The 144,179-nt window shown below is 35.4% G+C and overlaps 10 protein-coding genes and 2 long non-coding RNA genes across 14 annotated transcripts; 8 read left to right on the top strand and 4 right to left on the bottom strand.

Moving 5' to 3' along the window:
- Positions 1-36,396: 36,396 nt before the first annotated feature.
- LOC110725782 (petal death protein-like) lies at positions 36,397-39,755 on the bottom strand. The gene is made up of 6 exons (XM_021905250.1): positions 39,444-39,755; positions 38,075-38,148; positions 37,897-37,979; positions 37,774-37,798; positions 37,505-37,671; positions 36,397-36,963 (listed from the first exon to the last, which is right to left on the bottom strand). The coding sequence occupies exons 1-6, from the start codon at positions 39,644-39,646 to the stop codon at positions 36,601-36,603; spliced, it is 915 nt and encodes a 304-aa protein (XP_021760942.1). The 5' UTR covers positions 39,647-39,755; the 3' UTR covers positions 36,397-36,600.
- A 19,022-nt stretch (positions 39,756-58,777) lies between these two features.
- Positions 58,778-61,705, top strand: LOC110725781 (petal death protein-like). Its single transcript, XM_021905249.1, has 6 exons — positions 58,778-59,097; positions 60,185-60,258; positions 60,338-60,420; positions 60,605-60,629; positions 60,755-60,921; positions 61,055-61,705. The coding sequence occupies exons 1-6, from the start codon at positions 58,892-58,894 to the stop codon at positions 61,415-61,417; spliced, it is 918 nt and encodes a 305-aa protein (XP_021760941.1). The 5' UTR covers positions 58,778-58,891; the 3' UTR covers positions 61,418-61,705.
- A 362-nt stretch (positions 61,706-62,067) lies between these two features.
- Positions 62,068-63,765, bottom strand: LOC110725434. Its single transcript, XM_021904914.1, has one exon. It carries the CDS (start codon positions 63,763-63,765, stop codon positions 62,068-62,070), a length of 1,698 nt encoding a protein of 565 aa, XP_021760606.1.
- Positions 63,766-83,442: 19,677 nt separating this feature from the next.
- On the bottom strand, positions 83,443-84,540 carry LOC110725433. Its single transcript, XM_021904913.1, has one exon. The coding sequence runs from the start codon at positions 84,538-84,540 to the stop codon at positions 83,443-83,445; it is 1,098 nt and encodes a 365-aa protein (XP_021760605.1).
- Positions 84,541-86,127: 1,587 nt separating this feature from the next.
- Positions 86,128-89,272, top strand: LOC110725780 (petal death protein-like). The gene is made up of 6 exons (XM_021905248.1): positions 86,128-86,438; positions 87,665-87,738; positions 87,832-87,914; positions 88,080-88,104; positions 88,217-88,383; positions 88,674-89,272. Exons 1-6 carry the CDS (start codon positions 86,227-86,229, stop codon positions 89,034-89,036), a joined length of 924 nt encoding a protein of 307 aa, XP_021760940.1. The 5' UTR covers positions 86,128-86,226; the 3' UTR covers positions 89,037-89,272.
- A 1,635-nt stretch (positions 89,273-90,907) lies between these two features.
- LOC110725779 lies at positions 90,908-93,308 on the bottom strand. The gene is made up of 3 exons (XR_002512224.1): positions 93,063-93,308; positions 91,450-91,597; positions 90,908-91,219 (listed from the first exon to the last, which is right to left on the bottom strand). It is a non-coding gene; the product is annotated as an uncharacterized LOC110725779 (long non-coding RNA).
- A 3,262-nt stretch (positions 93,309-96,570) lies between these two features.
- LOC110725470 (petal death protein-like) lies at positions 96,571-100,610 on the top strand. The gene is made up of 7 exons (XM_021904943.1): positions 96,571-97,287; positions 98,844-98,917; positions 99,015-99,097; positions 99,381-99,405; positions 99,509-99,528; positions 99,655-99,801; positions 100,006-100,610. The coding sequence occupies exons 1-7, from the start codon at positions 97,082-97,084 to the stop codon at positions 100,357-100,359; spliced, it is 909 nt and encodes a 302-aa protein (XP_021760635.1). The 5' UTR covers positions 96,571-97,081; the 3' UTR covers positions 100,360-100,610.
- Positions 100,611-105,057: 4,447 nt separating this feature from the next.
- On the top strand, positions 105,058-105,810 carry LOC110725431 (uncharacterized mitochondrial protein AtMg00810-like). The gene has a single exon (XM_021904912.1). The coding sequence runs from the start codon at positions 105,058-105,060 to the stop codon at positions 105,808-105,810; it is 753 nt and encodes a 250-aa protein (XP_021760604.1).
- A 334-nt stretch (positions 105,811-106,144) lies between these two features.
- On the top strand, positions 106,145-109,242 carry LOC110725777. Of its 3 annotated transcripts, none has more exons than XR_002512222.1 (5): positions 106,145-106,870; positions 107,116-107,238; positions 107,443-107,545; positions 107,647-108,199; positions 108,834-109,242. It is a non-coding gene; the product is annotated as an uncharacterized LOC110725777 (long non-coding RNA). The 3 variants fall into 3 exon arrangements; XR_002512223.1 differs by having other exon boundaries at positions 106,163-106,870; positions 107,647-107,771; positions 108,095-109,242; XR_002512221.1 differs by having other exon boundaries at positions 106,167-106,870; positions 107,647-109,242.
- Positions 109,243-111,024: 1,782 nt separating this feature from the next.
- On the top strand, positions 111,025-114,455 carry LOC110725776 (petal death protein-like). The gene is made up of 7 exons (XM_021905247.1): positions 111,025-111,325; positions 112,853-112,926; positions 113,027-113,109; positions 113,239-113,263; positions 113,360-113,379; positions 113,508-113,654; positions 113,867-114,455. The coding sequence occupies exons 1-7, from the start codon at positions 111,117-111,119 to the stop codon at positions 114,218-114,220; spliced, it is 912 nt and encodes a 303-aa protein (XP_021760939.1). The 5' UTR covers positions 111,025-111,116; the 3' UTR covers positions 114,221-114,455.
- A 20,059-nt stretch (positions 114,456-134,514) lies between these two features.
- On the top strand, positions 134,515-136,100 carry LOC110725775 (basic blue protein-like). The gene is made up of 2 exons (XM_021905246.1): positions 134,515-134,781; positions 135,567-136,100. The coding sequence occupies exons 1-2, from the start codon at positions 134,601-134,603 to the stop codon at positions 135,764-135,766; spliced, it is 381 nt and encodes a 126-aa protein (XP_021760938.1). The 5' UTR covers positions 134,515-134,600; the 3' UTR covers positions 135,767-136,100.
- Positions 136,101-142,161: 6,061 nt separating this feature from the next.
- On the top strand, positions 142,162-143,870 carry LOC110725774 (basic blue protein-like). Its single transcript, XM_021905245.1, has 2 exons — positions 142,162-142,473; positions 143,374-143,870. The coding sequence occupies exons 1-2, from the start codon at positions 142,293-142,295 to the stop codon at positions 143,571-143,573; spliced, it is 381 nt and encodes a 126-aa protein (XP_021760937.1). The 5' UTR covers positions 142,162-142,292; the 3' UTR covers positions 143,574-143,870.
- The last annotated feature ends 309 nt before the right edge of the window (positions 143,871-144,179 follow it).

Genomic DNA, 144,179 nt, shown 5'->3' with positions numbered 1-144,179 from the left:
TTTTGTTGTTCTTGATATGGCTAAGGATATGCAAACCCCGATTATTTTGGGTAGACCATTCCTTACAACTGCAGGAGCAATTATAGATGTGAGAAGTGGTAAATTAACACTATCAGTAGGGGACGATAAAATTGTTTTTAATCTTAATAATACCCCTAAAAGCCCCATGGCAGAGGAGAAGTTCTTCAGTGTTAATGTGGTTCAAAGTTATTCTAACAAGCCCTAAGCTCTTGCAAAAGATCCCTTGAAGGCGGTATCTTGTGTTGCATCCCTTTCAGATGAGATAGACAAATGGCAGAAGGAACTTGATGCAATAGAAAGAGTCCTCTACACTTTCGGTCTTGGTTTTGAAGACGAAAAGGTGGAATCAATCAAGCAAGTTGTGCAAATTAAGCCTACGGTAAGTGTTCTGCCAGATTGAGTTGCAAGTGTTGAATGCAATGACAATTTCAAGCAACCCTCGATCAAAGAAGGATCTTTGGTGCGTAGCATTGAAGAACCCCCAACCCAAGTCAAGGAGGATCCACCATATAAGGTGAATTGGCGTCCCACAGGGCATGTCAGGAAGCCGCGTCGTAGCCAAAACACCGCTCGACCCGTCGACCGGGTGAGAAACCGCCCGATCAAGCGTTAGGCCAAGGGTCCTAGTTCTTATACTTGGTAAGAAGGTCGTGCGAGACCTAGATAAACCAGCGCTTTGCGGGAGGCAACCCGTATTTTTAATGCTTTTTAGACTAGTTTTTTTTTTTCTTTTTCTTATGAGAGGAGAGATGAGGGAATTTAATGAGTTTTATGAGTTTTTGTACAGTTTTGAAAGAAATGAGTTAGCCAAAAATTGAAGAAAATAAGAAAGCAACAAATTCGACAATTGGCCTCAGCCCCGACCGGGCGAAGCTCGCCTGACCGGGCGCGAGAGTTAGGATTAAAATCGAGTATTTTCGCCCGACCAGACGATGGGCGCCCGACCGGGCGCGAAACTCATCGTATACGGACATATTTGTCCGCCCGATCGGGTGAATCTCGCCCTACCGGTCACGAGAAGAGGCAAATATTTGAGCGTTAGATCGCCTGACCGGACCAAGGGCGCCCGACCGGGCGCGAGAGTTGAAGCAAAAAAGGCATTTAGATTGCCTGACCGGGCGAATGTCACCCTATCGGGCGCGAGAGCATGGTAGATATTGAAAATCAGATCGCCCGACCGAGCGAGCACTCGCTTGACCGGGCGCGACGCACCTGACCCCCCTTCTTCTTCTTCTTTCTTTGGTTTTTCTCATTTCACTCTTTTTCCTCCATAACTTTCTCTCTCTAGAAATCAAATTCTCTCTACCTTCTCTCTATGATTCTCTCTTCATTTCTCACCCAAAATTATAAAACTTTTTACATACTATTAATCCTCTCTTCATCCTCTACATTTCTATATAAAAATTTTCGAATTTCATTGAAATTAATTTTCATACCCATTTTTACCATGGCTTCAAAGAGGGCTCGATCTATTTTCGGTAGGAGTTTTAGCTCGAGGGAGGAGTATGACCCGGATTTACAGCTCCCATACTGGCCGACGATCCGTATTGCTAGCCAGGAGCAAAAAAAGCGGCTAGAACACCTAGTCGGGCGCGAGGTAATTCCTTCACGGTGGTTACACCGCCCTACTTTAGAATCGTATGGTTGGTTTGATTTTGTTAAACGATTTTTAAATGACATAGGCATGAGAAAATTCGTTGATATGCATTATCCTACATACCGTGAATTGACTTGTAAATTCTTGTCTTCTTTAAAAGTTGTAAATAGTAGAAATGGACCGAATATAATTTTTAGGTTGAACAATAGAAATATTAGTTTAACATTTGTGGAATTTTGTAAATTGTTTGAATTAAATTCTGAATTACCATTCCAATGGCATCCCGATTACAAAATGGGTGACATTTATCATGCTCTGACTGTTTTCCTACTCCCAACCCCCAGCATGCTAGTCCCAAACCTATTCATCAACCTATCCCAAAAATCTGGCAAAGATTTGCGAATTTGTGTTTTCTGGGTAGGAATGAGCCCCATAACGCCCAAACTAATGAACTAGCTGTTATAGGACACTATGTGTATGGGTTTGGGAAATTAAACATAGGTAGGTATATTATTCACCATCTGAGCAGACATGCCACAGCCAGTACCCAAATCTCGCACTCCCATTCGTACAGGAGGCCTTATCACTAGAATAGCAGTGAAAAAGGTCGGTTTTGTTGAGGGTGGACCCCACCAACTGACCAACTGTGGACCAGATACCTATATGACTGCTAGGTATTTTGAGGAGTTGGGGTGGGTACGACCGGATACTGAGCAGACACCCCACTGGTGTATTAGGACTGGGACCGAGCAGCCTTTGCCCATCTTTCCCCTACCTAGTCCTGACTTGACCGCCTTTTCCCCAGGGCAACCATCCTACACGTATGACCTTTTAGTTGCCAACGCTAGGGGGCAAGTACCACCGGTACCACCACCATTTCCACCACCCCAGCCTCAGCCCGAGGTGGCGTTTTCTCCACCTCTCATGTCTCACTCCGTCCCCCATTCTGCCTCTGACCCAGTTTCGGACCTTCAGAGTATAGGTCAGGCTTTAGGCCATATCGAGCATTCCCACACTGACCTTAGGAGGATGGTAGGCTCCATAGACCAGAGGTTAGGGTCTCTGGAGAGGAACCAGGGTAGAGCCCTCTACCCTATGTACGATGATTATGCTCGTTGGGGCAACATTCCCGATGATGCTATTTAACCTGAGTGGTTTCAGCCTCCACCCCAGGGATACGATAGGGATCCCACTGCCCATGGCATTTACACTGACTATTCTGCCTTCCATGGGTACGGTCAGGACATTCCTTTCGGGGGACCGGCGGGGAGGAATTTTCATGCTGATTATTTTGGTGGTAGCTCTTCTGGTGCAGGTGGCAGTGGAGGTGCAGGGTTCGGCTCTATGGATGAGGATGATCAGGACTAGCTATGCTGGCTAATTCCCGAGCCAATGAGGACATTGTCTGATTCTAGCTTGGGGGAGATTTTGGATTTGGTGTCTTTCTTTTTCTCTTTTCTTTTATTTTTGGTGTGTTTTATTAGGTTAGATTTATTGCTTTCTAGGTTAGTTTTATTGCTTTCTTATATATGAAATATACAAAAAAAAATTGAAAAATAAAAAATCCAAAAAAATACGTTCCAATGAATTGTAAATCATGCTTCCCTGTGCCCCATACTTGAGAAAATTGTTTTGATTCTTGGTATATGATGATAATCATTGTGGATTAGTTGATCATGATTTGATGTTTCATTGCCTTGAGACCTTAACATGCGTTAATTTTGCCCAACTATTTGTGAATATATTGCTTGACTAGTTGATTTGGTTAGGAATGTGTGTTAGTTCCTGGTATGTCAAGGAATTTGAGTATTGGTTTGCAACTATAAAGTAATGTTTATATGATTCATTATTATGCAAATTGAGGAGGACGAAGACATTTGTTCTTTTAGGTAACCTTCAGATGATTTAGATACATTTGTTCCCTTTTTGCTACCGATGTTGTTGCTTGTGCCCTTTTTGTTGTTTATTAGCCATATTACAAGCCTATTTTGCCCCATTGGTTACTAGTCCCAAGCTTGGCTTGGGGGAGCTATTAGTGAGTGAGGTGAGGGAGTTTGTAGTGTGCTTATTATTTGCACAATTTGGGTGGGATTTGAGAAGTTATTTTGTTTTTGATCATGTTTGTTTTGATGAGTTTGAGAGTTATATTTTCTTGAGAAAAAAAATAAAGCATGAAGTTATGAAAAAAAAGAGAAGTTCAAGGAAAAAAAAGAGTGAAAAAAATAAGCGAACTTCAATAGAAAAGAAAAAAAAGAAAAAAAAAAAGAAGTGTGTTTAATGTTCAAATGTTCTAGTTGGAGGTTGATCAAAAAGAAAAAAATTGAGCTTCAATCAAAAAAATATTCAAGTTCGGAAAATAAAGTTTGTTTATTCACTCCAGTTCTTTATTATTATATCTTATGAGTGAAATTGTAAGTGTTGGGATTGTTTATATTGATTGGAGTATATTTGGTTGATGTTAGAGTTGGTTATGTAGGAGATGTTGATCATTATTTATTTTGATCATGGGTTTTATTAGGATTTGCTCCCTTTAAGCATAGCTTTCCTCTCACTTGTTCCCAAATGATTCCTACCCTTTACCGTAGCCTTACATTACAAGCTTTAAAGACCTTCCGACCTTTGTGCATAGAGTTGTATGAATGTGAAAGTGTTGTTTATCAATGCAAGTTATGATTTGACAAATTTCGAGCCGACTAGTAGGTTGAGCGTACATCTTTTATTTTATACACACGAGAGTGTGAGTTGGGAGGGCATTGTAAACTTAAAGGGGTTGGTTGGAGAGCGATCGAGTACATCTTTTACTTGCCACATAAATGAGAGTTGAGTGTGTGAGCACTAGTCTTGAATTCTATATGCTCTTGTGGTTTGATCTATTTGACAATTGTTAGGGAAGAAAGGTAATTGGATGGATTTGATTGGTTGATTTTGAAGAATGTTTATTTGATTTACCCTGAATTGTTTGTGCTTGATTTTTACTTTTTTGGGGTGAAGCATATTTATTGATTCATTGATGAGATTTTTGCTTAGGGACAAGCAAAGGTTTGGCTTGGGGGAGTTTGATGTATCTATTTTATATAGTATTTTACCCTCGTCCCTTGGTCATAATTAGTAGTGTTTTTGGCTCTTTAGAGCCACTTTTATTACTAATTGGTGTTTTCTAGTGTTTTCGTAGATTTGGTTGACTTTTGCAGGGATTTGCACTTTTGGAGCATTTTCCCGAGATATTATAGAGCATAATACGATCACTGGAGAAGCACGACTAGTTTTTATAGCCCAGGGCCGGTTAGAGCCATCGAACCGGTGATTAAGGGCTCGGTATGTGTGATACCGGGGCATTTGGAACCAATATTCAAGACCCGAAGAGGAAACCTAGATTGGCCCAAAGAATTGGAGCCCAATCGTAGTCCAGATAGTGGCCCAAGAGAGCCGCCCGGCCAAAAAGGCTGGCGCCTGGAGGCGCGCCCGACCGGGCGAGAGAAGCAAAGGTCGACGCCCGGTGACGCTCCCGGCCGGGCGCGAGAAGCGTACTGATGAGCAAAAAGGCGCGCCCGGCTCATAATCTGGATTATATTAATTAATTAGAAATAGAAAGACTCGTTTCTCTGTGGATTTGACCCTACTTCCCTATCTACATAGTTAGAGGATTTAGGAATTACTTTTGATTAGGTGATACGACTATAGCCTGTCAGTTGGTTGGGGGTTACTAGGTTAGAAAGGTTACTTGGTCCAGGGTTACTAAGTTGGTCAGGGGTTACTAGTTCGGTTAGGGGTTACTTGGGATTACTAGGGGTTACTAGGTCGGTTAGGGGTTACTAGGTTGGGGGTTACTAGGGGTTACTAGGCCAGTGAGGGGTTACTTGGTCAGGGGTTACTAAGTCAGTCAGGGGTTACTTTGTTTGGAATGTTACTTAAGGGGTTACTTAAGTGGGGGGTTACTTGGTCAGGGGTTACTAAGTTAGTCAGGGGTTACTTTGTTCACAAATGTTTAAAAAAAATCGGATGTAATAGCAGTGAGCCTCTTCATTACTTTCTTTTATCAGTTTCTATCTCTCTCCTCACTTATTTTTCACTCACTACGGAAGCCACCGCCGCTGCAAGTTTGAGCCTCTTTCTTTCCTCATTTATTTTTCACCCACTACAAGAAGCCACCATCGCCGCCACCACTGTCGCGAGCTTGAGCCTCGTCAACAGTGATGTGACGGTTGTTGAGTGTCTGGCCATTCATTCCTTCTATCGCTGATAGGCTAAAGTCGTATCACCTAATCAAAAGTAATTCCTAAATCCTCTAACTAATGTAGATAGGGAAGTAGCTTAGGGTTGAATCCACAGAGAAACGAGTCTTTCTATTCCTAATTAATTAATATAATCTAGAAGAGAAGGTAATTAATTAATAAAATCTAAAAGAGAAGGTAATTAAAATTACGTACTGTAGGCGTCGCTCGAAGTGCGCCTACGTTAAGGCATGTGGTGAATATGCTTGGCACTCTTAGGAAGTGGGAATTGACATATACGATTAGGGACAAGGAAAGTAGGGAGCCGCCAACAAGTTTTTAAGGAACTTGTAAACCGCTCACGGATCATAAAAGGCAACCACGAATAAGGGACAACGATAGGCAACAACGATTGACCCGTGAAGGTCACACCCCATTCATAATCCATGAGATTACTAACTCCATATGGTTCGGAACCACAAAAGGAGGATCGGGGATGATGGTACGAAGTGAGTCATGGAGTCACATTCGCTCGTATTGGCCTCTACTCGATTCTTATAGTGAAAAGTGATTCATGCGATCTCAAAGGCATACAAACAAAATATTCAATTTGCTCCAAACTATTATTAAGCTAAATTGGTTGAATATTAATGCAACATATAATTCTAAAATATTGTGATCACTTGAATTAATTAACAAGATTAAAAAGGAACCTAAACCGGTTGTCCAAGTTATCTTATTAGGCGTCATTTTCAATTACATATTCCCATTAAACATTCAATATAGTGATCATAATAATAAATAATAGACCAAACATTAATATTGGAAGCAATTCAACAATAATATCGTTAGTCAAATTAAATATAAAATAACCTAATCATGATACTAGAAATATTAAAATAATAAGAGTAATTAAATTAATTAATTACTCACATTCCTCGTGTTCCTCTAAATTGCTACATCATGAATAAACTGTTAGTAACTTCAATAAAAAATATAAAGTAAATGGAAATTAAATTAAATTAAAAGTTGATTGGGTCCAAACCCTCAGTTAATTCTACCTATCACGCCTTGGTTAAATTATAGAACTTCAAGTATTGTATGGACTCCTTGGAGTGCTTAAAGGAAGAAATAGTGAAAGAATGGGGAGGCTAGTGTTTGGGATAAAGAGGGAGAAGATAATTATTTGATGATCAAGCTTGTTGATCCTTGAAAAAGGGAAGATATGAGCTCTATTTATAGAAAAAAAAGAGGGGTCAAAGAATCAAGAAAAGATCGAGTTCGAATCGGATTAAAACTCTTGCGATAGACAACAGTTTTTGCGGTTTTTGTTTTTATCATATCTTTTGATCCAGAAATTGGAATAAGATGAATAAGATATAGTTGGAAATCTCTTGAAGTCTAATTTCTAACCCAATTAAAATCATATTAAAATATTTTGTATAAAAATAGATATGGCCGAAATAGTAAGACGGTGTTAGTTTTGGATAGAGTTTGACATTTTATTCATATCTTTTCCGTTATAGCTCGGAATTGATATTATAATATATCATTGGAAAGATAATTTCAAGGGATATCCAAAAATATAAAATTTGGATAAAAAATATGAGGCAAGAAAATAATATTTGTCTATCTTTGAACGTCTTTCAATTCGGATAGAAATAGGATTTTCAAAAAGAAAAGTTTTATTCAATTTCAAACTCTTTAATCTTATCTTTTCAAAATGGATAATTATGATCTTTTAGAAACTTATAGAAGTTTATAATTAATACTAATTGGTTCAGGAATGGGATTAAATAATTTGGACCCTCCACATGATCATTGGGTCGTAGGTAAGGTGGGCTTAGGTTTGGTTTGGGCTCAGTTTAATATTTTGGCCATAACTTATTCGTTATAACTCGGATTTGGGCTTATAATATATCGTTGGAAAGCTCTTTTAAATCCACATACAAATATTAAATCATTGGACCCAGATTATGGACCAAAATAAACTGTAATAAATATTTTTATAAAAAGGACACGAAATGAATGATTTTAAAGGACACGAAATGAATTATTTTGGGTTTAAAGGCACGAAAAGAGGAAAATAAGTGAAGGTTTGGGGAAATGGGCTAGTAATTGGGTTGGTTTATGAAATGAAAATATAGATTTAAGCACTCCAAGATTAAATACTCAACCCGACCAATAATGGCGGTGAAAGATTGTTCATCATCGGGTTTGGTTTTGGGGAGACATTTAATTTTTAGGTGTATACAGAAGCCTCCACTTTGACTGAGTTTGTAGAAACGTCAGTTTTGAAACGATAGTCAAAGTAGTCGAAAGGGACGGAGAATGATTTAAGACGTTCTGCGATCCTAAATTACTCTATATACGCCGATACCTGTAGAAAATGTTAATTCCACAGATAAATGACTTGTGAGTGTGTGTGTGTGTGTGTGTGTATGTGTGTGTGCATACACAAGCAAACGAAGAAGCAAAAGCAAAAATTTTCCGTCAATTTTTGTCATGAGTGGAGGGTATCGACTTTCTCCCGAAAAAGAAAGATGTGAAAACTGAACTTTTATTTTCGAACTTCCCTCGATGAGAAAATTTTGAAAAAGTTTTATAAAACTTCCCCAAAATAAAAGACGCGAAAAAAGGAAAGAAGTTTTGAACTTCCTCGTTGAGCAAGACAAAATGAATCGCATGGATTGAATTGCTTTTCTTGAAAGTAATGTATGCATGATGCATGTCCTTAGGCCAGGAGGCTAAGGACAATTACATCATGTGACACGATGAATGAACTTAGGTGATGGAGCTAAGCATCATATATGGTGTAAAGAAATGATCTTAAACGTCACTTAGGTCTGGAAGCTAAGCACGTATACAGATGAAGTGATTATTGCATAATGAACGTTGCTTAGGTCAAGGAGCTAAGCACGATATGCTTTGTATGATTAAAAATCATTGATATATAAATGTTTCTCAGCACATTATGCGATGCATAAAACAATGAATATTGCTTAGGTCAGGAAGCTAAGCAAGTATACAATGTTTCTACTAATGAATGTTGTCTTTAAATATGATGAAACATGCACAGTGTTAAAAACAAGATTTCATGATAAAGGGCTCTTAAAGGGAAGGATGATTGATATGGATATGGATGTGTGAGTGAAGTGTGTGAATGTGATACTAAGGCTGGCTGCAAGGGTTATGGCGATGGAAAGAGATGTGAGAAGAGTCAAAGATGATGACTCTTTAGGCTAGGTTGGCTAAATGATGTGGGTTCAAGCCCCCAAGTCTAGATCTAAATGGGTAGGGGTAAGCATTGGATATTCTTTGACTCGATCATGCATGGATATGAATATGAATGTGGCCGCACCTCGATGTGAGGAAGCCTACGTATCCGTTAGGAATCAGGCCGAACGTAGCTCTAACCGAAATTTGCAAAAGTGTGTGCACACCTCAAAGAGGTCTTTCAAGGGTTGTAATATGGTTAAGTTGATGGTTAAAGAAGAAAAGGGTATAAGGCTCAAGACCCAAGAGAAGCCCCCAAGATGTGTAATTGTGAATTTGAAAATTTTGAATTTTGCAAGTTTATTTTCAACATTTTTTTTTGCTTTGATTTTTTTTTTATTCTTTTGAATCAATGTAGGCAATCTCAGATCATGCGGTCCATCACTCACTTAGCATTCATGTTTCTCAGGCTCGGTACCGAGCACTCGATGAGAGACGCAATTTGAGACGTGTTCATATCAAAGACATTGGAACACTTGCCTTTAGACATTGTTTTATTGTTGCTTTGCTGCTTTTTTTTTTTTTTTTTTTTTTTTTTTTTTAACTTGCTTTTTGAATGTTATACAATTACACATCTTCTAATCCCAGGGTTAAGTAAATGTGGGTTGAAGAAATGAAGGCCAAACGTTAGACGAGGCTCAAAATGGTTGATGAAGAAATGGAATGTGATTGAACGGTTAACAAGGAATGACAGGGTTGCAAAGGTGCCTCAAGTCATTGGTGTACCTTGTATTTAGTTCGATAATTGATTTGTTCTTTTTTTTTTTTTTTTTTTTTTTTTTTTTTTTTGCGAATGAATTCGATGATCGATTGCAAAGGAAAGGAATGCTCATTGATGGAAAAGGTATGAAATATGACACATAGACAGTACACATGGATAACGGGAACCTATGCTAGCTAGACTTATTAGGGGAGAGGGTTGAAACAAAAGAAGAAAAAAAAGCATGAAATCTTGTATGGAAACTTGTCTTATACTTCGTCTTTATGGTTGCTTATGAATTACTTATTACCACTAGGGGGGACAAGAAATTTTTTGTTGTTGATGCTTTGATTAGAAGAAAAGAAGGAAGGAATGACGTTCCCCTTATTCTTCCAACTATTTCCTAGTGATTCTTGAACTCGAGTATTATAGAACAAAATGAGCTCCCTTAATGCTTTGAATCAATACTCAGATTGAAAAGGAAGAGTGTATGAAAAAATTTTGCAAACTGATGGGAAATACTCCACTCATTCCTATTACGACGGAAAACGACGCATGCATGGTCCTAGTATACGATCATAAACAATATAATGCGTTACTCGAAGACAAAGTGTGTGCAATGACTCAATATGTGAGATTAGGTGAGTTTATTAAGACTCATGATATGATCGCATGACTAGACATGAGGACGTTGTGAAAAACAAAGGACCCAATGACCAAATAGCACAAAAGACTAAAAGACAAACTAACTTGATTAATTTTGTCCAATTTTAATGTTTATGCTATTTACTAGGTGAAAACGGTCCATTGGCAATCATTATTCATAAATAAGATCAACCACAATCAAAGACAAAGAACACATGTTAAGGTTAGCATAAAAAATCACAAGAAATTAGGAAGAGGACTAGAATTCTAGAAGAGTTAGGACTCATGGGTATAAAAAAATAAATAAAAATCTATAATCCTATGTTATACAAGTTGACACAAATTAAAGGACTTGGCTAAGAATAGCTTGACACGAAAAGATATAAAAAAAATTAAAAAAAAAAAGAAAGTTGACGCTAAAAAGACACCTAAACTGGACAGGCTGTAGTATATCGGTTATAAATGTTTATCTGTCACTCTGATTGAAACGAAACCAACTCCAAATGAAAGATAAAACCCGGGGCTACAGGTCCATAAGTGGCACAACACGTAACTCTTTCTAGAACTCCGGCTATGACCAAAACAAGTTGACTCTTGTGCAGTATACGGGAATTAAAATCCGGGTGACTCAAAAATTAAAAAAAAAAATCTATGGCTCGACTTTAATAATAAAAAAAAGGGGTTTGATAAGAGAAAAAAAATAATTAAAAAAAAAGGTCAATAAAAAAATGCACACATAAGCATATTGTCACGCATGATGCAATGAAGTTCGCAACCTAAAGTCAAGTTCTATGTTCGACTATGGTCAAGCTTTTGGGTGTCAAAGGGTACCATGGTTAAGAGTTTGGACGCGTTAGCAAGGAAACCTCCCTTGAGAGTGTATGCCAACGGGCGGCTCCGCGAGTTTGTGATGAAATCGAACTCGACTCCATGGTTTGGGTTGATTTAAAAACTCGGATGAACCCTTATTGCCATGAGCGTTTTCGGGTTGATAGAGCATAAATCCCCGGGCTAGCCACATACGCAGAACACGTACTATTGTGGAAAAATAGGTAACCTAAAAAAATCATATGCATATGTGACAATGCCAATTAAATCGCAGGAATACAATTCAAGAATATTTCAAGTCTCATCCACTCATCTTAATTAAATACCGATCACTCAAATCGATAAATAACCAAGAATCCTCCCCAGTGGAGTCGCCAAATTGTAGGCGTCGCTCGAAGTGCGCCTACGTTAAAGCATGTGGTGAATATGCTTGGCACTCTTAGGAAGTGGGAATTGACATATACGATTAGGGACAAGGAAAGTAGGGAGCCGTGACAGGGTAAAGTCGTATCCCCTAATAAAAAATAATTGCCTAAATCACTAACTAAGGTAGATAGGGAAGTAGGGTCGATCTCCACAGGGAAACAAGTCTTTTTACTCCTGATTAATTATTATAATCTAAATTATTGAAGTAACCAATATTTATAATTGAATAAGAAACTAAACTACTAAGGTTGAGAATAGGAAGAAAGCAATATATGAGAGGATCTAGGGCATAGGTTCACCAATAAATAATATTTCAGGGTAAAACATAGTAATCAATCATTGACATGGCACAAATAACATGATTAACAGGCTCTCGCAATTCATTAATCAACAAAGATCTAACAGGCTCTCGCAATTTACTAGATCTAAGTTCTTATTGAAAATAGCCTTTAATATCAAATTAACATCTGCTCAATTCATTAATTTAATATTGCTATACTTTCACAAGCCGCAATTGTAAAACATTAAAACAATCCAATAAGAAATCATCATGCAATACCAATAATCAATAATAGTCAATCATCAATGCATCAATTAACCGGATTGTAAAGGGCTCTCGCTACGTATTACAATCACACAATTAATTTATCGGTATTAAATCTCATCTCTCGAATCTTGACTTAACCATTTATAAATTAATCTGCCTATTGAAACTAGACCTAAAAATTAATTCTCATCTCTCGATTCTTGAATCAATATTGTCAAACTCATGCATAAAAGATAGGCCTAATCTAGTCACAGAGCATTAAATCAATCAATAGAAAATTAATCTAGCATTGATAATCAACAACAATAATTTAACCCTTCATATTATTTATTAGATCCCCATAAACCCTAGAAATTAAACTACTCACACATATTAAAAACTAAACTAATCAAAGTAATAAAATAAATCATGGTGAAAGGAATAAAATAAATAACTAAGATTAAGGGAAGAGAAATCGTTACCAAAATAAATCTGGAATTAATGAAAGAATTAAGAACAAAGGTTTAGAGAGAGTTTAAGAGAGAGAGAATACTAAGTAGAGAGAGAAAATCTAAGAAAGAAGATACTAAAATCGTATTACGGAGGAGTATTTATACTCCGTACAAAATCCTAAACTAAAACAAATTAAAACGACGCTAATCGTCAACTAATACATCCACGCGCCCGATCGGGCGAGGCACCGCCCGATCGGGCGCGCCTTTTTTTGTCTCTAACAATAATCTCGCGCCTGGCCGGGCGCGTCACCGGGCGCCAGACTAAGCTTCTCCCGCCCGGCCGGGCGCGCCTCCGGGCGCCAGCCTCTTTGGCCGGGCGGCTCATTCGGGCCACTATTTGGACTTCGATTGGGCTCCAATTCTTCGGGCCAATCTGGGTTTGCTCTTTGGGTCTTGAATACTCGGTCCAAATGCCCCGGTATCACCTATACCGAGCCCTTAATTACCGGTTCGATGGCTCTAACCGGCCCTGGGCTATAAACTCTGGTCGTGCTTCTCCAATGCTCGTGATTGCTCCAAAATATCTCAGGAAAATAATTCAAAAGCATAAATCCCTGCAAAAGTCAACCAATTCTACGAAAACACTAGAAAACACCAATTAGTAATAAAAGTGGCTCTAAAGAGCCAAAAACACTACTAATAATGACCAAGGGACGGGGGTAAAATAATATATAAAATAGACACATCAAACTCCCCCAAGCCAAACCTTTGCTTGTCCCTAAGCGAAGATCTCATAAATGAATCAATAAATATGCTTCACCCCAACAAGTAAAAATCAAGCACAAACGATCCAGGGTAAATCAAATAAACATGCTTCAAAGTCAACCAATCAAATCCATCCAATTACCTTTCTTCCCTAACAATTGTCAAAAAGAGCAAACCACAAGAGCATATAGAATTCAAGACTAGTGCTCACACACTCAACTCTCATTTATGTGGCGAGTAAAAGATGTACTCGATCGCTCTCCAACCACCCATTTAATGAGAACAATGCCCTCCCAACTCACACTCTCGTGTGTATAAAACAATGAACGCTCAACCTACTAGTCGACTCGAAATATGTCAAATCATAACTTGCATTGATAAACAACACTTTCATATTCATACAATTCTATGCACAAAGGTCGGAAGGTCTTTAAAGCTTGTAATGTAAGGCTAGGGTAAAGGGTAGGAATCATTTGGGAACAAGTGAGAGTAAAGCTATGCTTAAAGGAGCCAAATCCTATCAAAAACCCATGATCAAAATAAATAATGATCAACATCTCCTACATAACCAACTCTAACATCAACCAAATATACTCCAATCATAATAAATAAATCCAACTCTTACAATTTCACTCATAAATATAATAAAGAAGAAGTAGAGTGAATAAACAAACTTTATTTCCAAACTTGAATATTTTCATTGAAGCTCAAAAATTTTCTTTGATCAACCTCCAAATAGAACATTTGAACATTTTTTTCCTTTTGAAGTTCACTTATTTTTTTCACATTTTTTTTCTTTGAACTTCTATTTTTTCATAACATCATGCTTTATTTTTTTTAAGAAAATATAACTCTCAAACTCATCAAAAATAAACATGAATAACAACAAAACAACTTCTCAAAACCCACCCAAATTGTGGAAATAATAAGCACACTACAAACTCCCTCACCTCACTCACTAATATCTCCCCCAAGCCAAGCTTGGGACTAGTAACCAATGGGGAAAAATAGGCTTGTGATGTGGCTAATAAACAACAAAAAGGTCAAGGCAACAACATGGGTAGCAAGAAGGGAACAAATGTATCTACAATATCTGGAGGCTACCTAAAAGAACAAATGCCTTCGTCCTCCACAATGTGCATAATAATGAATCATATAAACATTACTTATAATTGCAAACCAATACTCAAATTCATTGACATACCAAGAACTATGGAACTATCACACATTCCTTACCAAATCTTCTAGTCAAGCACTATATTCACAAGTAGTTGGACAAAATTGACGCATGTAAAGGTTTCAGGGCAATCAAACATCAAATCATGATCAACTAATCCACAATGCCTATCATCAAATACCAGGAATCAAAACAATTTTCTCAAGTAAGGGGCACAGGGAAGCATAATTTATAATTCATTGGAACGTATTTTTGGATTTTTTTATTTTTCAATTTTTTTGTATTTTATATATAAGAAAGCAATAAAAACTACACTAGGAAAGCAAGAAATCTAACCTAAGAAAACACACCAAAAATAAAAGAAAAGAGAAAAAGAAAAATACCAAACAAAAATCTCCCCCAAGCCAAAATCAGACAATGTCCTCATTGGCTCGGAAACTAGCCCAACATAGCTAGTCCTCATCATCCTCGTCCATCGAGCCGAAGCCCGCACCTCCACTGCCACCTGCACCACCTGCAGCAGAAGAGCTACCACCAAAATAATCAGCGTGAAAACTCCCCCCCGCCGGTCCCCCGAAAGGAATGTCCTACCCGTACCCGAAAAAGGAAGAATAGTCAGAGTAAATACCACGGGCAGTGGGATCCCTATCGTATCCCTGGGGTGGAGGCTGAAACCTGTCAGGGTGAATAGCGTCGTCGGGAATGTTGCCCCGACGAGCATAATCATCGTACATAGGGTAGAGAGCTCTACCCCGGTTCCTCTCTGGGTACCCTAACCTCTGGTCAATAGAGCCTACCATCCTCCTAAGGTCAGTATGCGAATGCTCGATACGTCCTAGGGCCTGACCTATACTCTAGAGATCCCAAACTGGGTCAGAGTCAACATGAGGGACTGAATGGGACATACGAGGTGGAGAGAAAGCCACCTCGGGCTGAGGCTGGGGTGATGGAACTGGTGGTGGTGGAGCCTGCCCCCTAGCATTGGCAACTAAAGCATCATAGGTGTAAGAAAGTTGCCCCGGGGGAAAGGCGGTCAAGTCTAGACTGGGAAGGGGAAAAATGGGCAAAGGTTGCTCGTTCCCAGTCCAAATACACCAAAAGGGTGTCTGCTCGCTATCCGGTCTAACCCACCCCACATCCTCAAAATACCTAGCAGTCATGTAGGTATCTGGTCCAAAGTTGGTCAGCTGGTGGGGTCCGTCTACTACAAAACTGGCCTTTTTCACCGCTATTCGAGTGATAAGGCCACCTAAACGGATAGGGGACTTGGAAGTGGTGTTGGTTGTGGCATGCCGACTCAAGTGGTGAACTATAAACCTGCCTATGTTTAATTTCCCGAACCCATATACATAGTGTCCTATGATAGCTAGTTCGTTGGTTTGAGCGTTATGAGGCTCGGCCCTACCTAAAAAAGACATACCCGCAAATCTTTGCCAGATTTTCGGGACAGGGTGGTGAATAGGTTTGGTACTAGCATGTTGGGGGTCGGGGGCAGGTAAACCAGTCAGAACATAATATAAGTCACCCATTTTATAATCTGCATGCCACTGGTGAGATAATTCAGAATTTAATTCAAAAATTTTACAAAATTCAACAAAAGTTAAACTAATATTTCTATTATTTAACCTGAAAAATAAATTAGGCCCATTCCTACTACTAACAACATGAAAAGTGGACAGGAATTCACAGGTGAGTTCTCGGTATGTAGGATAATGCATGTCAACAAATTTTCTCATGCCAATATCATTCAAAAATCGTTTAACAAAATCAAACAAACCATATGATTCTAAGGTAGGGCGGTGTAACCACCGAGAAGGAATTACCTCACGACTGACCAAATGCTCTAATCGTTCTTTTTGTTCCCGGATCACGATCCGAATCGTCGGCCAATATGGGAGCTGCAAGTCTGGGTCGTACTCCTCCCTCGAACTAGAGCTCCTACCAAAAATGGACCTAGCCCTCTTTGAAGCCATGTTGAAGAAATGGGTCGAAAATTTTGTGAATTAAAACTGAAAAATTTTTGTATGAGAGTGAAGAGGGTGAAGAGAGGATCACAAATATGTAAAGAGTTTTGAATTTGGGTAAGAAATAGAGGAGAAATCTTAGAGAGAAGTTAGAGAAAATTTGAGTTTTAGAGAGATAAAGTAAATGAGATTGAAGAAATGGAGGAAGAAAGAAGAGGAGAGGGAAGAAGAAGACGCGGAAATAAATCGCGCCCGGTCGGGCGGTGGGTCGCCCGGTCGGGCGATCTGGAATATGTGCATGCTGATTCTCGCGCCCATCGGGCGGATTTCGCCCCGTCGGGCGATCTGCCGACCTTAAATTTTGTAGCTCTCGCGCCCGATCGGGCGATCTTTAGGCCAAAAATTGCTCCCTTCTCGCGCCCGGTCGGGCGAGGCTTGCCCGATCGGGCGGACAAATTAGTTCGTAAACGTCAAGTTTCGCGCCCGATCGGGCGCCACTCGCCCGGTCGGGCGAAATTCCTTATTTTCAAACCCTTGCTCTCGCCCCCGATCGGGCGGGCTTCGCAAGGTCGGGCCCGAGACTAAATCGGCGAAATTTATTTTTTTTCGTCTTTCCTCCAAAATTTGGCTAACTCTTTTACTTCAAACCTGTACAAAAACTCATGAAACTTATTAAATTCCCTCATATCTCCTCTTATAAGAAAAAAAGGAAAAGAAAAACTAGTCTAAAAAGCATTAAAAATACGGGTTGCCTCCCGCAAAGCGCTGGTTTATCAAGGTCCCGCACGACCTTCTTACCAAGTACAATTTCTAGAACCCTTGGCCTAACGCTTGATCGGGTGGTTTCTCACCCGGTCTAGCTATGTTTAGGCTACGATGCGGCTTCCTGACATAACCTGTGGGATGCCAAGTCGCCTTATCTGGTGGATCCTCCTTGACTTGGACTGGGGGATCTTCAATGCTACGCACTAAAAACCCTTCTTCGATCGAGTGTTGCTTCAAATTGTCATTACGTTCAACACTTGCAACTCGATTTGGTTGAACACTTACCGTAGGCTCGATTCGCACAACTTGCTCGATCGGTTCCACTTGTTCATCCTCGAAACCAAGACCAACACTGTAGAGTGCTCTTTCTATTGCATCGACTTCCTTCTGCCATGTGTCTATCTCATCTAAAAAGGATGCAACACGAGATACCGCCTCCAAGGGATCTTTTTCAAGAGCTTGGGGCTTGTTAGAATAATTTACAACCACATTAACACTGAAACATTTCTCCTCAGTCATAGAGCTTTTGGGGGCATTATTCAGATTAAAAACAACTTTATCGTCCCCTACTGATAGTGTTAGCTTACCACTTCTTAATTACATCTATGACTGCTCCTGCAGTGTTAAGGAATGGTCTACCCAAAATAATTGGGGTTTGCATATCCTCAGCCATATCAAGAACAAAAAAATCTACAGGTATATAAAATTTACCTATTCTAACGGGGACATCCTCTAAAACACCTAAGGGGTATTTGAAAGAACAGTCGGCCATTTGTAGAGTTATATTGGTAGCTTTTAACTTACCCATATTCAACTTGGAACACACAGACAATGGCATGACGCTAACACTAGCACCCAAATCACATAATGCATTATCAATCAAGAGATTGCCATATGACAAGGGATAGAAAAACTACCCATATCTTTTAATTTAGGTGGAGACTTATTTTGAAGTACGACACTACACTCTGCAGTGAAAGCTACTGTCTCTACCTCACTAATAGACCTTTTTCTCGTCAAAATTTCTTTAATAAATTTTGCATATGAGGGGATTTGTGTGATCAATTCAATAAAGGGAACTGTTACCTTCAAATCCTTAACCACCTCCAGGAACTTACCAAACTGCTTATCCAAGTTTGTCTTCAATTGACGATTGGGGAAAGGAAATTTGATGATTGGCTTTGGAGAATTTTTATTCTTGTCTGGAGTATCCACCTCCTCTAGAGTTGTACCCTGCAATTTAGAATTAGATATGTTAGTATTATCCTTTAGCCCTGCAGGGCTATCAACTACATTGTTTGATTTAATGGAATCAAGATTAGCAGTATTTGATAAAACAGGTTCATCAACTCTTGGCATAGAGGGCCCTTCATAGTTTGAACCACTCCTTAGAGTAATTGCAAATGCTTGATCCGTAGGCCTAGTCGGTTGTGCCGGCAAGGCTCCCTGTTAGCGTGCTTGTACAGTAGCGGAGAGTTGCGCAATTTGATTATCTACAATTTTATTATGCGCTAGAATTTGATCAATTGTCGCATCTCTGCTCTCCATGTGCTTTTGCATATTGACCAACATTGCTCTAATTTCTGCCAGAGAGGGGTCGGAAGATGAGGGGGGTTGTTGTGGTTGATTCTTCTGGCTAGCATTGGGATGATAATATTTCTGTTGTTGTTGTTGTGGCGCCTGTGATTCTTGTGGTGGTGGATTTTGGACATTAGTGCTCCAATAGGAAAGGTATGGATGATTCCGATACCCAGGATTGTAAGTGTTGGAGTATGGGTTATTCTGCCTATAAGCTTGGAAGGCATTAACTTGCTCCACGGAACTCCTGCAATCCTGCTCCCAATGACCTACAATACCACAATTTTCACAGAGAGCCTCATTAGAATTATTATTTATCGCAGAAACATTAGCTACATTAGCAGTGCTCAGGTTATCTAATTTTTGGCAAATAGAGGTCAGTTGAGCTTGCAAAAAGGATACAGAGTCGACACTATGCTTCCCCTTGTTAGCAAATCCTCTGGGATTCCCATATTGGGAATTGTGTATCGCCATATCTTCAATAACCTGACCTGCATCATCAACATTAAGATTCATAAATCTCCCACTAGCTGCAGAGTCTAAAATTATTCTAGAAGAATTTCCAATGCCGTTATAAAAGGCTTGGATTAACTGCCATTGCGCTAAATTATGGTGAGGCATTCTCTTTGTAAGTCCTTGAACCTCTCCCAAGCCTCATATAAAGACTCATCGGCTTCTTGGGCAAAGTTCTGAATCGCACTCCATAGTACTGCTGTTCTCTCTGCAGGATAATACTTGTTATAGAAATTCAAAAGAAGAGTTTCCCAGTCAGTTATACCAAGTGTAGTTCTATTTAAGCCATTAAACCACAATTTAGCTTTTCCAGTTAAAGAAAAGGGAAAGAGAATCTCCCTGATTTGGTCTTAAGTGACCCCGGCTTGCCTGATGGTGTTACAATATTGACAATAGTCGGCAATGTGAAGATTCGGGTCTTCACCCTTGGCTCCACTGAATTGCTTCCTCTCTATCATCGTTATAAATTGAGGTTTAATTTCAAATTGAACCCCATCAAGAGCCGGAGTAGGGGTGAGATGTGGAAAATCTGTAAGCTTTAGTTGTGAATAATCACTAAGCTTCTTTGGAGCCGTCATCTCTGATTCTAGAATGCATATGTGACAACGCCAATTAAATCGCAGGAATACAATTCAAGAATATTTCAAGTCTCACCCACTCATCTTAATTAAATACCGATCACTCAAATCGATAAATAACCAAGAATCCTCCCCAGTGGAGTCGCCAAATTGTAGGCGTCGCTCGAAGTGCGCCTACGTTAAAGCATGTGGTGAATATGCTTGGCACTCTTAGGAAGTGGGAATTGACATATACGATTAGGGACAAGGAAAGTAGGGAGCCGTGACAGGGTAAAGTCGTATCCCCTAATTAAAAATAATTGCCTAAATCACTAACTAAGGTAGATAGGGAAGTAGGGTCGATCTCCACAGGGAAACAAGTCTTTTTACTCCTGATTAATTACTATAATCTAAATTATTGAAGTAACCAATATTTATAATTGAATAAGAAACTAAACTACTAAGGTTGAGAATAGGAAGAAAGCAATATATGAGAGGATCTAGGAAATAGGTTCACTAATAAATAATATTCCAAGGTAAAACATAGTAATCAATCATTGACATGACACAAATAACATGATTAACAGGCTCTCGCAATTTATTAATCAACATAGATCTAACAGGCTCTCGCAATTTACTAGATCTAAGTTCTTATTGAAAATAGCTTTTAATATCAAATTAACATCTGCTCAATTCATTAATTTAATATTGTTATACTTTCACAAGCCGCAATTGTAAAACATTAAAACAATCCAATAAGAAATCATCATGCAATACCAATAATCAATAATAGTCAATCATCAATGCATCAATTAACCGGATTGTAAAGAGCTCTCGCTACGTATTACAATCACACAATTAATTTATCGGTATTAAATCTCATCTCTCGAATCTTGACTTAACCATTTATAAATTAATCTGCCTATTGAAACTAGACCTGAACATTAATTCTCATCTCTCGATTCTTGAATCAATATTGTCAAACTCATGCATAAAAGATAGGCCTAATCTAGTCACAGAGCATTAAATCAATCAATAGGAAATTAATCTAGCATTGATAATCAACAATAATAATTTAACCCTTCATATTATTTATTAGATCCCCATAAACCCTAAAAATTAAACTACTCACACATATTAAAAACTAAACTAATTAAAGTAATAAAATAAATCATGGAATTAATGAAAGAATTAAGAACAAAGGTTTAGAGAGAGTTTAAGAGAGAGAATACTAAGTAGAGAGAGAAAATCTAAGAAAGAAGATACTAAAATCGTATTACGGAGGAGTATTTATACTCCGTACAAAATCCTAAACTAAAACAAATTAAAACGACGCTAATCGTCAACTAATACATCCACGCGCCCGATCGGGCGCGCCTTTTTTGTCTCTAACACTAATCTCGCGCCCGGCCGGGCGCGTCACCGGGCGCCAGACTAAGCTTCTCCCGCCCGGCCGGGCGCGCCTCCGGGCGCCAGCCTCTTTGGCCGAGCAGCTCATTCGGGCCACTTTTTGGACTTCGATTGGGCACCAATTCTTCGGGGCAATCTAGGTTTCCTCTTTGGGTCTTGAATACTCGGTCCAAATGCCCCGGTATCACCTATACCGAGCCCTTAATCACCGGTTCGATGGCTCTAACCGGCCTTGGGCTATAAACTCTGGTCGTGCTTCTCCAATGCTCGTGATTGCTCCAAAATATCTCAGGAAAATACTTCAAAAGCATAAATCCCTGCAAAATCAACCAAATCTACGAAAACACTAGAAAACACCAATTAGTAATAAAAGTGGCTCTAAAGAGCCAAAAACACTACTAATTATGACCAAGGGACGGGGGTAAAATAATATATAAAATAGACACATCAAGCCGCCAACAAGTTTTTAAGGAACTTGTAAACCGTTCACGGATCATAAAAGGCAACCACGAATAAGGGACAACGATAGGCAACAACGATTGACCCGTGAAGGTTACACCCCATTCATAATCCATGAGATTACTAACTCCATATGGTTCGGAACCACGAAAGGAGGATCGGGGATGATGGTATGAAGTGAGTCATGGAGTCACATTCGCCCGTATTGGCCTCTACTCGATTCTTATAGTGAAAAGTGATTCCTGCGATCTCAAAGGCATACAAACAAAATATTCAATTTGCTCCAAACTATTATTAAGCTAAATTGGTTGAATATTAATGCAACCTATAATTCTAAAATATTGTGATCACTTGAATTAATTAACAAGATTAAAAAGGAACCTAAACCGGTTGTCCAAATTATCTTATTAGGCGTGATTTTCAATTACATATTCCCATTAAACATTCAATATAGTGATCGTAATAATAAATAGTAGACCAAACATTAATATTGGAAGCAATTCAACAATAATATCGTTAGTCAAATTAAATATAAAATAACCTAATCATGATACTAGCAATATTAAAATAAAATAAGAGTAATTAAATTAATTAATTACTCACATTTCGTGCGTTCCTCTAAATTGCTACATCATGAATAAACTGTTAGTAACTTCAATAAAAATATAAAGTAAATGGAAATTAAACTAAATTAAAAGTAGATTTGATTTGGTCCAAACACTCAGTTAATTCTACCTATCACGCCTTGGTTAAATTATAGAACTTCAAGTATTGTATGGACTCCTTGGAGTGCTTAAAGGAAGAAATAGTGAAAGAATGGGGAGGCTAGTGTTTAGGCTAAAGAGGGAGAAGAGAATTATTTGATGATCAAGCTTTTTGATCCTTGAAAAAGGGAAGATATGAGCTCTATTTATAGAGAAAAAAGAGGGGTTGAAGAATCAAGAAAAGATCGAGTTCGAATCGGATTAAAACTCTTGCGATAGACAGCAGTTTTTGCAGTTTTTGTTTTTATCATATCTTTTGATCCAGAAATCGAAATAAGATGAATAAGATATCGTTGGAAAGAAATTTAAGTATAATTTCTAACCCAATTAGAACCAGATTAAAATATTTTGTAGAAAAAAAGATATGGCCGAAATAGTGAGACGGTGTCAGTTTTGGATAGAGTTTGACATTTTATTCATATCTTTTCCGTTATAACTCGGAATTGATATTATAATATATCATTGGAAAGATAATTTTAAGGGATATCCAACCATATAAAATTTGGATAAAAAAAATGTGCAATAAAATAATATATGACTATCTTTGAACGTCTTTCAATTTGGATAGAATTAGGATTTTCAAGAAGAAAAGTTTTATTCAATTTCAAACTCTTTAGGGGCCGTTTGGTTGGGGTTAATAAGGAATGAACTGATATCATTCCCTTTGTTGTTGCTTGTTTGTCACTTTTTTTATTCCCTTTACCCATTTTTATTTTTGAGTTCACCCATTTTTAGTCTACATTGATTCCCCACCCCCCTAGACTTTCCCATTCCCTTTCCCTGGCCACCATACCCACCACCGTCTACTTGCCGGAAGTTGCCCAACCACCTCGCCGCTGACCCAGTCTCATCGCCAGAGCCCGCCGCGCTTCCCCCCACATCTCGCCGGAGACCGCGCACCTCCCCCACATCTCCCCTCAAAAATACCTCCTCTCCCCGGAAAATCGTCCACCACCCACGCAACAACCCTAGAAACACTATCCCTCCTCCGAAAAACGTCGGCCGACTAGCCCGCTAGGGTTTTGAGGATATGGAGAAGGTCAGCCGACGTTTTTCGGGGAAGGGATAATGTTTCTAGGGTTGTTGCGTGGGTGGTGGACAATTTCCCTGGATTTTTGCGTGGGTGGTGGACAATTTCCCTGGATTTTTGCGTGGGTGGTGGATGATTTTCCGGGGAGGGGAGGGACGGTGAGGGAAGGGGGAGGTGCGCCGAGGGATGAAGATTCCCGTCGAGGTTGTGGCCCGGTGGGGTGGCTCGTGGTGGCTGGAAAAGTGAATAAAGGGGGTTGTGCAGTGGTGGTGGTGATTCCCTTTGTTTTTTGGAAACAAACAACATACTATTTGGAAAGGGTTTCATTCCATTCTCCTACATTCCCTTTGTTCATTCCATTCCGATTCCCCTAGGCGAACCAAACGGCCCCTTAATCTTATCTTTTCAAAATGGATAATTAATATCTTTTAGAAACTTATAGAAGTTTTTAATTAATCCTAATTGGTTTAGGAATGGGATTAAATAATTTGGACCCTCCACATGATCATTGGGTTGTAGGTAAGGTGGGCTTAGGTTCGGTTTGGGCTCAGTTTAATATTTTGGCCATAACTTATTCGTTATAACTCGGATTTGGGCTTATAATATATCGTTGGAAAGATCTTTTAAAGCCCCATCCAAATATTAAATCTTTCGACCCAGATTATGGACCAAAATAAACTTAAATAAACGTTTTTATAAAAAGGACACGAAATGAATGATTTTAAAGGACACGAAATGAATTATTTTAGGTTTAAAGGCACGAAAAGAGGAAAATAAGTGAAGGTTTGGGGAAATGGGCTAGGAATTGGGTTGGTTTATGAAATGAAAATATGGATTTAAGCACTCCAAGATTAAATACTCAACCCGACCAATAATGGCGGTGAAAGATTGTTCATCATCGGGTTTGGTTTTGGGGAGAAATTTTTAGGTGTCTACACGTACAAAAATCGTACTAAAACATCCCTAAAACAAATCCTAAACAAAAACTAATCAAGTCCTCTAAATACACGCGCCCGATCGGGCGAAGGGCTGCAGGGCCGCCCGATGGGGTCCGCCTTTTTTTCTTCGCTCTTCCTGGCGCACCGCGCCTGATCGAGCCTACGCTCACCCGATCGGGCGCGCCTTCTTGGTGCTGCTTCTTTGTGCGCGCCCGCGCGATCGGGCGCAAGCTTGCCCGATCGGGCCCGGCTTCTTCTTTGAGGCTTTGACTTTGATTGGGCTCGATTCTTCGGCCCAATCCGGATTTCCTCTTTGGGTCTTGAATACTCAATCCATATGCCCCGGTATCACATACCGAGCCGTTAATCACCGGCTCTCACCGGTCTTGGGCTTCAAAGACGGTCGTGTCCTCCTAATGCTTGTAGTTGCTTCATGAAAAACCCGAAAAACGCTCCAAATGTACAATTTCCTACAAAACTCAAGCAAAACTACAAAAACACTAGAAAACACAATTTAGTAATAAAAGTGGCTCTAAAGAGCCAAAAACACTACTAATTATGACCACGAGACGGGGGTAAAACACTATATAAATTGGACATATCAATCGTGGCATCAAGCTCTTCGTTCCTTGCTTCCGAAGGTAATGATGGTGACGATGCTTGTATGTTAATTGGAAGAAGTAGCAGAAATTTTGGAATCAAAGTAAAATAATACTTGTATGGTTTACTTTTGAAAAAAAAAACAAAAAACTAGTGAGATTTTGATACTTTGTTTTGCAATTTGCATATGTAGCTTAATTACTTTTGTGAAAAAAAGGGTCACTTTTGTGAAAAAAAAGGGGACACTTATGTGAAAAAAGGGTCACTTTCATAAAATAAAATAGGTCACTTTTTTAAAAATATGGGTCACTTTTGTAAAGAAAAAGGGTCACTTTTCGCAAAAATGTTCGATGTACAATAAATTTATTGCAAACCGGGGGCATGCAAAAGTTTTTGTACTTTGTTTGGGGGATTACTTGAGGGGTTACTTAAGTGTGGGATTACTTGGTCAGGGGTTACTAAGTCAGTCAGGGATTACTTTGTTTAAGGGGTTACTAGAAGGGTTACTTAAGTGGGGTTACTAGAGGGGTTATTGATATGGCACCTTACCGCACCGTGTGGCTGACCGCGCCAGAAACGCACTGTAATAGTTTTGGTAATGTAGTAAGTTTCATTTCGAAATATTCCCTATAAACTCAAATCATATACCAAAACCAACTTAGCCAATATTCCAAAAGGCAACACAACAATTTATCTTGCTTTAACATAATAGTTTTACCAATAGTTCGAAATCATTGAAATCATAACCTCTAACTTTCATAATTATATATATTCAATTCCAAACTTCGAATGCCAATCGGAATAAATTCATAATCAAACAGGAACAATTTTAACTTGGAAGGTGGATGAACAATGAGTACCTTAACCAATTGACAATAATTCTCACTTTTTTTTCTTCTACTATTTTTTTTTCTTTTTTTTTTTGTTTGGAAAAGGAACAATAATTCTCACTTCATATATAAAATTATATCATGAAATAGTTATTATAATAACTTGAAAGTTTAACATTCATGTAGGGAATATTTCAAGCATTACCCCAAACTTGAATTCCACTGTGATCATACACTTAAGCATGGTGGCGTCTAAAGGGAAAGAAGATAGAGCAAAAGAGTCGCCAACAAGTTTTAGGAACTTGTAAACCGTTCACATGGTGAAGGTTACACCCCTTAACGATCCAGGATATCGTCAACTCCAATAGGTCTGGAACCATGACTGGTAGTTCGGGGATGAAGGTACAAATCCAACCTATAAGAGATTGAACCTTCCCTAATAATTGGCCTCTACTTTATTCTGATCGTATTCATGTGCGCTTTCTAACTAACATGCAATCAATAGGATTAACCCTAAACCTGTTTATCTATGTTGGTTGAATATTAATGCACAAATAAAACTATTATTAGCGATCACTTGAATGATAATCAAATTAACCCTAAAAAAGATTATTAATTATCTTATTAAGCGTGATTACAAGTACCAATTCCCTTTAAACATGCATAAAATGTGTGATCAAGCAATAACAATAAATATATATCAAGCAACATAATAATAATCATAAATAATAATTATAAAAATAAATCATAATAATAACAATCATGTTAAAGCATAACAATAGCAAGATCCTAGGCATGATACTAACAAGATTAATAACAAACCCTAGCATGTCACTAAGCAATAACAATCAAAGATTTAACCCTAACATGATACTAACATGATATTAGGAAGTGAATGAAAAGCATAGCAGGAATCACAATTGTCATATTTGATATTAGAAATTATAGTTATTACCCTAAACATGATACTAGGAAGATCAAAACGCCATAACATGACACTAGGAATCATAATAATAACCTAGACATGATTTCTATATCATAATATCATATGTTACCAAACCTAGTTTCCAAATTAAACAATTTTAGAGTATGGGGAAAAGGCAAGGAAAATTCATTATCACAAAAGTGCCTCTAGTGAAAATTGAACCTCCAACCTCAAGATGAAAAGCTCAATCTGACCTTACCATCATTCCATTAAGCCAAGCCCTACTTGATATTTCGTATTGTTACGTAGTATTTGTGAAGCAAACTTTTATAAGAACTTTTAATGGCGAATCAAACTAACAAATACAATCAAGAAAGCTAGTTTAACAATCTCTCTCTTTTTTCTTAAAAAAAAGTTTATTTACATATGATGACTTTATTAAAAGAAAATTTAAATCTTATTTTATACTCTACTCTCCGTTCATTTTTATTTGTTATAAATTTTGGCTTTTATGGTCATTAATGCACAGCATTAGCCGTCAATAAGTACAATTATAGATGAGTAATTATTATAAAAATTTGATATTTTGAAAATACATTTCAAATCAAAACTAACATGCTTCTACATGAATGGTTTGATGTTCATAATAATTTTTTTAGTTAAAGTTTCTGAAAGTTGACCATAAAATTCAAAATGTAAAAAAAAGGAATTATTTTTTGAATAAATAGACTAACAATCCTCCATTAATTTAAAAAACAATGTGTTTTCCGTGTGGCTGGTTACACCGTATGGGCGGCTGACACACACCAAAACACTAAATGAGTAACCCTTGACCGACCGACTAACCCGTGGCTGAGTAACTTTAGCCAAGTAACCCCTGAGGCCCTAAGGGACGAGAAACCTATGACCAACCAAGTACCCCCGAATGACCGAATAACCTCTGAACAATCAAGTAACCCCTGTAAGTATGTAACACCCTAGAAATTTCTTTCCTTTAAAATACCTGTTTTGCTCTTTTGAAATACGAAATAGAAAATTCTAAGACATTATCGCCACCGTGTGAACGGTTAAGGTAAATATCAAAGTCACATAGCGAAAGAATCTCTTTAAAAACCATTTAAAACAAGTCAACTTAAAATTTCAAACCAAACGAAAGTAAAGTCAAACTAAAAACAAACAAAATCAACCTACAACTTGGAACCATTGTAAGCCCTTATATATCAAACCGAAATAAATATTTAAAACCTTTTTGTTAGTCTCACAAGCAAAATATATGATAATCAAAGCAATAAGCCACATCATATTCTTATGGAAACTAAATATGATTTGCTCTTCACTAATGCCCATCATGAACATGCTTTATCACCTGAAAAGCTTCCCTTTACTTTGTACCCACTACTCGTCATTATAATTGGGTTGTCATAGGGCTAAGATAAAGACAAAGCCAAACAAACATACAAGCACTCAATCAGCAATGTCGAGTACTATACATAAGCGTAAAGAATATACACTAACATGCTTTCATCTATCCTATCAGCACACAACTTACCTTATTGCACCTGTTCACAAGCATGCAACAAAACCAACCAATAAATAGATAAATAAATTACTTATTTAATTTAATTAAGCATCGAACGAATTTCCCACCAAATCCATGCCCCAAAGAATTGGGGTAAACTACACTAGGAGCTAACCGGGTAGGCAAATGTCACATGAAAGTGGCGAACATCCTGCGCATAAAACAATAAAAGAAAAATACATCTTCCTGTACTCTCAAGAGAAGTTATGGTTAAATATAAAACCCTATAACTCCCCCCATATGTTCATACTCAAGGTATATACGTTCCAGGAGTTTTGGTGCGTAATCTTTTTCACTTTACAGTGTTTACATATTTTTAGATTTGGTGGTGACTCTCAACCCATAACACAATCAATCATAATAAATCATTCAAGAAATCAAACATAACAATTTAATTCTTGAATAATTAGTGTCCACATAAACTTAATGTTGAACCCTTTATAAGCTATCTCGGTGTTAATATAACACATTAATTGCATAAAGCACCGCAAATCCTATCCCTCGGTGTTTAGAACACCTTAAGTGCATTTAGGCACCGCTATTTTATTCTTGTAAACTAAAAAACTTAATAGCTCAATCCTCATGCTTAAAGCATCAATAAAAATTATATGAACCATAATTAATTTTTATTTATTTATTTATTTATTTATTTTTTATCTTCCAAACCAAATTAAACATATAGTTTAATTAAACAAGCTCTCAATTATGCTATTAATAAAAGTGTGGTTCATAATCAACATGCCAACATGATTAATTCCAATCATCAATTCACCATAAATAATTCATACTTCACGTATCAATCACCAACATCAATCCAATCAACAATTCTAATCATGATACTACCTTGGAATTAATTATTCAAATCCTAACATGCTTCAATATATTTAAATAATTATCGAGTACGCGAATGTACCTTGAATATGATCTCAAAATCCTCACGACTAAATGTAATCACTCACTTGGAAGAAGTCTCCTACAACTCAAAATTACAAAGAGGCGTTAATACATATTCAATATAAATTTCTAACAATATATACACTCTTTAAATCGCTTATAAATAAAACAAGCTAAAAATTTTGACTTTTATCACCTGTAAAACAACTTATTTGCTTTTACCACCTACATAATTTTAAGTTTTATTTTACCACCTCATAAAAAATAAAAAAAGCTAGCTTTTCCCACCAAAATCCAACTCCAGTGACGGAAAAGTAATGTGGGCCCCACAATGGCTATTTTTAAAATTTTCCCCCAATCTTTCACGATTTCCCTCTTTATTTAAACCTGTCTTCTTCATTTCTTAAAAAATAACTTTGAATTGATCTTGAATTTGGTGAATTTTTCCCCAAATCCTCAAATTTGCTCTACGCTAACAATCCTAGCATCCAAATTTCCAAATTTGTGCTCGTTTAAAAAAGCCGGCTGTTAGAGAAATTAGAAGAGCATATGTTTTTCACTTAATTTGCATAAATCATGAATTATTAGGTGTATTTTTCGCAATTACTGTCGTAATTATCTTCCAATTGTTTTGTATCATTGAAATTGTTAATATCACTTATGAATTGAGCTCCAAATTCAGAGTTTAAAAAAAAGGGTTCATGTTAGTAAAAAATTAATTTGGGGATTTTTTGAAATTGTAATTGGTTAATATAATGAAGGTTAGGGAATGATAAATGTGTTCAATTAGAATAAATATTGATGTATGTTGTTGGTTGTGAATGGTAGAAGCAAATGTCTTCCATAAGTCTATCACCTTCAAAAGAGAAAAGAGAGATGAAAAATGTAAGGAGATTAGGATAAAGATAAAATCAGAAATTTAGGGTTTAAATTTGTAAAGACATAAATAATGTAAGGAGAGAGATGAGAATTTTAGAAAAATTAACGGCTATTTCACCAAATACCACTGAGCAATTTAATAATTCACCTGCCATCAAGGTTTTCAAAATTCACCAAATGCCACTAAGCTTTAAAAAAATTCACAAAGTGCCATTATTGTCCAAGTCATTACGAATTTGTATGATGCGATTACCGATATGACAATGGACTCGGGCCCACACGGTATCCAAAGAACCTGCCAATGATTCTAATTAGTAAATACATTTTAATTCGCAGTATTATAATTACAATTACGTAACAACGAGAACAACTAATAAAATAATACAACTAACATGTGGATGATTCAAACCAAGTTTTCACTGCTGAATGTTGGCTCTCAACTCTGCAGTTGGTGGTGTTACCAAAGTGAAGAACCTGGTTCGTCCAAAATTTCCATTGGTTTAAAAAAATAAATATAAATAAAATTTAAAAATTAAAAAAAAAAAACTCTAAATATTAACCCAACCCAGCCCCACTACCATAACCACCAACCAAAGCCAATCGACAGCCCAAATCCAACCGCCGGAACCCCCTAACCTCCCGTTGAAATCTGCCGGAACCCCTTAACCTCCCGTCGAAATCCGCCGGAACCCCCTAACCTCCCTCTTAAATCCATTGACCCCACCAAAACCCCAGCCCCCGCAACCACCTCACGCACCAAACGCGTACGAAGCATCAAAGCCCTAGCCCCTGTCGAAATCCGCCGGAACCCCCTAACCTCCCGTCGAAATCCGTCGGAACCCCCTAACCTCCCGTCAAAATCCGCCGGAACCCCCTAACCTCCCTCTTGAACCCATTGACCCCACCAAAACAACGCATCAAAACCCCAGCCCCTGTCGAAATCCGTCGGAACCCCCTAACCTCCCTCTTGAACCCATTAACCCCACCAACACGACGCATCAAAACCCCAGCCCCCGTCGAAATCCGCCGGAACCCCCTAACCTCCCTCTTGAACCCATTGACCCCACCAAAACCCCATCCCCCGCAACCACCTCACGCATCAAAGGGTGTGTTCGCTGTTTGTTTTTGGGGTCGGGGCAGCTTATGTGGGTGATTTTGGGGGTCAGTGGTGGGTCAGGTGGGGTGTTAAAGGATCGTCCGATCGTTTTTTGTTGGTTAAGGGTGTGGCTGGCCGTTTTCCGACGAGATAGGGGGAGGGGCTAGGGTTTGGAGATGGTGGTGGTGGCTGGGAAAATTTTGGGGTTTTTTTTAAAAAAAAAATTGTTTTTTTTTAAATTTTTTTTTGTTTTTTTTAATTTTTTTTTAAATTTTTATTAATTAAGATAAATGGACCAATTATATCATGACATGTGTCATGATTAACCCCTAATGACAAACGGAGCTAACGGTCGTTGGTCATTAATGGCACACAGTGAATTTTTAAAAAACTGGGTGCCATTTGGTAAATTATGAAAAGTCCGATGGCATTTGGTGAATTATTAAATTGCTCAGTGGCAATTGGTGAAATAGCCGAAAAATTAATGAGAGGAGGGAGAGAAAGCGAAAGGAAATGAATAGGGAAGGTGAGGGTAATGAAGAGAGAGAGAGGGGGAAATCATATTTGGGAGCGTTTAATTTGGGGGGAAATAGAAAAAAGTGGGCCCCATATTACTTTTCCGTCACACTAGTTAGGTTTTGGTGGGAAGCCTACTTTTATTTATTTTTTTTATTTTTTTTTTATGCGGTGGTAAAGTAAAATTTTAAATTATGTAGGTGGTATAAGCAAATAAGTCGTTTTATAGAGGTGATGAAAGTCAAAATTTCCTTAATACAAAGTATTATTTATAACTCATAAAGACTACGGCAAAAAAAAGTTAATGCGTATTCGATTTGGCTTATAAGCCACTTATAGCTTACCAAAAAGCCATTTATCAAATACGACCTATTTAGTAATTTAGTTATTTGAAAAGCCAAAAGCTAACAAAATGTTTACAATGGAGAATGGACTTTATTAGTGCCACTCTCAATTTAAGTTATAAGTTGAAAATGTACAGCAAAATCATTCACTTGCTCAACTACATTATCAATAATTATCTATCCACGAGTAGCATCACTATTTGTTGTTTATGTATAGCATTCTATTATCTCTTAGACTACTTGCATTGTCTATATTATTTACTTGCATATACTGTATTATTCATTAATGCAACAAAAATAATTCAACAAAATTGAATTCATTATCATCATTATTAATTTAGCACATGTTTTGAGTGTAATTGTTGATAGAACTATTTGTTGACAATAACTTAATTATGAAAGCAAGGCAACTTATCAACAAAACTTGTAGCAAATTCATAATGAGGTCTTAATTACTTGGTCGAAATTATGGCCACATTTGCAAGGGAATTGTGTACGTTACTGTAACAATATTGATAACAAGTTAACAACAAAGTAACAAAGGAATTATTACGTGAGTTATATGTGACCATTCCTTTTGTTGTCTTAGATAATGTGACTAGATGTTTGGTTTTAAACACACACCAACCGTTTTTTTTTTTTTTTTTAAAATTGTGTATAAAAAGGCAAAATAATTTTTTGAAAGTTTGTACATACCATATCCAATACTTACAAATAATTAATTGATTGACATATCATTGTTTTTTTTTTTGAATAGCTGACATATCATTGTTTAAATACAAAGAAAGCAAGTTTAGTCCAGAGTGTTGGGAAGGAATTCGTATTGTTACTTTGAGATCATAAGTTAGAGCTCTACTAACGGCACATGTTTGGGAGTTGGAAGTTGGGGGGTTTCCTTATCTTCTCCTTTTTTTCAAGTAGAAACCTTGTCTGCATAGTTGGGTAATGGTCCTGGTTTAGTAGGGTCCTTTTACTTAACCTGACCATGAGTTGATGTCCACCTATAAATAGGCCACCAGTTGTTGATTTGAATATTGACATGTGGGATTTCAGTTTTTGAACAACATACATACACATCCAGTATTAAAACTTACAGTACAATTATGCAAATCATTGTCTTGAATTTAATTATCACCAATGAAAACAAAATTTGGTGACCACTTGAAATTAAATTGATTGAAGCCTTTGAAGGTACCTAGCCATCCGTCCTATAATTATATAAACAATACAATATTGTGTGATTCAAATTTCAGGTTTAAATTAGCTTAAAGTATAGTTCATAACATATAAACATCATACAAATAACACAATAATCATCATATAATAAAGTCAACAAAACATAGGAATTGTCTTTTTATCTATATTGAAAGAACATTAGTATTGATCGTAAAAAAAATTAAAAAATAAAATAAAATTGATAACATAGAAAATTTGATTTTTGAAGTGGAGCTGATTTAGTTAATTGTATCCTTAGAACTGTACTTTTTATCACCATTTGTATGTATGAAATTGAACTTCTAATGGACCTTGGGATACCTTTGTTAAGATTAGGCAAAGAGAGATTTGAGGTATTTAGGAGTAACAACCTAAACCTTATTTAGTAAATTATCAAATTGTTTGTTTAAGGGGTAAATTAAAGATGTATGAGCCCTAAAAGCATTTAGGGCATGATAACAACCTAATCTTATTTAGGTTTATTTTCAAATTGTTTGTTTAAGGGGGTAAAGATAAATGTAGCCCTAAAAGCATTTAGCACATGATATGATTTTAATAGATATAACTTTAAAATAAATAATAAATTTACACGTTGATTAGTGTAATTATTATTGTTTACTGACTTTATAATTAAAATTATGTTTTCTTATACGCAACCCCCTTTTTTTTTTTTTTTAAATCATGAAATATGTTCATTACATTTGTTTTTTTTGGTAATTAATAAGATATATGCCACTATTTAGAAGATCATTTATTGACAACTCTATCAACAACTATCTTCAATTATAAATTGACAAGGCTATATATGTAGTTGAGAAACCCAAAACAATTAATATTGGATTAGCAAAACTCTAATATAAGGAGATCAAACACTCAAATAGCATATGAGCATATCATATTCATAACTTAGCATGTTAGTGTGACATTAACTAGTAATAAATAAAAACAAGTATATATTAATGTCATATATGTATCATCCAATAATGTTGTAAACATTACATTATTATTGTATATTTTCAAAAGCAACCACATATTAAATTTAATTTTGCACTGATGTTGGATGGTCTAGTTGTATTGTTCCATTCTCATTAAATAAGTCAAGATCAAAGAGATGGTGAACCATGTGGATGATAAGTGCTTGAATGATGACTAACATGTTAATATGACGAAAGGGTATTTTCGTCCACAATAACAAATCCAACATTGTAGGGTCTCGAATCTTAGATGTAGTACATAAAAGATGTACTATATGTGGCTTGAATCTTGCTATCTCATATCAAATTCTATGAATAATGCATCTAATTTGGTATATGTACATGTTTGAGGTTGTCTGTATAAGTGTGAGGTCAAAGAGTGACCAATTTATTTGTGCGGTTGCATAGCTATACAATTATGTGTCACTTACGGAATATAATATGTTTTTTAGTGTAGCAATAATTAGGTGAGCGATAATGTAGATGGTGTTTGATTTTAGTTACTGAGTATGTATCACAAGTTACAGGAAGAAATTTTAGAGAAATAAGGAGTAATAAGTAAATTACAGTTGACATCATCCTATCAACCATTGAGCTCATTTTGTACAAACAACCAAAGTTAGAACGTAATTGTAGTACTTTATATGAGTATTCAACTATGAATTTAACTTTGAGTCATTAGTGCTTAAATGTTTTTGACAATTACTAGTTTGTTGTAAGAGAATAAAGCAAGAGAGAATTGAATGAAAAAAGTGAGCAAAATGTGATAATTAAAATAATAAAATTGGACTAATCAATAACAAGTGATTGAGGTTTTTGTTCTCTTCTTATTCTTGCCAAATGAGATTAGAAAATTTTGGACAAGACTAGAAGAATTAAAATCAAACCAAACAAAATTTAAATGTGTAAATACCAATTCAAACTAAACAATATATTCAAACCAAACTAACAAAAGCTCATATCAAACTAGATTAGGCCAAAATGTAATAAATAAATAAATAAAATAAAATAAAATAAAAAATGGCGTGGACTAGTAAACTTTATATAAAGTGAATAGAACATAGCCTATGTGTGGTTTGTGATAGTGAAGAATAAGAGATGATGATTAATAAAGCAATATAAAAAACTGAAATAAAATAATTAAAAATAACATGTACTAGTAATAGATATATAAATAACAAAGCAAACATATTTATTAAAATTAAATATGATCAAGTCAATACTTTAATTGAAAAATAAAACAGTACGATTGTTTAGTGAATTTGGTACTAGTTGGTTTTAATTGGTTAGTAATACTAGTTGATATGTGTATAAAAATTATGAATAAAGTAATTAAGAAAAAGGAGTGAAAAGGGGAAAATATTGTGGGTAAATGTAGAAAAGAACGAAGTTTACAAAAAATAAAATAAGATAAAATTATTACAAACTTTAAGAAACAGACCAAAGTAAAATGTGTTAAAATCATTTCAATACAAGTGTAATATGTATCAATGAAACAAAGTAGAGTAAAAGTTTTGCGTTAGTAATAACAAAACTCCACAATTTTATTTAATTAAAAAATTATCATCGGATTTAAGTGTTCGATCTCTTGATGTCTTTGATAGGTTGTCAATTAATTAATTCACTTCATAATTCCATTAATTTTCTTCACATTTAGAAGTCATTGACCCTAATCATTTTAGGTGCACACGGCACAATGGCGTGTATCACGAAAGTTGATAATTTATTAGTGATAATTTTAATTTTTTTTTTTTTATAATCAATATCATTATTGTAGGACCCTCATCAAGTCAAGTCTAGTTAAAAAAAAAAAAAAAAAAAAGGTTATGCCCCCACCATAAATTTCAACAAGATAATAAAAATAAAGACATCTAGAAGGAAATAAGCAATAATGAATTATTTTATTCATTTCTCAAAAGTAAATTAAATAAACATGAAATTTATATAAATAAACTTAATAGTGCTAAATAAACAAAAGATTACATCTTATGTGAATCTTGACCTCACATAAATAATCAAACTAACAAGCATTACTCATGCATTATTTCAAACAATACTAAACAAGTGACAATATCAAGAATTCAAATCTCAAATTCATGATTTCTAATGCCATAATTTGGCATGCATGCTAAATAGGATGGTTTTAGGACTCCAAAGATTTTGGGGTGAAGTTCTTGAACTTTTGTTCCATCTCATACCAAGATTCCAAGCCAATCATGTCATTAAACTCGGAGAATGTAACCATTTTGTCCAAATCATCCCTAGTGGTACCCTTGTCCTTAAGAACCCTAAGGATTTCAACCAAAGCTTTGGTTGTAGCATAGATGGTTGATAGTGAATGAGCAATCAAGTGGAATCCCATTTCCTTGAACTCAGCGGGTGTGTGCAATGGGGTCTTTCCTCCTTCGATCATGTTTGCGATTCTCAAACCCTTGACATCCCTGACAACCTCTTTCAATTCTTCGATGTTTGCAGGTGCCTCAACAAATGTAGCATCAGCTCCGGCCTATATACCAAATTGGATAATTCTATCAAAATATAATTATAAATAAATGATTATCTATATTATTTACAACCGTTAATTTAAGGATTGGACCATCCAAAATCTAAAAGAATCAAATAGGGTTCCATCACTTTAATTGCCAATTGTTCTTAGTAGTAATTGTCATTAGTCTTTCAATGTTGAAAGATATGTGATCTGTATGAAAATGAAATTCTCATATATGACAAGTTATAGGCTAGAAACAGTAGTCATGTGCTGGACGATCCAAGTGGTTTGACTTGGGAAAATAATGGACACATATAAATATTACTCATTTTCTTTTTGATATATATTTTTATAATTATACTCCACCACACGTTACTAAATTGATCTTGATTTAAATCCAATCCAAACATGTTAGGATTATAAATCTTAAAACTATATTCAAATCCTCGTAACTTATCGGGTCCACCAGTTTGGCTTGAAATACATCTATGTTTTTATAATTCAAATATAATAATTTTAACTTATGGTAACTAAAAAGTTATATCGTCGACTAACTTACCTCTCTGTAAAGGTTAGCCCTTCTAATGGCTTCTTGTAGACCATGGGGAGCCCTAGCATCGGACCTTGCTACCAAGAAAAAATCAGAATCACCAATGGCTTCTCTTGCAGCTGCAATTTTAAGGGCATGTTCCTCTGCTGGTACAACACTCTTACCACGCATGTGACCTAATTAAGAAATTAAACAAAAAAAAGAAGTAATTAACCACATTATAGATTTAATTTATACATTTGCAAAATAGTGGTAAAGTCAACTGCCAAAATACTTACCACACTTCTTGGGCCATACTTGATCCTATAGAAAAAAATAAAAATAAATAAAAATTCACATGATTAGTAAATGCAAAGCTATTATTTAGTGTAAAAAAAAAGGTTAAGTTCAATAATTGGTACCTCTAGGAAGACACCCTTGGCACCAGCGGCAATCAATTGTTTGATAAACCTTTGGACATTGAGGGGGCCACCACCTCCGGTGTCTGACGTAAGCCAAAATACATTGTCCCTTTTATTAGTAACGTGCTTTTTAAAAATCACGAAAATATTTAAGAAATTAGTGGATTAATTTAGTTACCTCCGTCAACAACGACACATAAGCTTGGAGCAGCAGCGGTAATTCTAGCTACAGTGTCCACAACTTCAGTAGTTCTGTATCAAATAATAATTAACATTATTAGTCTCCGGAGTATATTCTAAGGTGTTACTAAAAAGAAAAATTCTTCCATTGGCAGTTATTACAAGATAATAGAATTAATATTCAAAGCTTGACATAAGTGAAAAGATAGTACACCTAATACTAAAGTTATTTTATTTTGTACACTTAAAAACCAATTAGCCACCTTTGTTTCACTAAACCCCAAATTAGGAACTGTTTTGAATTGAATAATCTTAATCATCTTCATGGAAGTGTGAAATCGGTTATTTAAGAGCATAATTCATCTATCTAAATTAGAAAAATTCAATATACTTTTAAAAATGTTTGTATTGATAGAACACAAATAAAAAAGTTTTACATTAAACTTTTAGCATGTCACATACTTTTATCAAAAAATTTAGACAGCGCTATTATCATAATTATTTTTTTCTTTTTAAAATATATACTCCGTATCTATTTTTTTGGCGGGGCATAAACTTCAAACTTCAATTTTCGCAATTGACCAAAAAAAAAGCAAAAATAAATACCTTTTATTCGCTTTTACATCCTAAATATATAGTTCATTGAAGGGGACTTAACATACCACCCACTACATAAACTAAGCATAAATTTTCGAAATATTTACATAAAATTTTCTATCATAAACTTTTTCATTAGATATATCTATTTATACTTTCCAATAGAATGTCCATTTCTTAAAACACGGGTGCAATAGTAATAGTACAATATTTTTGGTTTCAAAAATAATATATTTTTGGGTTTCAAATCCTATCAAAATTATTTTTAAGTCAAAATGTACCAAATCATTTCCCCCTGCCGAGGCCAATACCTTAAAAAGGTTGCGAAACATGTAGTAGCTGCCTAAATGTCACCTTTAATAGGACATAATAAATTGGTTTCCATCATGTTGACTATACAACTATAGGAGCACATGCTTTTAGATTCATAATTACAAAGACTAATAATTAAGCATCTTGCATTTAAAATCATAAATTTCACGTAAAATAATTCAATTTAGATCAGATCAGATTATACCTTATCATTTTATATTAGATTCTTTTACGTATTATATTTGACCACTTGATCCATTTTTATGAATTGTATTAGATCATGCATATGTCACTCTATATATCAATGTACTATCACTTAACAACATAAAGTTTGACATTTCTAAATACCAATGCAATAGCTATCAGTTTCATGATTTTTAACGATGAATATAATCATTTAATAAAATTTAGAGAATTTATTAACAATGTACTAGAATAAAGAGAAGTAAGAAATATACGTGAGCAAGCCAAAGTCAGGCAAGCCAAGAAGGGCAGCGGAAACACCAAAACCAGAGACAAAGCAAGCTTTGAAGCCGGTCTTGGCACAAATGGCGGCGGAGAAGGGATCTTGGAGACCCGGCATCAACACGGATCCTTCCTCGGCGATCAACCGGTGCACGGTTGTCCTTCCTACGGGAGCAGAACCCTCAAGAGAACCCATTTTCTAGTAAGAAGAAAAAGAGCTAAGAAAAATATGATAGAATGAAGGAAGGAAGGAGGAGATGATCACTAGAAAGAAGTTGTGTTTTGTGTTTATTGTTTGGTGTGTTTGCTACCCTATTTATAGTAGTAGAGTACCAAGATATGGTACGTAGTCATAACATTTTAAAATAAAAGTTGCACCAAAAGATATTAATTTTTAAATAAAGGGGGTCCGAAATTTCGTTTATTTTAACTTTTTAACATTTTTTTATTTTTATAGAAAGGAAATTTCGTGATTTGTTGTTTTGGTTAATTTGCTTAGAGGAAAAAATGTAATTGGAGGGAGGAAAATAGTATTTGTGGGTCCACTAGACCCCCTAAAGTGAGTGTTTACTTGGCAATGTTATCATTATATGCGTATTAATTTGAAAATTATTAGGGTTGTAGGGACATGTGTTTTAAAATTATATGTATGAATGTTATGATTATAATTTGTGGAATATAATGTTGAAAGCTTAAAAGATTAGCTCCTTTTCTTTTTCTTTTTTTTAAAAAAGATTAGCTCCTTTTTAAATAAAATATTTACTTTGTATTAATTTATTTTTGTAAGCGCAAGATGTACTCATCATGGTGGGATAAATTAAAGTTAGTAAATAACTAATAAATACTCCGTGTAATTAATTAGAGTTGGCTCAAGTGGTAAGTAACTTGATGTCGCTTAAGGGAGGTCTTGAGTTCAAGCTAGGAGTGGAAATTTGGGTTAGCAGGTCGGGTTCGAGTCAAATTTCGGTATCCATGTCTTGCAAGGATACATGTCCAAACGTTTAGCTCAGCTATTTTGTAAAAAAAAAAATCATAATTTTGAACTAAAAGTTATAAGAGGACCATGAAGTGTCCAAATATTATACTTGTTCGAGGGCCGAGGAGACGAGGATCATATCAGACATGGGCATTTGAGGTAAAATAAAAAGTCCATGTAACGTAGACATAAAATGGGTTTTAAAGGATAAATTGCAAGTAGTTAAATAAAAAAACAAACCGTTGTTAACTAGTAGTTGGATTACAAGCAAGATCCAATCTTAGATTTAACCACATTTGAATGTTGCTACAACCCACAAGTAAAATAATTTTGTTGGTCATATGTACTTGTTTATCAATAAAATAATAAAGGTGTTAAGGTTTGTTAGCAAATACATTATCTAAATTGTTTTTTTCCAATAAAAAAAGTGTAATTTTTTAGATCTCATAATATAGTACATGTGACTATTGTTTTTACTAATAATAATGGAGTATTGAATCATTTTACGTGTATAGTAAAGAGCTACAAGTTAAGAAAGAAACAAATTACAACGTATTACATAATAATCACTCAATAAACCTTGTATGTACTTATATATGCCATTATAACAAGCCTTATATAATAACTTCATTAGGTTAAATACTCAACTTTTAACACATTCAAATACGGAGTAGTTAGTTTTTTGTTTTCATCAAATGGTAAAACGCTATTTGCTCAACTCTTTTTTAGTACAAATAAATTAAGATAAAGATTTATGCACGACGATTAATGTATAGTAATGTATACCCTGTGCATGGTACATAACAACTGATTGTACAGTGACAATTGTTGATTAACAAGTAAAAGGTTCTCTTAGAGAAATTATGGACGTATCTAAGCCAGGTAATTAATTGGTAAAGACTTAGGATACCCTCTTGGAATTTCACAATCTTGAAGAAAGATTCCTCGTAGGAACTATTTTAGAGATACAGCTATTCAAGTTGAAAGGCATTATATTCCTCCCCCACCATATGTTGTTCATGGCCCATTTTTGTGTAATCAAATTTGGGAGAGTGACTAGGTGTGGCCAAAATGAATAATTCAAGTAGATTCTAAGGCCTACATTAATTATTTCTTAATTCTTCTTATTACAAAATCAATAAATTTTACATTTTTTAAAAAATTATTTAAAAAAGGTATTAAACCAGCATGTTGTATACTTCTATACATATCTTAAATGTGCATTTCATATCAATTATTTTGTATATGACTCGTAACCAACAAATATGCACTAAAGGTTCATGAGTTTTGTTCACCTTATTTTCAGGTGTCATAATAAGTTTATATAAATTCAGTTAGGTTTTTATAAGTTTAGTTTAAAAAAATAAGTTCAAATAAGGGTTACCCCAAGTACAAATTACAACTAAATTAAGTTTTGATAAGGTTAAAGTTCAGATAAGTTTATATAAATGAAAATCATGTTAATAAAACACTCTCAACACATCTATGTGGCATCAGGGAGAAGCTTTATTTCTACCTTTTTTGATGAAAGGGACACGTTCGTTCATTGCACAAACCTAACGCATTTACGCATGTACCTAGGCGAGTGAAGACGTTTTTAATCTGATCCAAGCATATATAGCATACTTTATGAAATGTTCTTAAAATCATAATTCTCCGTGTGATGGCTATTAGAATTATAATTGGGGAGTTCTCTTGGGTTTATTAGCTTAGGGTTTTCTTATGTCATAAAAGAACTGAGAGATCAATTAGATCACACTCTTAAGCCATTAAGTAATTAGGACTCCTTACTTTTATATTCCTCGATTTTATATTATCTTTTCCATTATAGTGAAGAGAAGATCACGAATCCCCTTCCTAATTGTTTGAACCACCTAAATCCTTGTGTTATATTTTGCTCAACATATAAGCTAAATAATAGGGTCAGATAAAAGAAGATGAATAGGGTAAATCTACAAGTGTTTCAACTAAAAGGGAATTGAGGAAGTAATTTAATTTCCGTTCATATTATGTCAAACACTTAATCCGTTATAGATTTTCCATAATTAAAAATTGTTGTGTTATTTCTACCTTCTTCTCTCATCATTATTAATTTGTAACAAAATAAATGATACAGAGCATTTACTAACTTGAAATTTAAAAGTGTTGCAATTAAAAATCATTGTATCGAAAATTATTGTTAATATAACAAGGAATCATGTCTACTCGGAATTTTAATTGTAAACCACATATATATACTTCCCTCGCTGTTTTTAATTGCATTCATACTATTCATATGCTTTACTTTGATTGACGTTAATGCTTTATAGTAAGCAGTATTATTTCCTAAAAATTAAAAAGAAGATAAGCAAAAATGTATGAAAATTCTATGGTAGTCATCCTCAAAATGATCAACTATCATCTAATTACTTATTACTCCGTAGCTGATTTATTATTATTATTTTTTATGTCAAATTAATTTTTACGGAGTAATTTTTTTCATTTTTTTTAACATTTTCATAATTAATCTATGAATTTTAAATTTCAATAATAATACGGAGTAAAACAGAATTTTGTAAATTAATTAGGAATATTGTAAGAAAATAATAAGTCATTCCAAAATTTTATAAATGAATTTAAAAGTAAGATAAATAATTTATAATTAATTTTGACATTAAAAAAATAATCAAATCAAAATTAAAAAAAATAAAAATTATTATGGTAATCTTTTTAAAGATGACAACCATAGAATCATCCAAAATTATTATTCTGAAATATTAATAATTTTATTATTAAGCAGATCAGAGCAGAGCAGTTCTAAAGGAAATAGCCTTACTCTATCAAATACATTTGAATTTGTCAAATGAAAACTGATGTAAGCAAATTAAAATCAAAGGTCTTAAGACTTTAGTAAAAACAAGCTAGCTAAATGGCGGCATCCTTTGGTTAATTCTCAAGTTCAAATAAGTGTCTTTTAGAAGTGTAACATCGGGAGTTTGATAATTATTGTACGTTTGTACATATTTTAAGCCTTCAATTCATATCTTAAATGATTATAGTCCACGTCCTATTATCATTTCTGTGCTTATCCTTTATCTAATCTCACACCACATAAAATCACATTTCATGGATAATTCTCCATTATTATATTTGTAAGATTGAGTATCATTGTGATGTGTTAAGTCTTATTACAATGAGATTTTCACAATGATTATGTTTTTGTCGTAACATATATTTCAAAATTGAAGTAAATACAATCAGATTGTAATAACCAGTAACCATGCGTTATAATTATAGAACCTTATCATAAGAAAATCATTGATTGTAAACACAATTCTTAGCTAGTACTGTACTCCATTAGAATTATCATGATCATTAGTGATTTAATTTTCACTCTCTTTAATTTGGAGATCAAAACTGAAATTTTGAGCATGAATAGTGTTATAGTGATGTATATACAAGAACTAACAAAATAACATACTTGTGTAAGATCTTATTAAATTAAACTTATACTAGAGTTACAAATCTATCCTAGATGCATAAAGCTTAAAAGTGTGTATTATAAAAAAAAATACATTCATATAAAAAAAGGGACTAATTTTTTTATTCGAAGGCGGTAAAAGCTTTTGTTCGTGACTATGATAGATAATGAATATTAAAATATGGATGAATTAGGACATGTTATGATGATTTATTGAACTGAACTGATTGGAAACTGAACTGAATTGAACTGAGCCGAGCTGAGCTGAATAGAGCTAAAATGAATTGTTTATGAGAGAACAAAATTAGGAGCTGGACTGAACTGGACTGTTTTTTTTTTTTAAAGGAATTGAACTGAAATTAAGCTGAAGAGAACAAACTCTTAGTCACAACATTATATATAGAAAACAATAGGTTAATTTTTTTTTTTAATAAAAACTGTTGATATATACGGGTTTTTTTTTTATACTGACAATAAATAATGATAAATCTTATTATGTCTTTATCAATATTGTAGATCGAAATATTAAGAGGGCCTTACAAGAATAGGTGCCGTATATGGTATAGATGTCCCATGTCTTTTGTTTTGTCTCTAAACTTTTGTACTGATAAGTTTAATTATATGGTTGATAACTGCTACTAGCTATAATAATTGAATAAGATAAGCGATTCAAATGTCACTAAAGTTAGAGTCATAATTTCAAACAACTATTTATTATTATATTAAATAATTATTTATTTTATTTGGCTAATATTAAGCCGCCCATGTGATAATTTCAGGTGGGAAGCTAAGTTTTTATGTAGATTAATTACATATATAATTACAAAATTAATACAATTAGTTTGGTCGTATTCAAATATTGAGGCCTATTAATTTTTGTGTACATGGCTAATTTCTGTCACATTTCAGTAGTAATTTGTTACGTTGCGTATTGTAATGAAGAATCAAATCTGACTCTTAACATCTTAAATTTTAATTAGGGTAGAGTTGGGTTGGTGGTGATGTATATGTAATCTAAATTTAATTTAGTTGAAAGGGGTGTTAGGATAATTTAAGCTTGAATAAATGTTCATTTTGAAAGGTAGGAATCCTGCGATAATATGAACTGATTTAAAGAGTTAGAACAAAAAAAAAAAAAAAAATCAATTTTTCAATTCAATACGGAGTAAAACATTAGATGAGATTTATAAAAGAAATTTGAAGCTAACAAGTATAGAAAATTGAAAAAAGTGTAGAGCAATTCTTTCATCAAAGTTATAATTTTCTGAGTTTGTAGATCATGCAATGTGATTATCTTTGCCAATGTCATCGAATATACTGTCTTTCATATGAGACTAGATGAAGCCCGTGCGATGCACGGTTTGTTTGAATTTTTTTAAATAATTTTTTTATATGTGTATTTATGTGCTAAAAATTGTTAAATATTTGGATAAATTCCTGATGTCAAAAGATAATATTTTATATTTAATTAATTTAAACTGGATAATCTCATATGCAATTTTGCTTACATGTTAGTTAAATTATTTAATTCTAAAAGAAATTAATAATCTCGTATTTAATTGGGTACCACTAAAATTTATCATCCTACGTGGCGCGCTGAAAAAATTAAATCCTACGTGGCTTTCTAAAAGCTCGAGAAAAAACTCCCCTTTATATACATCATTATTATTATATTATTATTATATATATTGTTTGACAATTGGTTGTAACAGTGAGAATAATTTTATTTTGAATCTAATTCCATCAAAAATCTAAAATATATATGTTTGTATATATTCTTACATAATTTTGTGTCAACCCACTTAATAATTTCATAGCCATCCAACAATTAAGGGGAGACCAACTAAAAAAAAAAAAAGAATAGTGATGTAAGTGACCTAAAAAACAGATTAAACAAAACCCTTTTTTTTTTTTGTGTGTGTGTTTAGAGATCAGCCACAAAGGAAGAGGTAAGAATCGATCCCATATCTCCTAAAATTAGAAGGTAAGTTCTTACCACTTGAGCTATCCCTCACTCTCATTAAACAAAAAAATTAAGGCACTCATATTTTATAGAAATGTTAATGATAAATTTAAAATGTCAAAGTAAGTTAAGGGTCTGTTCTCATTGACTAAACTTAGTTGAACTGAACTTATCAGAGTTGAACTGAACTAAACTGAACTGAAATGAATGAAATGAATATTTTATAAGAGAAGGAAATTAAGAGCTAAACTGAACTAAAGTTAACTTAATAGAGCTGAGCTGAACTGAAAATAAATGTATGAGAACATGCCCTTAAGTAGAATTGGATGTGATATTTTCAACCAAAATGATCAATTTAGTTTCATTTAGGAATGTACTAGAATTTTACAAAATCTAAAAAATTCTAGAAGTAAAAATAAATAAATAAGGAAAATTTGCAAATTGCAGCCATTTAAAGTTTGTATTTTGCAAATTGCAGCCATTTAAATTTTTTTTTGCAAATTGCAGCCCAAAAGTTCGTATAAATTGTAAATTGCAGCCCGATTTAATTTTTTCATCGGTTTACATGTTGAAAAATCTTCAGTTAAGGTTTTAGGGGTCATTTTAGTTCTTAGGAGCCCGAATTGAGCTTGAAATTAGCAAAAAATAACGTAAATGTCTCATATTTATAGTTTCCCACAAATCGATACACTTTTATTACGCAAAACGAGATACTTGCGTTATTTTTTTGCTAATTCTGAGCTCAATTCGGTACCCTAAGGACTAAAATAGCCCCTAAAACCTTAATTAAAGATTTTTCAACTTGTAAACTGATGAAAAAGTTGAATCGGGCTGCAATTTACAATTTATATGAACTTTTGGCTGCAATTTGCAAAATACGAAGTTTAAATGGCTGCAATTTGCAAATTTTCCAATAAATAAATAAAAAATTAAAATTTTACCTTTTTTAAAAAAAAACTTTAATTCAAATTGATGTATGTTTTATTTCTACATGATGCTATATCAACGAACTAATTTCACGGTAATCCATCAGTGGGGAACAAACTAATAAACAATTGAATATTGACTTTACCATATTGAGGCGAACAAGTTTAAGAGAACTGCAACAATCATCAATAATCATCAATAATCAATAATCAATAATCATCAATAATCAATAACATATACTAAAAGACACACCAGCAATGACACGTGTCATCTCTTGGTGTGTCTTTTAGTTTTGATTTTTTTTTTTTGGTTAAAATTTATTTAATGTAAATTTTTAATAAGGTAAATATAAATTGGCTAAAACGTAAATTGCCTTAATTGTACTAAATTAATATAGCAAGAGTTTATTTTATAATAATATGACATATATATAGGAAATTTAAGAACCATGCATTATTGCACGGGACCTAACCTAGTAATATTGTATAGAGAAGTACGGAGTATTAAATTTAAATTTTAAAAGCCAAAATTAACTTATTTAAGTAGAATTGGATGTGTCTATATATTTTCGACCTAAATGATCTATTTAGTCTTATTTAGAAATGTATTCCCATAAAAAAAATAGGAATGTATTAGAATTTTACAAATCTTATTTTTGAAAGAAAAATATTACTTGAAAAAACCTAAAAATTAAAAAATTACTAATTATTGGTTGAAATCATGAAATTCATTTGAGAAGAAATTAAATTACAAAATATGTCATCAAGCTAAGTTAGAGTCTAATTTACTGCATATAGCAAGAGGAGAAGTAGCCCCTTAGCCTTTTAAATATTTATCAACGTGGAACAATCACACGTGTTGTTTTGAGAGGTTATGCTACAACAACATGATTCGATTATTATAAGGTCGAATAGGCTTAATTGCTAAATCAATTCTATACCAAACGTGTATTATATAATAAAGTAGAGGTTTAAATGTCTAACTAGTGTGTGACCCGAACTTTTCTATGAGTGATACTTTAAATAATTTCATTCTAATATCAAACGTTTTTAAAAACTTGTTAATTTTTTTTTGATGTGAGTGAATTAGAATATAATAACAGAAATAAATTATTTTGGATTTATTTTAAAAAAAATTATCCTACATTTTAATGCGTGTATGTATTTACATACAAATGTGGATTAGTAGAGTATGATTTATTTCTTGCTAATTAAGATGGTAATACATGTTATTTTCATTCAATGAGTATTGGAATGAATCAAGGAAGTTCAATCAATCAAGTTATGTGTAGATTTCACAGTGACATTAAATTCATGCTAAAATTCAAGCAAGCTAAGCTACCTTGTTTCGAAAAAATAAATTCAAGCAAGCTATCTTTAATTCATGTAAAAAAGTTTAAATAGTTAATAAGATTTATTATTCTCAAATTTTTAATGATCAATGTAATTATATTTAGTGTTTCATTAACATATATACTTAGATCATGTTAATCGGACAGTGCACATGCTTCCCGAGTCATTAATGACATTTTTGTAATATTTCAACTTTACAAAGTAGTTTCCAGTTTCATTTCCAAAAAGTAAATGAAAAACTAATAAAAAGTAAATGAAATCAGTCATAAAATAAATGAAATTCCCATAAAAGTTAAAAAAAACTGAAGAAAAATTTAAAAGCTGTAAAATCACGAAAATAGCATTAATGAGCAAGGGCGGGTGAAACATTATTTAGTCATCAGATTAAGTGTGATCAACGGCTAAGATGGGCTCTTAACTCTCATACATTTCAATATAACATGACAGAAAAGTAGGTGTCTACTAGTAGGTCGTCTATAGTATTTTTTGAAATTGTTGGGAGTATATATATACCCTTACTTAGTCCATTGTCCATATATTCTTGAGTCATGAGAATCAATAATCCTTAAATAGGTTATCTATTTGACTCATACTTCCATATGTGGTTCAATGATTCCATTAAAGTGTTGAAAATGATCAATAATATTTATAGATTATATCCAAATAATGATAAAGTGTTATATATTTAATTTTTCAATGATTATTTTGATGAGCTTAGCTTAAAGTTCCTAATTGTTATTTGGTTAGTTGACTATACTAATTTATAAAGAATTTTTGATTTGTCTTTTTGGTGGATTGAAACACAATTATTATATAGAAAGAAATGCAACATGTACAATGATGTAGATAAACAAATTCATCATACCATGTGTAATTTAAATTTATTATTAATACAAAAAAATTTCTGTTGAGGTATTTTACAAGTCTATTTTGGATAATTAAAAGAGTCATAATCACTACAGGAATACAATGCGTGATGAGAAGATAATTTTACACAAAATCTCTTTAGAGAATCTTGACATATTCTTTGTCACATCTTTTTCAGTTGTATCTTGCATTTTTTTGTCATATCTTTAATTTCCAGTTGTATCAGGAGAAAAATGTACATTTAGATTGTATCTACACATAAGAAAAAAATTGATGAGGTAGTGACTTGTTGATGAAAATGTTTGCAAACAAATAAGGAACGTGCATGAAAACACTCGAACATGCATGTTTCAAATAATTGAAGAAATTTTTTCAAGCACAAAATAAATGTCCATCTCCGCAAGTGTGTTGGAGCTAAATAATGCTAGGTTAATTATTTGAAAGATTATAATTTAAGTAGTGATTGACATCCTTCCAAGGCTACAAAATCAAATTATCCTACAAAATAACATGATAGATTAATCCACTAATTATGTTGTGGAGAATGATACTGATAGAATATATAAAACAATCTTGGAATTTCAACCATCTCCTTAGGGTATGCAAGAAGAGGAAATATTTTGTATATCTATAAGAGATGTCAAGATAAGTGAAGGTCATATATGATATTGCAAACAACATACTCTCGGCCTCTGTCACTTTTCTATGGTTACATTGCATATTCTATTTTGAGCGTCTCCTTTCTATGGTTACATTTTAAAACTTTCTTAAAATATACTAATTTTACACATTTATCCCTATATTTCAACCTCTTAATACACTTATCATTATATTACCTACTTCTAATGCAACTATTTGCATTTATTAAAATATTTGCATAATATTCCCAAAGCAACTATTTTTCATTTATCAAAATATCAACTACATCTAATACAAATATTTTCGTTGAAAAACTAAATAAATGTTTAAAGGTAACCATTATTATTGCATTCTTAATAATCTCTCCGTTCTTCAAAGTTTGACTCACTTTTGGTCCCAAGGTGTTTGAGAAAGTTTGATTCACTAAATACATACGGATCTACAATCTATTGCATTCATCACCAAGAAAAAGAGTCTATTTCACAAGTCGAAAGATGTTTCGTCATTCCAAAACTTTGATTTGTGTCAATACATAGGAGTTACTCTTATGTTTATTAAATGTAAAGTGTTTAACTCTTGCTTCCTCTATCAATGTGAGACATTTACATTTGATGTTTGCAAAACTTATATATGCTGCAACAACTCAACCCAATCTTTTATCAAACTATGATACTGATAATTTTTAATATATTGAGAGTTTTTTGTGTACCTTAGCAAATATTCTATTCAATTTACATATTTGTTTCAATTATCTTATTTGAATTGATATTAAATCATATTAACATAATTTATTTTTATTGCATAAAAACTTTCATTGTCACGTAAATTATTTTCACTATACCCAAAATCTACTATCATTTTTTTTAAAAATACATAAACGCACTTTTTAACACTTTTTTCTTACTTTATCCATTTTTTTTTTCTAATAACATCCAGCCCGCCTTTTTACATTTTATTTCTCATTTGTCTTAATTTTTTTGCGCAAAAAAAGTAAATGTTAAGAACAATTTTACTAGAGATAGCAATTAAGAGCAATTGCAATGGTGGTAACTAGGACATGCAATTTGAAAAGTCGATCTCTAGTACTAACTTGACCATAGGAGCTAGCTAACTTATAAAATTAACTTGGCCAAGCAAATTATCTTGCCTAAAAGATGGGAGATTGATAATTTGTTCTACTCGCTTACCATTCATGTGGGAGATTTGCTTGAGAAAATTTGTTTCAAAAGATGGGAGATTGGTAATTAAAAAAATTTAATTAATATATTTCTTAAGAGAGTGAGACTCTGACCTACCATTTGAATAACACTAGTATTATTTTTATTTTTTTTCTGTGTGTGTAAAGTAACAAACGACCTCTATTTTTGAAAGTTCTACTCGCTTACTAATAACCATTTTCATCCGTAACGCCCGCTGCCTGTTACGGATAGGTTTTTGCCCGTTACGGATGACCTAAATTCTACTAGCTTAGTGTCGTTACAAAAAAACTTAAACCACATTTTATGTCTTATAATATAAAAATAAATAAGCATATGAGATCTTATTAGAATCCTCTTATTATAATTAAAATTTTCAATTAATATTAACCTTTTATAATTTTTACTAATATATAGCCGAAGATATTTATGGTGAAAGTTGTTCACTAAAGATCGCACAAATGCCAAGCAAGTCGAACTTCATGAATAGATCGAGGGAGTATAATCAGTATATAGTTTTCATATCTATCTCTAAACTTAACTAGATAAGTAAAGCTAGGCGTGACAAAGTATGAAACAACTATTATCTTAAATGAGTCATTCTTAATTACTAATGTAGGCTTGTAGCTAATACCTATCAATATCTAGCACAATTCAACTTATCATTTTATCAAAGATCCAAATCAAGGTACAATCGAAAATCGGCTGAATTTGGTCCAAATTAGTGATATGTAATTGTTCATGTAACACGCCAAAATGTTAATCATGATTCATGTGCATAAAATATATCCCAAAGTCCAAGTGGGTTTTTCCAACCTTTCCAGACTGTCCACATATTCGTACGGCTGCTCTTTCATTTTGATTGGTAGCCTCCAACCTGGCAATAGGAAACTTAGATCTAAATAATTATACCAATTTAATTATTTTAATTAAACATCAATTAATAAATTAAATTATTATAACGCATAAAATCTTCTTGGATCTACCATTTAACGTTGTGAAAAATAGTATAAATTATTATGATTATATAATATAGTTTGAATGTCATACCATACAGAAATTCTCATATTGCAACAAAATGTTCCGTGACAAGTTGATGACAAATTTGATCTGCACTTATCTTATTTATTAATTATCATGTTAAACTTGCCTGCTGCTGCAATTAGTCTATCAGATCCCATCTAAACTTGATTAATTATATTTTCTAATCTTGTTTTTTTCTTCATAATTTCCCACCTAATACATATTACGTCCTACTTCTTTATTTACAGGTTGTTAGTTGGACCTAAAGTTGCGTTGAGTTGAATCATTAATCATTATCAATAGTAATTAAGAAATTGCTAAATTATACTCCGTACACTTCATATGAACTATGAAGTATAAATTATTTAATCTACACGATTGATAATAAGTTAGTAAGATTTTTGGTACGTTTTGTAATGAGAAGATTACCAATGTAACTAAAAGTACAACCCTATCACATACTCGGCAATTTTTTGTTTTTTATAATATTGTTTCCTAAATTAATCAATACGATAATTGGTAACAATAAGTATGTAGGTTTTTGGGTAACAATAAGAAGTTATTCGTGTAACTAATAGTGCAACCCTATCATAGACTCCGCCATATTTGGCTTTTATGATACTTGTAAATTTTTATTACTCCGAATTAGTTTTGTATTAGTTCATAATCGATTGATTTTACCACCTATAAGAATATAAATTATTTTTATAAATTGCTTGTATTTTTAGATTAGTACTAATATTACGTGGCCTTGTCTTTGTCTACCTAGCTCCTTATATACGGCCTTATTATTGCTTACTGTTAGTTTCTTAATGTGCTTGTGAGGCTTAAGACAAATATTAGCTAACGATATGACAAATATTAGTTCAGTTCAGTTCAGTTCAACTCCTAATTTCCTTCTCTTATAAAATATTCAGTTCAGTTCAGCTCAACTCAGCTCAGTTTAGTTTAGTTTAGTTTAGTTCAGTTCAATTCAGCTCAATTTAGTTCAGTTCAGTTTAGCTGAGTTCAGTCAATGAGAACAGACCCTAAGTGTATGGAAAAAATCATGCATTTGAATTGGTTGATAAAAGACAAATTGAAAAATATGTGAAAATAAAAAAATTTCTTTAGAACACAATAAACACAATTTTGGTGAAATGAGATTTTTATAGAGTCTAAGGGAGTATGGGTCTTTTCTCTTCAATTTAATCTCAGTTTAGTTTAATTCAGTTTCTAATTTTTTTTCTCTCATAAACAGTTCAGTTCAACTTAGTTTAATTAGTAAATGAGAACAGACCCTACTTTAGAAGAATTACCGTTATCCACAATATATAAAATAATAACAATATAGCCTTCTTTTTATTAATAAGGTTTTGATCTATGTATTAAATAAAACCGAAAATCATCATTAGACATAAAATAACATATATTTACCCGATCACCTTTTCGCTTGCATAAAAAACTTTAAGACTTTCATACCTTAATCTAGGAGTTCTTTTTTGTGCGCCAATCATGAGATATTCAAATTTCCGTTAAACTTTGAATTAATCAATAATCATATGCAAATTGCCTCTCTTTATGTTGGTAAATATAATCTATCTTAAGCTTAATGTTAATTAATTATACTTAATAATATAACCAAATATTATTCAATTCAATTATATCCACTCAGTCCACTCTTTTTATCTACGTATGAGTGGTATGAATCTCAAGATAATTTGTCAAATTGTTAATTAAAAAGTTAAGCAAGTAACATGACTAATATATTAGTACGTTTCTTAAAAAAGTGTTAATCCTTTTTATAATTTATTTAACTTCGTTGAATTAAAAATATATATATGAACAAATAAGGTAGTGTCCAAGAAAGCTTACGCTTATATGATAGCTGCATAACATTTTTCTAAACTTGTGCTTTCCATGGATAGTCATGGCTCATGCCGTAATGTGTTTAAAGGGTACAAGAGTTACACTAATACATATACATATTAGATCTACATGCATGCGATCCGCAATGTTTTTTTCTTCTAATTTTATACTCCATACTTTGTAATTCATATTCACTAACCATTTATAAAGGATATTTCAGGTGTTTAAGGTGGACATCACTACATCACGTCATCACTCCTGTCCTGTAATGGAGATTTATTGATATAGTCCTTCCTTCAAAAAATAGTAATGACAATTTCTTTAGTGGTAAAATAACACTCATATAGCTATTATCTCATCACCTTCTTAAAAAAACATAAAAATTAAGTTTATTGACTAATAGTTTTTGCAAGAGCTAATGAGTTTTGATAAATTCAACCCATGGCCTATGTTCAATCCACAAGCATGAGGGTGCAATCAATTACTTTACTTTTAGTTTACTTTGTTCATATTAGTTGAATTAGAAGTTTAAAGTCGTTAAGATTAGTGAAATTCAAATGATGAAAATAATTAAATCAACTATAACTACTTGTATTATATTCGTTGTAAGAAAAATTTAAGGTAGAGGTAAACATACAACTCCATCCTATAAATCCACGACTACATGTAAGTATTAAATATACATATTTTAATGTAAGTATTAAATATACATATTTGAATATACATTTTACTTGTATAATGTAAAATGTTGTTTCCTATTAACTTTAGAATGTATGAAAAATAATTCACGTGTGTTGATGTATGAACTTAATATTTCAACTCTTGACTCTTTATATAGAGTAATTACTAAATTGTGTGTTAATACTAAATCACCTAATAAGTCGTACGGTTAACTACAACTAGACCGACCCCACAAGGTATATAAATAATTTTAAATGTAAATCTTAATTAAATTAAGGTCCTACCTACTCCTTATGTATATCTACTATACTAATTTAGTTGTTGGATCCATAATAATGTTCAAGATCTGAATGATTGCTCATAGCATTTATAGTACCATACGAACTATAATGTTCATCTATCTGACTATCTTATTTGGTAAAAATAAGAAAAAAAATATATACATTGTCACATATTATAGGTTGTTACATTGTAATAGTTCTATTATTTTAAGGATACTTTGAAATAGTAGTCACTTATCACAATAATTGACATTATCCAATTCATGTTGAGGATTTGATTGCATAGATATACTCTATCTCTCTATTTATTTATCTATTTTTTGTTGATATATATTGAATATCAAAGCAAGTTTCGATCATCCATGTATTTTTCATTTATAGTAAATAAAATTATATAAAATGGATTGATTTATTATAATAGTATATTGAGACAAATCCAACGGTACATACTAAGTTTTTTTTTTTGATAAAAAAATGGTTAAATTAATGCAAGTAAGACAAATGCAAAAGGTGATACTCCGTAAAACAATTACAGAGGAAGTAATCGTCACAACTACGTACAATAGTACAATAAGATGAAGTGAGCAAACTAAGCACATAAAAAAAAAAACCATTTTGCAATAATATTAATCATTAGAAGACCTATTTCATGATTACTACAAAAAATTTAGTTAATTTAACTAAGGGCCTAGCCGCCTAGGGATAATGGCTGCACTTTCATATATAGGGGCAATATTGTCTAGGAGTGTAGAATTTAAATGGTCAATGGTCATGGCTGATTGTATACTTAATCAATAATTAGAAGATTCTTAATTATATTAAGATTATACTTATAACTAATAAATTTAATTTATGCATGTCATATTCATAAGATGGAGCAATGCATGCGCAAGAGTAATACTTGACCAAAATTCATCCTTAATTTATACACCATATCATATGGTAAATTTTTTTTTTATTTGTTTTAAAATATGGTTTTTTGACATGTGAAAAAGTTGACATAAGATTAAAATAGTTCATAGATGGCTAAGAGAAAGTAGTTTGGGCGTTGGGGGTGGTTGAAAAAAAGATTTCGTACAACAGAACCGACTCATCATAGAAAAAAGCAAAAGATTACATGTTAGTTTTTAGTATTAATTACATGCATGTAAAATATGAACCTTAGAATAATTCAAGGACATGGAGTTTGGATTCACATCAAGTTTGAACCAGACAAACTTATGATTTGATCGATTTTTTTATTGGATTAAATCATATGAATCTCGGGATTAGCTCAAGTTTAGACTGAACAAGTTCAAAGTTTATATGATGTAGTAGTTTAACAAGAGTTGTACTTCCTCCATTTTTTTTTAATTACCAAAATCTATAATTTCATCAAACATTATGTATCAATAAAGGGTTGATACATTATCAACATCAATACTTCTTCATGTCTGATTGATATATTAGCACTTTTCAATTAATTATGACCTAAAAATTGATAATATGTTTATTTCTTAGAAAATTAAATAAGTCGTCTTGTCGTCCGTTGGCCAGTATAGCGCTCCACAATCATGTAAATTCGCACATGCAACCTTGCCAAATGAAAACTAAAACCCTAATATTATAACGATGACACCCCCTAGATTACCCTCAACCCCTCAATACACACACGCAAGCACAATGCGATTGCGCACGCACACATACACCACATATGTTGATTGACGTTGTAGCAATTAAGTACATGTGCATTCATCGGTATGATGTCGATATACATATATATGTCCCAACACAAATAAAAACAAGCACAACAAGTAGTCAAGCTTATGTCCCTGAAAATCTAATTACATTGAAATAAATTTCACCATTACTTTACCAAGCTAACTAGGTACAAGAAAGCAAACGACATTGTACTACATGTACAATAACATTTATTAACTTCATGCATGATTGATGAATATATACTGTTTTATATATCACTAAAATGGTAAACCTAACTTGCTAATTCTGTCAAAATTAAGTGGTTGTCATGGTTTTGTTTTTATTTATTTTATAAATGTCGTGTTTAAAATGTATGTACATAATTTATGAGATAAGATGTAAGGTCTAAAATTTATAAGATAAGATAAGATGCAAGAAATATCACATAAAAATCACGTATCACTTTATACTTCAAATTTAGTGTAAGATAAGATGTAGGGACTATCATAATTTTTGACTGATCAATTGATTGCATTTTCATAATTTGGTTAAATACGTAACTTCGCCTACCATTTTAAATTATTGCTTTACGTTCTAAATATGAATACTTTATTTTATTATATTTTCCACAAAATTGAAAAAAATTTAACAGCCATCACCTTTAAAAAAATAAATTAAATTAATAAGGAAAGAAATATTATAGCCAATAAAATTAGTGGCCCAAGAAATTTAAGATAATGATCTCATCGATTCTATGACGTGGAAGAGATTATATTTAGCACATAAAAATGAAATATTCCCTTATATTTCAAAATTTGGATTGTCTTATTAGGAAATTATATGAATATTTAAATAGTAGATCCAATAATTGTTGTGTAACTTGTAATGCATTGTCAAACTTCTAGAATTGCTAAATTGATCTTGAGATGAAATTTCATATAGACTTGATTGGTTCTAAATTATACAGTATAAGTTAACATATATACAAAACATGCGTCAATTTAAATTTCTATGGACCTCAAAACCAATTGGCAAACAATTGTTAATACCACTATCTCAAACTCTTTTTTAATGTATGATTTTCAATATATTATATGTGTTCCAAAGAAAAGGATAAGTATTCATATGAATATATAAATTTGTTGATCCATACACACTTACTTTAAAGTTTAAAGGATAACCTTTTTTTTTCATCCATCTAATTCCCTTTATGTTTTACCTACTCTTCCTAATAAACATTTCACTATCAACCTATCATATTGTTTATTCCAAGTCTATTTAACAACTATCCTTAGTTTCTTACATGTGATTTGAAATATGATTAGTGGGAAAATCTATGTAAAAGTACAATTATGGAAAAAGCAAAACTATGGAAATAACTGGTTTTATACTCGTTTGATGGTTTATAAACAGTACAAAACTTAAGTAAAAAAGTAAAAGTAAAATTACATAATCCGTGCCTAGTTTTTCCATTGCTTGGTTAGTATTCAAGGACAAATATTGAAATTAGTAGAATTTTAGATTTCCATAGGTTTTCACGTATTTTCCATTGATTTTGGAAACTATTGGAAGGAAAAGTTTGGATAAATAAATGGTCCAACTATACGTACAATAATTTCCACATATCTTTACAATTTTAATTTGTTTTATTTTATTTTATTTTTATTTTTTTTCAATACACAAACAAACTAATGTTTGGTTAGTATATTCATTTCGACACCTTTATTAATTTTTTCATCAATAATGTTAGTTTCATTCTTACCAACCATATTGCTAATCTCTGCATGTGTGGTAACCTTAAATTCGTACGATTTGTGGACAGAGAAACTTTTTGAGGTATATGATCTTTTTTTAATCTACAAATACAATATACATATGATTACTATTAAGAAAAACCGAGCACACATGATACACAAATAATTGCATAGAGTGGTACATTCACATAATCAGATCACATAACCAAAAAGTCAGTGTTTTTCTAAAGTGTAGATAGAAAGGGATCTATTATGTACGTACTATATTAGCAAGAACAAAATCATAAAATTACAGAAAAAAGAGCATAATAATTTGACCCTAAATGACCTATAAAGGTCACTAATTAATTTATTTTTAGTAGGTTATGTTATATGGCATGGACAAATTTGTACCCTACGTAGCACAGCCAAGCCATTTACCACGTGGAGGGACCCTTGCACAATTTCTTTAAAATTGACACTTAAATAATCCAAACCACGAAATTTCTCTATTTTTTTTTTGTAATAAATAATAAATAATAAAAATAAAAAATGTTGCCTAAGTTAAATTAACTACTACTCATCATAATACACCTAAAAAATTTCCCAACTACTCTTATTTACTTAAATGCCATTACTATCAATTCCAAGTCTTACTACAACTACATCACTTCTCTACTACTATAAATACAACAACAATGTAAGCTATCTTCATTCAGTTCAACTACTACATACTATCAATAAACCTCCTCCTTCCTCCTTCCTCCTTCCTTTTCGCGGTTTTATTCTTATTTTTCCACTTTTGTGTAGCAAATATGGGTTCTCTAGCTGAGACCAATGCCGCCACAGGGAGGACAACCGTGCATCGTTTAATAGCTGAGGAAGGATCAGTATTGATGCCGGGTATCCAAGATCCCTTCTCCGCTGCCATTTGTGCCAAAACCGGCTTCAAAGCTTGCTTTGTCTCCGGTTTTGGTGTTTCCGCCGCCCTTCTTGGCTTGCCCGACTTTGGCTTGCTCACGTATGTTTCATTCCCTTACCGTTCTTATTAGTTCTTTTACGTACATAATGATTAAATGTAACAATTTCGGTGTTACATATAACATACTAGGTTAGTAACTAGTTATTTTACGCGTCACACATTATTTTTCGAGATATATATAAATATAGTACTCCGTAGTAAATATTTGAGAAAAAATGCGTAAAGGTATAATATGCTCGTATATTCCACGTGATTGATTTATTAAAAAATTAAAGATAAAGGGTTATAAACTATAATATGTTTGCTCTCTTAATTGTAGTCCGTAGTACCAACTAGTATCAATAATTGTTCTTTAACTTTTTAGTAAAAGTAATGGGAATGTTTAGACATACGTTGACTTAAATCGAATTTTACAAAAACAAAATTGTTTTGCTTCCCACTATCAAGAAATGCAGTACGTACTATATTTTTCTTTTTTAGTTTATAATTATATAAGTAATAAAATTATTATTTTCATTATTATTTTGATAAAAATGGAAATTATCACATGTAATCACATGCATGAATGATGGGTAAATAAAAAAACAATACGAAGTAATAATGATAAAATAAAAAAAGGCAGTAGAAAAGTTTATAAATCTTGAATTTTTATATTAATATATATTTTTAATTTGGATAATGAAATATGCAAAATTTCTCATATGCTTTGTCGCCTCTATGTTTGTATTTTGTGGCTGTATAAGTGGACTTTAAATTTTTAAATTTTTGGTATCTTAATAATTTTTTATTCTCTTTGTCGTTTTTTATAGTATCGGATTTTCTTTTTTGCCCCCACAAGGAGAGTTATTCGTTAATGATTAATTTTGTTAATGCTGCAAAATAAGTCATTGAAACTACAAACCAGTCTAACTAACGTTTCTATAGAAAATGAAACCTGTGACTTGTAGAAAAATAATTAGGTAGGATTTTACTAAATTTCTTTATATTATTTTTCGATAAAATAGGTTTTTTTTAATGTTTAGGAAAAACAATTATAATAATAAATTTCATGTTAAAAAAAATATTACTCCGTATCATTTTAAGCACTTGTAGCAATAGTTAACACGAATTATATTGTGTGATACAGAACCGCAGAAGTTGTGGACACTGTAGCCAGAATTACCGCAGCTAATCCAACTTTGTGCGTCGTTGTTGATGGAGGTAAAAAAAAAAAAAATTATTTTCATCCTTTCGTATTTTATTATTACTAAACGAGTAATTTCTTGATTTACTACGACAGACACCGGAGGTGGTGGCCCCCTTAATGTGCAAAGGTTCATTAAGCAGTTGATTGCTGCTGGTGCCAAGGGAGTCTTTCTTGAGGTAAATAGCTTTGCATGTGTCATTGTTACATTTATTAGTATAAGACAACAAGTTAAATTAAAATAGGATTAGGTTTATTTTTAAAATATGATTAGGTAATTGAGCAATATCTATAATTTATGTATTTAATAAAGAAAGTGACACTAAGTACGTACTAATCAAATGAATTTTTTACTTTTCACAGGATCAAGTGTGGCCAAAGAAGTGTGGTAAGTACTTTTAACATTTACCATTTTTTTTTTTTACCAATTAGGTTAATTTTATAATGTGATTAATTAGTTGATTACTTAACATAGGCCTTAATTAATTACTTCTTGTTCATCTTAATTTATAGGTCATATGCGTGGTAAGAGTGTTGTACCAGCTGAGGAGCATGCCCTTAAAATTGCAGCAGCAAGAGAAGCCATTGGTGATTCTGATTTCTTCTTGGTAGCAAGGACTGATGCTAGAGCACCCCATGGTCTTCAAGAAGCCATTAGACGCGCTAACCTTTACAGAGAGGTACACATTACTTTAATTAGACCAAAATATTCATTTAGGCCACATTTATTTTCCCATTAACAATTATAGAATGTCCAGAAATAATTAATTTTCAAATTAATAATTTTTTTTTTATTTACTATTATGTTAATAGTCTGGAGCTGATGCCACCTTTGTTGAGGCACCTGCTAACATTGACGAGCTCAATGAGGTTGTGAACGGTGTCAAAGGATTGAGAATCGCAAACATGATTGAAGGCGGAAAGACCCCATTGCACACACCCGCGGAGTTCAAAGAAATGGGATTCCATTTGATTGCTCATTCACTCTCAACACTCTATGCTACAACCAAGGCTTTGGTTGGAATCATGAGGGTTCTTAAGGACAAGGGTACTACTAGGGATGATTTGGACAAAATGGTTACTTTCTCCGAATTTAATGAAATGATTGGGTTGGAATCTTGGTATGAGATGGAACAAAAGTTCAAGAACTTCACCCCAAAATCTTTGGAATCCTAAAGAAATGGTTAGCTTGGTCCAATCAAGTTGATTATTTCATCATACAAGAATTGAAATTCAAACACGCTATAATGTAAATTAGTTTGCCAAATAATGGCAATAGAATTTGTGAGCTCATTTGAATTCATGTCATTGTTGCTTATTTAATATTTGTTTGAAATAAAAATGCATTTGAGTAAGGTTGTAAGCTTGATTACTAGAATGAAAGCGAGTTTAGATGCATTGTAATCTTTTGTTCTTGTTCAAATTAGTAAAATACAACCTAGAGTTGTCTTTTTTCATATGAAATGAATAAATTATTGTTACCAAATTTCTTTAGATTTATAATGAGCCAATGCAATACGAGTTGTTGATCTATCAAATTCTAACAAAATCTTTTATAATACGTTGTTGCATTTACGTATGTAATAGTGAGGTGACTAATTCAACATTGATGGATGTTTTTTTTTTTTTTTAAATTTAATAATTTGAGACAAATTACTGAGACATTATTCTACTCTCAACTTGGACCACTTGATACTTTATTAGTTGGTAGTTTGGTATGTACCAAGTTACCAACCTTGTAAAAAAAAAATGTCATCTGGGCACTTCAATGACTATCTTCATGTTTTGTTTTTTTTTTTTTTTTTTTTACAAAGAGAACAAAAAAACTAAAAACTAAAACAAAGTAAAATTCTACGCCTTGCTGCACCTGCAAGCGAATGAGCTTCACCAATCGAAGACCTGGAAACCTTACGAATATGACAAGAAGAAAAGGAAGAAATAACATCCCTAATTTCCTGAATCGTCCAGATCAGCGAAATATCCGACGTAGCAAACTGAATCATCTTAGGAACCGACAAACAATCAGTAAGGAGGCAGAGGCTGACAATACCCTGTTGCCGAGCATGTTTAAGACCAAAAAGACATGCCAACAATTCAGAATGAAGAGCAGAACTAGCCATACAAACTCGAGCACCACCCCCAATACAACGAGAAGAAACCGGATCCAAAAAACACCAGGCCGCACCAGCACTATAATTCCCTCGATCCCATGCCCCATCAAAACACATCAGAACATCACATTCCCATAAAACAGAAGCTTCACCCCTTAACACTTGCCAAGTAGGATAAGACGAGAACCCAGGAGGAATACCGGGACAACAAGCAGCCATTTCACGAGCCTTACCACTTCTAACACTCCATTCCAATGCAAGATCCAAAATACACTGGGGGGAAAAGACTACTGAACGAAAACGAACATTATTCCTAGTAATCCAGATAGCCCAACACATCCCAAAGAAACGATCCAAAGCAAGCCAATGCTTAGAAGAAGCATAACTAGTAATAATAGAAGTAAACCAATCAGAAAAAAGAAAAGGAACCTCAGGCAAAGGAGATGAAGTAGAGGCAAGAGAATTCCACAAACGCGAAGTAAAAGGACATTCCCGAAAAAGATGAACCACATATTCCGAAGAACCATGACAAAATATGCAAGTAGCATCAATCGGAATGCCCCTAAGAGCTAGAACATCTGCCGTTGGAAAGGCATTGTGTAAAACCTTCCAGGCCAACATTTTCCACTTAGGGAGAATGGGAAGACCCCAAAAACGCTTCCACCAAGAGGAATCAGTAGTCACACTCCTAAACGAAATGTGTTGAGATACAAGAGCAGCATATGCCGATTTAGTCAAAAAAGCCCCATCCCTATTATATTTCCAGTAAACAAAATCATCAATATGTTGCTTTGGCCGCTCAAGCCCAAGAATAACCGAAGCAACAGAAACAGGAAAGAGCTGCCGAATTAACGACAAATTCCATATCCCAGTATCATGGAGTAATAAATCAGACACCATCAAAGGACGATCCTCCACAGGAATACAATCCTTGAATTCAACCTTAATATTAGGCACCCAGTAATCCTGTAAAATACTAACCTGGGTACCTGAGCCTATCTTCCAGGCCAGACCCTGAGATAAAGCTCTACCACCTTCCAACAAACCACGACAACCCCAAGAAGGACGAGGAGAAGAAATCAGAGGTTTGGAAGAAAGTAAAGCAGGATACTTAGCTTTAAGGACCCGAGAAGCCAAAAGCTGTGGATTAAACCGCAACCTCCAAACTTGCTTTGCTAACAAAGCCAGATTAAAAGAATGAATATGACGAATACCTAAACCTCCTAAACCTTTAGGGAGATGTAACAGTGAAGAGGAAACCATAGAAAGCCCCCGAGAATCCTTATTAGATTTCCACCAAAATCGAGACAATAACGAGTCAATTCGATCACAAATAGTAGCAGGAACTTTGAAGACAAAAAGCACATGGTTGAAAGTAGCAATGAGAACATAATTAATAATTACCAACTTCATGTTAAAACAATGGAGTTATAAATTCAACAAATCAACATGGTAAAATCCCTCATGATTGGAACTTCCGAAATTTTTGGCTCCTGATTTTCTGGTGACTTTGCTCTGATTTATAATTATTAGGTATTACGGCCCGTTTACTTCACCTTATTTTTGCTGAATCAAAATTAATTTTGTTGACTTTGCTGATTTTCTGGTGACTTTGCATTGACCGGGAGCACACATGTTGTAAACTAAGGTCGAAAATCTCGCTTGTAAATAAAATCTAGCAAATTGGATCATACTCAATATCGAAATCACTCGATAAAATCTAATCTAATTCGAACTAAACTGATTTAATAGTCAATATTTAATGGGAAAATACAAGTTAATCTGCCAGATAAATGAATTTTTGTTAATCTGATGGCATTTTTGTAAATATATTGAAAAAGCAGGGTCATTTATTCAGTACTTTTGGTGAGTTGTCCAATTAGTGTTTACAACTTGTTTTTACTGTTTGGTGAGGAAATTACACATGTACCTCTCAACTAGTGCTTGAAAAGACGCATATACCCCTTCACTGGTACTTGAAAAGACAATTATACCCCCAAATAAACAAATATTGTTTATCTAGGGAATTAACTAGGCATTCCTCATATTTAAATTTTTATAATAATAATTTTAATCAAAACAAGCATATTTCCGGATAAAAAGAAAACAAATAACCCAACCGAAATTGACCCAATCGAATCCGAATAAACTGATTGCCACCCTTATTCATAAATCTCTTAAATTTGAAATGGGATGGTAGTTGTTGGTTCAAGTGACTTGATTTTGTTTCTTTACATTAAACGAAATGGTATAGATTTATGCATCGATATTTAACAATTCAATTATATGTATAAATGCTTGTATTCGTCAACTTGTCCAAAACAATTTAAAAAACTAATGAGTGATGATCAAATTTTCGATTTCAACTAGTAAAATCAACGAATGATGAGTTTGAGAATTTGAGCAGCCATAACTTTTTTATGTCAATTATATATAGTGGCAACGTATTTTTCTAGTTTTATGGCTTTAATTAAATACCAATTGAGTTATCAGCTTAATTATTGAGCTATCAACTTACATGACATGCATGTTTCGATTACAAATTGTAGCTTTTTTTAATCTACAAAACATGATGAAGCCATAAACAATGCCATGATCTTGTTATCTTTTCCAATCTTAGTTCATCAAATCCAGCTCAGATCAAATGGAATATTAGTTTGTGCATTCATTATAATTATATATGGATTAATTAAAACACCCATAGTATCAATGAATAATAATGAATCAACAGTTGGCATTATTGGAAATGCGTCATGGTGACATGGTAGACATAATACTCCGTATTAAAATAACTATAATTAAGTCTTATGACTTTTTTTAAAGTAAGGAAAATGATCCTGATGAAATCAATCTGGTCTCGCTTAGTACGCTTACTGCTTTTTTAGTTCATTATTTATGGGCTAGATTGACACTTAGCTAAGAGTGAGCGAGAAGCATAAAGTCTTGATGCTTCCCAAAGCCAGTCTGTAGACTACCCTACTACGTGAGGCATGTTGGCTTCGTAATCTTGTAATTGAGCTATAATTCATTGCCCTCGATATATTGTGAAAATTTTTGGAGCACTTTATGTCTTTATCTTTTTTTAGCAACTTAGCTCTAAACTAATGCATCAAACATTGTGAGCCGATAGTTATTATACATTTCAGTCCACTCAAAAAAATAAAAAAAGGGTAGCTTGCTTGTGTCATATTCAAGTTTTTCTTGTTTGTATTAGCTAGGTGTTACTTTGATCTCTATTCACAATTCAAAAGGCGGCCTACAAAGAGGCTTATTTCTATATTTTAGATCGATCTTGCTAACGAGCGCCTCGGGGCGTTAGATAAGGATAAATTATATTGGTTGAAATGGTATTAAGTTAGGAATTCATGATAAAATCACGCGTCGTTCGGTGTAATTAATGTAAATTTTACTCTAATATTTGCACTTTAATTCTCTTATCTAACGCCCCGAGGGCGCTCATTAGCTTTTGCCATTTTCGATTAAGTTTTAATTAGCGTGTGACATTCTTTGAGTGCGTATGTTAGGGAATATATATTATACATTTATACAAGTTCTCTTCACATGCTTTGAATAATTCATGTGATTAGATCTTAATTGTTAGACAAATTTCTAACACTGCTTGTATTATCCTTAAACCTTAATAAATATGTGATCGATGGAACGTACCCCAAGTTTTACATAATCTAATAACGCTATGTCCAAATCACAAGTTGTTACTTGTTAGTGTTCTCTTGCAATATTCACGTAATTTTCTTCTTCTCTCGCATTTAAGATTCCAATTGCTGACTAAAGATTAACTACGATGGTAATTTCATAATTACCTACATAGTCAATAGTTTCATTATAATTACCTACGCATACCAAACTGTTTGGGTTCAATTTAGTCCAATTGGGCCTAGGCATTAAATGATCCAATTAAAAGCCCAAGGTCAAGGTTCAACTCTCCAATTGTGCTAAAGTCAAAGATCAGCCCTCAAAGCAAGCCAATTGGGCTAAGGCCCAACTTCTCCATGTATGAAGAGGTATAAAAGCCATCAATATTACATTTTTAGAGGAGACACATTCATTCATTCACATATTCTCATAGATTCTCATACATTCTCATATATTCTCATATATTCAAGCAAAGCCTCAAGCAACTAATTCTCTTGCATAGTGTTCTCTTTCTACACATTGTACTGACTTTAGCATCGGAGGGGCCTTCCTCGGCAACACCCCCGAGGCTAGTTTACGTGTGTTTACTGTGCAGGAAACCTTCGGCCCAACATAACTTGGACCGAATCTAGTCTTCTCCGTTTCAGCGGACCTTCGGCAAGGTCCCATTGTTTTCACCCGAAACAATTTGGCGCCGTCTGTGGGGAAGACTTTCAAAAATCTTTAAGCCAAATTTCTAACCAAGATCATCTTGCAATTATCTTAGTAGCAATGGCTAAGAACCGCAAGAGCAAAGGCCTCCGTCAAGGAGCAGGCGAAAAGCCTAAAACCCCTACACCATCACCCTCGCCGGACCGGAACTCTCCCAAGGGTGCCAGCTCGGGGGGAGGATCATACAAGGAGGATTCCCTTTCTCCCGTAATTCATGACTCTCATTATAGGCCGAGTCACTCTCGGTCTAGCAGGGGTGAGTCCGATCATAGGACACATTCAGTGCCCCAAAGCCAACCATCGACTGTGCGCCCTCATTCCCATACTCGGCCGAGGACCCCTTTGACGGGGCCCAGCTCGGAAGAGGTGGCAAGAGCGCTGGCAGTGCTCATGGAGGCGATGAGGGCACAAAATATGCCTCCACCTCGTGATCGAACTCCTCCGCATACCCGGCATCAGCGGAGGAAGTTAGACCATGATGGTGGGAAGCTTCCTTCCTTCCGGGAACTGGAAGAGTGGGAAGAGGATACCTGGAAAAATGAAAAAGAGAGGAAAAAGAACCCTCAATTTTTAAGAGGATCCTCATCTTCCCGACCAGAAACGCATAAGAGCAGCAGCTCAGCTTCTCGGCCAGAATCTACTCACCGAGAACCTGAGATTGTTCGCCGAAGCGTCCTCGACCGACTCGGCGGCAAGGAACCGAGCGTGCGCAGTCGCCTCTCGTTCCCTGCGGCCGAGGCCCAGACTTCCTAGCCAGGGACGAAAACCACTCCTACCTCTCTAAGAGGGCGGAGCGGGGTCCCTTCGGCCAGGAACAAGGGCAAGGCCGTTATGCTACCCGCCAGTTCGCCATTCGAGCAATGGATACTGGAAGAGCACGTGCCCACGGTTAAAATACCGTCGCACATCACATATGACGGGACCTCGGATCCGAAGGATCACGTGGCCTCGTATGAGACTCATATGCATCTTTGCCCCAGATCCGAAGCGACTTGGTGCAAATATTTCCCAACCACTCTCAAGGGGGTCGCGCAAGCGTGGATCTCCAAGGGAGTAAAGCAAGGCTCCATAACAGGGTGGGATGATCTGTCCTCCAAATTTAGGAGCAAGTTTTCCACGGCAAACCGCCGAGAGAAGACTACTGCAGAACTCATGAGTCTGCAACAGGGGGAAACCGAAAGCCTCCGAGACTATCTGACCCGTTTCAGTAACGAGTCATCCAGCGTCTCTCAGCTGGACCAGGGGCTAGCCGTTTTTGCAATGCAGAATGGCCTTCAGCCCGGGAGGTTCCTAGACTTCATGGTCATGCATACCCCGCAGACCTTGGAGGAAGCTCTGAATGCCTCGGATAAGTTCATCCGAGCCGAAGAATGGAACAAAGTGAAAACCCAACCTCAATTTGGGGGAGGGAAACAAAAACAAATACCCTTGTCTGAAGGCCAAGGCCATAAGGCAAAGGGAAAGTCAAAGGCCTCGGAGCAATCTTCGGCCAGCGACCCAAAGAAGGAAAAATATGCCTCATACACAGGCAGATACGAATCCTACACTCTGCTCTCTCTTCCACGCGCCAAAATTTACGGCGTGACGAAGGAGGAGCAGAGTTACCGAAAGCCGAGACCACTCCCAGAGTGGTATCAACGAAAAAATAAAAATCAGTGGTGCGAGTTCCACGAGTCTTCGGGTCACAACACTGAGGAGTGTATCCAACTGAAGGACCAGATAGAGGACATGGTCCGGAAGGGATACTTGAAAAAATACATCGCGGATCACCGCGAGAAAAAAGAATCCGAGAAGTCAGCAAAGGACTCTCGGCAAGACCTCGACTTCCCCCGGAAGAACAGTAAAAAGCCGGAGGGGAAATTCCCTCCGATCAATGTTATCTCGGGAGGAATATACTCTCGGAGGGAGCACAAGCGACACCTTAGAGCTTTGACTCACCAGGTGAACAACGCTGACATTCAATCTCCCCAGTCGCCGGTGCCGAACATGACGTTCACAGCCGCCGACTGCCGGGGGATAACGTTCCCTCACGACGATCCGTTGGTGATCATCGCCACGGTGGCCAACCACGACGTCAGTAAGGTCCTTGTTGACGGTGGCAGCGGAGCAAACATTCTGTTCCGAAAGGCCTACAATCAAATCAAGCTGAAGCCCAAGCACCTTACGCCGGTACCCTACCCGGTATCCGGGTTCAACGGGGCTTCAACTTATCCAGATAGGAAGGTGACACTTCCCATCACCATCGGCTGCGATGAGGCAGCCAGGAACGTCATGATTGAATTTTTGAAAGTCTTTGACGCTCCTTCAGTGTACAACGTGATTTTGGGGAGACCCATAATTCATGAGATCCAAGGGGTCGTCTCAACTTATCATCAACTGATGATTTACGTCTCAGACGCCGGCTTCCCCGAAAGGATACAGGGCAACCAAAAGGACGCCCGAAGGTGCAACTACCTCAAGCCATCCAGTAGTCGCCCAGATGACGACAAGGATGAGGAGGAGAAAGAAAAAGAAAGAGAGCCAAGCACCAAAAAGCCGAAAGGCCTAAGTGCTTCGGCTCAAGGATCTGAACCCAGAGGTAAAGGGCCCGAAAGGAAAACGGCTAGCTCTTCAGCTGAACAGCAAGACTCAGAGGGCCATCCGAAGAACAAAAAGACTGGGACACCTGCTGACATAGGCAGCAGGCTAGATTATGAAGAGTCCATTCCATCAGCAATGGACATGGACCAACAGACTGAAACAGTTGAGTTGGCCGAAGGAGACGTTGAGAAATGTGTAACAATCGAGATGGACCTTGATCCGAACACCCGTTGTGAACTTATTCAGCTCCTTCGGGACAACAGAGATGTGTTTGCTTTCTCGGCAGCTGATATGCCCGGGATAAGTTCAGACCTCATCTCCCATAAGCTTAATGTTGACCCAACGTGTCGACCAGTTAAGCAAAAGAAGCGGAATTACTCCGCTAATAAGAACCGAGACATCGCAGCCGAGGTCAAAAAATTGTTGGAGGCAGGATTCATCGAACCTTGCCAATATCCAGAATGGCTGGCAAATGTGGTGATGGTTCAGAAGCCCAATGGTACCTGGAGGATGTGCGTTGACTTCACAGACCTAAATAAGGCTTGTCCGAAGGATTTCTATCCCTTGCCGAGGATCGATCAGCTAGTCGATTCGACAAGTGGCCATGCCTTGCTTAGTTTCATGGACGCATTCTCGGGGTATCATCAGATCTTCATGCACCCCGACGATCGAGCAAAGACAGCATTCGTCACGAACGCTGGGGTGTACAATTACAAAATGATGCCCTTCGGATTGAAAAATGCGGGGGCAACCTATCAAAGGCTGGTGGATCAAGTTTTTGCCGATCAAAAGGGCCGAAACATGGAAGTCTATGTTGACGATTCGATCGTCAAAAGCAAAAAACCTGAGGACCATGTTAAGGACCTGGCTGAAACTTTCGCCACCTTAAGAAAGCATCAAATGAAGCTGAATCCGAAGAAGTGTGTCTTCGGCGTGAAGTCAGGGAAATTCCTTGGGTTCATAGTCAGCAAAAGGGGGATTGATGCCAATCCCTCCAAAGTCAAAGCGGCGCTCGACCTTCCTGAGCCGAAAACAAAGCGGGATGTTCAGCGGCTCACCAGAAGAATGGCAGCCCTCTCGAGGTTCATTTCCACAGCTTCGGATAAGGGGTTACCTTTCTTCAAAGCCCTGAAACTCCCGAAAACAAAAGAGCTCGTTTGGGAGGAAGAGCAGAAAGACGCCTTTAAGCAGCTTCGGGAGCATCTGGCTCAACTCCCAACGCTGGCTAGCCCAGCTGAAGGAGAAACTTTGTACCTGTATGTAGCCGTTAGCCCGGCCACCATCAGCGCAGTATTGCTGAAGGAAGAAAGTAAAAGTCAGCAACCGATCTACTTCGTCAGTCATACACTGACGGATGCCGAGACTCGCTACCCTCTACTCGAGAAAGTCGCTTTCGCGGTAGTAGTAGCTGCTCGGAAGCTGAGGCCCTATTTTGATTGCCATCAGATAGTGGTCTTAACTGATCAGCCGTTGGAAAAAGTTCTCGGCAAGGTTGAAAAATCTGGTAGGCTAGCCAAGTGGGCTTTTGAGCTCACCGAATTCAGCATCAGCTACCGTCCGAGGGCTGCCATTAAGGCTCAGGCTCTAGCGGATTTCTTGGCCGAATGCTCATACCAAGAAGCGCTAGACAGTGAAAAGAAAGTCTGGACCGTGTTTACGGATGGATCTTCCACCGAAAACGGTTCGGGGGCAGGAGTAGTGATAACTTCTCCCGAAGGCAAATCCTTTGAGTATGCACTAAAATTTTCTTTTAAGGCCTCGAACAATGAGGCCGAGTATGAGGCAGAAATCGCCGGCCTAGAATTGTGCATCTCCCTGGAAGTCGATCATGTCTGCCTAAACACAGACTCTCAGCTAGTTGCATATCAGATCAGTGGCAGCTACGAGGCCAAAGAGCCCTCCATGATAGCTTATCTTGCCAAGATCAAGTCAGTCATTGCAGAGCTGAAAACTTTTGAGGTTCAGCTGATCCCAAGGGGTCAGAATACTCAAGCCGATGCACTCTCCAAACTTGCCAGTTCATCTCTTACCGAGCTGAAGAGATCTGTATATGTAGAAGTGCGTCGAGAGAGAAGTGTCGACGAAGCACCTGAAGTGTGCTGCGCTGACCCAGAGCCTAGTTGGATGGACCCCATCCTAGCTTTCAAGCTTCGGGGAGAAACTCTCGAAGATAAAGCTTTGGCCTCCAAGATGAAGAGAACCAGCTCTAGGTTCATTGTCTTCAGGGGGGAACTTCTGAAAAAGTCCTTCTCAGCCCCATTGCTGAAATGCGTGGGACCAACAGATGCAGATTATATCCTACGGGAGATTCACCTCGGCATCTGTGGGAACCACATTGGGGGAAGAACCTTAGCCCACAAGGCACTGAGGGCTGGATATTACTGGCCCACCATGATCGCAGATGCTAAGGAGCTGGTTCGGAAATGCGAAAAATGTCAAAAACACGCTCCAGTTATCCATCAGCCAGCAAGGGATCTTCAGCCGATCCTTAATCCACTCCCGTTTGCCCAATGGGGACTGGATATACTGGGACCATTTCCAGAGGCTGTGTACCAGAAAAAATGGCTGATAGTTGGAGTTGACTACTTCAGTAAATGGATCGAGGCCGAAGCAGCCTCGAACATTACAGAGCAAACTGTCAGAAAATTTATCTGGCAGAATATCATCACTCGCTTTGGCATCCCGAGAGTATTTGTCTTCGATCATGAGAGGCAATTTGATAACTTACCGCTGAAGCGGTATACAGATCAGTTCGGCATCAAACTGGCATATTCAGCGGTATGCCACCCGCAAAGTAACGGACAAGCCGAAGCTGCAAATAAACAGATCTTAAATGCCCTCAAGAAGAGGGTGGAAAATCAAAAGTCCAAGTGGCTGGAGGAGCTCCCTGGAGCCCTTTGGTCCCTTCGGACAACTGAAAAAGAGGCAACGGGTCATTCACCTTTTGAACTGGTGTATGGTGCCGAAGCCGTCCTTCCAGTGGAAATTGGCTCTGAGAGCCTTCGAGTGCACCACTTCTCGGCTGAGAATGAGTGACTGATGAGGGAATCTCTCGATTTCCTCGACGAAGTAAGAGACTCAGCCCGAGACAGAATGGCCGCTTATAAGCAGAGAATCAGCAAATTTTATAACCGAAGGGTCCATGCAAGGCCTCTCAAAATTGGAAACCTTGTCCTTCGGAATGCTGCTGCAGTTCAGAAAGGCCGAATCCATGGGAAACTCTTAGCTGCATGGGAAGGACCTTATGAAATCTATGATGAGCTTCAGCCAGGGACATACCGACTTCGGCAGTTGGATGGAACTGAGTTGAAAAATCACTGGAACGCTGATGTACTGGAAAAATATCATGTGTAAACCCTTCGGGGAAGAACAATCTTTGTAAGTACATTTTGAATTAATGAAAGGCCTTGGAGCCGCCATTTATATAAATGTTTACAACTTTTTATCCTTTCAAAGTTTTCTTCGTTCTATCTACTCTTTAAGGGTTTTTTATTCAGCCTCGTCTGAAACCTTCGCCTTCGGGTAACTGGGTTTCAGATTGCTGACAAAACTCGTCATTTTAAAGAACGCTGGTCTTTCAGCTGAAGTCAAACTTCAGTAAGACTTGTTCTCCAAAGACATGAGTCCATGGACAATTCTGGGATATTGCCTTAACTGAGCCTTGTATCCCAGAGAGCCATTATCCGAAACATTGCCTTAAGTTGGCCCTGTGTTTCGGGTATCCATTTTTCAAAGATAGACAGAAAATCAAGGATAACAACAACAGTTGAAAATTGTTTATTCAGCCTCGTCTGAAACCTTCGCCTTCGGGTAACTGGGTTTCAGATTGCTGACAAAACTCGTCTTTTTAAAGAACACTGGTCTTTCAGCTGAAGTCCAACTTCAGTAAGACTTGTTCTCCAAAGACATGAGTCCATGGACAATTCTGGGATATTGCCTTAACTGAGCCTTGTGTCCCAGAAAGCCATTATCCGAAACATTGCCTTCAATTGGCCCTGTGTTTCGGATATGCGTCTTTTTAAAGAACACTGGTCTTTCAGCGGAAGTCCAACTTCAGTAAGACTTGTTCTCCAAAGACATGAGTCCATAGAAAATTCTGGGATATTGCCTTAACTGAGCCTTGTATCCCAGAAAGCTATTATCCGAAACATTGCCTTCAGTTGGCCCGGTGTTTCGGATATCCATTTTTTAAAGAACTCTAGTCTTTCAGCTGAAGTCAAGCTTCAGTAAGACTTGTATCCCAGAAGCATTGCCTTCAGTTGGCCCTGTGTTTTAGATACCCATTTTTAAGAAGTGAAGAAATTGTTTATTCAGCTGAAGCCATACTTCAATTTCTGGGGGGGCAAGAAGCACTATCAGTGCAAGTTTATGTTCGGCAGAATTGAAGAAACAGTAAAGCATTCAAAAACAAAGCAGCTGAAGAAAAGAACATCAAATTAATAATTTATGCTCAGAAATTGAGCTACAAGTTCAAATAAACTGTATCGGCAGCCGCCCACAAGCGGAAAATAACAGCTGCCGAAATACGTACAAAAGCAAAAAAATTAAACTGTTTTGTACGACAAGGCAAGCTGAAGCAAAAAACAAGGCAAAAAATTCAGAAAGCGGCAAGTCTAAAGTTAAGCGCATGATGAACCGCAAGATTCTGAAGACGACTGCCCGAGTTCCTATGCTTCAGCCCGAGGATCAGACTGATCAGCATTGTTGAGCCCCATGGTGGCCTCAACCCCAGCAGCAGAAGAAGCAGGCTTTGCACTATGCCGAGCCTCCCTTTCCCTCTGTTCAGCCTCCAACTCCATTCTCTTAGCTTCTTCTTCGGCTTCCTCAGCCTTAAGAATTTCAGCTTCGACTGGAGTTGCATACTTCATATGAGGGTCTTCGGGATTCTGGACCCATTCAGCACATTTGGACCAGTCCAGCTTCGGCTCAGCATGAAGGCAGACTCTACGGCATACTCTGAACCCGTTTCTGAAACCCATTTCATATTCTTCCTAGGTATAGACACGGACTTTGAGTAGAGCCTCAGCATCAGCCAGCTTCTTCTGGGTCTCCTCCAAGTCTTCCTTGGATTTCTTCAGCTCATCGGCGAGCTTGGAGGAGGAACCTTTCAGCTCATTCACCTCCTGCTGAACTTGGGAAGCCTTTGTCTGAGCCTGGGCCACTTCTACTTTTTTGGCCATCAGTTGATCCTCAGCCTCATGGAGTTTAGCTCTTTGAACTTCAGCAGCAGCAGCAGCCTCTGAGAGTTGGACATCCCTGGCTTGGAGCAGCTCTTCAGCAGTCATTCTGCTGGCTTCAAGAGCTTCTAGCCGTTGCTGCACTTCAGCTTGCGCAACAGCTCCTTCCTGGATTCGGCTCTCAATGGCAGCCTTGAATCTGGAGATGTCCACTCCCATGTGCTCTTGGAGGAATTTTTCCCCTTCCATCAGTGGGGGAAAAACTTCCTTCTCCATAGCGTCGCAGAAGGTTTTGAAGGCTTCAGCAACCTTTTTCTCGTATTCCTCACCCTTCTACTGCTTCTCTTCAGCTCCTGCTTGCTTCAACTTAGCAAGCTTTAATTCCTCTTCGGCTACCTTCTTGTCGTGCTCGGCAGCGTCTACCCTATCTTGTAGGGTATCTATCAGCTCTACAGTGAGAGTCTGATTGTGCACGAACTGAAAACAGGAGCACAAGTTAAAAAAAAATAATAATAATAAAAATAGAGCTGAATTTTAGAGGAAATAAAGGCAAGGAAAATCACCTGCATCATCAGCAGTTGGTTAGACCTGGCTGGGTCAGGAACTGATCTGCTGGATTCGCCCATCCCAGCAGTGGCCTTCAGCGACCGGATTCTTGCCCTATCTACTTCGGACATGCCAGCAAAATCGCCGAAGTAGGCTGCAGCACCTTCTCGGTTCTGACCCCATATGAGGTCCCAGATGTGATCTGGGATTGGAATTCGGGGGGCCGAGAAACCCATTTCTCCAGATTGCAGAGTCTGGAAGGAAGGAAAGGATGACGATGGAGCTTCTTTAGCTTTGGATGGCTCAGCATCATCCTTCTCAGAAGAGTCAATTATTATGACTTCTTCTTCTTCAGGGGTGAGGACGAAAGCCTCAACCTCTCTTGCAATGTCTGCCGTGAAACCCTCAGCACTGGGCATCACGGCATCCTTATTTTTGTGCTCAGCAGCACTCTCCTGAATTTCTTCTTGGACCCCTCCCTTAGATTCGGGAGTTCTCTGATCCACCTCCATCTTAGGAGGTGGCGGAGGGGTCTTTTGAGGTGATTGGGGTGGTGGCCGGGGAACCCTCGGCGATCCATTGCCTTCCTCGGGTTCCCTTATTTCAACGCCGATGGTCATCGGCCTCCGCTGAAAGTCATGAGGGCCGATGATGGCCATTCTTCGGCGCCTTTTCTGAATGGGCTGCTCGTCCATGTCTGAGTCTGAAGACTCTTCTTGTATCTAGTCTTCGGGACGAACAGGGGCTTTCCCTTCTCTGTGTCTGTTACTCTCTTCAGACTGTAAAAGACAGGGGGGAGGAAGAATGTGAGTACAAAAAAAAAAAAAAAAAAAAAAAAAGATGAAGTTAAGTCTGAAAGCTCACCGAGGTCTTCAGCAAAGCCTCGTCTTCTTCAGCTGCCCTAGCTGCAGCTTCTTCTTCAGCAGCTCTGGAGGACCCTTCTCCTCCTTCGCAAGCTTTGATAACCCGTGCAACCTCTTCGCCCGTACGGGCAGCTTCAGCTTCTTCGTCCAGCAGCTGAAACCAGGGGTCTCTCTTCTTCCACCAAGGCTTCTGCCTCTGATACAGAGCAACAGCCTCAATTTGGAAGTGGGAAGAGTCTAGATGAACTTCCCTATGCCTCGGTTCAGTGATAGACGGGGCCCGATCAGTTACAACTCGTTCTCGGTTGACACCAAGACGAGCGTAGTTAATGCCAACGTTGGTCTCGTCCCGCTCTGAAAAAGAAAAGGGGAAAGGTCAGTTCAGTTAGGTTGGCACAGCATAAAAAAGCGAAGTGAGAGAAGAAAAAGAGATAATTAAAAAGCCTCGGCCCCAGCCGAAGAAGCTTACCATCCTTAAACTTTTGGCTGAGGCCAACAGCTGCTAGCATGTTCTCTTGGAAAACATAATGCGTATCGGGGAGCCAAGTCTCCGGGATATGCTGCATTCGGCCGCTGCCCCCCTGGTTCGGCAGCTTGCCGAAGATATTTTGTTGATCAAGGTTCGGATCCGGCCCGTTATCTGCGGGGGGACCTAGACTTCCCATGTCGGGATCAGGCTCAGCAAGGTACCAGGGAGCGCTGAAGACGCAAGGGTGGCCCGGATCCGTGGGTGCCCTAACCCAAATCCATTGACCTCTCCAGTCCTTGTCTGAAGAGTCGTTTGGCCACATGGTTAGGTACTGGGGTCGAGACTCAATCCGGTACCACCCAAAACCATGGCTTCCGTGCCCACTTTGAATATTTGGCACTAGCCGATGAAGCTTTTTGAAGCAGTGCAGGTTCGGCACATACTTGAAGAACTTGCAGACCTATAAGTATGTCATCACCCTTCGGATGCTGGTGGGAGTTACCTGACATAGGGAGATATTGTAATGGATCAGCAAGTCTCGGACGAATACGTCCAAAGGGAACCTCAGCCCATACTGAAGCTGTCTTGTGTACACCCCCACATACCCCGGGGGTGGACGATGGATTCTATCGGATGCCACGGGCATTCGGCACCAATACCCATCAGCTTCAAAAATGCCGTAATGCAACTCAATTTGCTCGGCAAACCGATACTGTTCGCCATTCTCCACCCACCATGAGTAGGGGCGGTTCTTTATCATGGCCGAAGCTACTTCGGCATTCTCCCACTCTGAAAACCCGGGGAGGATATCCCAAAGGACAGCGGGAACTTCATCGTCCCGTCCAGAAACGCTCGGCCCCTCCGTTCTCTAAGGAGGAGCCGAGGAAATTGGGGTCGCCCTAATCCCTTCGGCAGGGTCAGACTCTGGCCTTCGTCCATTCCAGGTCCCAATCCTGTTCCTAGGATCGGGAATTGGCCTTGCTCTTCTTGGAGCACAGGCTCTACCTCTAACTCCTCTTGCCATTGATTATTTCGAAGAAAAAAAGTCGAAAAAAAAGGGAAGGAGTTCGAATTCGAAGAAAAATAAACTGAAATCAAAGGAATTTACCTTAATCTGAAGCGAAAGTTGCCAATTTACAAGTTCGTAGTGGTAAGTCTCAGTTTCTAAGCTTAATGCTCGGGGAATTTGCGAAGTTTTGATGCGGGTTCTTGGGTTCTCTCGAGAATTCTGGGTTTGTGTTGGTGAATAAGTGAGGAGAAATGACGCGCCTCTGATTATATCTCCAGAAATGGGAATACGGGGAGTCCGCGTTTCAATTTCTCTTAAATACCCCACTAAGTAACCGTTAAACACACGACCTTGTGATTAAACTGCCCATTATCCGTCCAACTTCCACAATCATCCGCTTTAACCGTTGTTATCTCATTAATTACGGTTTAAATTCAAATTTTTGGATTAATTAAATCATTCACTTCCCTCCTTTTCTGATTATATCAAACCCGACCCGTCATCCTTCCAAATCGGGTCTGGGGGGCAAGTTGTTTGGGTCCAATTTAGTCCAATTGGGCCTAGGCATTAAATGATCCAATTAAAAGCCCAAGGTCAAGGTTCAACTCTCCAATTGTGCTAAAGTCAAAGATCAGCCCTCAAAGCAAGCCAATTGGGCTAAGGCCCAACTTCTCCATGTATGAAGAGGTATAAAAGCCATCAATATTACATTTTTAGAGGAGACACATTCATTCATTCACATATTCTCATAGATTCTCATACATTCTCATATATTCTCATATATTCAAGCAAAGCCTCAAGCAACTAATTCTCTTGCATAGTGTTCTCTTTCTACACATTGTACTGACTTTAGCATCGGAGGGGACTTCCTCGGCAACACCCCCGAGGCTAGTTTACGTGTGTTTACTGTGCAGGAAACCTTCGGCCCAACATAACTTGGACCGAATTTAGTCTTCTCCGTTTCAGCGGACCTTCGGCAAGGTCCCATTATTTTCACCCGAAACACAAACTATATGTGATTTTTAATTACTGCTCAACCGTATAATAAAGGACCATCGTCAGTTATTCATATTACATTGCCAGTCGAATTTCATTGTAGACGGAAAAATAGCAATTTCTTATACTGAAAATTATTCTAGCCATAATTGATGATGAGATTGGTTTCTGTTATAATAAATTAATCACTACAGGCCTGTTTTAATTGGCTGAACTGAGCCGAGCTGAACTGAACTTATTAGAGGTGAACTGAACTGAACTGAACTGAATATTTTATGAAAGAGAGATATTAAGATAAGAACTAAACTGAACTTATTACAGCTGAACTGAAAACAACTAAAAAGAACAGGCCCTACATATATACACAGAACAATACACGATCTAAACAACTAGTTTTTAAATAATTGTTGTAGAGTCTCATATTATAACTGATAATCCGATCTACAATCCTAAGACTTAAAGCAAATACACTTTATAATACAAGCTAAGGAATCTCCCTAAAACAGTTTTTTGTTCCGACCACAAACATCCATACTAAAAAACTTTCAATTTTAAATCTTTGTCAAAACAATGCCAATTAAATAAATATAAACAAAGGGAATGAAGCATCCAATATTTGGAGTATAATACTATTAACCTTTACAAAAATTAAGCCACTATTGAGACATCATGTGAGTTTATCACTAGATCATGTGACTTAGATGTAGTTTGATTGGTGTTATGTTCCCCTTAACCTTTAATCGTGACCAAATACTACAACCATGCATTTTCTCACGTGGAGGGACCCCCTATATTTCTTCAAATTGACACTAAAATAATCCAAACCACGAAATTTCCCAATATAATTCTATATTTAATCTACTAAAAAAGAAAAATAAAATTCCAAAAAATTTCCCTTCGCATAAAATAAAATATGTTAAATGTTTACCGATAGAAAGTCTTTAATCAGTGAAAGGAGAAAGTGAAGGAGAAGAAGTAAAGAGGATCAGTGAAATTGTAGTATGTTATATTATTGCCTCATATGACACCCTATATATATAGCTAATACTTCTATACTAAGAGTACAATTCAATCATGCTCATATATTGCCATATAAGTTCACAAGGGTTGGACTTATATGTGCATTGCAACATCAAATCAATGATTGGCATTCACATTGTCTTCTAACACTCCCCCTTGAATGCCCATACTTATACATAAAAAATATTTGTTGCCTTATTAAAAACCTTGCTAGGTAAAACCCTTTTGGGATAAAAACCATAACTAGGGAAAAAGAGTACAACGATATAGTATTATATGCTTTGGTATACTGCCTCGTTAAAAACCTTGTCAGGAAAAACCCGGTGGGATAAAAACCTGATCGAAGGGAAAAAGAGTGCAGTACATATAATACTCCCCCTGATCTCAGCATAGTTCACGAAGATGTCGCATTCCGATTTTGTGAACTAACTGTTCAAATTTCTTCGAAGGAAGTGATTTGGTGAAAAAGGTCGGCAAGATTTTCACAAGACTGAATTTGCTGGATATTTATTTCCTCGTCCTTTTGCAGATCATGTGTGAAGAACAGTTTTGGGGCAATATACCCTTCAGTTACTTGAGCGATACATGTCGTATTGTCTTCAAAGATGATGGTTGGGTCTTCTGTTATTGCGTTCATTCCACACTCCTTTTGGATATTACTGATCATCGACCTCAGCCATACACATTCCCGTCCTGCTTCATAGAGGGCTATCAACTCTGCATGATTTGATGATGTCGCGGTCAATGTCTGCTTTGTTGATTTCCATGATATTGCAATGCCGCCATAAGTGAATACATATCAATTTTGTGACTTGGCATTTTGAGGATCTGATAAGTATCCAGCGTCTGCATACCCAATGAGAGCAGCATCTTGTTTTGGTTGGTAATATAAACCAAGGTCTTGTGTCCCTCGTAGGTACCGGAGTAAGTGTCGAACTCCCTTCCAATGCCTATATGTTGGTGCATTGCTGTGCCTGGCTAACAAATTCACAGAGAAAGATATGTCGGGTCTAGTATTGTTAGCTAAGTACATTAAGGCTCCAATTGCACTTAAGTATGGTACTTCTGGACCCAGAATCTCTACATTTTCTTCTCGGGGTCTGAATGGATCATTTTTCATATTCAAAGAATGAACAACCATTGGGAAGTTGGTTGGGGTTGCTTTGTCCATGAAGAAACGTTTCAAAACTCTTTCTGTATAGTTTGATTGATGGACAAAAATGCCATGACTCAAGTGCTCAATTTGTAGTCCAAGGCAAAATTTAGTTTTCCCAAGGTCTTTCATCTCAAATTCTTTCATCAAATATTTTGCAGTTTTCTCGAGTTCATTTGGGGTTCCGATGATATTTAAATCATCAACATAAACTGCAATGATAGTGAATCCTGATTGTGATCGCTTTATGAAAACACAGGGACTAACTTGGTTGTTTTTGAATCCTTCTCTCATAAGGTATTCACTCAGATGGTTGTACCACATCCTTCCAGATTGTTTCAATCCATAAAGTGACCTTTTTAGTTTTATGGAAAGCAGTTGTCTAGGCTTGTGGTTTTCTGGTAGTTTTAGTCCTTCGGGGACTTTCATGTAAATGTCCGTATCGAGTGACCCATACAAATACGCAGTCACTACATCCATTAATCGCATTTGCAGTCCTTTTGTGACTGTCAAACTTACCAGAAATCTTAATGTAGTTGCATCAACCACTGGAGAATATGTTTCTTCATAATCAATCCCTGGAATTTGAGAAAATCCTTGGGCTACAAGTCTTGCCTTGTATCTAACTATTTCATTTTTCTCGTTACGTTTTCTTACAAATACCCATTTGTATCCAACGGGTTTTACACCTGCTGGTGTAAGGGTTATTTTCCCAAAAACTTCTCGTTTTTCAAGTGACTTTAACTCAGCCAGCATTGCCTCCTTCCACTTTGGCCAATCGCTCCTACGTCGACATTCTTCTACAGTTCTTGGTTCAACATCATTTTCATCAGACACGATGTCGATTGCGATGGAATTTGCAAATGTTTCATTAACGATAACATCTTTCCTATTCCACTGAGTCTTTGTAGAGACGTAATTTATTGAAATTTCATTGTTATCGATGTTTTGAACATCTTGTTCATTCCCCGTAGGGTTGTCTTCTTGTTCGTCCCCTTTTGGATTATCATCATCTTCTTTACTTTCATCCACATTTGGTCTTTCTTGACCTTCTGACGGGGGAACATTATTAGTCTCATTTTCTATTCCATCCAATCTTTTTAGTTTCCTTGGCTTAGAATCTTTTGAACCAAGTGGTCTTCCACGCTTTCTGCGTGCCTGAGATTCATTTTCTATGGCCTTATTACCAGTTGGGATTTCAATACGTGCAGGGGCATTTTCCGCTGGTATATGTGATTTTGTCACCTTCTTTGTGTCTACAAATGCATCGGGCAATTGATTTGCAACACTTTGTAAATGAACAATTTTCTTAACTTCTTGTTCACACATATTTGTTCGTGGGTCTAACATCAACAGTTGTGTTGCATCCCAAATGAGTTCAATTTCTTTCTTATGTGGGTCCACTTTCTCTCCCCCTAAGGCTGGGAATACTGTTTCATTAAAGTGACAGTCCGCAAATCTAGCCGTAAATAAGTCACCAGTCAATGGTTCAAGGTATTTAATTATAGAGGGGGATTCAAACCCGACATAAATTCCCAGCCTTCTTTGTGGACCCATTTTTGTTCGTTGGGGTAGAGCAATGGGAACATATACAGCACAACCAAAGATTTTTAGATGTGAGATACTTGGTTCTCGACTACAAACAAGTTGTAGTGGTGAGAATTTATGATAAGCTGTAGGTCTCAATCTAATTAGCGCTGCTGCATGTATTATAGCATGTCCCCAAGCAGATGATGGCAATCTTGACCTCATTAATAATGGTCTTGCAATCAATTGTAATCTCTTAATTAGTGATTCAGGTAGACCATTTTGTGTATGAACATGAGCTACTGGGTGTTCAACATCAATTCCAATTGACATACAATAATCATTAAATGTTTGGGATGTAAATTCCCCAGCATTATCGAGCCTTATTTTCTTTATTGTATGATCTGGGAATTGTGCTCTTAATTTGATAATTTGGGCAAGTAATTTTGCAAAAGCAACATTTCTGCTTGAAAGCAGACTGACATGTGACCATCTTGTGGAAGCATCAATTAAAACCATGAAATATCGAAATGGTCCACATGCTGGATTAATTGGCCCACATATATCTCCCTGAATTCTTTCCAAGAATTTTGGAGATTCAGTAGCAATTTTGTTCATAGATGGCCTTATTATTAATTTGCCAAGTGAACATGCAGAGCATGTTAATTCATCTGATCGGGGAATTTTGACATTTCTTATTGAATGTCCAACTGAATGTGCTATTATTCTTTGCATCATCCCAGTTGCTGGATGTCCCAAACGATCATGCCATAAAATAATCAAATGTTTGTCATCTAACTTCTGGTTAGATATCATATTGATTTCCACGGGTCGTATGTTTATACGGTATAACCCCGAAGAGTATGCTGGCAATTTCTCATATATATGTTTCTTGCCATGTTTTTCTGCCGTGAGGCATATATACTCTTTTTGATCTGTCGTCATTGTTTCTAGATGATAGCCATTTTGGCGTACATCTTTAAAGCTTATGAGATTTCTTCGAGATTTACTCGAATATAAAGCATTATTGATTATTAATTTTGTTCCATTTGGAAGCATTATACAAGCATTTCCAGATCCTTCAATTAATTTAGCTGACCCGGAAATGGTGTTTACATTTGCTTGAAACAACTTTAGTTGTGAAAAATATTTCCTATCTTTTAAGATAGTATGTGTTGTTCCACTGTCCAAAAGGCATTGATATTCGGAACTAACTTCAGGTAGATCCATATCTTCATAAAATAAATTTAAGATTAGTTTAGAATAATATCATACAAACTTTTATTGATGATAAAGATTTAAAGTACATGACTAGAAATTTAAAATACAGGGAACTAAGAAAATACATTAAAACATAGCATATGTTACATTAGTAGATGGGGAACCTAAGCATTGTTGTTTTCTCCAAGAATGAAATCATTCCCAGTTTCAGCATTGTCCATGAAGAAATCGGACACATCAAGGGTAGGACATGGAGCATTTTCTTCATTAACATAATTTGCTTCTGCATTTTTCTCTTTGCCTTTTACAGAAGCCTGGTGAAGTTCTACCAAATGTTTGGCCGTACGACAAGTACGTCCCCAATGTCCTGTCATGCCATATTTGTAACATGTGTCTTTTCCTTTTGAAAGAGTTTGTTTGTGGCTTCCAGATGACTGTCCCTTCTGTTTTTCAAAATTTTTGAAATTACTGTTTCTTTGAAAATTGTTTCTACCACGTCCTCGGCCTCGTCCGCGATAATTTCCACGGCCTTTTCCACGGCCATTGTAATTTCCACGTCCACCTCTTCGTGCAGCATTTGCCTCGAGTGGATAAGAACTTGTTGCATTTGCCTCATGATGAGTGGCCAAAGACCCAGTTGGTCTGAGATTATTATTTTTCAACAAAAGATCGCTATTTTGTTCCGCAACAAGCAATACACTCATTAATTCATTAAACTTCTTAAAACCTCTTTCACGATATTGTTCTTGCAACAGTATGTTGCTTGCATGAAAGGTAGTGAGTGTTTTTTCAATCATTTGTTCATCGGTGACTGGATGATCACAGTATCTCAATATAGATACTATCTCATGTATGGTTGAATTGTAATCTATTACAGATTTGAAATCCTGGAACCATAAATTTGTCCAGTCAAATAATGCCTTAGGAAGGAGCACCCTTTTGTGGTGTCCAAATCTTTCATTAAGGCAGACCCATAATTCTTTGGGATCTTCAACCATCATGTACTCAGTTTTAAGGCCTTCATGTAAATGATGCCTTAACAACACTAAGGCTTTTGCCTTATCTTGTTCAGTGATAGGTTTTTCAACCGTCATTGCAGAAGAGGTAGCATCAGTTGTTTGACCAGAGGGACTTTTATTTTCTTTAACAGTGTGCTCCAAGCCTTGAGCTTTCAAATTCATCATTGCGTCCACTTTCCATTCCAGAAATTTCTTTCCAGATAAATCTAAGATGTTGAACTGTCTTTTCATAAGGTCTCCCATTTTAGCTACAACAAATTTCGTGATAATTAGTTTATAATAACAAATTATATGTACAACTCACATGTTTAGTTCTTCCATATTTATAATTAAGTTAATAAGACACGTGATAATTAAATTTAATAATAATAAACCATAAATAATGTAGTCTTTTCTCCCCCTTGGTTTATTATTGTGAGTAATTATGTGATTAGGCAAAAATTAATCATGTTAGTTGCCAAAAAAAAGCAAAACGACAACAATGACAGTAGTAACAATAATTATAATGATAACGGTAATATTATACAATGATGATTAATAACAACAAACATACATAATAAAACAAAAACAAGCTTTTAATATACTAAAACGACAAAATAAGTGAGTTTTACTTATACATAATGACAAAAATTAATATTGCTACTAATAAAATTACAAGCGCCGTAATTAGAAGGAAATATTGTTTTATCTTCATTAAATCTTCCTCAAAAGTGAAGTTGTGGGTGTTTTGGGTGTTTTGGTTGCCGTCGTCGGGGAACATATCGGAGAAGAAAGGGGTGAATTTTTTTTTTTTAGGTGATTTTTGGATAAAAAGTGGGAAGGAATAAGGGATTTGTGGTGAAATTGGGGGAAGAATCCGTCTTTTATAGAGGTAGGTTTGTCCGTTACTGTTCTGTACAACTGTAAAAATATCATATAATAGTCTAACGTACTGGCATAAAATTATGGTCCATATATATATTTATAATTGTAAAAGGTTATCACACTGGGAATGCAAGCCATAGTGGTCCGAGAGCCCTAATATCTATAAAAGATCATGGGTTCGAAAACGGAAAGAAACACAAAAAGTATGTAAAAGTAAGAAAAATAATAAGTATAAAAGGCTGCATCTTTTTGTTAATCTAGTTAATAATAATATGCATGCAAAGCTACTACTTAGCAATTATAATAACTAAGATAAAAATTTACGTAAAATGAGTATGTAATATCAACATGGATCAAACAAAGAAACATCAACATGAATAAACAAAAGATGATAGTAGTAAATTCACAAGTAAGAGAACTTTCACCGTTGTTTTTGAGGTATATATAGTAAATGTTTGAGTTTCTGTTATAGAGGATCCCAAATATGGGCAACTATAGAGCATACTCCTCGAAACATTTATAAGTAGATAGTATTATTTGTTATAAATTTTTAGAAGTAGGTATAAATATACCTGACTGAAAACTGGTGCTGATAACGTGTTAAATGTTTACCGATAGAAAGTCTTTAATCAGTGAAAGGAGAAAGTGAAGGAGAAGAAGTAAAGAGGATCAGTGAAATTGTAGTATGTTATATTATTGCCTCATATGACACCCTATATATATAGCTAATACTTCTATACTAAGAGTACAATTCAATCATGCTCATATATTGCCATATAAGTTCACAAGGGTTGGACTTATATGTGCATTGCAACATCAAATCAATGATTGGCATTCACATTGTCTTTTAACAAAATAAAATAAATCCACGAAATTTCCCACCTACATTTTGCATCTTTTGTTTGTACAACTCATTATTACCTAGTCTTACTACACTAGTTACTACTATAAATAGAACAACAATCAAAGCCAACTTATTCAACTCAAACTTTAAAAAATTAAAAAAAAGTTCCTAAGTCATCTTCTCCTATCCTTCTTCCTTTCCCACTAAATCTCAAAAAAAAAATGGGTTCTCTTCCTGAGACCAATGGCAATGCCGTCGTGGGGAGGACAACCGTGCATCGTTTAATCACGGAGGAAGGATCGGTGTTGATGCCGGGTATCCAAGACGCTTTCTCTGCCGCCATTTGTGCCAAAACCGGCTTCAAAGCTTGCTTTGTCTCCGGTTTTGGTGTTTCCGCTGCCCTCCTTGGCTTGCCCGACTTTGGCTTGCTTACGTACGTATATATTTCTCTCTTATCACTTTATTTTTGTACATCTACGTACTTTATACTGTGTTAAAATTCTAATATGTGACCTATTAAAGTAGGACAAAGCGATTAATATTTCACATAGCTATTGCCTTAATTTAAGCAATAAATTGCGAGTTTTTAATTAGTTTCATCATGAAAGTTGACAATGCTCATTTATTTTTGCAATCATAGTCTTAATTTAAATTAATTACACATCTAAAAGTGTGTGCTTGTATGATCCACTTATTACGGCTACTACATCTAAATTAAGAGTATAACACAAGGATTGACTTTTTAACTTATTGTTATTCAAATTATACTCCATAATTTATTTTGGTATTATATATTCGTTGGAATGTTCTTGTGCATTTTGACTTGAAAAAGATCTGAAAATAATTAATTAATAATATAAGAGTATATACTCGTAAATCAGAAATGGAATATAGTATAAATTATAATATTTAAAAGTCATCTATTTATTTTTTTTAATATTTTGTTGCGATTATATTTGAGATGTGTAGTAGACTAGTAGTGAAAAAGTTCATGTTCGTACATAAATTATTAAGGCCGGCCAAAGTTTATTTTATTGAAATTGGATTTATCTTTCTTTTTTTTTTTTTTTTTTTTGCCTTTTTTTGTTGTTTGTAAAGTTAGATTTTGTCCCCCACAAAGAGAGGCGAACTACTTGTCTTTTTTATTTACTTATTATTTTAGCCGTCTAAATTTATTTTATTTTTATGAAAATGAAATTTATAGTGTACTTCTTCAATACAAATATGTAATAATGAATTGTTTATTTAATGAAAAAGCTCCCTACCAAAAAAAATAATAATAATAAATAAATAAATAAATAAAAGTTGGACCTTTAAAATTATTATTACTCTATAGTATTGTAAGACTTTGTAATTTTATTATCTAATTAAAAGTGAGAGAAAAAAAAAGGCATGAATATTCAAAGGCTTATTTTGTCCATCTAAAAATTGTTGGACCTTTACAACGTTATCTACAAGTAGATGTATTTAGAACTTTAATTGATCATTTAAATATGTGATTAAGGTTCAACAATAATTCCTAGTATTTGTTGAGGCTGGGGTACGGTATTGTTTTGTTATTAACTCAATAAGACACATCTTTTTGTTTTTAAGAGGGGTCATACTTGAGAGTTAGTTGTCTAGTTGATCCTATCCAATTAATACGAATTTGTGATACAGGACCGCGGAAGTTGTAGGAGTTGTCCGTAGAATAACAGCTGCTGCTCCAAGTTTGTGTGTCGTAGTTGATGGAGGTAAAAAAATTAAAACTATCTTATTCATGTATGTCCCATTGTTATAAAGACGTACGTTACTTATAAAAGTTGTAATTTCTTGGATTATGACAGACACCGGAGGTGGTGGCCCTCTCAATGTGCAAAGGTTCATCAAAGACTTGATTGCAGCCGGTGCTAAGGGTGTTTTCCTAGAGGTAAAATGTTTTTCACGACTCACTTTAATATACTAGAATAGTAAGACAATAATTAGAATTGAATGTGACTAAGAAATCAACTTTACATAAGAAAGAAAAAAAGGGGTTATTTGTACAATTTAAGAATATTTACTGATTGGATCACATGTATTTCAATTTTTTCAGGACCAAGTATGGCCAAAAAAGTGTGGTAAGTAACTAAGTACTTTACACATTATCAATAGTCATATTTTTACATTAATTGTAACATGGTAGACCATATTGAGCGTTAGAATTTATTTCTTGTTTATCTTAATGTATAGGTCATATGCGTGGTAAGAGTGTTGTACCTGCCGAAGAGCATGCACTTAAAATTGCAGCAGCAAGAGAAGCAATTGGTGATTCTGATTTCTTCTTGGTAGCAAGAACTGATGCTAGAGCACCTCACGGTCTTCAAGAAGCTATTAGACGTGCCAACCTTTACAGAGAGGTACAACCGTGTAAATGAAATAACACGTCACCAAATTAAAATACCCTCGATAAACAGAACACAATCTTCAATATTGATATGATTAATTCCACAAACAACTCTTGTCGTATATAATTTTCATTAACAAACCACTAACTTTAATATATTTTGCGTATAAAGAAATTCAATCAATCATAAAGGCTTATGTACTATATATTCCAAAAAAAAAATGTTTGCATTTATATGAGCTAACTATATGATTATGATAGGATGCATAAAAGTCATAACATTTAAATTTTATTTATGTACAGTCCGGAGCTGATGCAACCTTTGTTGAGGCACCTGCAAACATCGATGAGCTTAACGAGGTTGTCAAGGGTACGAAAGGTTTGAGAATCGCTAACATGATTGAAGGTGGAAAGACCCCACTACACACACCAGCAGAGTTCAAGGAGATGGGATTCCACTTGATTGCTCATTCACTATCAACCATCTATGCTACAACCAAAGCTTTGGTTGGAATCATGAAGGTTCTTAAGGACAAGGGTACCACTAGAGATGACTTGGACAAGATGGTTACTTTCTCTGAATTTAATGACATGATTAGCTTGGAATCATGGTATAAAATGGAATCAAAGTTCAAGAACTTCACCCCAAAATCTTTGGAATCCTAAGACTTTTTTACCTATGAAGAGTTGAAATCAATGGCATGGATGGTTATGCAATTGAGTTATGTAAGATTATAAAATTAGTTTAATATTTTTGTTTGAGAAAATAATAATTTTGCATATTGAGTAAGGTTGTAAGTTTGATTCTTGTTTTGAGAGCCTACAAGGTGTAGATGCTTGTAATCTTATCAATATTAGTAATTCAAATATAATTCGAAGCTATTTTTTCCTATTTTGGTGAATTTTTATTATTGGTTTATTGAATGGGATTTCTTTGTGAGAATTATATGCCTAAACTGTTAAAACTTAACTTCGCAACAAGTTTGATCCTCAGTCTTGAATACCACTCTAAAACTTTACGTAATATGAACTTAACTTCCCATGATTTTGAATCTCATATAAAAAGCGTATATAAATATAAATAATCAATAAAAGTGATTTGGATGCAATTGTTACAATTTACAAAGAGCATCAAAGTACAGTAGTTTGACTTTGTCGATGAGTGATGAAACAAAGGCATGAGTCCAAGTTTCGCTTTTGTAGTTTTGTCATTTTAGCCCGATTCATACTCAAGGTTGCCGAAGACAAAAAAAAAAAAAAAAAAAAAAAAAAAAAAAAAAAAAAAAAAAAAAAAGAGAAAATAACGTGGACACGCCTTTATCCAAGAATAAGATAAATAAATAGTTAATTCATTTTTTTCGTGTGGTTTTAATTAAAGTACGGAGTACAAGTACTTTTGTTGGTGCTATGAACTTTTTTTAAAAAAAAAAAAAGGTTTTGCTTCTTAATGGTTATTAGCCTTTTAATCGTGAGTGAATTAGTTTAGTACACACCAACAAGAACTGTGGATGTCATATTCAAGTTAGAGATAAATCAATTGATATTAGTGACATTAATTTTTGGGTTGATTTGACATTGATCAAAATCTAGATATGTGGTAATTAATTTTACACCGAAAACACCAATAAAATGGACTTTTATTATGATTTCTTTATATTTCTAATATGTACTTCGTGTAAGTCATTTTAAATTTTCCGGACATATCAATTGTACGGAAAAATAAGTTTAAATTAATGCTCATATATATTAAATCCCACAATTTTAGTTGTATTTCATGCATATCATATTGGAGAGCATGAAAGAAATAAGTTTTAAATAATGAAAAATGTTATACATAACCCTTAGAGCTACATAAAAGCATTAAATTTACACTCGAAAATCGTAAAAATTAAAGAAATGATCAAAATATAAACACTAATAACACTGATTTACGCGTGTTTTTGTCTAAGCTAGTGTGTGCGGCCTAAACTCATATTGTAATTAATATCGTTGATAATCTTTCTTTTTTGTGAGAATTAGGGCATGTCACTACTACAAAAAAGGCCTTAGAGAACTGTTAGAATAGGCTTTACTGCTAAGCGATGTATAAAATATAGAGAACGGGCCGTTTAGGCGTTTTATATAATAACAAATAGAGAACGGTTGTTAGTCACAACCGTTCTCTTTTCCCTTCTTAAATTTGTACACTAAGGAAGGACTAAAGAACGGTTTAGGACATTTAACCGTTCTATATTGCATTACAATAGAGAACGGTTAAGTTAGATAACAGTTCTTTAACGTTTTTGTTTTTTTAAATCCAGCCATAATAATTCGAATTACTTTTGTATGTATTTTATATTGTATTATTCCTGTATTTTAATAAGCTGTATTATTTTTGTATTTCATTTAGACCTGTATTTGTTGTATTCCTGTTTTTTATCTCGTACATTTATCCTGTAAGAAAAATTCCACATTTCTCATGTAAAATAAATCCATGATCCTGTATACGTGCAATATAAATTTTTGTATAATAAAATCAACAAAAATATTTCCAGATATGACGAAAGCCATCAGAATATACTTCATATATATAATTTAAAACATCGAACTACAATTAAATTGAATCATTCATACAAAATTTGTACTATACAAACAAATACGTGAGTTAAATATCAAAACACCTTTCTAGTTAATGTTGATTGAAAAAAAAAATTATGCTTAGATATACCAATACCATATTGATCTACAATTCACATAAATCGTCGTCGTCGTCATCATTTGGTTGATGGTATCCGGTAACATATGAAATCCACCTTTTCCTAAGCTCGTCGATCATTTGTTGAGAATATGTAGGGAACTTGCTTAAAATACTACAAAACAATGTAAAATACATACATATTAGTTAATAATATACAATAAATTCATCTAATTAAATATAAATAAGCATATCTTTTTTTTTTTTTATCTAAGTTCATAAGAACATATACTATCCAAAAAGGCTGCTCATAATACACATAACAGCCATGTGCATAATAGTTTCTGTTAGTGCATGCCTCAGAAATTTTTTAGCAATCTCACAATAGAGATACCAGTTTCATACCAAAAAATTGCTTCCTACACTTGTGGGACTGAAGTTTGTCAAGCCAACTTTCATGGATCAAATTTTGCCTTCAGTGGAACTTTAGAACTTCTTTTATCACTCCTGCCATTTATATTGTTCTTTTGTTTAACTGTCTGAGATTTGTCTACTGTAAAAATAAAGATGAGCCGATATCAGTCAATTAAACTACAAGAACATCATTGAGACAAGGAATAAGCTTACAAAAAAAACTTGAATCTCAATCCTCATACGCCATAAATAAATTAAAACAGTACAGACATCAGATTCATGCTAACTATTTTCCACACCAGACATAGTCAAGGAAAGAACCACGGTTGTTGACTGTTTATCAGATGACTTCACAACAATGATAATTGATAATTGCTATCTTGCTGCATAACACACCAAGCTTTAGAAAAAAAAAAAGGAAAACAACACAGATGATTGCCTTAACCTACATCACCTCAAGAACCTTTTGAAGACATTATGTTTGAAAGTTGCAAATCATTTCTATTGCTTGCAATTGTCTAATCTCCAACCTAGCTGCATACGAATCATCTATATTTTACTCATTTCAACATTAGACCCCTTAAACTACCTATAAAAGATCACCCATTTCAACATTAGTGCTTCCTTCTGTTCTATACACAGGCCTTAGACAGTTGTTTTAAAAACAATGGATTAAGCACATTTGCACAATGCAAGTCATTAATCTGTTCAACAGGCCTTACAACTCATTTTTGCCAGCTCATGAGCAACCCGATTGCCATCACGTTTCACAAAAGAAAAGGAACAAACACGACACCTAGCAGCTAAATTCAGGATATTATTCACTACCAAACCAAACTAAGTAGTAAGTAGGCTGCACATCTCTTTTCTTCAAGGCATTGCACAGCTTCAAGCAGTCAGTTTCTAAACACAGGCTGAAAAAACCCAGGTCCAAGGCAATCCCCAAGGCAAAAATCACCCAGAAATTCAAGGAAATTTGAGCAAAAATCACCCAGAAATTCGACCTAATAATCGACCCAAAACCCCAGAAAATCGACCCAAAAACCCCAGAAAATTGACCCAAAAACCCCAAAAATTCTACCCAAAAACCCCCAGAAATTCGACCAAAAAAATTTCCACAAATTCAACAACCAAACCGCAGGAATTCGAGCATTAATAAAAACCCCCAATTTCGAGCAAAACAACAAAATAAAACCCTAAGAAACCCCAGGATTTCGAGCATTAATTCGAGCAAATTCGATTATGGGCAAATTCAAGCAAATTCGAGCAAAAAATTGAGCAAATTCGAGCATTAATTCGAGAAATTTCGAGCAAAAAAATCGAATCAAAACCCCAGGAATTCGTTGAGTAAATTCGACAAAATTAAGGGTAATTTGATTGAACTTACTGCAACAATTCGGTTTAAATATTTACATACAAACAATTGATGAATTTATCCCAAAAACAAGAACTTTGAAGGTTTTTTCAATCACCTAAAATTCGAATTCTACGAATTTACTTCTGTTTCCTCCATAATTCGAATGATTCATGCAATTAGATTGACAATTATCAGAATCCAATTACTCTACCACAATAAAAATTCGAACAAAAAAAATCGAGCCTACCTCAATTTACTGGTGGCTCAGCAGACATGTGCGGTACTGCAGACGTGGAACGGCGGTGGAGCGGCGGTGCAGTAAGCGGCTAATGAAAGATTTGCTATGGAGGTTTGATGAAGGTTTCATGAAGGTTTCACTTTTTTTTTACAGATGAATGAGAAAGAGGTTTCACTTTTTGATGAAAGTGAAAGTGATAATCGCTTCAATTTTCCCATTTTGGGTAAAAAAAAATTTACGGAAATTTCGGTAATATTTTTTTTTTTTGAAAAGATGAATAAATTATTATTGTGTATGTACGTATATAATTTCCTCCTAATTAAAAATAATAATTAATTAATATAATACAAAACGGTTGTCAAGATGACCGTTCTATATCATCTATAATAAATAATTATTATTTTTAATTATTTGAGTAAATTAAAATACAGTACGGTTAACTATGCTAACCGTTCTATACGTATTAACATATAGAACGCCTCTTATATTAAAACGATTTATATTCTTCTGGAAAACGCCTACCTTTAATAACCGTTCTATATTTTGCGATCTCTAATCTAGTTTTTGGTGTAGTGTGTTCTCATTGACTGAACTCAGCTGAAATGAACTGAACTGAACTGAACCGAAATGAATATTTTATAAGAGAAGGAAATTAGGAGCTGAGCTGAACTGAACAGAGCTGAACTGAACTGAACTGGACTGAATTTCAACGTAAGAGAACAGGCCCTTAATGTCATATTAGGATAAGAATAAAGAAAATGCTATAAACTGCCCTTAGGGCTAAGGGTCTGTTGTAATTTACTGAATTATATTGATTGGAGCTTAATGGAAATCAATTGTTAGGAAATTAGGAACTGAACTGAATTGAAATTAAGCTGAAAAGAACAGGCTCTAAATATAAGAAATTAAAAGAGAAAAGTGTTAATAAATTATGTTCATTATATATACTAATTTGCGTGTGATTATGTCATGAATTTCTATACTAATGCGAGTATCAAATAAAGAAATATATGTAATGTTTATATGTAGTCCATATGACATATCCTAAGAATTAAACTTCCTTGGCCTAATGTCATTCGTGATTTTATGTTACTTTTTTAAAAAAAACTAATGTGTTTGATAATCTAAGATAAGAATTCAACTTCCCTGGCCCCCCATATACCGTAAATTTCATACAGCCATGCAATGAACGAGATGTGATATGCCGGTGTTAACATCATGTAAAACATAAGTTACTACTCATCATAAATAGGGACCCTTCAATGGCTTTTCAATTTTGCCAGATTCCTATGTTTAACCCAAAAAAAACAAAATTACAAAGGACGAACTTTCCACTTGGTTCAAAAATAAAAGAAACTTGGCCACGAAATTCCCCACCTACTCATTTTGTACGAAGAATATGTTACTCCAATTAGAGGTGTCAATTCGGATAACCGGATGGAGTTTGGGTCGGGTCTATTCGTGTCGGGTCTGTTCGGGTCGGATATGTTCGGATCAAAATTATCCTTTTAACTAGGATCGGGTCAAATCCGGGTCGGGTCAAATTTGGGTCATGGTCTATCGAGTCCGGGTCGGATACGGGTCGGGTCAACTTCAGATCGATTCACTTTCGGTTCGGAAATATTTGGATCGGGTTTAAAACGCACGGGTTTAGCCGGGTAACTTCGGGTCGGATGAATTTGGGTCGGGTTGATTTCGGTTCGGTCAATTTCGGTTCAATTCTTTTTTGTGTTTGCCTGGATTTTGGTCGAGTTGACCAAATTCATATCCAAATAAGGTTATTTTTAAACTAGAGATATTGTTTAGTTTTTACCTTATTATTGGGTCAATATGATTATTAATTATGAAGCACGAAGTTTTAGTTTTCTCATTTGATCAAGTTATGTGTAATTTTTATCTTTGACGAAAATTGAGATTGAATAATTATCGATGACTTATTATACCTATATAAGTGAGAAGTGAGACTGAGCTAGTGATATATTGACGAATTCATTAAAAATGACAATAAGCTTTAGGCAGCATTTAACTAGAGCTTTACAAGCAAATCAATTAACTCCCGCTTAATGTTTAGGTTTATTAGATCTTGTGGCATTTATTAAAGCTTAGAAAGTAAATTAATATAATTGATATGTACATGAAGTAAACTTAAGACTCCGGATTATTTCTTTGTAGTCAAAAAATTAACTTATTTATAATTAGTAAATATATAGTATAAGAACTTGAATAAAAAAGTAAATAATTAATAATGATCGGGTTAAAATCGGATCGGGTAAAAATCAAATCGAGTTAAAATCGGATCAGGTTAATATCAGTTCGGGTCAAAACAGATCGGATTAGATCGGTTATTTTTCGGGTCAATTTCGGATCGGGTTGAGCTCGGGTCGGGTCCAATCGGTTCGGTTTGAGTTCAGGCCGGGTCAAATCGGATTCGGTTGAGTTCAGGTCGGATCAAATCGGTGCCGGGTTAAGTTCAGATCGGGTCAAGTTCGGATTCCGGTTGAGTTCAGTTCGGTTACAGATCAAGTTTGGGTCTTGAATTTCTCGGATCAAATCAGATCGGTTACAGTTTGAAACGGATAATTTTTTTCGGGTCGGTTCGGTTTTGACACCTCTAACTCCAATAGTCCACTAGTACTCCCTCCGTCCCATGATATAGTTGCTAGTTATATTTTTTTTACGGTATTTAAGAAATAGAAGAAGAAAATGGATGAAATATATTAATAAAAATAAAAAGTACAATCGTAGACAAAAGTTAGAGAGAAAAAGTGAGAAAAGTATAATGCATGTGCAAAATTCAAGGGTAAATTAGGAAATACAATGAATAAAGTTAAAAAAGTAGGGTATAATGGTCTTTATATACTATTTAAAAATAGATCAGGATTCATGAACAACATTTTGGATCTCTAAAATAGGAAAACGGAAACTATATTATGGGACGGAGGGAGTACCAAATTTATATTCAACAATTTTATTACTCTTATTACTTCCTTTGTTTTTTTAGAAGTATTAGGAAAATTTGTCAATTGTATCTATTTAAAATATGTATTTTGCAAATTGTAACCACATATAAACAAAATTGCAAATTATAGCCCAAATGTTCTTATAAATTGTAAATTGCAGCCCGATTCAACTTTATTCATCGGCTTACGTGTTGAAAAATATTTGGTTAAGGTTTTTAGGGGTCATTTTAATCTTTAAGGACCCGAATTGAGCTCGGAATTAGCAAAAAAAAAAAAAAAAAACAAAAAAAAAACATAAGTACCTCGTTTTGTGTAAAAATGTATTGATTTCTGGAAAACTATTTTTTGCTGTAAAAACGAGGTACTTACGTTTTTTTTTTTGCTAATTGCGAGCTCAATTCGAACCTTAAGAGAAAAAATGGCCTCCAAAACCTTAACCAAATTTTTTTAACACGTAAACCGATGAAAAAGTTAAATTGGGTTGCAATTTACAATTTATAAGAACTTTTGGGCTGTAATTTGCAATTTTTTTTAAATGACTGCGATTTACAAAATACTAACTTTAAATAGCTGTAATTTGCAAATTTTCCGAAATATTACAGTACTTTGTATAGATAAAGTTTTAATTAAAATGCATCACCCACATATCCTCTTTATTTTAATTCTTCATCTCTATATATTTCAAAAATTGTCTAAAAATCCGTAATATAAAAAAAAGGATGCATTTAAAAATCACGGAGAACAGAATTTTTTTTAAGGTAAAAAAAAAAAAACAAACAAAAAACATTCGGAGAAGAGAAACCTACCAACTAACAGTCTACCAAGTGTACTGTTAGTCTGTTAGTCATAAATATGATAACAAGAGTACAAGACTAGTAGACTACACATACTGTTGTACAAAGCAACTAATTAGGCGTAAACTAAGGCTACTGATTAGGCAACAATATATACTACGGAGTTCCAAACATAATAACAGAAAATATATACTTCGTACTATATCATTGTTAAGCCACAAACAATACGAAAACAACACTAGCTAGAAGTTTCAAGTGACCAAGTTTCATCCAAATGTCTTGTATTGATGCTAACAATGTAGCTCAGGGAAACACTACAATGCACCGCCTTATCGCGGAGGAAGGATTGGTGTTGATGCCGGGTATTCAAGACGCTTTCTCGGCTGCTATCGCTTCCAAAACTGGCTTGAAGGCTTGTATTGTCTCTGGTTACGGTGTTTCCGCTACACTACTTGGCTTGCCTGACTTTGGCTTGCTCACGTATATTTCTATCTTTATCTTTCCTTTATTCTATTAATCTAATTATTAAGTTCATAATTGCCAGTGGCGGATCTTGGCCAAAATATTAGAGGGCCGAGATTTAAATCTTTTACCTCTCGCTCAAAATTAATCACTATGTTCTGATATTTTATAATTAAAATAAGATTATTTAAGTTTATTAAATAATTAATTAGAATAATTTTCTATCGGGGCCGGATTCAATGGCCTCGGTGGAAGTCCCCTCCTAATAATTGCCTGGTTTAATTCTTTGTTTAAGTTTTTTCAAATCATGATAAATTTATGAAAGATTGATTTAAGTTTGTAATGGTCTAATACTCTAATGAGTATAATTAGCTTGCATATTTGTGTTAGAATATACTTGTGGACATATTGAAATGATTGAGGAGGTAGATTAGAAAAACTGGCCACATTTATATTAAGATGCCATTACATATTTTGTTTGTGTAATTGGGAGAAAGTATAAATTAAACTTGATAGTTTTTATCAAAGGCTTATCTTTGTAAACTCGTGTCGTTTCCTTAATCATAAATGTGGAAAACTTATGGTAATTCACCTTGATAAATCCATATATATTTAAAACTAATCTCATACAAGCTCTTCTTAGATCTTGAAAAGATGAGTGTTGTCATGAATTTGCCAAAGAATAACTTGATTTAACAACAACTAGCTTAGAAAATTAAAGTTTATAAATTGGTGATGAACCAATTTTGTTTATTTAAGTCCCAATAATCATTATTAGCAATTTTTTTAAAATGAATTGTCCACTATGTTTTATCGGGATTTCAACAAAATCCTCATGATTAACTAATTCAATTCACAAATATTAAAAAAGGTCATTTGATTAGGTGGATTTCCACTACTAATTAGTATTCCCTCCGTCCCTAAATTACATTCCTATTTCTAGCATTTATTCATTACATAATAGAGAAAAAAGGAATGTAATTTAGGGCCGGAGAGAGTATTATTATGGAGCAAATATTGTAGAAACACACCTTAATAAACTAATTTTAGCTTATTGCTATTTAAATATTCAAGATATTTTTAAAGTCAATAGAGATTTAATGTGTCAAAGCTTTATATAACATGGAGTTATGGACATAGTTGAAGCTCAAAGTAGGGCAACATTAACTTTTTTCTTAGATCATATTATTGGTCTAATTCGATTTCAATAATATGTAAAAGCTGACATAAAAGGGAATTACTTTCTACAAGTAGTATCTAATTTTATCTTGCACTATTTTTTTTTTAGAAATGGGCCTAAGTGAGTATACACGTTTATGTCTAGCTTTATGTCTAAGTCATCAGAATATCCTGTACCTTTTTCTAGAATTTGTGATTTGATGCAATAGCCTAATGGAATTTGACATAAAAGACTAACTCAATTAAAAGTTTAAGCTTATGGTTGAAATCCATGATCGATTTATATACTCTTTCAATAACACCAAATTCAGGACCACAGAAGTTTAAGCTAAGGTGGCCAATTACTTTGTGTCTTTTAGGAATTTTGATTGATATGATGACTATATGTTATACAGGACCACGGAAGTTACACAAGTTACTCGTAGAATAACAGCTGCTGCCCCGGACTTGTGTGTCATTGTTGATGGAGGTAACAGACTAGTGTTCATCATGTTTCATGTACCGCGATAAATTTTTTTCCAATGTAACACTTACAGAATTTTTTTTGTTTTTGTTGATAAGTGAAGATACTGGTGGTGGTGATCCTCTCAATGTACAAATGTTCATTAAAGAGTTGATCGAAGCTGGTGCTAAGGGTATTTTTCTAGAGGTAAATTGTTCTGCTTGAGTTATTCTTCGTATGTAATAGCATAGGAAAATGATTTATAATCACTTCAAGTTCTGTAATGATATAAATCTATAAGAATCTGTAAATTTGCCTAAATGTTCCTCAAAAAAGATTCAAAGAGGCATAAAACTGTCTCTATTAACAACATATTTATGTACCAAAACTACGCGAATGTAGGATTTAGTACAAGATTGTAATTGAACACATATGTTTATATGTCTTTATTATTTCTGTATCATATAACTTTGAACTTTCTTCATGACAGGATCAAGTATGGCCAAAGAAGTGTGGTAAAAATCGACATTTACTCTGTTTTATCAGTCTTTATATCGTAAACTATGATACTCTAGTCTCTATATCGATACTAATTCACTGTATCTTATGTTGTTTCAGGCCATATGCGTGGCAAGATGGTAATTGCAAACTCATCTCCCATTTTCACTAATCTGCTGCTAGTAATCTAGTGTATATGCTTATACATTCAAGGCAATCAGAGTTAACAAATTGCTTTCTTTTGAATACTGTTACTATATTATCAGGTTGTGCCTGCAGAAGAGCATGCAGTCAAAATAGCAGCAGCAAGAGAAGCTGTTGGAGATGCTGATTTTTTCCTGGTAGCTAGGACTGATGCACGGGCATCCCACGGTCTTCAAGAAGCTATTAGACGCGCAAACCTTTACACTGAGGTATATATAACCTTCTGGGCCTATTCTCATACGTTGAAATTCAGTTCAATTCAGCTCTTAATTTCCTTCTCTTATAAAATATTCACTTCACTTCAGTTCAGTTCAGCTGAGTTCAGTCAATGAGAACAGACCCTCTATATATTGTATTTTTTCGAGTTTCAAATGCATTAAGATGATACCTTTGCTTTTATGATGTACCTACAGGCAGGAGCTGATGCTACCTTTGTTGAGGCACCAGCAAACGATGAGGAGCTCAAAGAGATTGTTAGGGGTGTAAAAGGATTGAGGATTGCTAACATGATCGAAGGAGGAAAAACTCCTTTACATACTCCGGAAGAATTCAAGGAGATAGGTTTTCACTTGATTGCTCATCCACTCTCAACACTCTATGCTACAACCAAAGCTTTGGTTGAAATCATGAAGGTTCTAAAGGACAAGGGTACTACTAGGGATGATTTGGACAAAATGGTTTCATTCTCCGAATTTAATGACATGATTGGCTTGGAATCTTGGTATGAGATGGAATCAAAGTTCAAGAAATTCATCCCTAAAGAGTGATTATGTTTATTGGGTGTGCCAAATAATGGGGTTGAACTATATGAGCTTAAAGTCATATTATATTATACCATATGATGTGGTCTAATACCACTTGTTTACTATTGTATGAGTTATGAATTTGAGGATAAATAAGGTAATCTAGTGCTACTTGATCAGTTAGCTATTAAAATAATTTTGATTGAAGATTGAGTAATCAACAGAACCTAGTATCGATCAATGTAGTTTTCATTTTTTTGCTTTTGAACTATATGATATACTACCTCCGAGTTTTTTTTAGTTGCAACTTTGGAATATTTTATCTCTCAAATATTACCCAAAGTTGCAACTAAAAAAAACGGAGGTAGTTATTCATACGTAGAAAAATGAACCAAAAAAATGAATCAAAATTATTAGAATATCATGATTTTGATGATTGAACAAAAAAGTGCAACTCTTTTTTTTTTAGTTTCTTAGGGTCGGTTTGATATATTACTTTTGAAGGTGTATGTGAATGTAAAATGTAAAGAGCTTAAAAAATGTAGGTTGTATATATAAGAAAAATACTTGAGAGGTCTCAAACTCCATCTGATGAGCTGGCTCAGCTCATATTTAGATTGCCAGCTTGGCAATTCTGTTATGAATTCTGTTTTGCCTAACAGAATTCTGTTATTAGCTGTCTAAGATATTTCTAGAATTCTTGCACAAGTTTCTTGTGTTTTGTACAAGCTATATATATTCTGTAATCTACTCCTTTCATAAGTTTATGACATAATAAAAATCTGATTTACAATTTTCCAGATTTTCTCTCTCTGTTCTCTCTTGATCTTGTTTTTCCAGAAACTTGATCTTCTCAAGTTTTCATGGTATCAGAGCTAGCGATTCTCTGATTCTGAGTTTCTTTGATTTGTTTTCTGATTTCTTCTTTCTTCTTGATTTACTCGAATTAATCGAGTAGGTTTTCTTCTTGATTTCTGGATTTTTGATCTGATTTGAGGTGTTTATCTTCAATATGGCTGGAGAATCTAATCCACAATCGAATTCGCAATCAGTGAATTTCAATGATCCTTACTACATTTCTAATAGCGATCATCCAGGTATGCAGATTGTGAATCTTTTTCTTACTACTTTGAATTTCTTGAACTGGAGTAGAGCTGTGAAAATGGCTTTAATTGCTCGCAATAAGCTTGGATTTATTACTGGATCATTGAGTATGTCTAGTACTGATTCTTCTGATTATCAGAAGTGGATAAGGAATGATTACATGATAATGTCTTGGATTTTGAATTCGATTGATAAATCTATTGCTTGTAGTTTCATGTTTGTGAATTCTTCTCATGAATTGTGGAAGGAGATCTCTGAACGTTTTGGTCAGAGTAATGCACCTTATATTTTTGAATTGAAGAGGAGTTTGTCTCGTATTTAGAATAACGATGCTTCAATTGCTGAATATTATGGTCAATTGAAGCAAATTTGGGATCAATTTCAACTTCTGGAAGGTTTTCTAGATTGCACTTGTGGTGCTATGAAACACTGCAGTTGTGGTATGCTGAAGAAGGTTTTGGAGGCTAATCAACGCAATAAGTTGATGCAACTTCTTGTTGGTTTGAACAAATCTTATGATCCTGTTAAGACGAATTTGTTGAGTTCTGAACAGCTTCCTCCTGTTACTAAGGCATATTACATGCTGCAACAGGTTGAAACTCAGAAGAAATTGAATGATGTTGTTGATTTCTTACCTGAAATTAGTGCTTTAGCAGCTAATAGATCAGTTGCTTCTAGTGGTCATAAACAAGCTGTTGGAGCTACTGGATCTAATTCTATACAGAAAAAGGATTATAAGAAGCAGAAGTATGATAAGTTTTGTGACAATTGCAAAACTAGAGGTCATACTATTTAAGACTGTTTCAAAATAATTGGTTATCCTGAGTGGTGGTCATCATTGAAGTCTAAATCAACTGTGAAGTCTGCTGCTAATGTTCATTCTAATTCTGGTATTCTTGGAAAAGCTCCAATGGAGTTTGCTAATGGCAATGTTTCATATTCTGTTGATCCTGGTCCTGGTCCTACTATGGTCTCAACTGTATATCAGCAGGTTGTCAAGATGATGCAGAGTAGCAAGGAAATGGCATCTAATACTATCACTACAGTCAACTTTGCAAGTATAACTTCTGTTCATACTGCTCAGTTAATGCAGAAATCTTTTGATCGAAATGCTTGGATAATAGATACAGGTGCATCTGATCATATGGCATCAAACTTAGCTTTATTCACTTCTATAAAGCATTTAAAATCACACATAACAGTAGGATTGCCTGATGGATCAATTAAACATGTTAAATATTCAGGAACAGTTCAATTAACTCCTGATATTCTGATCTCAGATGTTCTTTATATACCAGAATTTCGACATAATCTTCTTTCTGTAGGAAAACTTCTTGAACAATCCTCTCTTCTAGCTATTTTTTAGCACAATTCTTGTGTGTTTCAGGACCCTGTCACTAGGCAAGATAAAGCTTATGGAGTCAAGTCTTGTGGTCTTTACAAATTTTCAAGCCTTTCTTTACATTCAAGTTCACATACTAGTAATCATTCTGATATTGTTGTAAATAACACTATTACTTCAGCCTCAAATAAGCCTAGTATTGATGTACTTCATGCTAGATTAGGGCATTTATCTGTAAGTACAATGAAACATGTATCAGAATTGTTCTCAAGCAATAATACTTGTGATTTTAATTGCGAAGTGTGTGTTCTTGCTAAGCATCATAAAATGCCTTATTCTTTATCTGATTCTATGGCTGTTGCACCATTTGATCTTGTTCATAAGGATTTATGAGGGCCTTATGCTCATGGTTCTTTATCTGGAGCACATTATTTTCTGACTATCTTGGATGATAATACAAGAACTACTTGGACTCATCTTGTTCATGATAAAGCTCAGGTTCAAACTATAATTACTGGTTTTCTTGCCTATGTTGAGAATCATTTCAAGGTCACCATTAAAGCCATTAGGTTTGATAATGGTACTAAGATCTTGAAAGAGTTTTGTACTTTTCTTTATTTCTGAGCAAAGGTATTGTGCATCAGAGAAATCTTCCAGGGGAACCTCAACAAAATGGGAGGGTTGAAAGAAAGCATAGGAGTTTATTGGAAATAGCTAGAGCTTTGATGTTTCATGCTGGTTTGCTAGTAAAGTTCTGGGGTGATTGTATTCTGGCTGCTACATACTTACTGAATAAAATTCCTACCGCTGTTTTGGGTTGGTTATCTCCAGCTCAGAAGTTGTTAGGTGTCAAACCTGACTATTCTACACTAAGAGTGATTGGTTGCTTATGCTATCCTTACCAAAAACTCCCTGATAAATTTGCCCCTAGATCAAAGAAATGTATTTTTCTTGGATATCCTTATGCTCAAAAAGGTTATAAACTCTATGATTTAGATACCCACAAAATTGTTTTCAGTAGACATGTTCATTTTGTTGAGCATGTATTTCCTTTCAAGGTCACTAGCACAGATGTTGTTGTTCCTGTGTGTGATTTTCCTTCTCTTTCTTTTTTGAATAATGAGCTGCCTTAGAGTTCATCTTCAGATTTTTTTTCTCCTTCTACAATTCCTCATTTTTCTTTGAATGATCATTCCTCTCATAATCTTTCTTCTTCTGGTTCTGATTCTCATCGAGAGTTTGTTTCTGATTCTTCTTTTTCTTCTGTTCCTGTGCATCAAACTGTTTCTTCTCCTGACACTGTGCATCATATTGTTTCTCCTCATGAGACTAAGAGACCTAGGCAAATGCCTAAGAAGTTCACTGATTATGTTGTATCTCTGCCACATTTTGTTCTTCCTGACAGTCTTGCTAAGGTTCTGGATGTTAAAGAGCCTAGTTCTTACAATGAGGCAAAAGACATATCTGAATGGGTTCAAGCTATGCAGGATGAGATTGATGCTCTTGAGAGAAATGATACTTGGGAAATTACAACCTTGCCTTCAGACAAGAAGGCTATAGGCTGTAAATGGGGTTATAAGACCAAATTTAAGCCAAATGGAGATGTAGAGAGATGCAAGGCTCGTTTGGTAGGAAGAGGAGATAGATAGATAAAGGGCAAAGATTATAAACACACTTTTATCCCTGTAGCTAAACTGACTACTGTGATATTGATTCTTGTTGTTGCTGCTGCCTTAAATTGGGATGTTCAGCAACTTGATATTAATAATGCATTTTTGCATGGGTATATAGATGAAGATATCTACATGCAGCCTCCTTTGGGTTACAATAAGGTTCATCCTGGGCAAGTGTGTAAACTTAAGCGTTCTCTTTATGGCCTTAAGCAGGCTTCAAGACAGTGGAATGTGGAGCTTTCTAAGTTTCTGATCGATTTTGGTTTTACTCAGTCTCATCAAGACTATTCAATGTTTCTTCACAGAATTGGCAACAAGTACACTATTATAGTTGCTTATGTTGATGATTTACTTGTTGCTGGGAATGATCCTGATTTTATTGCCGCAGTCAAGGATGCTTTGCACAAAGCTTTCACTATTAAAGATCTTGGGAACATCAAATATTTCCTAGGGATAGAAGTGACAAGATCTAATGCTGGAATTATGCTGAATCAACGAAAGTATGTGCTTGATATGCTCATTGATACCAAAATGGAGCACTGTAAACCAGCACCATTTCCTAGTAAAAAAGGACTAGCTTTGAGCTTACATGATGGTTAGCTTATGCAGGATCCTGAAGTATATAGGAGACTGATTGGCAAGCTTCTTTACTTGAATTTGACTCGGCCAGATATTTCATACATTGTGCAGCAATTGAGTCAATTTTTAAATGCTCCTCGAGCTCCACATTATCTTGCTGCTACTTATGTCCTGAGATATCTGAAAGGGACTTTGAACTATGGGTTGTTTTATGCTGCAAATGTTGATTTGAAGTTGTCTACATATTGTGATGCTGATTGGGGAAATTGTTTAGATTCTGGGAGATCCCTTACTGGTTATTGCATTTTCTTGGGCAGTTCTTTGATTTCTTGGAAAACAAAGAAACATAAAGCTGTTTCCAAGAGTTCAACTGAGGCCGAGTATCGAAGCATGAGTCAAACAACTAGCATGAGTCAAACAGCTGATGAAGTTGTTTGGATTGATGGTTTATTAGAAGATTTGTGGATACAGGTTCCTAAACCTATTACTCTATTTTGTGATAATGTCGCTGCTCAACATATTGCTGATAACCCTTGCTTTCATGAACGGACTAAACATCTCAGGAGAAAGCATTACAAATTGGATGTTCATTATGTTCGTGAGAATGTCCAACTTGGTTTCATTAAGATTGCTCATGTGTCTTCTGCTCTACAATTAGCAGACATAATGACAAAACCATTAGGGGCTGATCAACATAGGTTTTTGTCTCAGAAGATTGGTCTTGTTTCTCAGCCCTGTGTTCAAGATTGGTCAGGGTTCTCACCAAGTCAATCTTGAGGAGGGGGTGATGAGCTGGCTCAGCTCATATTTAGATTGCCAGCTTGACAATTCTGTTATGAATTCTGTTTTGCCTAATAGAATTCTGTTAGTAGTTGTCTAAGATATTTCTAGAATTCTTGCACAAGTTTCTTGTGTTTTGTACAAGCTATCACTAGTAGAAAAACGTACATTTGCGTCGCCTTATTTGCGTCGCCTTATTTGCGTCACTCATACAAAAGAACGAAGCAAATGCTTTTTTAGCATCATTAAAAGTGATTTGCGTTGCACATTAGCCAAGAAGCGATGCAAAAGTCAGATACATTTTAGCTTTCTGTTATTTGCGTCGCTCTTAATTATTATTGAAGCGACGCATATAATAATGTTATTTGTGTCACTCATTTAGTGACAAGTGACGCAAATGAGTGATAGAATTAAAATGCGTCACTCCTTTAACTAATGAGCGACGCAAATAATAATGTGCAGCATTATACTTTTAATTATTTGCGTCACTTGTTATTTCTGATTCACTTGCTAGCTGCCTCCCTTTTACCACTCCTATCTTCCAAGACAGCGATTTCCAAGAGCTAAACACCCAGAAATTCGAGCAAAAAACCCCAGAAATTCGACCCAGCACACACCCCAAGAAATTCGAGCAAAAATCACCCAGAAATTCAAGGAAATTCGACCCTAAAACCCCCAGAAAATTGACCCAAAACCCCCCAGAAAATCGACCCAAAAATCCCCAGAAATTCGACCAAAAAAACCCCCACAAATTCAATAACCAAACCGCAATCAAATCAACACCCATAATCGGAAAAAATTCAGAGCTACAATCCCCCAATTTCGAGCAAAACACCAAAAAAAACCCCCAGAAAAATTGAGCAAATTCTGGGCATTAATTCGAGCACATTCGATCAAAATAATCGAGCATTAATTTGAGCAAATTCGAGCAAAAAAATCGAATCAAAACCCCATGAATTCGAACCCTAGAAACCCCAAAAAATTCGAGCAAAATTACTGTCCTCATAGTCGACCAATGTTGGGAATTTTTGAGTTTGTGAAGTCGATTTCACCTAAGGTAAGATTGCTTCTATTTATATTCAATATTTTCAAAATTACTATACAGTGTTGTGGGTTAAATTTTCTGTTTTAAGATTGTTTCTGTTTTATGTTAAATTTTCTGTTTTAATTTAAATTTTCTACGCTTTTTACAATGCCCAACAGCCAAGATGGGCATTCTGATAATCGATCCTTTTTCATAAAATAAATTTTCTCTTACTGTGAGTTATGGGTACCAAATTGTTCAACTGTTTGCTTTGATAGGTTGATTATGAGTACAACATGTCAACTGATACCAACCCATAGCAGTTCGACCGTGTTCGCTCCTCCAAATCAACTGCATTTAGGCTCGACATTGTTGAATTTGTGAAGTCGATTTCACCTAAGGTAAGATTGCTTCTATTTATGTTCAATATTTTCATTTCCTCCAAAAAAAAAATGTTCAATATTTTCATGGTAGATAGAATGTAGCATCTGACTTGAACAAGGACGTAGTTTAATTTCAGGTTTACTATTAATTCATTAATTAGAAAATATTTTTATAGTATGATTGAATTTTGTTGGTTTAATATATGTAATTTTATATGGAAGATTCTTAATTATGCGAAAGTGAATTCCACAAGTTGCTCGAGGTTCTGGTTGTGGACAAACGATTAAGGCAGTAGTACCTATCACCACAAGTTGGTTTGGAATAGTAAGCATAAAGTTTTTTACTTTGTTTTCTTTGATGGGGCTGCTGTAATTTTTGTTAAGTAATGTGTATTCGTCAAACTCACTACTTTCATGTTTTTTCAGGCAAGTAAAACTACCCATACATGCCAAGAAAATTCATCTAACTTCTAAATATTTCACTGGGAATCCGTGAGAGAAATCATTCCCATCTGTGCTCAATTTATCTGGTTTGTTTTCTTGTATCAAAGGTGATTCTTGGGATCAGTTTGTTTTTTTAAGGGGTTTTTTTTTCTTGTTAATATAAGAGATATTTTATAGTATTGAAATGACAAAAGCACATCTTTGGCACACTTACAATAAATGACTACTAATGTTTTGGATAAAGCTTGTCATTCGAAAGCTAATATAAATTGCCATTTATGTTACATTGTTACGAGTATCACATATTACCAGTTCTTGAAGAAGTAGGAAATTTAAACATGCTGCACTCTTTGATGTTAAGACTATTAAGTGGTGGCTAGTTGGCTACACTTGAATACTCTTATTCATCTTTGCTTCCATGCCATTTCAGATTGCAGATGTGTGGTCTTGTGGGGTAACTTTGTATGTAATGTTGGTCGGGGCTTACCCATTTGAGGACCCTGAGGAACCCAAAATTTTTTGCAAAACAATACATGTAAGTCATTTACTATTTTATATACCAAGGTGGTGGCTTCTTTGGTTGCCTGTCTGACCCTTAGTGATTTCTGCTATGTCACTAAATAATTATCTTAAATTATAGCATGGTGATACATTAGATAGTTTTGCCTCACTTTAGATAGTAGTTGTTGCTGTGTACTCTAATCATTCATCTTTCCCATGACCATACTTTGAGCACTATGGCCCATTTTTTTTTATCTTCCTTTTTTTTCCAAGGTCAATAGTTATAATTAGTGGAGTTTTGGTTTATGAGTGATTTTATCGATATTTTATAGTGAGTCATTTTATGCGATATTTGATGTCTAATGATAATTACATCAATTAAGAGAGACTAGCATTGCCATTTTGCGTTGCGTCTTGTGTGCAACAGGATATCCACAAGACCACAACCTTCTTAAGATCAAGAAACATTGAATATTAATTTATTCACAAATTTATCATAGATTATGAAGGCTTGTGTGTATAAATACTACCCTTTTTCTTGTTCAAGAATATGTGAATTTTCTTTTTTTTTGGCGGTATGTGGTTGGTTAATACTTAATATCTTATTACAATCATTTTGCATAAGATTGAAGAACTAATTTGTTCAGTTTATTATTTGGAGTTTAAAGCTGTTATAGGTCCTTCTACTGTTGGAGTTATGAGAGCAGGAGCCTTCAAGATTGGTGAATCGCTGGGACTATTGACAACATTGTCTAGTGCAAGCTTTCCACCGTATACCGAGGAGGAGATAAATGAGATTCGAGATATTTGGGCAGAGTATTTTATATGTAATGTTGAACTTTAGATTTACACTTAGCGCATGTTGGACTCTTGTTTTGGATTATAGGCTTGACATGAATGATTTTGGTTAATTGGTATTGGGATGATGAGTATAATGTCTATGATATTGAGATGTAAATTATTGGACAGGTTGTTAATATAATGCCATCATTCCCAATTTTATGGGTAGGCCAAAATACAAAGGAGACTCTACCGAAATTTACATTTGCATTCAATAATATTGCATTTTAATTTCAATTATTAGCGTTAGCATATTACTTTATACCACTAGCAAGAAAAACAGGTACTACAAACATATACAAGCAATTATTATAATTAAAAAAAAAAATTCACATCATTTGCGTCACTCATTAAACAAACAAGTGACGCAAATAAAGCAATTTTGTATTGTCTAGTCAGTCATTTGTGTCACTCCTATATAAACAAGTGACGCAAATAACAAACAAGAAGTTGATCAGACCAGCTATTTGTGTCACTCCTTTATAAAGGAGCGACGCAAATGACTCTTATTTGCGTCGCGCCTAGGAGAAATGACTTTTAAATCATTTGCATCGCGAGCAGTTGCGTCGCTCATAGAAGCGACGCAAATACACTATAAATGAGCGACGCAAATGAGCTTTTTTCTACTAGTGTATATATATTCTGTAATCTACTCCTTTCATAAGTTTATGACATAATAAAAATCTGATTTACAATTTTCCAGATTTTCTCTCTCTATTCTCTCTTGATTCTGTTTTTCCAGAAACTTGATCTTCTCAAGTTTTCACCATCGAGCCCCATCGAATTGAATGCAGAAAATTCTTATTGAGGAACCCACTCATCATAAGCGAGGTGTGCGACCTCAATCGAATATGGATGTAGTCAAAGTTAAGCTCCAATAAATTAAACCAGATGGGGCAAGAAAAAAAAAAACAAGTGGACACAAAATTAGTCATACCTGTTATACCACATGGTTTTAAAATGGGTAATGTATAATAACTGTTAGAATTACACAACAAGTTCAAAGGTGTTTGATTGTTTTCTAATTTGTTGGTTTATAAGATAATCTAGATGATTAACAGGTCAATTTATTAAGTTTAACTAGTCTTAGAGATGAGCAAAATAACATAATAACTAGTCTTATGACATACTTCGTACTATTGCTAACATAATAACCTGTACATAGATCATTATAAAGTTTTAAGTTATTTAAGACCATATCTGAATGTTGAGAATTCCATTAAAACATATACTTCATATATATTTGAAGTTGCTTCATATGAGCATGAGAGAAAATAACCAACTTATATTATAAGCTTGATCAAACTACGTACTCTCATTTTCAATCAAAATTTTGAGTGATCATATCAAGACTCAAATTATATAAAAGCTACCTTCCTAATTTTTATTTTATTTTATTTTCATTTGTAATGTATGCAAGCTAAAGTCTTGTTGTAGGGCTTGCATATTCTGATTGACTGAACTAAACTGAATTAAACTGAACTTATTGGATCTGAACTGAACTGAACTGAATATTTTATGAGAGAAGGAAATTAAGAATTAAACTGAATTGAACTGAACTTATTGAAGCTAAATTGAACTGAAATGAAAATAAGCGGAAAAGAAAAGACCCGTAATGCCATCAATCTGATGAGTTAAGAATTACGCTTCTTCCTCAAAAACCGGAAGTTTCACAACATTTATACCGTTATACGAAGTACATATTAGTAACGGAAACAACTATGCATTGCACGAGCATGATAGATATACCATATACGGATATAAACACCATGTAAAACATAAATTACTCATCATATGTAGGGACCCATCAATGGGTTCTCCACTTTGTCAGATTTTTAAGTTCATCCCTAAAAGACAAAAATAACAAAGAAGGAAATTTCCACTTGGTTCAAAAATACTAAAAACCTTGCCACGAAATTTCCCAACTACTCAGTGTGTATATGTTACTATTTTACTACAACACTACCAAGTGTTAGTCTTTTACTCTTATAGTAGTATAAATAAGATAACAAGAGCATATATTTATACATAAAACATAGTATACTATATCATTGTTAAGATACAAACAATACAAAAACAACACTAGTTTCAAGTGATCAAATTTCATACAAATGGGCTCTATTGGTGCTAGCAATAATGTGGCTCAGGGCAACACTACAATGCACCGCCTTATCGCGGAGGAAGGGCCGGTGTTGATGCCGGGTATTCAAGACGCTTTTTCGGCTGCTATTGCTGCCAAAACTGGTTTTAAGGCTTGTTTTGTTTCTGGCTTTGGTGTTTCCGCTGCACTCCTTGGCTTGCCTGACTTTGGCTTGCTCACGTATATTTCTCTCTTTCTCTCTATCTTATTTTATCTGTCTAATTTTCTCATTAATTGCTTATTTAATGCTTTGTTAAACATGTTTAAGTATTGTTTCATTAACTAAGGTTTTTTTTAAGTTAAGAATCTTATGATAAGGTTTTGTTATATATATATATGGAAGATTGATTATAGTTTGTAATAATGGTCTAATTGATTAGGTTGTATATTGTGTTAGAATATTCTTATAAGCTTTAAGTGGGCATATAATCATATTTTAAAGATGTTGCTACATATTTTATGTAATTGGGAGAAAGTATAAATGTGACAATTGTTATATAAGGTTTATCTTTGTAAACTCGTGTCATTTCCTTAACTGTGAGGGTGGACACGGTGGGAATGTGGGATAACAATTTTAGAACATAAGGAGTATATTGGTTTCTTTCGATTAGGAAAAGGAAAAATAAAAAAGCCTTAGTATTCCTTACATTCAAAACTATTCTCTTACAAGTTCTTTTTAGATCTCCAAAAGTAATACATTTTTTAGTTTAGCAAATAATGGCTTAATTCAATAATGCATAGTTGAGAACTCGAAATTTAGAATATGGTGATGAACAAATTATGTTTATTTAAGCCCCCAACAAACATTATAATTATCAAAATCTACTAATTGAAATATCCACAATGTATTCTCCGTATTTCAAAAACACCCTGGTGATGAACAAATTAAATTCCCAACTATTGTTAAGCTAGTAAAGTTCGTGATTTGGTAGGTGGCTTTCATTATACTATGAAGTACATTGGAAAAATTGCACCTAAATGAACTCATTTTAGTCTATAGATATTCAACTATTCAATTTTTGAAAAAAAAAAAAAAAAAGATCAAGATTTAAAGTGTCAAAATTTTATGTAACATGGAGTTACGGGCATAGTTGAAACTCAAAGTAGGGCAACATTAACTTTTTTCTTTAATCATATTTTGCCAATATTGGTCTACTTTGATTTCAATAGAATGTAAAAGCTAGAAAAAGGGACATATATGTACTTTCTAGTGTCTAATTTTATCTTACTATCCTTTTTTTTGGAAATGGGACTAAGTGAAGTGAGTATACACGTTTATGTGTCTAGCTTTATGTCAAAGTCATCAGTATTATTCTCCACCTTACTTTTTCTAGAATTTTATGATTTGATCTACTAGCCTAAGCCTAATACCCATTACTACAAAGTGTGTGGGAGCCCATCTGAATAGCATAGTTTATGGGCTGAAAATTAGAAACTAATTAAAACCCGTTACTAGAAAGTTATGATATTTTTTAACTAAGGGTCTATTCTGATTGAGTGAATTGAGTTAAATTGCTAAACTGAAATAATTGAAGCTGAACATAACTGAATATTTTATGAGAATAGGAAATTAAGAACTGAACTGAAAAAAATTTAAAGAGAACAACTCCTAACTGTCATAAGGTGTGAGCTCTACCATTGAACTTTTTCGTACTAATTGCATCTCTAATTTTCTCAAACGTGTTATTATGAATTTATGTTATACAGGACAACGGAAGTTACACAAGCTACTCGTAGAATAACAGCTGCTGCCCCGGACTTGTGTGTCATTGTTGATGGAGGTAACAGACTAGTGTTTGTCATGTTTCATATACCGCGATAATTTTTTTTTTCCAAGTAACACTTACAAAAGTATTTTGTTTTTAATTTTGTGGCGCGAAGACACTGGTGGTGGTGGTCCTCTTAATGTACAAAGGTTCATTAAAGAGTTGATCAGAGCTGGTGCTAAGGGTGTTTTTCTAGAGGTAAATGGTTCTACTTGTGTTATGAACACGAGTTAGAACAAGATTGTGATTGAATTCTTATGTAGTGTATGTTAATGTGTGTATTTCTGTATCATATAGCTTAAAAACTTTTAACTTTCTTCATGACAGGATCAAGTGTGGCCGAAGAAGTGTGGTAAATATCGAAATTTCCTCTGTTTTATAGTGTTACCAATGGTACACTTGCCTTTACATCGTTACTAATTTCACTATATTGTGTCTTTTTTCTTAGGTCATATGCGTGGCAAGATGGTAATCGCAAACTTGTCTCACACAATTACTATATGCTACTAGTTTATTTTGATACATTTAACTAATCCAAGCATATGAAAGCAATCAGGGCTAACAAATTGTTTTCATTTATATTACGTTACTGTCAGGTTGTACCTGCAGAAGAGCATGCTCTCAAGATAGCAGCAGCAAGAGAAGCAATTGGAGATGCTGATTTTTTCCTGGTAGCTAGGACTGATGCACGGGCACCCCACGGTCTTCAAGAAGCTATTAGACGCGCTAACCTTTACAGAGAGGTATATCATCTTCGATTCTAAATCATTCTTGAACTTACAAATAAATTACCTAAAGATCTCCTTATAGACTTGCAAAACATTTTTCGTGCTATAAACGTGTGGGAATTGGGTTAAGAAGGGATTAACATGGCTTATTTTAGTAAATAAAAATCTGCATTATACACTTAGTAAATCTTGTGACACATGATAAATTGGTTTTGTGGTACCTACAGGCTGGGGCTGATGCCACCTTTGTCGAGGCACCAGCTAACATCGAGGAGCTCAAAGAGGTTGTTAGGGATGTAAAAGGATTGAGGATTGCTAACATGATCGAAGGTGGAAAAACTCCCTTACATACACCAGCAGAGTTCAAGGAACTCGGGTTCCATTTGATTGCTCATTCACTCTCAACAATCTATGCTACAACCAAAGCTTTGGTTGAAATCATGAAGGTTCTTAAGGACAAGGGTACTACTAGGGATGATTTGGACAAAATGGTTACATTCTCCGAGTTTAATGACATGATCAGCTTGGAGTCTTGGTATGAGATGGAATCAAAGTTCAAGAACTTCATCCCTAAAGCTTGATTATGTTATCGGGTTTTCATAAAAATGGGATTGAACTATATAAGCTCGAAGTCATATCATATCATACCAGATCATATACTTTGTTATCACTTGTTTACTATTGTTTAAATTATGAATTTGAGTAATGTTGCTTGTTTGATTTCATTACAGTTTACGAGTTGTACTCGTGCAGCAATGGGTTGTAATGTAATTTTTCTTCCTACTAAGAAAAAAAAAAAAAAGTAATTTATTTTTACCATGTCTTGTTTATCTGTTCAAAAAAATGTACTGCATACAAAATGCTAAGTACTTTTATTATATAACATGGATAAATTAATACGAAGTATGTCACACTACTACGGAGTACAAAGTAGAGCACAAATACAATCCCTCAAGTTTAGTATAAGTAGTACATTAGTTCGATATAGAAGGCTAGAGTATAGTTCTCCGACTTTCAAACGTGAGACTAGGGGTTGAATCTCACCAAACACATTATAGAAGGGATTTCCCTTACATTCCCTTTTCTACAATGAGCCTTCTTCATACCCCGTAAAAAAACCATAATCCACTCAATTAAGTCAAAATAAGATGAAAAGATACGGTCTTAATAATTTCTTAATTTATCATTAGCAACATCTTATTTCAATTCCTGCACATGAGTACATCATACATGACATGTTTTGAACTATTTCCATGGTCCTAATGTAGCTCAAACCCCTTTTTTTTTTTTTAATCTTTGTTCGATTGACTATTTAAACATTACTGGTACCTTTAAGGAAAGACCTCCTCAATTTTTCTTTATCAAATACTTTTCAATTTAGATCCATTATCTCAATTCACACATACTTTTACGTCAACGCACCTATATAGTGATCGAATATGGACTGAAATCACATGCCTAGCTCAGTATTCTCACTTTTTTACGCTTTTAGGCCTTGATGCTCAAAGCAAAGCTTGTGCCCTATGCGCAGTGGCGGATCCAGGATTTCAAGTCAAGGGAGCACAACTCCCCCCCAAAAAAAAAAAAAAAAAAAGGTCAGTCGAACACTAATCTGGATTAATTTTTTATACAATGCATTTTGTTGTCGCCAGTATATTCCTTTCGTTTTTTTTAAAGTGTCCCTTTTAACTTTTTTTACTATTCTCGTACATCACTTTGAGTAATATTGGTGTTTTACACGTACGATTAACCATATAAATGTAGATATATAGCTTGTTATAATTGTCTCAACATTTAGTTTGATTTGCAACTATCAACGTTTACGTTATTGACAATTTAGTTTAGTCAAAATTTTATGTTGGCATGTGTCAATCATACCGAGTAGAAGTCATTTTTAACCATTAAATTTTGAATAATTATTCTTATGGAATTTAATTTCTACAAATAATTTATATTCTATATATCAAAATACATAATTAAATTTGTGTTGTATATAAGAAAAAGGAAAATGATAAACATAGCCCTTGAAAATATTGAGAAGCTAAAATTGGAAATATTGAAGAAATATTGGGCATTAGAAAACATATTACTTCGTAAATTAATGGGTAAAAATTCAATTAATAGAGGAAGTATTCAATTCCAAATAATAAAGTTTGTCAATGGAGGGAGTATTACAAATTTAAAGCTAGTGAAAGTGTGTAGAACTGTAAACAAAATGAAAGTAAAGAGCTACAAAAGCCTACAAGGGGTATTCTTAAAGCCCAAAAAATAGTGTTGAGGAAAAAAAAACAAAAAAATTTTCTAGAGTGGGAATCGAACTGAGACTCCTAAAACTACTCCTTACTCATATGCATTCGACAAACCAACAAGACAACGCTGTCTTTATGAATTTAATGGCCAAACAATAATTTATATACTTTATTTCCTTGGACCATATTTTAACGAAAACTTTTTTTTTTTTTTTTTTTTTTTTCAGGGGTAGCATGTGCTACCTCTTGTTCCTTAATAGATCCGCCAGTGCCTATGCGTTCCCATTCTGCCAACTTCACTATTTTGATCATATACGAAACTTTAAGCAAATGTTTGGGCGTCAAAGCTTCCTCATACTTTGTACTTTGTATTCCTTATTATAGTCAAACTCACTATTAACCAAATTAAATCAATTACCATGCCATTTGAACCTATTCTATGTTTTGTCACACCATATACTAGTATTAGTATTGATTATTAATTACAGTTTAAATACTGAGCCGAGCAGAGAGAACAGTTATTAGCAGACAAATTGTCAGCAGAGTAAAGTAGAACGATATAGCTCAAAAGAAAGAGGGTCTTACCCACTTGCACTTATATAATTTTTTTTTTCTTCTTTTGCATCCCTTTACTTTTTTCATAAACTATTCACTCAATCACTCACATCACTTTTTATTTATCGTTTTTTAATCCTCCAACAAACCCCACTTACATAATACGACTAGTATTTTGACAAATTCGACTCAATTGCATAAAATTTAGTGTCGATCAAAGTGTTGCAATTAAAAAACGGAGAGAGTACCTACCTATAGACAAAGTTTACAATAATATTGACCAAAAATTTCAAAACGTAAGAACAAAAAGGAAAGATAACTGAAAATATAGTGCATTAGCTACTGCATTTGAGTCGCATTAGTTATAGTGCATTAGCACAAGCTGCACAAACTAGCTAGTTAGGTAGATGCACATTATGAAGACTAAAGGTCGATGATGGGGTGGCTTGGGCGTGAATGTTGAAAGTCAGTCAATATATATGTGCAGATATGCTTGTTGTGTATGCTATGAGTATTCTATTAACTACTTGCAACGTCGTAATGATACTGCTACCAGCCGTACAGGGTGTGTCGGGACTTGGGCAGTTGGCCGTATATATTACGAATCACATTAATTTCAATATTTTGGGCTAGAAGCCTAGAAGTGTCAATCCTGGTTATCGGTTGGGTTTGCATTTGATCTAATTGGGTCAAATCATTTTGAATTTTGGTCATGTTAAATCATTATGTTCATGCCAAGTAATTTTTTATCAAGTCACTTTAATTTAGGTCGGATTGATTAAAATCAAATTTATTTTTAACAGGAGCCTCTTTTTCAACTCAAGCTTTTAGGTGTTGAGAAAGTCAAATATTAAGGAGCAATAATTTTTTTTTTTAATAATATTTTTTCACCTGATAAAAACAACTATGAGTACATACAACGATTAATATTGTGTAGGAATATGTATACGAACGCAAACTCTAAGGGTATGTTAATGAACTGAGCTGAATTGGACTGAACTTATTGGATGTGAACTGAACTGAATATTTTATGAGAAAAGGAAATTAAGAACTGAACTGAAAATAATTAAATATGTAGTTTGTGGAAGTGGATCCTAATAGTTTATATTCTTAGTACTAAAAAATAGTTTATATTCTCATGCACTTGTATTTAGAATTGAAGAGGTGGACATGATTGAGATGAAATGGGCATCGATTTAGCTCAAAGAAGGTTCGTTCTACGGAGTATATGAAAAGCAATTAGTATAGTTACTATAGTATGAATAATTCGTCTAACTTATGAGGTAGGTTCCATGTAAATTTCCTCCAAAAAAAATGATGAAAAAGGAGATTCATGTGGATAATCAGAAATTTCATGATTTTAAAAATCTCACTCACATATGAGTATCTTAAAATTAGAGTGGGCACACATGAATTGAAGGTACACAATTATAATTCTTTTACGATCATTCATCATTGAGTATGTTGTATTGTCCCTATTAACGGAGATCTCTAAACTGATTTCTAATACTACCTCCATTTATATTAAATGCAATTATTTGACATAAATTAGAGAGGAAAAATGTTTAATCATTACTGTTTCTGTCTGGATCTGATTTCCCAAGAACTCGGACCTGAGATCCTGATACTCCTATCGGCAAGCCGAGAACCTACACAATGAGAAGAAGTTAGCTAACCCCGGGGTGGTCCGAGGATAACCACTCCGATGACAAAGTCAGAAAGTGTTCTAGAGAAGAAGATAAATATGAGAGAGAAAGTAGAGAGAGAGAGAGTAAAATTCATGCCCTCATAAATGAGGTCTTTCCTACTATTTATAATGATCCACTTTGACAGGTGGCTCTCATCCATGCAAAGCCTCCTGCGCCAAGTGTCGAGCTTCTGTTGCCACGTGCCGAATTCCGACAAGCCGATATGTCTGCTTTCTGGTGCATATCGGCGCCTTTTCACAATTATTCAGAGTTTGGTCACGTGCTTTTACAAGATATCGGTCCTACCTAGATATCATCCCATACAATTAGCCCCCCAAGTGAGGACGCATGATCACACATCATCGTTCTCAGTTAATGTAGCCGACAAACCTAACCTAACTAAACAAACTTTGGGTTCCACTTCTCATTCTTCGAATTTTACCTCATCTTGGAAGTTTCATGTGATAACGTTTCTTGTACTCTGTCAACAAAACTTTATTGCTATCCCTGCCGTTGCTGCAGCTCGTTATACCCGTTTGGCTTATGCTCAAACAATCTTTTGCTGAGAAGATTTGCTTCTATGTTCTTTTAAGCTCTATATTCTTTTGCTGGGAAGATTTATTTTTATTATTTATTATTATTTTTATTTTTTTTTGCAATTTTCAGGACAACTTTTGTATAGTGTTATAATCCCATAGCGTATTCATTTGCATTATCTTTGGTGTTATCTCCCAAATTTATACTTTTATACTTCCTCGACACATTAATCTATTGACTCCTCTTTTCCCCCCAAGTGACCTTGTGTGCCGATAGCAGACAAGGTTCACTTACTACAAAATATATGGGAGCGAAAAACTCCGTTTCCCCCCCCCCCAAGTTACCTTGTGTGCCGATAGCAGACAAGGTTCACTTACTACAAAATATATGGATTCAGGGCCGTTGGATCTCTGAACCGCCATTCACTTCAACTGACTTTTCAGTTTCTTCTTTTAGATCAAAATTCCGCCATTTTTCATTTTATTTCTGATTTTCCCAAAGTTTTCTCTCAGTGTCAATTGTTCTTCAATCAAAGGTTTACTCTTCTTACTTTTCTCGATTTCGGTCTGCGCTTCTCAGTATATTCGGCATGCTTTTCTTCTTCGTCACTTCTCGCTTTTTAAGTACATCGTATCAGCGACTTTCGTTGAAGGTATTGCCGCTCCCTAACCCCTGATTTTGCATGTTTGTTTTATTTTCTCATTTTTTAAATTAAATGTCTGAAGATAGTGTCAAAGAGAATCTCCCTAACCTTAGTACCGCTAGGCGTCGTTTAATTAGGCAATCCCTAGGCAAAGAAACAGGTAGTAATCAGGGTAATTCATCTTCCCTTTCTGATAATATTGACTAACCATTTGAGACGTTATCTTCTGAAGAAGAAAAACGTGATTTTATGCTACATAGGACTATTGCCCACTGTGAACGTGCCTATTATCCCACTAATCCTGATATTCCTGCCGATACTGAAATTCTTGACGTTGAGCCTGTTAGTGTTCGTTATCACTTACGCAGCTTTGCTGGGAAACGCTATTTTAATCAATACGGCACTAACGTTGGCAATATAGGTATAAACACCATGCCAAGGGTAAAGAGTACCAGTTATCAGCCTCGAGCTGCTGCCCGTGAGGCTGCTGAGGCCGCCAATGCAGCTAAGGCAGCCGAGGCCGCTAAGGTAGCTGAATCCAGCAAAAGACCTGGGCAAGGTCAAGTTGTGAGTTCTTCTGAAGAAGAACAAGTGGCTGATATCCCTGTAAACCCCCAGGAAGGTCCGTCATCTCCCGTTCATGATTCAGCTGTCAATTCGGTTTTAGGAGATGACGAGACTCAAGAAGGTAGTATCAACAATGAGAGTAGGGAAGACACTGTTGACATGACGACAGAGGTTATCTAGGAAGAGAACCTGGACGAGGGCTATAACTCTGAAACTGATGGAGCTGAATTCCGACAACCTATTACTCTTGCCAGAGATGGAAAAGTGGCTAAGGCAAAAATAAATGACGATTTTAGGAAAAAGGCAATTGAAAAAGATTACTGTCGTCGCGCTAAGAAATTTTTCAACTTACCTGACGGGTATGAGCTGTCAATTCCCCCTTCTGGAGCCTCGGTATTAGATTGCCCGGCAGGTTCCGTGGCCGTCTATATGAAGCATTTAGACTTCGACCTTCGCTTTCCTTTACATCCCTTTGTAGCAAAAATCCTGAAGGCCTGGAACGTCTGTTTAGTTTAGGCGACTCCTCCCACTATTCGGGCCGTTATTGCCACCATCTGGGTTATGTTGTATCGAAACTATCCCCTAACCCTTAACGTTTTTAGACGACTGATTACTCTGAAGAGAGATGGTCAGTCAGATGGGTGGTGGTCTTTGTATACCCAACCTCACAAATATACCGTCCACCCTAAGCTAACAAGTTGCAAGGGTTGGAAAGTCAGGTTCTTTTTCATGTCGGTTCCTGAGGACTTTCCTTTGAGAAGAACCTTTTTCCAGCCTCATCCTCGTTTTGACTCAATTCCCGAGAGAGATCTTGGTAAACATGAGGAGAGAGCCGTCAATCATTTTGACGTCTCAGAATTTGATGAAGTTCACGGCAAGGTCCGCATAGTTCCTAAGGTGTGGGTGCCGAATGTGAGTTACATTCTGGGAAACTCGCCGTTATCTCGTGTCGGTCTCTGTTGGACTGACCATTATGGTACTGTTGGACTGACCATTATGGTACTGTTTATTTTATCGACCTCTTTCCTTTGTTGTTTTTTTTTTTTTTTTTTTTTTTACAAAATTGTTTGCACCTGGCTGATTGAATTTTCGATTTTTGCTCTCAGGTATTGATAAGTTGGACAACAGGCAACTCGGCCTATCTTCTGACGGGAAAAGGGTTCTCAAACGTTGTCCTAAAGCTTCAAGCCCCTACGATACCCTTGCTACCGTTTGCGGCCGCGCTCCAGCTATCAGTGCCGAAAGAAGAGCTGAGATCATGGCTGATGACAATGCAAAAAAGAGAAAGACGACATCCATGGCCAATCGGCGAGGTGGAGCCGTTGTGATCTCCAGCCCCAGACAATCTGATGGGCGTGGTGGGAATAAGAAGACCAGTCGGAGTCCGAGAAGACTCCGCCCACCACCAAAAGTAAGAGCCCTGAGGTCATTGTAAAGAAGGTTATTCAGGGGATTGAGATCGAAGATCTCACTACTGCCGAGTCCCCTCGTCAGCTTCAGCCAACCGTCACAGTTGCCCCTACTACGGTTGGCTTTGATTCAAGCATTCCGGCCCTGACTTATTGGTCCAGCCAATGGATTGAACAAGTCTCTGGAAGGTTTCCAGACGAAGTTCTGAAGGGTTTCGCTGTCCCTGCTGGTCACTCCGGAGACCGTTGGCAACCCAACATGGATATCGGCCGGAATGAATCTATGATTACCGATGACCCAATGCAAGGTGGGAATCTCGGTTATCGGCTTTTGAGCAATCTTACTCTGCCGATGGACAGACCTGCTGGTCCAATCGGCCCCCTTGCTTCTACTCACATGCACAACATGATGAAGGTACTCTAACCTTTCTTTTACATATTTTTATGTTTGGTATACAACTTTGCTATACACTTATTCTGTTTATCTTATTCTTAACCGTGCATTTTTTTTAGGCCGTCATGTCTGGTACAGAGCTCGTTGAGATGTACCGTTATTATCAGGAGAAGCATCATCAAGCCTCCTCCAGCCAAAGTGCCATGCAGGAAATCATCAATAATGCTGAAAGGGCCTTAAATGATTTGAAGAAAATAAAAGAAAGAGACAACAAGGAGATGTCGGAACTGAAGGTTAAGGCTGAGAAGGTTGTTGGTCTAGAATTGGAAGTGCAGAGTCTAAAGACTCAACTTGCTGAAAAAGATAAGGCCATTGAGCGCCTTCCTTCAGTTGAAAAGGATCTCGGCGACGTCAGAGCTAAAATAAAAAACCTTGAGGATATGGTTAGACAAATGGAAGCTGATAAGCCTGGTATTCGTCAGAGAGTTGTGGGCCGTTATTTAGCTTCGAACGAGTTCTGCTCCAAGCTCCAAGATTGTTTTGATGGAGGTTGGACTGCTGCTCAGAGATATGTTGCCCATGCTGCCGGTTGGAAGAAGGAAGATTGGGCCAAAGTTGAAAAAGCTTTCAACGAGGAAGCTTACAAGTTCCCTTCCGGCTTCGAGACGTAGCAATTCTCTAAAGAGGACTTGTACAGTTTGGTGCCCAGTCCTGATGACGGCCCTAAAGATCCCAGCATTTTTAAATTCTCCAGTGCCTGAGAACGCACAAGCTTGAAGGGGCGGGCAGTCATCACCGACATCTTCTTGTGGATCTTGTATTATTGGGCCTTATCAGCTGTAACTCTCTTTTTATTGCCTTTTGTATGTCTCAACATTTATTTTGACAATGCTGTTTTATCGGCATATACCCCTTTTTTGTGGTGATGCCTGTCGATTGTAAACTTTACTGTCATGTAAACTTAACTCATTTTCATTTTCGTTGTTTATCAACTGCTTGCAAATTTAAGCAAATTTAAACACCTCTTATCGTAACTAAGTTGTTTTTACTTATCACTTGTTAATTTGCTTATTTAACCAATGTTATCGTAACTACATTGCCTTGCAATTCACAATATACAAAAGACAGAGATATGCAAAAGACAGTTTGCAAAAAACAAAGATTTACCTGATGATCTGTCTGATATCCGACAACTTTCAACAATTATCAAATTATGAAGATATCATATCATAACAACCTGTCATTTAAAAATTATCAATGCACGATATTTATCTCATTCTTTACTCCCCCCAGTGTACATAGTTCGTGTTAGAACTATGTATACTTGGCAGTTATCATTTGTTGCTGGTCCAGATTATAACATTCGTCACCCACTGCTTTGTTGTTTCAGCCAGTTAGGTACCCTCTCGGCGATCACTTTCTGAGCTACGCCTCATATCGGCGTATACTCGAATTGATTTGGCCGGTATTATACTTTGAACCATCAACCTCGTGAGTTAATGTATACAACTGATCAAGTTGTATATCTATTAACTTCACGGAAGCGGTTTTGAGCTGTCCGTCCCATTTAACGGTGTTCTGTTAAATGGAGGATGCCTATTCCAATATACGGTTGTCTGAATGTTTCTTTATTCATCACTGATACCCTTTTTCGATATCAGCTTCACATGAAAATTGTACATTATACGTAGTATTTCTTCAGCACAGCCGTGTTCCATACATTCTTTAGGGGTGTCCCATCCAAAGTTTCGAGATAAAACGATCCTTGGATGACGACATCTCTAATCCGATAAGGTCCTTCCCAACTTGCAGTCAGCTTTCCATCTTCATTTTCCTTACCGGTTGCCGCTGTTCTTCGCAGTATTAAATCCCCTACACTTAACGGCCGATGAGATACTCTTTTGTTGTAGGCCCTCGACATTCTTTCCTTATATGCAGCTGACTTAACTGCTGCTTTTTCTCTGAGCTCTGGTAAAAAGTCTAACTGTTGTCGTAGGAGTAAATCATTTTGGTCTTCACAGTAATGCTGAATCCTAAATGTCGGCAACCCAACCTCTGCTGGTATGACTGCCTCTTTTCCAAACACTAAAGTATAAGGTGATTCACCTGTGGCCTCTCTAATTGTCGTCCTATTTGCCCACAATATCTCCGGTATCAAATCTGCCCACAAACCCTTTGCATCTTCAATCTTCTTTTTAATTGTCGTTATAATTTGCTTATTTGCTGCTTCTGCCTGGCCGTTAGACTGTGGATGGCATACTGTTGCATAAGCAAATTTCACCTTGTACATCGTTAAGAGATCTTTGACTGGCTTACATTCAAATTGGGTTCCATGATCAAAAACCATCGCCATCGGCAACCCAAATCTTGTGAAGATACTTTTCCATATAAACTTCTTCACTTCCGATGTCGTTATCTTCGCTACTGGTTCTGCCTCAATCCATTTTGTGAAATAGTCTATCCCCACTATCAGAAATTTCCTTCCACCTGTGGCCGATGGGAACGGGCCAACTATATCCATTCCCCATTGGGCAAAAGGGATTGGATTTAATATCGGAGTCAGATCATTAGGAGGCAAGTTGATAACTGGGGCAAACTTTTGACACTTCTCGCATCTTTTAACATAAGTTATTGCATTTGCATTCATCGTCGGCCAGTAGTATCCCCTTCTCATTGCTTCTCTGGACAAGGCTCTTGCTCCGAGATGGTTACCACAGCTACCTTCATGCAATTCTTCTAACAACCTTGCTGACTCAAAATCCGTTATACACCTTTGCAATGGCAGTGAAAACCCCCTTTTGTATAACAGACCTTGGTACATGACAAACCACACGCTATCTTTCCTTAATCTTTTCAACTCCTCCTTATCCGCCGGCCCTGCACCATGGATGAGGTATGCCGACATTTTATCATACCACTGGTTCTCAACATCAATACACAAAACCTCTGCCGACATCTCATCTATGCTTCTCTGCTTTAAAACCTCCACCATGATCGTCCTTTCCAAGTCATTAAAACTTGAACTTGCTAATCTTGCCAACGCATCTGCTTGAGCATTTTTCAGTCTCGGAACTAATTTTATCTCAAAATATTGTAACTGCGCTGCTAACTGTTTCATCTTCTCCAAATACTTCACCATTGCAGGCTCTCGAGCTTCATACTCTCCATTATACTGACTTGATACCAGTTGGGAGTCAGTTGTTAAAACCAGCCGCTTTGCTTCTACTGCGATTGACAACTGCATTCCGGCTATTGCAGCTTCATACTCGGCTTCATTATTTGTTGCCTTGAACTTAAACTTCATGGCATATTCAAACATTTTCCCGTCTGGAGCCGTTATCACAATTCCATCCCCTGCCCTATACCTGGGCACCGTGCCGGGCCGGGCCGCCGCGGGCCGTGCCTAGCAGGCCACGGGCTGGTTCGTGCCGTGCCCGTCGTGCCGGCGGGCCCAGGATTTCGTGTCGTGCTGTGCCGGCCATTTTCACAGGCCAGCCCACGGCACGGCCCTCGTGCCTGGCGGGCTCGTGCCGTGTCGGCCACGTGCCGGCCTGCGGGCTGGTGCAGTTTTCAAATTTTTTTTTTTTTTTTTTTTTTTATATGACAACATTATAAATTAATAAGTTTATAATGTATATAAGTTATAAAATTATAATTATAAGTTTTATAAGGTTATAACTTATAAGTTTATAACTTATAAATTATAAGTTATTAAGTTATGAATTTTATAATTATAAGTTGAATATTTATGTTTTATAATTTGTATATTCAATATTTATATTTATATATTTACTTTATACTATTACTTTAAAATTTAATGTTTATGATTTATTAGTAATTGGTATAATTTTATTTTATTTTAATATGAATTTACAAATTGTAACAAAACGGGGAAAAAAGGCAAACTGGACTTTGGATGTAAATAATGCGTACTTTATATTATTATTACTTGAGTTGAGAAAATTGTACAATGATAACAATGATAAAAATCATACAATGATGGTATTAAACAAAAATTGGAAAATGATAAAATTGATATTTTTAAAATCGTACAATATACAATAATTGTCTATTCTTCTTCTCCTTCTTCTTGCTCGTCTTCGTCTTCGTCTTCGTCTTCGCCTTTGCCTTCAAGGTCATCGGCTAGTTGCATAGATTGGGAACTAGCCGAACCCGAACCGGAAGCGGAGGTTCCTTCTTCGTTGTCGTTGTGGTCGTAAGAACAGTCTTGTGAGCGATTTTCCGCATCCAACCAATCTTTGAAACACACGCACATTTCTAGTGTTTCGGGTTTTAGACTTGTTCTTCTATCGTCTAAAACCCTTCCGGATGCGCTGAAAGCTCGTTCGGAGGCGACGGAGGAAACTTGGATAGCAAGAATGTCTCGTGCCATTGCCGCCAAAGTTGGATGCTTCGAGCTTTGTTGTTTCCACCATGCAAGGAGGTCGAGGCTGTTTATCTCATCGTCGTCCATGCCTTTGGTGAAGTCGTAACTCAGGTACATCTGCAACTCCGAGACGTCGCTTTGCGTTCTCCTGATTGATGAATCACCTGAAAACCTTGAAATCAAGTTAGTAGCTTGTGAAAATAAATGTTTGGCCTTCTTACTTACGTTTTTGGATGGTTGGGAAGGCCCTGAGCGAGGAACGGTGCCATATTTGGCTTCATAGACTCTATATAAAGCAAAAAAACTGATCCTTCACATTAGTCTTATAGTTTTCTACATCATCGTCAAGAAACATGCATTGAAAGTAAATGTCAACTAACATAAATGTGTTTTCATACTTTTGCCTAGGATCTAATATGGAAGAAAAAACATAAATCAAAGGAATCTCACTATAATATTTACGCCACTTTTTTTCCATTGCTGGAAGATACTGATCATAATCACTTTGATGGCGATGATCAGCGAAAAGTTGGGCGAGTAAGCATGCATTAGAAAGAAAGTTTTGAGCACAAGGATTGTAAACAGTAGAAAAACAATACGTCATGTTATATAATAACTGTAAAAATTGCATATATCTTTCACAGTTATTCCAATCATCATCATACAAAGCATTTTGTGGAAATTTTTGGTTGTAAAATAATGTTAACGGGCCCTTGTACTCAATTGCCTTTGTTAACATGTCATAGGTGGAATTCCACCTAGTTGGGCAATCGGTTCTAATTTTTATTACCCTTATCTTTTGTTGTTTTAGAAAACTCTTCCATTCTTGGTATCTCATGTTAGAGCTATTAATAGACATAATAGCATCTCTGATTTTGCTGTAGTATGGGCCAATTGCCCGAACTCCATCTTGTACACATAAGTTAAGTACATGGCAAACACATCTAGTATGAAGAGCTTCACCGTCTTATAGTACATCGGTTAAGTTTTGTTTGATAAGATTAGCTGTGTATGTCATAGAGGTTGCATTATCAAAAGTCATAGACATCATTTTATCTCGAAGGTTGTATTCGTCTATTGCTTGCATTAAATGGTGAGCAATGTTAATGCCGGTGTGTGGGTATTCCAGCATTTTGAAATGTATTATTCTTTTTTGTAACATCCATTGATCATCTACCCAATGGCAAGTCACACATAAATAGTGATATTTATAACCACTATCCCAAGAATCGGCTGTTAAAGATACTCTACAGTTAAGGTTACTCAATTCGGCTTGTAACCGGACTTTGTACTCTAGGAAATTTTTCATTGCGGCGGAACGAACGGTTTTCCTAGAGATTCTTTTATGTTGGGGTTGTAGTGCTTTGTTAATGTAGGTGTTGAATGCGTCACTTTCCGAGAAAAGAAAAGGTTGTTCGGCGTGTACTATCATTTTTCCTAGTTCATCCCTATCCCTCTCATAGTTGTATGTAAAGCCGTATGGATGGAATTGGGAAATTTTGGGCTGAGTTGGATCACTAGCTGGTTTTGCACAAGCTTTCATGTGTCTAGATAAGTGTCCCGTCCCGTTTTTGGTAACTGCCGTGAATACACTATTACATGTTTTACATTTTGCCCATTGTTCACCATCTTTACTTAGGACAAAATAACGCCATACCTCACTCCTTCGGTTTTTCAAAAGTAGCATCTCAGTTTCGGTTAACCATTCATGATGTGTGTGATGGTTAGTAGTGGGACTAGTGGGAGTGGCAGTAGAAGGGGAAGAACCGGAGGGAATTCGGGTACTTTCTTGGCTACCTTGGCTAGAACAATAGTTTTGTTGATCACCAATATAATTAGGTGGAAATTGGTATGGTGGTAGTGGAAATTGGATTAGTGGTGCTGCTGGAAATCCCGACGTATTATATGGCTCATAGCCCGGGGGGAAGTAAATGGGGTCATTGGTTTGACTCGTAATTTGGGGGCTCGTTGTATTTGGTGGTTCCCTAGAACTACTACTACGGATAAGTCGGCCTTTCCCCCTAGACCTAGATGATGGGTTGTTCGATGCCATAATTAACAATTAATTTTTTAATAAAAAGTGGTTAACTATAATAATAATAATTAATAACAACAATTTTAACAATAAAAATATCAATAATATTAATTAATAACAACAACTATAACAATAACAACAAAAATAAATAATAACAACAATTGTAACAATAATAATAATTAATAACAACAATTATAACAACAACAATAACAATTATCAACAATAATAATTAAACAAGATTATTCTAATAATAACAATAAAACAATAATAAATTTAAGATTAGTTTAGATCTTACAACCGTGCTTCAACGCTCCACTAATTACGATTACGAACTTTTTAATTTTTTCCGATATTAGGAAAATAATTAGAGAATTTAAGAAAATAAGGATTATTAGAGATTTAGAGAATATAAGAGATAAGAAGAAGAGATTGTGATTTTGTGATTTGGGAATGAAATGGAGGTGAGTATTTATAGAATTTTTGGGGAGCAAATTGGCAAAAAACTAGCCGTTTTTTAGCCGTTTTTTTGGCTTATTAAGGAGCTAGAATAAACGGTAACATTACCGTTGGCCCGCGGGCCGTGCCTGCGGGCCAGCACGGCGGGCCATGCCCGTGCTCGTGCCGGGCCGTGCCTGGGAATTCTCAACCCTGTCCGTGGCACGGCCCGTGGCACGGGAGTTGAACTTCGTGCCGTGCCGTGCTTGAATTCGGGCCGTGCCGGGCGGCACACGGGCCAACCCGGCCCGTGCCCAGGTTTACCCTGCCCCCGTTGCCGTAGCTGAACCATCAACTGATACCTTCCATGTGCCCAATTCTTCCTCTTCGTCCGTGTATGTGGTTTCAACAATGAAATCCGACAATGCTTGAGCCTTCATTGACGTTCTCGGCCTGTAGCTTATTTCATACTCCGACAACTCAACTGCCCATGTCAATAATCTACCAGATGTATCCATTTTATGCAACGATTTCTCCAAAGGGTGATTGGTTAACACCTCTATTGGATGTGCATCAAAGTAAGGCCTCAACTTTCTAGCCGCCACTACTACTGTTAACGCCATCTTCTCTATCACTGGATATCTGCGTTCTTCCGCATTCAATACATGACTGACAAATTATATCGGCTTCTGCTGCTTCTTCCTTTCCACTATCAAAACGGCAGCTACCGTTTTTGGTGATGCTGAAATATACAACTGCATCACTTCTCCCTTCTCGGGCCTGGCAATCGTGGGAAGAGATCTGAGATGATTCCTTACTACTTCCAAGGCATCACTCTGTTCCTTTCCCCACTCGAATGCCTTGTTCTTTCTTAGTACCATGAAAAACGGAAGCGCCTTGTCGGTTGACTTGCTGATAAATCTGGTCAATCCTTTCATCCTTCCAGTCAATCTATGTATATCACAAATGGTTTTTGGTTGTTTCATTTGGAGTACCGCATTCACCTTATCTGGATTTGCATCTATCCCCCGTTCACTGACCATAAAGCCCAAGAATTTCCCTGATTTGACCCCAAACACACACTTCTCCGGATTCAACTTCATCAGATATCTCCTTAACGTCTCAAATGTTTCCCTCAGATCCGCTATATGGTCCTATTTTTCTTTACTCTTTACTATCGTATCATCTACATATACCTCAACATTCTGGACTTTCTGCTTCTCAAATATCTTGTCCACCAACTTTTGATATGTTGCTCCTGCATTTTTCAACCCAAACGGCATTTCCTTATAACAAAACACACCGACATCTGTTATAAAAGCCGTTTTATTCCTGTCAGACTTATGCATGCTGACCTGATGATATCCCGAAAACGCATCCAAAAAACTAAGCATAGCATGACCAGAGGTTGAGTCTACCAGCCTATCTATCCAGGGTAATGGGTAGCAATCCTTTGGGCAAGCCTTATTTAGGTCTATAAAATCCACACACATTCGCCACTTCCCTGTCGGCTTTCTCACCATTACTACATTCGCCAACCATTCCGGGTATGTGCAAGGCTCAATGAACCCTGCCGCTAAGAGCTTATTTACCTCAGCCTGAATTGCTTCTATTTTCTCAGTTGAGAAATTGCGCTTCTTTTGCCGTATCGGCCTGAATTTTCTATCAACATTCAACTTATGCTCCATTACCTCTAGATGTATCCACGGCATCTCACTTGCCGAAAATGCGAAGACATCTGCATTCTCACGCAACAGGCTTATCAGATTACACCTTGTATCCACATCCATTTCAGTCCCAACCTTCACTGTTTTACTTGGGTCGCCTGGTTGTAACTCAACTTGAACGGTTTCTCCCCCTGGTAACGGCCTTGGTGTTTCCTCAGGCCTTGCATCAAAGTTTTTCATGGTTAAATCTTGAACTGTTGGCTCACCTTCCCTTATCGGATTGCATGGTATTGGAGCACTGCCAACTGGGTTCTTCAGAGCTGTCACGTAACAAGCTTTTGACATCACCTGACCTCCATACACCTTCTCCACAGCTCCTAAATTTGACACATAAGCTATTGCTAGATGGTAAGTTGATACAACGACCTGCATATCATGTATTATCGGTCTGCCGATAATTGTGTTGTAGGCTGACTTAACATCCACCACCAGAAACTCTGCCATCACATCTCTTGCTTGTGGCCCATCACCCAGCTTAACCGGTAACACAATGCTCCCTTCCGGCCTCACTGTTGATCCATTGAATCCGATTACGGGATATGATACCGGTTTCAGGTACTGCCTTCCTTTATTCATCTCATTAAAAGCTTGCACAAACAACACATTTGCTGAACTACCTCCATCCACCAGCACTCTTTTGATGTCAGCCCCGTTTATCTTAGTTATTAGGACTAACGGGTCATCATGTGGGAACACTACACCCCTTGCATCTTCTTCTGTGAACACTACCTGAGGTATTGATGCTGGCCGAGGACGATTGTCCACATCCAAGGCGCAAACTAGGTGACGATGCTCAGCCAAATGCTTCTTTGCTCCACTAATCGTCCCTCCATGAATCGGTCCCCCTGTTATCACATCTACCCTTCCAGTAGACAACGGTGGTATTCCTACATCCCCTTGTCGGACTATTCCTCCTTGGGTCCTTTCAGGCCTTGCCTCTATCCGTTGCCTCTCAACTGTTTATGCCGGTTGTTGATTCTTGCTTGTGTTCAGCAGATATTGTGTCAAATGCCCTTTTCTAATCAACTCCTCAATGTTATCCTTCAATTGCATACACTCCTCTGTATAATGTCCCACATCCCTATGGAACATACAATACTTCTTCGCATCCCTTGGCCTTGCCTTCATGGGAATCGGCCTTGACCAATCTTCTCCATTCTGATTCACTGAGTAAATTGCTGCCCTTGGTGTATTCAAGGGAGTGTAAGTGCTATATTTCATTGGCAGCCTTGTTGGTCTCGAATCTTGTCGGCTTCCTCCTCCCCTTCCTGGGGCAGGAGCTTTCGGCCTATTTCCTCCAGACGATGTCCCTTCATACTGGCTTTGCCCCTTTCCGGCAACTACATGTCTGCTACTTGTCTTCATCAATTCTTCACTCTTAATGTAATCATGAGCTTTACTAAACACCGCTGCTAATGTCGGCAGGTTTTTCCTTGTAAGGTACCGTTTGAAATCAGAATCAACCAAGCCATTCATTAAAGCCATCACAGCTATTTCTTGTTGCAGTTTTGGGATTGTATTTGCCTCATTGTTAAATCGTCTAATGTAACCCCTCAAGGATACATCCGGTTTCTGCTCCACGGCCATCAATTCTCCAGAGGTTCTCTGCCTCACACTATTGCTGACATACTGACCCACAAACATCTCGGTCAATATTTCAAAACTATCTACTGACCCAACTTCAAGGTTGTTGAACCAATCGGCTGCAGCCCCAATCAGAGTAGTCGGAAAGACCTTACACCAGACTGCATCTGAGTTGGTATACAACATCATGTGCCCCTCATAGGACGTTATAAATCTTGCCGGATCCCCTCTTCCATCATACCTGCAAGTCGGCATTTTCACCTTTTCCATTGGTTGTTCCAAGATATGCTGGGCGAAAGGAGATGCCCTTAACTGCACCACTACTCGCACTGCCTGCCCATCCACTTGTGAACTTCTCTGTTGTTGGGTTCTCGTACTCACAGTGTGACTTGAGGATTGTTCAACCCGCCGTGACATTGTGTGCGATCTTATCGGCGACTCATGTCGGGATCTCCTAGGCGAGTTCATCAACTGATTATGTTGCTCTTCCCAGTTACGGTGCGGTGTTCCTCTATCGGCCTGAGCGGCCCCCCTTTTAGCCTGTGCCGCCTCAGCCTCCTTTCTCTTCCTACTCATTGCACTCATCACCCTTGCTGCTGTCTCCAATTCATCTGGTGTGAATGCCGCCATAGGATCCTCTGCCTCCCCTCCGCCTGCAGGGGAGGTTATCGGCATGTAAAACTGATTATCCTCTAAGGTATGGGTTTCATCCACTATCTCCACCTGAGGCTGTTCTACTGACTGATTCACTACCTTTCTTGTCATTGGTGTTTCATTGTTTCCGGCCATGATTGTTTTTATTATGTATATTATTTTTTTTTTGTGTGAGGTTCTTAGGCGATAGAAGTGATCAAAGTCCCCTCCTTCTAGCGCCAAATTGTTTCCGTCTGGATCTGATTTCCCAAGAACTCGGACCTGAGATCCTGATACTCCTATCGGCAAGCCGAGAACCTACACGATGAGAAGAAGTTAGCCAACCCCGGGGTGGTCCGAGGATAACCACACCGATGACAAAGTCAGAAAGTGTTCTAGAGAAGAAGATAAATATGAGAGAGAAAGTAGAGAGAAAGAGAGAGAGAGAGAGAGTAAAATTCATGCCCTCATAAATGAGGTCTTACCTACTATTTATAATGATCCACTTTGACAGGTGGCTCTCATCCATGCAAAGCCTCCTGCGCCAAGTGTCGAGCTTCTGTTGCCACGTGCCGAATTCCGACAAGCCGATATGTCTGCTTTCTGGTGCATATCGGCGCCTTTTCACAATTATTCAGAGTTTGGTCACGTGCTTTTACAAGATATCGGTCCTACCTAGATATCATCCCATACAATTACAAATAATATGAAATTGAGGTAATAATTGTTTGCATAATATAATTTAAAATTAATATTATATATTAATTTAAAAGAGGAATCTTCAATAAATACTGAACTTATATCATGTATACTACTTCCTTTTTTATTGTAAGATTTTGATTTGTATGGTCAATGTTTAAAACTTTGAATATAAAATACATTACTATAAAACATTGATTTGTAGTATTACTTTTTATTTTATTTTTATTTTTATGAGAATACACTATTATTCCGTATTAAATGAAGCTCGTGCGATGCAATTTTTAAAACTAAATGTATTGTGTCATAAAATTTGTTATTTTATTCATTGTACGTATTATATCATTTTTATAATATTTGAACATGTTTGCAGTTAAACATGTGTCTTGGAGAATGGAGATCGTGAAAATCTAAAGATAACAAGTTATATATACTAGTGTATATAAAAAATTAAAAAAAAAAAACAGAAATTATAAATCAACTAAAAGCATTAATTTTTTGTGAGATTTTACTCAATTGATGATATCATAAGTTTTACTACTTGTATAATGTTTGTCAAAAAAAAAAAAGTTTTACTATAACATTGATTAACAAGGGAAAATTTATTGGGCAATCAAAAGGGTGAACTTGCATGATACTGGCCTACTGCGTAACTTAAAAAATTAACCAAATACGAATTACTCATATTATATTAAGATAAAGTCAACAAAATTCTTAAGTATAAAATAATGTGTACGTTTTATTATTGTGTTTACATTCACGGGTCTAAATTTTTGCATCTTTTAAAATTAGATTAACTAAAAGTCTAGAACATATATTGTCAAAGAAGAGTACTACTACTAGTGACTTAGTGAGTAGTGTGTAGTGGACTGACTAGTGGTACCATTTTGTATTATAGACATGAAAAAGCAAGAGTTCACATTAGGCAGTGGAACTCCAACGTAACTTTGCGGACCAAAAATTTGTAGTAGTTGGGAGTTATGACTTATGAATACCGTTCGAAAAAAATTCGATTTAGATTTCAATTCGTATATACACAATATATTACAGAGTAATATAATAGGCGTACTACGATTTCACTAAATTTAACTCAGATATCCGAATTAACAACTATATCCCATGAACCTAGATTTAAATTTCAAATAACCTACAAATATATAAAATTAAAATAAAGGACTTTAGTCGGCAAATAAATACTCCAATTAATTAAGTATCTTAAATTCCACACTCCCTAAAATTCAAACAAAATCTACTATTGTGGGGCCCAAAGTTTCCTCTTTCATGGAAAAATAACACCACCAAAGTTATATAAATAGAGGCCTTCACTACTCTAATTTCCTCACTCAAAAAAACTTAACATCTTTTTTTTATCTTACAACAATTAATTAATCATCTTTTACTAAAGTAATTAACAAAAAAATGGCTCAGGGAAGAGGCAGTGCAAGATCAAGTTTGGTAGTAGGAGTAGCAATACTCTGTCTTTTGGCTATTATTCAGCCAAGTCTTGCTGCCTATTACAATGTTGGAAATGGTGGTGGATGGACCTTTAATGTCAACAATTGGCCTAGAGGCAAGTCCTTTAGAGCTGGTGATATTCTTGGTAAGATCTCGTCTTTACTCTTACGTTTTTACTTCCTCTATTCGGATTTAGTTGTCTTTTTATAATTTACGGGTTTTGATTATAATACTATGTATATTAACGTTACAATTAATTTTGTATGAAAATATGGATAGGAAAAAAATATCATTGTGTCATTGTCATATTTATCAACATGTACGGAGTTTAAATTTAGTATAGTTCTACTTGGTTCATTTTTCTATTTTCCTAGTGGGTTTTAAGTTTCACAACTTTACAATCAAAAGTAAGCTCGGATTTTATAATTGTTGTTTTGACTTTAAACTCTTGTTTTGACATCACTTGTCCAAAAAAAAACAAAAAAAAAAAAAAAGTACCTTTTTCTTTACTTACCTTTAATGTAGTTATTGTTTTCATAGAAAACAAAACATACTATTACTAATCCAACCACTAATTATGAAAGTGCATTTAGATCACTTTAAATAAAATTTTCAAAATTATTCGTGTGTAATAACTGTGTAAGTATATAGTAAATAAATCATAGTTAAACAAGTCTAATAAGATAAGTACAGTTCAATACAAAGTATAATTATTTGTTAGGTAAATAAAATTTTTAAAATTAATCAGGTGTAGCTATAAAGCAAAAATCACGGCTAATCACGTCTAATAAGATAAGTACACTTCAAGTGCAACATATTTCCGTATAAGTATTATTATTTGTTACGTCGGTGGATAGAGAAAGTTTTTTTTACAAGGCGATATATATTATGTACTCCCTATAACACTTGTATTAAAAAAATTGAATGCAGTATTCAACTATGCAAGAAACCTGCACAATGTAGTGCCAGTGAACAGCAGAGGATTTGCAAGCTGCAGTGCACCACGAGGAGTTAAGCCGTACCAGAGTGGAAAAGACAGAATTAGACTGAAGAAAGGCGTTAATTACTTCATCTGCTCTTTCCCCGGCCATTGCCAAGGTGGAATGAAGATTGCTATTAATGCTGCTTAATTAATTAATTAATTAACTCAACTACTACTTCTTCTCTTAATTAATGTTCTGAATTTGTAGGTTTACTAATGTATGTGTGTTGAAAATAAAAGGAAAAAAGGGAGAAAGTTAGGATTATGTGATGAGGGAAAAGAGGAAGTTGTTGTTTAAGTTAATGTTGTTTTTGTTTTTATTGTGATGTATGTTAAGGAAGGAGTGCTTGTGGCTTTTATAATATCTAGGCATGTTCTTAGCTTATGTTAAGGAAGTTTGTTGTGAAATGTAAGTTTGATTATGGATAAGAAAGAAAATTGAGGATTTATGTACAAGTATAATATATGTGTTTTAATTTTAACTTTTTCAAGTATTGCACTCTTGAATCTTGATATTTGTGTTGTCGTTTCACCTCAAATTATTATTTTCTCGTAAATGATGTATTACGGTTTTAAATGTCCAAGTCATCTAAATATTATACCGATGTCTCAAATTATGGATATTGAACTCGGACCAACATTTTACGCTATTGAGGGAGATAGGGGTGTTAGGAGGATGTAGAGAGGAGGGAAATACCACTAAAGGAGAGCGTCTTTACCAATTTACTTAATTTTGTCGTTTCATTGTTTGACTAATGTAAAGAGAAAAAAAAAAGAGCAATTATGGTAACAAAATAAACGCTATATTGTAAGGTTTGTTCTCTTTAGTTTAATTAATTTCAGTTCAGTCAGTTTAGTTTCTAATTTCCTTATCTCATAAACAGTTCAATTTAGTTTAATAAATCAAAATAAGTCCAAAGTTACAATAATAAGTCATATGAAATTGTGAAACAAAAGATAACTTTTGCCTCATCATCTCGTTCTTTTTAAATCTTCCCCCGAGAAATTATACCGGGTCAAATTTATACCATAAATAAAAAGAAAGGGAACTTAATGTCTAGAATTGCAAGAAAGTCAATTTCACAATCACCAAGAGTCAAGGGGTGGTTTGTCATCCACTTTCATCATTATGAAAGATTTGTTAAATTTTGATTCTTTTAATATATAATCTTGTCCCCGACAACTGAACTAATATGAAAATTACTCGTATATATTTGGCATAATACTTCAAACTGTTGAGCCTAGGCTACCCACCTTGATATTGTCCGTTTTAAAACTAACTCGCATAGATATATTTTTGAACTCCTTTCCAAATTCCTCATCTAAATGAAATATATACGTGTAGGATTCGTATTGCATACCCCAACAGAAACATCTATTCTATGATTTCTATTGAAAGAAAATAAAAACTGAAACATGAATCTCATGATCTCAAGACTCAAATCCAAATGAATACATGTCAAATGTAGAGTGCTCGGTCCTTTAATTGGATTCTGCACCATCCTAATTGTCACATCTGATGCACATAATACAAGGAGTAATAAAGTTAATGGAAACCTAATCTAGATCCTTAATCAAGGGATTACAAGGCAATTAAAGCAAAGTTAAATCAATTGAACCTATGAAAAGGACATGATATTGAGTCAAATCTGTACCCTAAAACATGGTAATTTTACGACTATTACGCCGTTGTATGTGCTGCATGCTCCTATTTATTTTCAAGGACAAGTTTACGTAGAGAAAATAATAATGCTAATTATTTTTATATTTTTTTTTTGGAAAGTTGATACTTTGCTAATAACCGAGTGTATTATTATTTAATTTGAAAATTAATTTTTTTTTTGAATTAATTCAAAAGTAAATCCGGTGGAACATAAAAAAATAAAAACAAAAAAATAATATAAAAATATATGGACCCTTTTGTTTTATGAATTATTATGATACCTCGCTCAGTTTTGAAGTCATCCATTTGTGTTGCATGCTTGACTGCTGGAGCCTAATGAATGAAGCTAAGCGCCTAAGCACGATGCTACGACAAAACAACGCGGTTCATTAAACACATAACAACAAATGACGAAATACATTATCGATGAGGCGGTCTTGAATTAGTGGTTAAGACTAATAAGTACTACGGAGTACGTATTAACTATTAGAAAAATTTGTTAAAAATGACCTTTTAAGTGCATTTCTTTGTTTAAAAGGACCTTTTAAAATCAAAGTTGTCTAGAGGGTACAAATTTTGTTTTTAATTTGCGACTTGGGACCACTTGCCGAAAAGTGGAATTTGACCCACCAACTCCGGCGTTGACCACCCTAGCCCAACCCCTCCCCCTTCCCCTTTCACGGCAGAAACCCCCCCCATTAGCCCCCCTCTCCCCCTACATTGTCTAAGCAGCACCCAAGCCTCCCTTTCCTCCACCCTGAGTCCCCGATCCTTTTCCTCACCCGATTACCCACCCCCTTCGTTTTCAACTTACTCTCCGGTAAGGGTTCTTAATTTCCAAGATCTCAACTTTCCCCAAATTCATCACAAATTAATCCAATTTTAATTCATACCCTAATTTCATTAAACTCATTTAGAAATTTGATTTCATCTTCTCTCTTTGCTCCATTCTGTCATCCCTAAATTATAAGGTTTGGGTGTAGGAAATTGCTTGAAGATTATACAGTAATCGAGGTGGAGGAAAGGGAGTGGAGGTGGGGAAAGGGGAGAAGTGGGCTGATGTGAAAGAGATGGGGTTTCGAGGTTAGTGTCGGCAACGGAGGAGAAAGGGGGTGGCTTGAACTGTCGACTTGTCGTGAAAGGGGAGGGGGAGGGAGGAGAACGAAGGAGGCGATGGGGTAGAGGAAATTGGTGGCTGCAAGTGTTGGTTAACGCCGGAGTTGACCACTCAACGTTGACATTACGGCATGTGGTCCCAAGTCACAACTTTTTTCCAAAATTTGTACCCCTTTCACAACTTTGGCTTTAAAAGGTCCTTTTAGACAAAGAAATGCACTTAAAAGGTCCTTTCTGACAAAATTTCCTAACTATTAAGTACTTATGTATGATAGGCCAGAAGTTCAAGCTTCCCATTTCCATTTCATTTGTATTGTCTTTAAAGTTCATCGTACCATTTAAATAAATACTCTCTTCAAAATTTAAAAGTATCTATTTCTTCCGTATTTTATTACTTGCTCTATTTTTTCATGTGCAGAGTTTTATGAGAATTAGTAGAAAACAATAAAATAATTGAAAGTAGGATTGGTGGAAAAATAAAGTATGATAGTTGAGATGAGAGAGAATTCGAAATTTTTTAAGTAGAATAGTTAGAGTCTACTAAGAGTGAAGTGATTAGTAAAATATTGTTAAAGGTTTCCAAAAAACAGAAAATAGAGCAAGTAATAAAACACGACCGCAAAAGAAAAGTGGAACAAGTAATAAAATACAGAGGGAGTAATCTAATCAACATAATGATATATACTCGTATATGGGAAATATAATAATATAGTCAGGTTATTACTTGTTAGAATCTCTCAAATTATAGTTTTTGAATATCAACTTTTTATAATCTATATTTATTAATAATTAATTAATTAAAGATATTATTAGCCAAAGTTCTACAACTTAATTATATTGACATAATTGTCTAGACAAATTAAAACACTTAAAAAACAGAGGAAGTATTTAAATTGAAAATAGTACTCTGTAATAAAAATATAATAAATAAAGGGGCACAATATAAGCTTTCCTCAAAATATAAGCTTTGCTCATACAATTCAATGCTGATGTCAGCTTCACATCATCAATTTTTTTAATAAGTCAGTACCTCTTCCATGACTCCATATCCAAATCGAAGTTCCAATTTTCTTGTACGTACGTTTTGCATAATGATTAATTTGTGACATGCTAAGATTTACATATACTAATTAGGCCATGTTCTTTAGAGCTGTTGTGTTGTGCTTTGCTCTGCTCTGCTTGGCCCTCCTCTGTCCTGCTCTGCTCTGCTGAAATCTGTCTCTGCTCTGCTGAAATCTGCTCTGCTTCGCTCTAGGTTAATATCAATTAATAATATCAATAAACCAATAATTAATAATACTTAACAATTAAAGTGCATAATAATTAAAGTACATATTTAAAAATTATAATAATTAAAAATTCACAATACAAATTTTTTAATATTTATTAATAATAATGTCTAACAATTTCTAAATACATATTGATCTTAATAATAACACATAATACATGTTTTTTTTTTGGGAATAGTAATACTACATTATTATAATAATAGTGAAAAATAATGATATAAAAAGGAAGATATTTTACTAATTTGTTACTTTTTTATGTAAAGAAATTAAAAAAGTAAATTGAATTAATTAATAATTAAATCTAACACTACAATGTTGTAATAATTTGAATATTTTAAACCATTATCGTCTTTTATCTATTCACTATAAATATATGTTAACGTGGTACACATCTATTTATGTTTTCATTCACACATCAATTATAATAGTGGTAGTAGTAATAATAATAATAATAGTGGTAGTAGTAGTAGTAGTAGTAGTAGTAGTAATAATAATAATAATAATAATAATAATAATAATAATAATAATAATAATAATAATAATAATAATAATAATAGTTATTATTATAATAATAATAATAATAATAATAATAATAATAATGGTAGTACAATGCGATAATGATAGTAATAGTAGTTAAATTAAATAGTAACAACATTAATAATAATAATAATAATAATAATAATAAAATTAAAATAATAATAATAATAATAAATTAATAATAATAGTTGTATTAATATTAATAAAAATAATGCTAAAATCTGCTCTGCTCTGCTGAAATCTGCTCTGCTCTGCTCTAGTCTGCTGAAATCTGCTCTGCTCTGCCCAGAAGCTCAAAAGAACAGGGCCTTAATCGTTTTACAACATTCTTATATTATATATGGTAATAACCACAAAAATTAAGAAGGCCAATTAACTAGGAGAGATTGTGTAGAATTTCTGTTTTATATGGGGTGTCATAATGACATGTGAGAAAGTATTGTGTTATTGTGTTTGTCCAAAAAAAAAGAAAGTATTGTATTATTGTGTTGGAATTGTGAAAAAAATAACACTTGGATATTGGGAGGATGTTTGAATTAAAATGTATACAATATGAGCTATTTGTACAACACACAGGTTTAACAACTACGGATATCGACTATTCGACTAATATTTGGCTAAAATCGCATTCTGTATCACTACAAGGTTAAATCTTTAAAAGTAATGGTGGCGATGCATTCCAACTCTTTCTAAAAACTGAATATGTTAGAGATATGAGATATCGGAAAATATATGTAAATATCTCTAATAGAATATGATTAGTGATCACTATATTTGACACTATAATGTATCTCCAACAACAAATAAAGATTTCTGACGAATGACTCTTTTTGCCACTTTAGAAAAGTTAAATTTGGTGGTTGTGTAGATGGAAGTATGCAACTATGCAATGAAGTGGTAGCGGTAGGTAAAGAATAAGCTTTAATGAGAAGAGAGAGCCTAAATATGGGAATTCTAAGGCAGTCCATACTCTCATTGGGGACATGTAACAACCCAATAATACAATATACACATTATTACTAAGCTATTTTAAGTCTAAAATACAATCACTACTCAATACAATATACACATTATTACTATTTTAACTTTTAAGTCTAATATGGAGTACTATATTTCACAATGGAGGACTAGCACTTAATGGAGTTGGTAAAGCTCTAAAGGACAGAAGTTATATTAGTTACAAAACCCACTTGCTTTAGACTTTTTTGCTTTGATCATAAAGGTTACATATGTTTATAGCTTAAAATGCTATGTTATGCCCCCAAAGAAGGTTTACATGCCCTCATTTTCAAAAAGAAACAATTAAACAATAAAGCCTTTAATGAGTGGTCGATAAAGTATAGGTTCAGTAGATGATTAAATTGAGTGAACGAACTCGACTGTGAATTTTGAATTGAGCTAGGTATCAATAATATAGATTAATAGCATTTATAGGATATGAAATTACAAACATATATAGTTAGATTTGATGTTTGGAATAAAGGTAATTAATCACCCTAAATTTGGACTTACACACATAACCATTGCACCAATTCCTAACTAGATATATATTGTCTTACAAAGTATTTTGTAGAGGAAAACCAAAATTTACCCCAAAAATGTCAAAAAAAAAAATATGATGAAGAAAAATATCAATGGGAAACCTTGAATATAATATAGGTCATCTATAAAATAACCTCACTTGGTAGCAAGAAAGTATTCGTGTGATTATTTCGAGTGTTTAAAAGAAGTTAAGAACCGCATACAAACTAACAAAGCGATGATTGTTAATTTTTAAAAATGACCTAAAACACATTGTTTTCCATATACAAGTATTATTAATTTTTTTGTGAAAAAAAAAAGGTATTATGGACCAGTTGGTGTAAACTCTAGATCAACACTCTATGTTGGGTCTATCACTACATATTGCATCCTCCCACTAAGCTAGCTCTATAAATAGTATTCCTTCACTTCTAACAAATCACTCCAATATAGCTCATATATAATTTCATTCTTCCATCTTTATATCTTTATCTCTAGTAGTCTTTATATTATTTTGGTAAATTAGGTGTGTTACATTTTGCTTAGAAATGGGTCAGGGAAGTGGCAGTGTAAGACTAAGTATGGTCTTTGTAGTTGGCATATTATGTTTCTTGACTCTAACCAAGCCTACATTTGGAGCTATTTATACTGTAGGAGGAGCTGGTGGTTGGACCTTTAATGTCAATACTTGGACTAATGGCAAGTCCTTCAAAGCTGGTGATGTCTTAGGTTCGTTCACTTCGCGTTAATTACTTCTTTATTTCAACTAAATCTTTGGGATTAATATTTCAATTCTTCTTGTTGTTGCTTTTTCTCGTACATATTTTTTTTTTTTTAAAAAAAGGACATAAAAATAATACTATGTAAAAGCAATCTTTTTTTTTTTCTCTAAAACATATATTTTTATATAGTAATAACAGTCCCTAACACCCCATGAACGTATATCGACACCCTATCTTCAAAATGCTGAATCTACCTCTAGTTACAATATGTATTACCTGATCAACATGTCAATAATCGATTAATTATTCATTATTGTGTTTCTAACTGTATGTTTGTCAATCATTTATTTAGGGAAAAAAACCCAATGTTTCATCTCTATAAATAAATATAAATGGTACTCCATTGAATTACATTACCTACTTTAAATTATAGAGGTTCATTAAAGCATGCATTATTATTAATTTATTCTACAATTCAAGCTAGGGCCGCAAAATTAATTAAAGCTAAGGTTAATACATATAAATTTATATGGAGTAATAATTTATATGAAACATTTTCTTACATATATTAAATAAGAGAAACATGTATAATTAAATTCAAAAGCATTGCATGTCTAGAATTCAAGATTAAGTTGCTTGCATATATAATTGCATAATGAATCCCTTTTATAAAAAAAAAAAAGTGGCACAAAAGGTATTTATATTATGTTTGGGTTGTGAGGAGGGTCGAGACTATTTTCTGACATTGACTTTATTAATTTCACCGCAAATTGTGCCTAGCTCCTTAAAAGGAGCTATGAAAGTCTTATCTTTTTTTTTTTTTTTCTAAAGCAAGAAACTATGTAAGTTGATTAAGTTTAACATATTAATTTGAACAAAATGATGATGTTTTATGTTTTTTTGGCAGCATTCAATTATGATAAAACAACACACAATGTGGTATTAGTAAATAAAAGGGGTTATGATAGCTGCACTTCACCAAAAGGAGCAAAAGCATACCAAACTGGAAAGGATAGAATCAAGTTAGCCAAAGGTCAAAATTACTTCATCTGCTCTCTTCCTGGCCATTGCCAAGGCGGAGTTAAGATTGCTATTAGTGCAGCTTAATTGTATTAAGCCGGAATTATATTAGTTGTCACGTTGATAGTGAATCTTAATCATTGTGTCAAACGACTAAATCCGGACTAAAGTGTACTATTTGACTGCTAATTATGTATTTTATCGTCTTATATCTTCGGGTTGTGCTACAAATTAGGATCTATAATTAAATCCTTACAAGGGATTTAATTTGGTATCATGATACTTGTTAGAATGCTGGCTTTAATTTGGAAAATAATTATGTTATGTATGGCTGTTGTGTTTAGTCTGTTTACATTGCCAAATATGCTTCAGAGATTAAATTTATATTCATGCAATACCCATTTTGTATAAACCAACTACATTTACATCTCAATCCTAATCATAATAATATCTATTAACTATTACTAAAACAGAAGATGATGACATCATCACTATCCACGTGTCATTCTCTTAATAAAAATTTTCACGCCTAAATGCAATGATGATATCATTTTTTTTAGAGTTATCCTATTTAACATTTTTCAAATTTAAATATTAAAAGCTTCTATCTTACAACTAAAACCTATCAATTTATTGAAGGAAATTGAAACAATTTTTAATAACACACTAATAAATGATCTCCTTTATTGAACT

Source organism: Chenopodium quinoa, unplaced genomic scaffold, assembly GCF_001683475.1.
Source record: "Chenopodium quinoa cultivar QQ74 unplaced genomic scaffold, ASM168347v1, whole genome shotgun sequence".
Taxonomy (NCBI): Eukaryota; Viridiplantae; Streptophyta; class Magnoliopsida; order Caryophyllales; family Amaranthaceae; genus Chenopodium; species Chenopodium quinoa.
The sequence above is the reverse complement of the archived record's forward strand: the minus strand, read 5'-3'. Positions and strand labels throughout refer to the sequence as shown.

Bases quoted from the DNA above. Each gene is read 5' to 3' on its own strand.
- LOC110725782 (XM_021905250.1), bottom strand. From the start codon at position 39,646: ATGGGTTCTCTTGAGGGTTCTGCTCCCGTAGGAAGGACAACCGTGCAC. The intron at 37,980-38,074 runs GTAACTAAATTA...GGCTTACGTCAG, and splicing joins ATGTGTCGTTGTTGACGGAG to ACACCGGAGGTGGTGGCCCC. The intron at 37,799-37,896 runs GTACCAATTATT...TTTTTTCTATAG, and splicing joins CCAAGGGTGTCTTCCTAGAG to GATCAAGTATGGCCCAAGAA.
- LOC110725781 (XM_021905249.1), top strand. From the start codon at position 58,892: ATGGGTTCTCTAGCTGAGACCAATGCCGCCACAGGGAGGACAACCGTG. The intron at 60,259-60,337 runs GTAAAAAAAAAA...TTACTACGACAG, and splicing joins GTGCGTCGTTGTTGATGGAG to ACACCGGAGGTGGTGGCCCC. The intron at 60,922-61,054 runs GTACACATTACT...TTATGTTAATAG, and splicing joins GCGCTAACCTTTACAGAGAG to TCTGGAGCTGATGCCACCTT.
- LOC110725434 (XM_021904914.1), bottom strand. From the start codon at position 63,765: ATGAAGTTGGTAATTATTAATTATGTTCTCATTGCTACTTTCAACCAT.
- LOC110725433 (XM_021904913.1), bottom strand. From the start codon at position 84,540: ATGGGAGACCTTATGAAAAGACAGTTCAACATCTTAGATTTATCTGGA.
- LOC110725780 (XM_021905248.1), top strand. From the start codon at position 86,227: ATGGGTTCTCTTCCTGAGACCAATGGCAATGCCGTCGTGGGGAGGACA. The intron at 87,739-87,831 runs GTAAAAAAATTA...GGATTATGACAG, and splicing joins GTGTGTCGTAGTTGATGGAG to ACACCGGAGGTGGTGGCCCT. The intron at 88,384-88,673 runs GTACAACCGTGT...ATTTATGTACAG, and splicing joins GTGCCAACCTTTACAGAGAG to TCCGGAGCTGATGCAACCTT.
- LOC110725470 (XM_021904943.1), top strand. From the start codon at position 97,082: ATGTCTTGTATTGATGCTAACAATGTAGCTCAGGGAAACACTACAATG. The intron at 99,098-99,380 runs GTAAATTGTTCT...TCTTCATGACAG, and splicing joins CTAAGGGTATTTTTCTAGAG to GATCAAGTATGGCCAAAGAA. The intron at 99,529-99,654 runs GTAATTGCAAAC...CTATATTATCAG, and splicing joins GCCATATGCGTGGCAAGATG to GTTGTGCCTGCAGAAGAGCA.
- LOC110725431 (XM_021904912.1), top strand. From the start codon at position 105,058: ATGCAGGATCCTGAAGTATATAGGAGACTGATTGGCAAGCTTCTTTAC.
- LOC110725776 (XM_021905247.1), top strand. From the start codon at position 111,117: ATGGGCTCTATTGGTGCTAGCAATAATGTGGCTCAGGGCAACACTACA. The intron at 111,326-112,852 runs GTATATTTCTCT...TATGTTATACAG, and splicing joins CCTGACTTTGGCTTGCTCAC to GACAACGGAAGTTACACAAG. The intron at 113,380-113,507 runs GTAATCGCAAAC...CGTTACTGTCAG, and splicing joins GTCATATGCGTGGCAAGATG to GTTGTACCTGCAGAAGAGCA.
- LOC110725775 (XM_021905246.1), top strand. From the start codon at position 134,601: ATGGCTCAGGGAAGAGGCAGTGCAAGATCAAGTTTGGTAGTAGGAGTA. The intron at 134,782-135,566 runs GTAAGATCTCGT...AATTGAATGCAG, and splicing joins TAGAGCTGGTGATATTCTTG to TATTCAACTATGCAAGAAAC.
- LOC110725774 (XM_021905245.1), top strand. From the start codon at position 142,293: ATGGGTCAGGGAAGTGGCAGTGTAAGACTAAGTATGGTCTTTGTAGTT. The intron at 142,474-143,373 runs GTTCGTTCACTT...TTTTTTTGGCAG, and splicing joins CAAAGCTGGTGATGTCTTAG to CATTCAATTATGATAAAACA.